At 36.2% G+C, this 144,179-nt stretch overlaps 4 protein-coding genes and 1 long non-coding RNA gene across 12 annotated transcripts in view; 2 read left to right on the top strand and 3 right to left on the bottom strand.

Moving 5' to 3' along the window:
* The window catches only part of LOC115456213 (transcription factor GATA-6), a 15,302-nt gene extending 4,237 nt beyond the window's left edge, over positions 1–11,065 (top strand). The window contains exons 2-8 of one of the 2 annotated variants that reach the window (XM_037444599.1): positions 5,621–6,833; positions 6,930–7,122; positions 7,437–7,615; positions 7,876–8,007; positions 8,651–8,768; positions 8,840–8,984; positions 9,866–11,065. In XM_037444599.1, coding sequence (XP_037300496.1) covers positions 5,625–6,833; positions 6,930–7,122; positions 7,437–7,615; positions 7,876–8,007; positions 8,651–8,768; positions 8,840–8,984; positions 9,866–9,920 — 2,031 coding nt within the window. In that variant the 5' untranslated portion in view covers positions 5,621–5,624 and the 3' untranslated portion in view covers positions 9,921–11,065. The remainder of the gene's footprint in view (positions 1–5,620; positions 6,834–6,929; positions 7,123–7,436; positions 7,616–7,875; positions 8,008–8,650; positions 8,769–8,839; positions 8,985–9,865) is intronic. The other variant, XM_030185179.2, reaches the window with a different exon arrangement.
* A 23,033-nt stretch (positions 11,066–34,098) lies between these two features.
* Positions 34,099–124,921, top strand: LOC115456189 (GATA-binding factor A). 7 transcript variants are annotated; one of them, XM_037444643.1, is made up of 8 exons: positions 34,099–34,231; positions 99,094–99,313; positions 109,556–109,672; positions 116,101–116,192; positions 119,056–119,189; positions 121,178–121,302; positions 121,516–121,847; positions 122,162–124,921. In XM_037444643.1, exons 2-8 carry the CDS (start codon positions 99,139–99,141, stop codon positions 122,252–122,254), a joined length of 1,068 nt encoding a protein of 355 aa, XP_037300540.1. In that variant the 5' UTR covers positions 34,099–34,231; positions 99,094–99,138; the 3' UTR covers positions 122,255–124,921. The 7 variants fall into 7 exon arrangements, with proteins under 7 accessions (XP_037300540.1, XP_037300539.1, XP_037300538.1 ...); XM_037444642.1 differs by having other exon boundaries at positions 121,513–121,847; XM_037444641.1 differs by lacking the exon at positions 116,101–116,192 and adding an exon at positions 115,888–116,057.
* LOC119190980 lies at positions 99,199–106,850 on the bottom strand. The gene is made up of 3 exons (XR_005113323.1): positions 106,719–106,850; positions 102,814–102,902; positions 99,199–99,308 (listed from the first exon to the last, which is right to left on the bottom strand). It is a non-coding gene; the product is annotated as an uncharacterized LOC119190980 (long non-coding RNA).
* On the bottom strand, positions 124,391–126,912 carry LOC115456190 (thialysine N-epsilon-acetyltransferase-like). The gene is made up of 4 exons (XM_030185143.2): positions 126,741–126,912; positions 126,504–126,555; positions 125,803–126,017; positions 124,391–125,523 (listed from the first exon to the last, which is right to left on the bottom strand). The coding sequence occupies exons 1-4, from the start codon at positions 126,822–126,824 to the stop codon at positions 125,359–125,361; spliced, it is 516 nt and encodes a 171-aa protein (XP_030041003.2). The 5' UTR covers positions 126,825–126,912; the 3' UTR covers positions 124,391–125,358.
* A 627-nt stretch (positions 126,913–127,539) lies between these two features.
* LOC115456210 (zinc finger protein 62 homolog) lies at positions 127,540–133,044 on the bottom strand. The gene is made up of 7 exons (XM_030185172.2): positions 132,278–133,044; positions 131,403–131,537; positions 130,391–130,608; positions 129,808–129,927; positions 129,462–129,562; positions 128,757–129,288; positions 127,540–128,373 (listed from the first exon to the last, which is right to left on the bottom strand). The coding sequence occupies exons 1-7, from the start codon at positions 132,844–132,846 to the stop codon at positions 128,288–128,290; spliced, it is 1,761 nt and encodes a 586-aa protein (XP_030041032.1). The 5' UTR covers positions 132,847–133,044; the 3' UTR covers positions 127,540–128,287.
* Between the last annotated feature and the right edge of the window lie 11,135 nt (positions 133,045–144,179).

Below are 144,179 nucleotides of genomic sequence, written 5' to 3'. Positions count from 1 at the left end.
GCGCGGGCCTCCTCTACTACTGAGAGGGATTAGGCCTTAGTCCACTACGCTGTCCTAGTGCGGATTGGTAGACTTCACACACCCTCGAAATTCAAAGAACTCCTCAGGCATGCAGGTTTCCTCAAGATGTTTTCCTTCACCGTTAAAGCAAACGATAATTCACAAAGAAAACACACATAATTTTATAAGTCAGAGTTGTGTGCCCTTGGGATTTGAACCTGCGGACATTCGTCTCGGTAGTCCGTTCCACAACCAACTAGGCTACCTATCGCCGCAATCCCTTTCATAATTTATGTAAAATCTAATTATTAGTAGAATGATTTCTAGATCGCATATACGTATATTATTAGTGCCTATATGTTGTTTCCCTTTCAGAAACTTTTAGCTTTCGCCACTGCAACATAATATCATTTGCCTGGAACTTACAAATAGCTGAGGCGAAGTAATTTAAAATTATGCTGATATTGCATCTAATATATTAATGAAAGTAACGCTTGGCAACAAAACCGCTAAATATTGTCAAAACGTAGCCTAGCCTTGATGTTTAACTCTTACAAATATAATAAAACAATTATGTATTATATTTTACACATCGTTAGTTATGTTTTGACAAACAGATGTTAAGCTTGATGTCACATTGTCACTGTTATTTAAACTAAAATCTTAATTACTTTTAAACCAAATTGTCCTCCACACGACGGAATCTTAGTATTTGATGAGCAAAATGTAATTTTACAGAGTAGTGTAAACGAACCGAGAATTGCAAACTATTTAGTTTTCTTTTGTATTATTTTATGCATATACATAGGTATAATACATATATTATGTGCACTATAGCCCCAAAAGTTTTAGCCGAACGCAAATAATTTATCTTTATTTTATACCTAAATACTATGCTAATATATTATGTGTATTTATAGCCCCAAAAGTTGTAGACAAGCGCAAATAAATTTAACTGATCGATGCACAAAAAATAATCAAACACATAAAGTATCTCTGCTAACAAAAATTAAATTTATGACCAACTTTTCTCAAATAAAATTATATCAGCTCCACCCGCGTGAATATCTTTGTCCGAGAGAACAGTTCCACTATATATTTTCCAAGGATAAAAAGAGCATATTATGTCTTTCCCAGGGTCTCAGACAATCTCCATACTACATATTATCGGAATCAGTTTGGCAGTTTTTGAGTTTACCGCGTACAGACAGACACGTGGGTTAGGACTTCCTTTTATAATATGTAACGAAATTTTATTATTTACCAGTAATGCTTTGAAATACTTTCTATTGAATTTATATTATTATAACTGCAATGACAACTTTGTAGTTGTGTAACTTGTTGCATTTAAATTAACCAACCACAAATCTGCCATACCTAATGTCTTTTACACAATTATATTTCACTATTAATTTATTTACAGCAAAATGGCGATTATTTTAAATTAAATATATTTTCTTTTCTTTGAACTTTTAAGTGTCAGGAAATTTTTGGTCGCCAGATATTTTTGAATTATCAACACGTAAATACCACTGTTTTTAATCCTCCGCGGGTAATGTAATTAGGATTAATAAGATATACAAGAGTACTTACTTGTAGTAAGTACAATACAGTCTAAATTATATTGACTAATGAAAATAAACTAACCTCAGATTCCTCTATGGTAGCAACAATTATGCCGCACTTAATGAATATATTTAAATAGCTTCCTTTCATTTCGGTCAGTCACTGCCACAACCAATTCCTGTACCTAAAACATTCAGTGTCACAAAAGCATTAAAGCCGACCATTGTTTCATGTCTTTTGTCAAAGGATTTTAGACTTTAAGCAGAAAATGACGGTAGTCCTGTTACATACCCGACAAGCATAAGTTATAATACAATATAGAATACATAGCACCCATTAGTAAAAGTCGGTCACACATAAACGTCTTGTCGGCATCCGCGGATTACTTTTTCTTAAAACTTGATGAGTAATGAATAATGAACTGAAAAATAAAGAAATGCATCAGGTAGATTTGGTTTAAGCGAAATCCTACACATAAGTAGGATATATTGCATTCATTTATTTTTACATGAGTCAAAGAATATTTTTTGTAATAAAATACTGGGTGATTTTGATATTGCATTAACAAATGAAACATACTCCTCTTTACCTCTGCTAATATTGTGCCACAAATCATCTATGAATGAAGAATATTTTCTGGTTTTAATTTTCTGTTTTTTTATTTTATTATTATTTATAGATTATAACCCGTCCATATAACCCGATTCGTGCCGGCTTCTCTTTCGTAATTTATATAAAATCTTATTATCATTAGAACGATTTGTGGACCGCATATATTACAGTACTAAAAAAAACTTTCGGAAAATGTTATCTTTCGCCACTGATGCGAAAATCGCGTGTGCTTAAGTATATTTCAAAGTAGGGCAAAGTGATATTGGGTTTTTCTTCTCAATATCGGAGTCAGGAATTTGTTTGCTCGCTCTCTATTACATCATAGGGACACACACGGATGAAAGTGAGTGCCCTAGTTGCGCCTTTCCCTACTCCTTCGAGGATAAATGCGTGCTGCGTTTTTTAAATTATAAGAATCATTTGCTCACAGTTACACTTGACATAGATTAAAAATCTTGTTAAGGATTTTTCTGCAATAAAAATTGGCCTAGGAACTCAGGACTCACACATCGACACATGTCTATCCAAATTTCTAAACAGCATTTATCAGTTTCTCAATTTATCACTCACAAACGATAAACTTGCGCATTTAAGTATAAGTAGGATAATTACTGTAGATAAACAAATTGTTAGCACCGTTTTTATTTATGCAAATATTTTTATTATTGTTAGTTTTAATGTTCAATCCTTGTTTTGTAGTAAACAGAGCTATACTGCTTTGTTTAATATAAGCCGAAGCGCAACTGTTATAACAACTTCCCGCCGTATGTATTCCGACCCATGATATGATAGGAAGCGAGCCTATCGCCATATCTAATACAAATTCCAGACTCCGGACTGAGTGGAAAAACCCACTATCATTTTGCCTGACCCGGGCATCGAACCCGAGACCTCGACACTGCAGTCGTACCGTAATACTACGCCATTGAGGCAATCATACTTACACTGCTGCTAACATTATGTCTACTAAGATAATTAATACATACTCTTCATCAATACATAGGAAATTCATGACTACTGCACAAAGCGCATTCAACAATTCTTATATAATAACTCTACTAACAAATTACAAACATTTAAAATCATATTTTTGTTGGTTCACTGTGTTTCTATAAACTAAAAAAAGATAAGATATTATCCGTAAAGTAGATATCTATCGGATGGTTGAATATGATTACTGTCATTGGTGTGTTTCGTTTTTGCAAAGATGGACATGGAGATGTTAATCATTGTTATATTAATCTATGCAGTATATTATTAAAATCGCTTTACATAAAATTTTATACAAAAATATAGAGAAGAAAAACAGTTGAAAACATAAAAAGTACTCAACATTTTTAGAAGTATTACAGTTGAAAATAAGAAAATTACTTAAGGAGTAGTACTAGTACTCAGTGCGAAAATAAAAGCTTCGTTGGGTGCACTCAATAGATTTTTTTAGACGTGCCCGGCCGGTGCAGTCTTTAGTCTGATTGTATATGTACATGGCAAAGTAACTCCATTGAACCGTATTGTAAATGGAATGGGGTCCAATACGATGTCGACTGCCGAGAGATGATTACTCCTCGGCAGTTGACACAATTATGCAGGCCTGTGGGAAACGGACATACACACGCTGATCTCGTAAAGCGACACTCTTACGTGGGCCACTATGGCGGGCTTAACAATTTGTGTACGGTGGTTGCTATCCGGGCGGATATAAAATATATCCTTATTATTATCTTTTCTTGATATCAACTACGCATCCGAATTTTTTTATATTAAAACAGCAGGAAAAGTTAGCTTAACCTTTACTATGGAACCGTGGCGAAGGATGAAAGTTTCGGAAAAGGAACCTAGACACATATACACAATATTTAGGTACTAATATGTGTAAATATGGTCTGCCGGTCGTTCTGATGATAATCACATTTTACATAAATTCTACTAAAAAAGAAGCCGGCTTAAGTCGGGTTATAAGGACTCTTCGCACTGCAGTCGAAATGAAATAGCAAACTCCAATTAAATTATAAGTTTTTAAGAACGACCGTAACCAGCATAAAGACCTTCTCATACTGACTCACTATTCTGATAGACCGTATACCCGTTCCCTATGTTTGACTAATGAACAATCCTAGCCCTACAGGGGCGCGGCGCGGGACGCATGACTTTAATATATGTTATCGCGTTATCGCAGGATCGGGCCGAGCAAACAGCGACACATCGCCATAAACGTGAGGGCTCGACGCCCTCCCGCGTCCCGCGCCGGCGCATCGATCATCGTAAATGTAGACATGTACGGAGAATAGTTTGAGAACTGCTACCCATAATATCATTGTAAATGCAATGAGCACATAGCTTAAGAAATATCGATGTAAGAAGAAGTTATGTAGTAGTTTGTAAGCGTATCACTACATAGTATAAAACAAAGTCGCTTTCTCTGTCTCTATGTCCCTTTGTATGCTTAAATCTTTAAAACTACGCAACGGATTTTCATGCGGTTTTTTTAATAGATAGAGTGATTCAAGAGGAAGGTTTATATGTATAATAACATCCATTAAATAGTGGAGAAATACTGTTATTTTGTTATGTTATACCCGTGCGAAGCCAGAGCGGGCCGCTATGTTTTTATATACAACGTTCACAGTATTTCTGTAGTGTATTTAGTAGCAGCATTGCACCCGTGCGAAGCCGGGGCGGGTCGCTAGTTGTTGTATAAATGCATTGAACATAAAGCTTGAGGAATACTGGTGTACTAAAGGAAAGTTTGTGTATTGCTGAAGATGTGTAGCAACTAGCTAAATAAGAGATCTTGATACGCAATTTGATATATTGACGTAAAGTATCTGTGTGCTTATTTGTTACGTTTTTTGTTTGGTAATTACAGTAGAGTATGTTAGAATGTTCCGCTTTCGGATAAATTAAGCGGGGAACAATATTTACACACGGCAAATGTTTATAAGAGGTAGAACTATGTTGTAAACAGTTTTGTCATCAGCATGAAAATACTGGCACAAAATTGCTTCACTGTTTTACTTGGTGGAGTCAATAAAACTTTAAACTTTTTTCTTTCCTCGAAAGTCAATCGCGATATTTTTGTATTACGTCCTCTCTCTTGTTTTCTTGCTCATTAATCCAATCAAAAACTCATGATAACGTGGGTTTTAAGTTTTAGGTAGATATTCAACGTGCGGGGTTCAACGTTACAATTCCGACAGGCTCTACAGAGCGATGTGTGCTATGCCTAAGATGGCGCCGGCGCCGGTGTTTGTACTAGTTCCCTATTTGACGTGTATCCGCGACGCGCGCACCGCTCTTCCGCTCCAAATGAGCCCCGAGTTTACTTAGGCACCGGTTTTAAACTTCACTATTATTACTAGTCATGCTAAATTAACGACTTCAATATTTTAAAAAATCCGGTGTAATGTAAACATTAGGAGACTAATGTTTGTTTTGTCTATAGAGCCATGGAGAACGTCGGGCAAATGGTCCGCATCGGTACCGAGGAACAACGCGAGGAAAACTCCTCCGCGGAGGCATTGCAGCTAGTCAAGAGCGAGGAGCGGCTAGAGAATGAGCAGAGTGGGGAGGGCGATGCCGGCAGTGGTGGGGTAGAACACCAGGCGAGCGCGGGGAGCGAGGCCGGGCCGGGCGACTCACCGCAGCCGCACTCGCAGTCGGTGATCACCTCGCGCCGCGCCGTGCGCACTATCACCGCCGCGGGACATATCACCACCGACGACTCCGAGATCGGCGACGACGGCGTTAAGGACGAGCCGCCAGAGCAACCTCAGCTCGATCACGACCCGCAGCACACGCAGTACGCGCCTAAAATGGAGGACGGGTCGGATGTACGCGAACAACACCAACACTATGACGAAGAGCGACTAAGACTGGCCGAGGCAGAGACAGTGCGGTACCTTTCTTTCAAGCAGGATCCATATCGCACATTACAATCACCGGCACCGGACAAAAGGTTACAGGCGCAATATGCACGTGCGCCGCCGCGGCCTGCGTATGGCCGAGGGCTTACGCTGCGGTATGGAGCCCCGCACCACGTCATCGTTGCACAGGATGGCGATACAGACGAACATGCTCATGACGCCTTCCTCGCTCATAAGGAGAAGACGGAATTACAGGCGTACGCGGCTGCCGCCGCTGCAGAGAGCGTTCCCAGCTCAGGGGCAGATGGAAGGCAATACACCGCCGTACTAGGCGAGCAGGTGGCGGCCTCTACTGCGCTCGAAATGATACAGACCACGTCACTTAATAATCAACAATCAGTTGGAGTTGCCTACCAGCAGGTTAAGTACGAGACCCGCGGCGAGACAGAGCCGAGGCCTACAACGTACGCAAGCTTGCAGCCCGTGACTTCTGTCCACGGCGGTTATGCATACGCAGGCCAGAGTCCGCAGTACGGCGGCGCGGGTTACGGGGCTTACAGCGGCGGCGGCAAGGAGCTGCTAACGTTGTACAGCGGCGCGGGAAGTGGAGCGGGCACAGCGGCGGGAGGCGCGCGAGGGGACGAGTCTCCGCCGGGACAACTGTTGTACCGCAGCGACCCCACACTGTCGTCCTCCTCGCTGACGGCGCGCGGCGCACACGTCGTCTATGGCTCCGTAGTGCCCCAATCACAGGCCGTGTATGAGGCCCCTCCTAGTCCCAATTCTCAACAGGTAAGTTTTAGCAAAAATATTGAATGATGGTATAAGGACTGTGGTTAAACATTTCAGAATTTAATGGTGACAAAATATATAATTCTATCCTCACAGGTGACACTATACACGCACGGCAACACGGTGCAGTACAAAGTGGGCGGCGAGCACTATCTAGGCCAGGGTGCAGGCGTGGAATACGTGCCTGTCTCAGGATACGAAGGAGGCTTGCTGGTGGAGGGGTACCCTGCGCCAAACCAGGCGTGGTCCGCTCACAATCTCCTGCCAATCGATGACGGCTTTGATCCGAGTAAGTTGTTTCTGAGCCTTTCCATGAGAAAAGAGGAAAGAGTAGCAATTTGGTGTATTGTTATCTTTTTATCATCACACATTTTTATGTATAATTTAATTGGAATACAATGCACTCTTTTCAATCCGATTTTAGTAGCATTGCGGTGCTTTCATTAGATTAAACATCTCGTCAAATAGATCTGAGAAATCTGATTTTTGGAAGCCCATCAACTTCCCTCAATAGAAGCAATTGTTTCATGTCCATGTACCAGACCCCACATAAACTGACCTTTCTTGAAGACAAAACTGGCTAATCTCGCTGTGTTTCACCAGGCATGGCAGGCATGGGTGAGGTGAAGGAGTGCGTGAACTGCGCAGCCGCCACAACCCCGCTGTGGCGTCGTGATGGCACCGGCCACTACCTGTGCAACGCGTGCGGGTTATACACGCGAATTAATGGCGTCAACCGACCGCCATTGAAGGGTCAGAAGGCGAAACCTCAACAGGCTCTCGTAAGGAAACATTGTAACTACTTTAGCTTAGCTTAGATGACATGGCATTTAGGATTATCTACTTATTATAAGTATACAGTATAAACGAGCTGATTTAGAAATAGAAGTGTTGTGATTCGTATAGATACTTCTCTTAAACTTCTTCATTAATCTATGCCCACTAAAGGTCTCGCGCTATTTGCTGTACCAACTACATAAACAGAATATTTAGGTCCTTGTTCCAAAACAATTAAGGTTAATAATAATGTTGGTATGTGTAGCCGACGAACGGTAACCGCCGCGTGGGCGTCACGTGCGCCAACTGCCGCACCTCCAACACGACGCTGTGGCGACGCAACAACAACGGCGAGCCGGTCTGCAACGCCTGCGGACTTTACTTCAAACTGCACAATGTAAGCATAATACTTTACCTAAGAGTTGTTTAGCGGGTTTTGCCGGTTATACTTTTTCAGTAAATGCCGATAATTCGGCAATCGTTGAAATTCAACTTAATTCTTTCGTCGATATTCATTTAGATAGTGTTGTTTTCTCAAACATATTTTGATATGCCAGGGTAAAACTGTATATTGATATTCCTTGCGTAGTTGTGACGAGTAGGGCAGTAGCATACGTATGGTGTTGATACAGCGCTAACGCAGTGCATCGATAGTTAGTCGCCGGCGCGTGCGCGGTGATTAGCACGCCGCGCAGGTATCTAGTATCTAATCGGAGGCCACTGCAGTTATCAGGGAACTCCTCAGCAAATATTGGGCCTGTATAAAAAATCAAAACACAGGGTCTCATCTAATCTCGCGAGATAAAACGCGGGGCTACCGACTGATAGAGAATTATCACTGCGCGGCCACGAATATTCATAATGAGATAAATAATCTTTTATCAATTATCTCTTAGCGAGTAGATACGCTTGTTTAAAGGATGATAGGACCGCGTGGCGGGAGATTACGAGGAGTTTCCCGTCTGCGAGCGCAGTGACGCGGCGTGTGACTGTCTATGACATATGTATGTACGTACAATACACGTGTGTGGTATGTGCAGGTGAATCGGCCGCTGAGCATGAAGAAGGACGGCATCCAGACGCGCAAGCGCAAGCCGAAGAGCATGGGCGGCGGGCACGGCGGCGTGGGGCGGCCGGGCGGCGCGGGCTCGCTCTCCGGTATGTAGGCGCCGGTCAGCGCCGCGGGCTCGAGCCGCGACCTACTGATAACGTAGTGTGCTGGTCCGCAGTGGAGGCACACTCGCACAAGGTGCTGCCTCCGCTGTACGCGGCGGTGGAGGCGGGCGCGGGCGCCGGGGGAGCGGGCGCCGGGGCGGCGGGGGCCGGGGGCGCGCCGCTTCTGTTGCTGCCTGCCCCCAGACACCAAGCCGATATGTGAGTACGACCCGCCACCGGCCACCACCAAGCACGCGCCTCTCCGTGCCGGTGCAACTTCACTTCTGTCCGCACTCTACTATCACTCCGCTTGGCGCCTGCTCCCCTGGTACCGCATATCGGCTTGTCACCCGCACTTGCACTCCGCCGACTTCTCTCTCGCTAACTCTAACTGTACTAATTGGCTCGTAGTTTCGCATAACTTCTATTTGCATGTACTTACGTTATCTCGAGGTTTATGGAGGCTGTGCACACAGAGCCTCAATGTGTCTCAACTGATACTGTCTCTTAGTAATTTTGTATGTGTTTCCTTGTAGAGGTTTGTAGGTTTGCGCCCACCCTATAGCTGTGTAGAAATGCTTCTCTATAAAACCTCCCTAAAGAAAAGAGTTTTATGCACAACAGAGTTCAAAACATAATTAAAAAAATGAGACCCTATCAAATGATTTATTCATTTTCGTTTATACTTATGACTAACATTACTCGACATTGAAGTTATTACTTTTCCGTAAAACTGCCTATATCGTGTGAGACACTCTTCTTGTGAGGCTAAGCTATGTGGTGCGCGCAAAACATGCTCCTCTCAGAACTCTATACTAAAATTAATGTACTCTCTATATAGTATATATATCTATCTATGTTAATAATGTAGCTATTTCCTGTACATACGCAGCATTAGGGATGCTATCTCTTTTACTGACTCCAAATATATGGTAACAGGTTTTTTAAATTGTACTATAATGCATTTTGAAACGTCCTCTCTGGATCTATGGCAGAACTTACTAACCCATGTACATAATGCCTATGAGATGGCATCCCTTAAGACACAGTCCGTCGATAGGGACTGGTGTGTGAGTGACGGTGGCGGCGTGTGTTTGTAGGGTTTCCACGCTAGAGCGCGCTGCGGCGGCGCCTGCGCACTACCGGCCGCCCTAACGCGCCCGCGACACGACCGACGCAGCGGAGCCACAAGACGTCGCGTAGACGATCTACTTAGAATAAAGTGAATGAGACAATTTGATGTTCAATGAATAATACCATTGTTACACTAAAGCGCATCCAAAGATATGAAGCTGGTCTTCGTGTTGTTATGGTAGCGGGAATCGTGTTGGCCACTCTAAAATGTTACTTGCATATGATTATCAAAGGGGTCAGGATTGGGCTGCTGAGCCCCTCTCCCCACTTCCTATGGATTCAGCATAATTACATACTTTTGTATGTAAGTACTTGTGTAATGTTGAATTATTGAGACTATCTATATAAATTCCGTTTGCCCCCCGGAATAAAATTATAGAATTGTCCCTCTCTATTTTAAAAGCTGGATACGCCCATGGTTCCTTAACTATCGTCAGCTCGGTCTAAAATATTGTAGATATTCACATTCCTTTGTTATTCTTAGTGATAACTTAAAAATTCTGTTCAATGTCAATAGCGAACATTATACGTATATACGTAATATTGTACATAGCATAATATAAAGGCATTCTGTATATAAATATCAAGGCATACCTAAGTATGACCTATATGTAAAATAAGTACCCACGCATGCTTCATGTAAACGAGCGTCATTGTAGGCTGATAACTTTAAAGCGAGGTTTGGCCTAAATCTTAGAGTGTATTTAGTAAAATAATTTTAATGGAGAAAACTAAAATATTAAAACCGCGACAAAATCCGAAAAATAGTTTAATTTTAATAGAATAATTTTATTCGGTTTTACTTCTTGGTTATAAATCGACGTATTCATTTAATTTTACAAGAAAAACAAATAATAGAGTCATCTCTATATTGTGACTTCTAACTCGCTTTAGAGATTTCAGTCTCACCCTAATATAGAGATGATGTGACATGCCGTCTGCGGTCTGAGGTCACGTGACAAACCACAAATAAACGAACAATTAGTTTTCCATCGCGTAGAGTAGCGAAAAAACGAATTTATTAATATATACAAATAGTTATAAGTGTAAATGTCATTGAATGAGAGTGTGTATGCATTGTAAATATGTTTATTTATGTGTCGTGTTGTAAGTTGTATAATAAGATTTTTTTAAATGAATGGCGAAATAAAATTTGTTGCCTCCAACGTCTGAATTTTATTTACCTGTTCACACCATTCCACAGCTCTATCATACAAACATGCACTTGTACAAACAATGTGTGTTTGAAATGTGAGATAAACTGTGTTCCTGTCTTGGCTCGTATAAAAATATCAAACGGTAACATTGTAACGGCGGTTTCGTCAGCTCACGCAATATTTACACAGGAGATAAAATTTTAGCTCAGAAAACTCAACATGACCCACAACGCCATCTTTGTGTTTGATTCGGAACTACAATCTAAAATTTCAGTAATAGATGGCGTTATCGTCTCTTTATTATATAAATATCAATATCGATGAAACATCAATAAAAACGAATATACCGGAAGTTATTTTACTTGTTAAAATTTTATGGCTTAAGTTAGCAATATCATATAATTATCTCAATTCTCAATAACTGTAATAATTTATTAACAACTTATCCTTATTCCATACTACACTAGTGCCGCAAAGTGTGCAATTAGTTTCCAGAAGATGGCGTTAGTAATGTACAGTGTCGTAAAATATTTGTCTGAAAATAGATGGCGCTAGAAGTAATTATAACAGCTAATCGCCAACTCCAACATAATAATATAAATCATTGCAATAAAGTTTCACGTGTTTCCAATGTGTAGTTTTTTTGATACTTCGTATCAAATAAATTATCATCATCATCAATGGAACTCAATACCTCCTTTTATAAATATTTTTATAAGACATTTATATTATATTATTAGCTTTTGCTTACAGCTTCGGGATAGAATTCCCGGTATTTACTTAATTTCCCGACATAAAAAATTATATGGCATAAAGTTTTTGTAACCTTCATAGGGTCTCAAACCATCTCAATACCAAATTTCTTACAAATCCATTTGTTACTTTTTGAGTTCATCGCGTTAACACAGACAGACAGACGCGGCGAGAGATTTATATATAAGCATTCATATTAATTTTAGCGGTTTAAATTTTAATATATTTTAATTAATATCACTAAACATACTAGTTGTTAAATTAGTTCATCAACACGATGCACCAAAAAAGACAAAAGATTATCTCCTCCTTCCACTTACCTTTATCTCAGTCCAATGTAGACTTTGCATAATGATGTCTTGTTGTATTGTATTGTATGTCTTGTTAATGAAAAAAAAACATGCAATTACGGTATAAAAGCTCAAGCAAGTGTTTTTGGGAATCAAACCTAGACTCTCTAAGTCCACCACATATACACTGCAATAGGTACCGAAGTGGAAAAAATATGAAAGATAATAAAATACGAAATTCCCAGCTGACATCTTTTGAAAGCTATTGTGCAAGAACCTCGGGTCCAATTTAATATTGTTTGTTCTTAAAAGAAGGTAAAGTGTTGTTCATAAGTATATATAAATAAAAGTGTTGCATTTTTTTTATACACGAACACAAAACTCAAACAAATAAAAAACCCATACTTCCGTAATGTCTTGAAAATCCGTGTTACTTAGAATACGAGACACGAATAGCAAGTCTAGCTTAACGCCTGGATTTCCAGGAATCTAATTAGCCGTAGTCCTGAAGTCATTAGCTAATGACCAGTATACACACAACGCGTTTCGACGAGTTTTTGTTAATTCATCGGCAACGGACTTGTTACTAGAGAGCTGTTTATTCAATTTCACTTTTTTAACTATGAATTATTGAACTTCATGAATGCGTCACTGGCGTAGTTGTATTACTGTACGAGTCTCGAGTTCGAAGGTTGGGCAAAGTGATATTGAGTTTTACTCTTTTTACTTGTACTATTGAGAATCTGGAATTTATGCCGAATATGGCGATAGGCTCGCCCCCTATTACATTATGAGACGGAACTATGTTGGATGGTGTTTCTACTGTTTATGAACGGTCGTAACGCTCACCATCAGGCGAAAGGCAAGCTCGTCTCGTCATTCAAAACAAAAAAAAGTTACCACTGACAACTGATATCAAACGCTTGTAATTTATTTATATTTGAACGCATTTCAAACATACTTTCTGCTCTATATTTTTTTTTATTTTATTTTATTTTATTTGCGAGTAACTCATGACTCAATATTGTTAGTAGGTACACAAGAAAACTTATACTATGTTAGTGATAATTAAAGCTTTAAAAATGAGGAATGACACTCCAATCCATGAGAGATAGCGCAACAGTGATTTATATACATACAGTCAAATCTGCGCGCTATCATGACCAGAATGCTGTTGGTGCTAGCCCTAATCCTGCGCACTAGAGAAGCACATCGCTTGCGCATAGTGGCGAAGAAGCAGTCCACTCTCGCTTCAGCAAACATACCAGAAGCGCTACAGAACCGTGGCAGCCCCAACAGCATCCTGAAAGCATTATTATACATAACACGAAGAGCGTTATAAGACTTTTGAGAATATCTGGCCCATAAGCTGCATGTATAAAATGAGCAGCAGTACGCTCTAAAAAGTGAAATTTTGACTTCTCTGGAACATCGTGCAAACCTACGAGCCAGCATATTCGCTCTTACCGACAACGCCCGCCGCTCCTTTTCCAGATCATCATCATCCTTGAGACCAGGAGTTAACCGATGACCTAAATATCTAAAGGTGTGTACTCGCTTTAGTGGTGAACCATTGAGATACACTGATGGCATTGTTTTCGGACTTTTACCTCTGGACTCAAAGACCATAATCTCACTTTTTTTGGCATTGTATATGAGCCCATGGGTCTTTGCGTACCATTCACAAATGTTTAAGAGTTTGCGCAGACCACATGGTGATGCACTCAACAAAGCCATATCATCAAATATGATCTATGATTTGTATCGTATATTTTTTATAAAAATAATAAAAAATTAGTAACCGATCTAGCATAACTAGTTGGCTATTGAATCTTATACATATCTGACTATAGATAGACATGAAGAATTATCCAAGCGACCTTTGTCATTAAATTGCATTAAAAACAAAAAGTAACAGGTTTGTGTGGAGGACCACATGATTAACCGCAGCGAAGCACGAAACGACACCAGCTATGAGTTATTGCCCATAAATAACACGGTGTCTGAATTAAGGATGGTGTGGACACGATAGCTCTTGACCTATCTAGCCTACCTCGGTGGCCTAATTGTATTGCTTATATGGTACAAGTACAACTACCGCATTGAGGGCTTGGATACGAATTTAGAGTCAGGCGAAAATTATTGTGACTAAGTTTTTTATAAAAATTACTCAGACGTAGCTTGGAGTCAGGAAGTTGGTGGTGTGATTGCAGATTTTTTAACTAACAATAACAAACGTTTATACAGGCTATAAAAAACAGTAGATAGTACGTGGTTTTATTTATTTTTCATGTCAGAAAGAAAGATTGAAAGAAAGAAAAAAATTATTCGCAATATACTGGGACGCACACAAACATTTATAAAAAGGTACAAAAAAAAAGAAAATATACATAGAAGGTTCGGGCAACGTGCATCCCATGTCAGCTAATCGTCCAAACGTTGCTTAGCCAAATCTTTTCTGCAATATATTTGAAGTGTTGTTTTGTGATATAGGTGCAAACCAGCTTACAGATCACCTGATGGCACGTGATCACCGACGCCCTAGAACACATGCAATACCTAGAGACAGAGATGAGTTGCCGACCTTATAGGGGGGGAGTTTTTTTTCTCATACAGGTATGTATGGCAATGTGACCTACTACACCTATAGGTAAAGAGTAGAGTCCAATAGAATGTCGACTGATGAGAGACGATTACTCCTCGGCAGTCGATACAACTATGCTGGCTGTTGGAACTGGATATACACAGGCTGATCCCAGAACTCGACACTTACGTGCGCCACTATGGCGGATTTTAACACCTTGTGTATTGTGGACGCTAGTAGCAGATATAAAATATATCCTACCACCAGCAAAGTAGAAGCGAAGATTGTTGGGCCAACCCCACTTGCAGTGATAAGAACCCGAACAGCTACTATAATCCACGGATATTCGACACTTGCGTGAGCCACTATGACAGGTTTAAACACCTTGTGTACGGCAGTCGCTAGTGGCAGATATGAAATATATCCTACCACCAGCAAAATAGAAGCGAAGATTGTTGGGCCGACCCCACTTGCAGTGACAAGAACCCGAACAAGAAACAGTTACTATAATCCAAGGCATATACGTTCAATCAGGGCACACCTTAAACAACAACGGTCCGTGGAAACAAGCCAGCGACTAATAACTTCGCGTTTTGTCTTCATACATTCCCGTTATCGCTTACGAGACAGGTTTATAGTGAAGTTTAATTGGCAGCTGAAGGGCCGTATACGAATAAGTGCAAACCACAGCTCGAACTGTGATAGTGTTTCATTACTGCGTAAACTTGAAGGGGTTTTTTTTGAGTACTGCTAGAGAACTAATTTTCAAACTGTGATAGTGTTTTTTATGTGTGCCAGTATAGACAGACGAGCTAGTGTTTCATTACTATGGTATAAATTTGAGTTTTTTTTTTGTGAACTGTTAGGGAACTATTTGAATTGTATACATTTTTAATTGTAACATAACATAGTTTGTAAGTTAATGACTGTTTGATGCCAAAATACAAAAAAAAAACCTAATTATTTCTTAGGATTACGCGAATGTTAGACATTGAAATGGCACTACTTTCGGATTTTATTAATTATTGTATAATTTTAATATGTTGCTATTTACTGCAACTATGACATTTCTTACGACTTACGCCTCATATGCCCCCCCCCCTGACTAGTCAGGCTTCAAAGTCTCCGAAAGTCAGGAGAAAATAATGATTTAAAAACAGCGATAAAATCTTAAAAAATGTTTTATTTCAACGTTAAGGAACTGTTTCTGCCGTGAACAATGTTTCTTTTTATGCAAATGCCCCTAGCTAGATACTAGTGGCGAAGGATGAAGTTTGCCGAAAGTGAACCCGACACAACATATATGTACCAATATGCAAAAATGCGGTCTGTAAATAGATCTAATGATAATTAGATTTTACATAAATTACAAAAGCGAACACGACAGGAATCGGATTATATGGACGCTTCGCCATTGCTAGATACCTCACACACACTCGGTAATTACTGTTTCTGGCGAGTTTGATTTTTGACAAAAATCGAGATGAGCAGGACACTTGACGCTTAATATCTCAACACCCAATAAAATTTGTAATATTACCAACTTCCTATAGAGAATTATTTGTGTGATACACCTACTTAGTCCGTACGTCCGGGGTGCCTCATTGAAGATCAACGCTGCGGTATCAGACTAGTACTGCAAAGAAGCTGAATGAGGGTTCTCATTGGCACAATAGGTATAATTTATTTTTCTTGGTTTATGTTTTTGTTCTTTCTTTTTACTATGTACACATTATGTTTTTGTTCTTATTTTGTTAGTATGTGCACGTTATATTTGTGTGCAATTATAAATCTTTTTCTTTCTTTTTTTCCTTTCTAATCTAATAGGCCACTAGAGTATTGTACTTCGAGTGATGTCAACGTTGGAAACTATAAATACAAAGACTGTTTGTTTGTTTGTTATGTGTATGTAACTTGTTTGTTGTTAAATAAGTTTCTTTATTTCTATATATGAATGAATATAGATTATATATCGACTAGCTGACCCGACAGACGTTGTCCCGTCTTAACTATGAATTTGTAGCGTGCATTCTGTCAATCGATGACAGTTATTTCAAACAATTGACAGTTATATAAAATTAATATTTTCGTTAAATTTTCTAATTTTCTGCGCAATTTTTTTATTTTTTTCTTTCATAAGAACCTTCTCCTGACAATAACAAAAACAACAAAAAAAAAATAGTGAAATCGGTCAAGCCGTTCACGCGTGATTGGTTGACCAAGGGAAATAGGGATTCATTTTTATAAATATAGATAGTACTGGCTGGAATCATCCTCCCTAGGATCCACACCTAACCTTACGTCATGTCACACGATGTCACACCAGATGTCGGCGTGACATTCTTTTTGCACATGTGTTATTTGGCGTAGTTTTACGACTGTATGGGTTGAAGCATCTCGGGAAACTTATGTTAGCGCAGCTCTCAAAGAATTATACGACTTCTGAATTCAGAACACTACGTCCTTAGTTTACAATTCAGATATGCTTCAACATGGGCAATGTCAAAGAGTTAATGCCAATCAAGACTAGAGATAGCTTGAGATAAATTTCTTAAGTCAAACCTCACTGACCATACGTAACAGTTAAGCTGTCATTTAGGTCGAATTTCGCGACACATCCCGATAGGTTAATTCTAGTACACAAAACTACTTCTAATTTTAAATATGTCACGATGAGCGGTCAATGCTAGATCAATTAAACCGCCTCAAAGCGGCGCGAGTGATAAGCGGCGGCGGTGCGCATGCGTCGCATAGGAATTCTGAGTGACGGACGGCGCGGGCGCGAGAGCGGGCAATCAACGATATTCATTAACCCGCGACGGACGGCAGCCGGCCCGGCTATTGATATATTACACGTATACACGTATCGGTTAAATTGTCTGATCGATAAGTGGGCGGGAGACGAGCGGCCGCGAGCTATGTTCCAAATGCGACCTTGGTGCTAAGACTTAAAGAGCGAAATTGCTTGCCGCGCGGAAACGTTGCGTCCTTTAGTGATGGTATCTTTCAGTTATGCTGTGATACGAAATGGAACATGCGCTAGAGATAGTCAGTGTATTATTTATTTTATGTAGTCGCGATAGAGTCGCTAATCGCGTGTCGTGCGCATGCAGTCGCGTAGAGTTTGCCGAAAACCCGTGGCTAATGTGTAACCGATGTCGTGGCACAGCGCCACTAATGCGGCCGGCGCCGGCGCCCTAAAACGAAATCTACAACATTCCTGCGTTTAGGTCGCCTTTACTCCTTTTTTATCGGATCATGAAATAATAGAATACAAAGCAGCCGCGACCGGCGACTGGCGACTGGCGACACGATTCCAGCTTTTAATGCACGGTGTGACACTATTGTGTCGTACGGACAAAAAAACAATTCGAGTGTTGTACGAATGTCGTTTAATCGGATGCATAATGTGACAATATGACGCGGACCGATGTAAGTAGTTGTAATGTGTTGTATGCATAATTCTGTTTTTTAATCATTTAAATTTTGTTTCATTCAATTATAATATGTTTAGGGACATTCTACTCCGTTTGTTTCAAACCATTTGTAAATCTTGGTGTAATAAATCGGTCCACGAAGTCTACAAAATACGTGTTTTAGTATTGACGGGCGACACGATTGAAAATGCGTAAATTTCAGCCAATTCTGCTTCGAAACACTAACTTAAGTAATTTGAAATTTTCAAGTTGTGCAAAAACAATTAAAATTGTCAATATATAATAATATCAGCCCTGAATTATAAACTGTCCCATTGCCGCGCACGGGCCTTCTGTACTACAAAGAGGGATTAGGCCACAGTCCACCACGCTGGCCTATTTCAGACTGACATACTTCATATACCCTCAAAATTGTCATAAAAATCTTCTTAGACCTATGCAAGTTTCTTCATGATGTTTTCCTTCTTCTTTTTGTTAGAAACTTACACTTTTTTATTTTACGTCTACGGCTTAAGTACCATATTGTCAAGTGTTATTTCCAAGTAGACAAATCTGTAGTTTCATTTAGTAACGCAATGTCAAAATGACCCTGTATATTAGAGAATAACCTATTTGGTGAATCAGTGGACATAGTACTAGTATAATCGTCATATAAAGTATTGTCAGACAGATTGTGGATAAATGCTTTCTTACCTATACTGTCTAAACATACTAAGCAATAAAAACACCGAACATAACTAAAATTGTTTTTTAATTAAGGATAATGGGGCTTATTTAATGGTGAAGGAGAGATAACAAAGTTGGAAGGAATTCAAAACCCAAAGCCGATAGTGCACATTGTGAAAATAGCCGAGATGCGTTAGAAATATTTCCCATGTATTTTTATAGCATTCGTTTATGTATTTATGTAATTATATTATTTTGGTTCTTATTGAAAAGTGAGGTCTTGCTTCCTAATTTATCCAGGTGATAAGGTTTTTTTAGGATTAAAGGTCACCTTTATATGTTTCCAAAATTAAATGGAGCCTATATTTAACTAAGACCTCGAACAACATATCGGTTAAAAAGTACATTCAATTCTATGGAGTAGTGTTTGCGTGATATCTTTAAAAACATAAAGAAAGATAATATTAAAAAAAAATGGTGGTATTTTTGGCTTCTATTGCTAATTAAAACCGCCTATATTCGTTTTCCTTCAATTTGTATAATATAGGTACAGACACCGGCCTGTTACAATTTTATGATATATAGGGATGAATCAATAATATATAAGCATATAATATATTATAGAATTTGTTAATTTGGTTGGTTGTCAAATCGTTATTACAATTATCAAATATGTATAGTTAAATCAATCCAGTCGAAGAACAAGGCTTAACCAAGTTCGACTTGCAATTAATTTCAGCGAAAATGGTAATTGCCCAGTATTATTTATTTACAATTAAAATAACCTAATACTTAGTTATGGCTTTAATATCTACCTGCTTCTTAAAACAGGTAACTTATATATTTTGAAGTATTTTAACCTATTAAATTTTAATAAATTAACCACATTATCGAACCTAAATGTAATTATTAAACAATTTATTGTTAAGTATATAAACTAAAATACCTATTTTAAACTTTAACCCTAGTTAAAATCAAAGTTAATATAAAAAAAAGGAAAAGAAGATCTATCCAAGTATCACATCATATCCTATCACATCATGGGACGGAATATACATGGATGACATGGGACGGAATATACATGGACAAAAAATGGATCCTGTCCGCCTTCATAAACGAATATTGATGCGAATAATAGACTACCGTTTCGTTGCATATAATTCTAAACAATTGTACATCATTATGCAAATTATATAATACTAAACATGACTTTTTATACAGAAAAATCATAAAACCCGGCAAGCGTGCATTTTTCGGTTTGAAAATCTCAAAATATGGAATTGGTGAAGCACTTAAATAAGTAATAAAATAAGTAGGGAGCGAGCCGCCCGTCGGCAACGAGTAACATGCTTCTACGCTATAAAAAACTACTTAATAACCTTATTAATTTAGTGGTAGTGGACTGTGCACCGTGAGATTTCAAGTTCGATTGCCGACTAAGGAATCTAAATTTGGATTAATTCCCGAATACCTGATTTGGTCTAAACTGTAATTTATTTATCGATATTATTTATTTTATTTGAAAAATAAAAACAATCTTACATTAATATAGCCGTAACTTCAAGGGACACATAACGTGACTTCATAGGATGCATGCGTCATATTAAGTCACGTTATGTATGTACATGTACACATTGTGTGTTCATCATGATGAAATATATAGATTTCTGCCTAACCGTTCATAGTAAAGGTGTGGTAATAAAAATAATTACCGCCCTCCTAGTGCCGTCGGGTAACAAGGAATATCTTATTATATAGCTGGTATTAATAGATATGAGTAATTGCTTTTAATTGGAACAAGCATGGCTCATCGATACCGCTGTAATAAATAAAAGAGACGCGAAACATCGATAACCTTATATTACTTTTAATTTACTAACCTGAATACGAAAGTATTTATTGTAGGTATAAGAATAAATTCAGAAAAATCTTATTTTTTTCCAAGATATCATCCCTTTATTCCCGAAGGAGTAGGCAGAGGTGTAAACGGGGCTAGCTTTTTTGACAAGTGTGTCCTATGGTGGTATAGGGGACTATACCCATGTCCAGCACAAACCAGGCTCATATTGAGAAAATCCCAAATATCACTTTGCCCGACTTAGGATTCGAACATGGGATCTCAGAACATTGGTGGTATCGCGCCCGCAATACTACTACGTCAGTGAGCCAGTCTTGAAGATATTTAAGTTAACTTGTGGGTTATATCTATTATTTGCATAGTTTACGATAGTGTCGAAATTATAAATTATATTTGGTGGACAATTATGTGATGGTGATGCATATTATGTATGTCGATAATCGATCGTTAAATTTTATATATTTGTAACACATATAATTACTAGCTTTTTCTCGCAGCTTTGCCCGCGTGAAGGAGTTTTCTGGTAAAATTATTTTTTCCGACTTACTGGACATCGTATCGTTATATTATGACCAAATTACACAAAATCATTATATATTGTAGCCTATGTGTTATTCTGATATATAAACAATATTACTGTAAAGTTTCATATAAATCCGTTCAGTATTTTCTTCGTGAAAGAGGAACAAACATACATACATGCAAACATCCATCCTCACACACTTTCGCATTTATGATATTTGTAGGATGTTTTAATTGTATTTTTTGCACTTCTCTATATGAACTTCAATTATGCCAAATCTCACACTCGGTGCGAGCAATGTGCTTAAAAAGAAATATTAGATTTTTCCTCACGTATTAATAGATAGGAAGCATTGCGAAGAGTGACATTTGCCGAAAGGGAACTGGACACAACCAATAGGTACTATTAATATATGCATAAGAGGTCTGCAAATCGTTCTAATGATAATTAGATTTTACATAAGTGACGTAAGGGCAGTAGGAATCGGATTATATGGACCCTTCGCCACTGATAGCTTGATGCCGGTAATATTAATACAACATTATATTGAAATCTATGTTTTCTATTATATTAGATGCGGAAAGACATTTTAATCAAGAAATTTGAGTCACCTGTCAAACGAATATGATTCTTGTGTAGCTGAATATGGTTAAAAACCTATTTTTAATAAAGACCATACATTTATACAACAAAAAGAGCGTACGAGTAAATCGCTTGCAAGATGAGCGTCTCTCCTAAACAATAACGTTACTTTGTAATAAGGACAAATTTTGTATGCAATAATTATTAACGTATATTTTCCACCTCCATGATTGCATGACACTACCCTATCACCTTTAAGTTCTAAAATCGTTTTCAGGTTTTTTACAATCTTTTCTACACTATGATTGATATCAATTCGAAATTTGAAAATAGATAAAAAAATCAATGTTTTATGTTACAACATACAGTTAATTTTTTTGGTAGGTAAATACATTACTTGAACAGATAAGGATATCATTGGATATTAAGTATAACTTAAAAACTTAATCTAACACCGTGTACTGAATTTATAACTTGCTAATTTTGTTATCAGTAGCAATTGAATATTTTTATCTATACAATTATCTGTTAATTGATTTCAGTACACTAATGTATACATTTATTGCGTGTAAACACACCGTTTATTAAGAAATTACCCATTTGGGACAGAGATATGCTATCTGATAGTGAAACGATAACATAATTATAGGTGTATATTATACGTTTCGGGATCACATGCGTGGCAATAGCTGAGGATGATATGTTTTATTATAAACAGCATTTGGGAGCGGGTCCTCGCGCGTGAAAAAAAATCCGCGATAAAACTTATACTGCCATGCTAAGCGCAAAAGCGGTATGTCAGGGAAACCTTCAAGATAGTCGCAGTTTTGTAAATATAGTTTTGTATATAAAAATGAGATAGAGAAACTCTTTTAATATTTTTTTGAACAAGTTCTAAAAACGATATCATTATTTAGGTAAGTTCATTGGATGGGAATTTCTATAAGCTATCTGACGACATCAAAATCAAGATTTTAATTTTTTTTGAGATACCGCTTTTGACCTTAACATGCCAGTATAACAAAACATTTCCAAAATCGGTCCAGTAGTTCCTGATATTAGCGCGTTAAAGAAAACTAACAAACTCTTCAGTTTTAATTAGTATACATTCATGTTTGTTCAATCAAGCTAAAGTGGCAGAGGGCAGGGCACATAGCTCGCAGAACTGATAGCCGATGGGGCAAGAAGCTTCTGGAGTGGAGGCCACGAACTGGCAAGCGCGGCGTCGGACGTCCACCCACGAGGTAGACAGATGACCTAATAAAAATCGCAGGAGGTCGCTGGATGCGGGCTTCCAAGAGGACGATTTGGGCATCTTTGGGGGAGGCTCATGTTCAGCAGTGGACATCCTACGGCTGATGATGATGATGCTGATGATGATGATGATGAATGTATGTTCGGAGCTTCGCCCACACCAAATCTTTTGCCCAGGGTCAATTTCTAAAAACTAAATTGTGCTCTTAAAATGGAATACTGAACAATACCTGAAGGTGATCTGCATCTTAATTTATTCTACATAAAGGTTAAACAATATTTATTTATAGAATGAAAAAAATATTTTATAAAAACATATCCATTAAAATGCTAAATATATTTGCGATCGTCGACGACCCCCCGTCTCTTATATTATTAAATTAACATAATATCGCTGGCTCAACTTACAAGGTTCCATGTTACATTACATTGTTAGAAAAAATATATAATATAATATTTTCATACAGGTAAAAATTAAAAGGCATTATTAACCCATGGTAATCCCTTTGTTTATCTTTCGGGATTATTTAATATTGCTACTCAAAAGACAGAACCATGTGATATATTATTATACAATTTATGCAAAAATATGACATACAACCTTGTCACAGCTAGCCAGCGATGTTATGAATGAATATACAGACCCAGCACTGTTAAATCAGTAAGATGGTGTAGTTTGAACTAGAATTTATTCTACCGATTCAACCGGCAGAAACTATAATATTCTTTATATATATTTGTAGTGTTAGCTATGTACGCCCTAGACAGCCTTTTTTCGTCATTTCTCTTATTCCATCTCAATGGTTGTAAGAGATTGCCTCGAGCGATAAGACCACCAATTGTACCTCCTTTCAGCCTTTATTGTTTTAATCTTAAGCAAAATGTTTTTATTTTTGGTATACAATAAAGCTATAAAATAAAATAATAATAACAAATATTTGGTATGATGCTGGGTAGGAACAAGCTTATGCTCAGAAAAGGCACAATACGATAGAGTTTTCGCTAAAATTAACGATAATTGTACATGCAGTGACCGTAAATGCATTTTTGATCCGACCGTAAATTAATTGCAAAATTTGAGATCGTAAATGAATGTGCTCGTGGCTCGTACAGTGGTGCAAGGCAGGAGAAAGACATCTTGCAAAACTTCATACACAGATTTTATATATTTTATATATTTAAAAATATTTTTTTAAATATTTAAATATTCAATTTGGAATCTTTAATCAAAATGCCGCCTAGATGCTCAACTTTTTGCACGAGATATCCACCAGTAGAAAATATGTTGGTGTAAACTGGACTAGACAAAACAAGGCACGAAACGGCAGCAATGAGCTATCAATAGGTAAATCTAATACATTTATTAAGAAAATGAAATTTGCTTCAACTAAATTGATGTCACTTAAGTGAACCCAAGTTTTTTTTATTGCCTTAGTAGGCAACGGTAGACAACGGATGCCAGATACCAGACTGGGATGCCAGAGGCATAGCCAAACCGTTGTTGATGTTTATTGCAACAAATAGACAACGTAGCCTTGTCACTTTTTTATTGTTTTAAGTGACGAGAAGAGCTTGCCGTTCGTCTGATGGTAAACGATACGACCGCCCATAAACAGAAGAAACATCATCCAACACTTTGAATTACAAAATATTGTTTGGTATTCTACTGCGCTCGCCTTACTGAGACATGAGATGTTAAGTGTTATTATGTCCAGGGGCCTTATTCTCTATCCCGCACGTTATTTTGACAGTGTGTAACAAGCACGTAACACAACGCATCATGTTCAGGACTATAGAAATTTGGCTTACAGAATACCATTCCACACACATTTCTCGAAGACAACATGACACGGCCGCGTTACGCGTTTACACTATCATACAGAATAAGGGCCCAGTAGTTACACTGGCTACAACACTTGTTAAATTTAACATTCATGAGCTTTCAGGACTCACAAATTATGTCCATTATGGCTCTACATAGCCGAATAGCTATAACTATTTATAGTCCTTCGGCGTAATCAAGAACCTATGAGGCATCTGCTAAACCTAATAAATAATGTGGCCTATTCCAATAGTATCTACTACAAAAAAATGTGATGATTCATGAGTCCAGATGATATGTATATCGCGCTGAGGGTATTTGAGCTCTATACTATGTAAAAATACTAGCCAATATTATGAGGAATTATGAGAAATTAGTACTTAATATAGGTATATCAAGTACAAATTATATAGGTATATATATCGAATATCAAGCTAATTACTGCATTCATATTGCCTTAATATTGTTTATTTCTTCCTAACAGAGGATAGGGTACTCCTCGAGCGAGATCTACACAGCATCATATCGGAACCTAGATTAAACTATCAAGAATAAAATTATTTTGCAAAAAACATTGTATAAGTTTTGATGCTCAATATATTAATATATAATCATGAGCAAAACGTTTAACCGTTTAAACGGTATGCAAAAATGTATATAGGTGCTTACAATTATAGTGGGTATTTACACAAATTGTTTTATTGAGAGCGGTTCATACTATGAAGTACAAGAAGTATCAATGTGTTGAATTGCAACCTCCGTCTCGCAATTTGAATATGGAATATCTTTGTAAAATAATTTGAATATGGAATATCTTTGTAAAATAATATGGAGCGAGTATTGGAATGATAATTAAGCAATTATTTGTATTGTTTGAACTCCTGAACGCGATATTCTGACATTGTTTTGTATAAGTAGATGCGTCAAGATTCCAATTAAATCTTACAACCAGTCGCTACTTAATTTTCATTCATAAATACTAGGTATATGCTAGAACAAACCTCTATGACCCTCCGCCCATCTTCTAGAATCTAGATAGACGTAAAAAATAGTGCCCATGTATTGTACTTACTTGAACAAAATAAAACAAAAAGCATTTCGGAGGCGGTATGACCAGACTTGGTCAGTCAGATTAAAAAAGTAATGTATCTATGTATTAACAAAGTATATATTACAATAACAAATACACATTACAAAGGCGGTTAGAGACATACGGCAGTGCAGCTATTGTTACCTTACCTTCCACGAACACTCAACTATAATGTACTGTTTTGAGAAGTGGACTGAAGGATTACCCGCTAATCCCGTCTGTTTATGAACGTGGGAACGCTTCCATTTCCACAAAAGTACAAATATCTGTTACACTTATAATAGCATTAAATATTTAAAAGTATTAAAATATAATACGCGTATTATGCGAATTTCTACAGAAGTATGTTTTTGAGTGATGAGGTGTTTAGGTGGTTGATATTACAATTTGTAGGTTACTGTTTAGAAATACGTAATTTATTCGTCTATATAGTTTCTATTCTATATACAATTAAGGAACAAAAAGTTATGTAGCTCACCTTAACATTTACACAATTGAAGCTGTCAATTATAATATGAATTTTGAGGCCCCACCCGCGTGAAAAAAGCAAATAATTGTTTGATGATCGACGTATACTTTAGTACATATAATATAACGATGTATGTGATCTATATTTATTATTTTTAGAGCCTGTTTCAGAAGCGTCAAGTAAATTTTATTTAACAGTTATCATATCAAACAGTTAATGTAAATAGTACCTACTTATTTGATTACCATTTATTTGGGAGTACATATTAGATTGTGACTTTTGTGTTTAGTCGGCTTATACATTTATGTAAAGAGTAGCATTGACTTGAAAGTTGTGAACAGGTCTTTAGAATGACATTTTGTAATAAAACTAAATAGCTCACACATTTAAGTTCCGCATAGACGCTGTATATTTTGCGAAAGCAGCAAAACAAAATGGCGGCAACGCGCTGTCCATATTGTAAGTTCATACAAAACTACGAAACCAGTGATTGCTTTAACTTAGGACCATTTTCACAACTTCTGTGTAAATACTACTCGTCACATAAATGTATAAGGCGACCAAATACAAAAGTCAGCCTCTGACCTACATTCCCAAATAAAAAGTAATAAAATGGGTACAACTACATTAGCTATTTAATGTGATAACTACCAAATAAAATTTACTTGAAACAGGCGTTAAATCTGATACTTTGTTAAATAAATTGCTCATTATAATTATCGTGACAGTTTATAGCTTTTCACTGTTAAAATAATAAACCATATCTATATACCTAGTCTTGCCATAAATATTGTAATAAAGAAAAAAGAAAATTGTTAACTGCAAATAACATTTATTACTTTTACAGTGTGTCAGTTTAATACATAAATATAAAACAATTAAAAATATAAAAAGCTTATTCGAAGTGGTCTCCATTGGCTGCAATACAGTCCTTTAAACGATGAGGCCAGTTATCAATAGAAGCACGCACTCTTTCCATGGGAAAATTCTTCACTGCCAATCGTATAGATTGTTTTAGGGACTCCAAATTATCATGGCGTTTAGAGCAAGCTGTACTCTCTAAAACTGACCACAAATCATAATCCAGCGGATTAAGATCGGGACTAGACGACGGCCAGTCTTCAGCTCTGATGAAGTCCGAAACGTTCGATTCCAACCAAGACTGCGTGGACCGAGCTTTATGACCCGGCGCCGAGTCTTGCTGGAAGGACCATACTTGGTTATTGAACATGGTGATGTTAAGGGGCTTAACTACCTTCTCAAGAATGGTATCTTGATACACTTGTGCCGATGTTTTGATACCTTTTTCACAAAAAATATGGCTCAGTCACTCCTTCATAGCTAACACCCCACCAAACCATCACTGAAGTCGGATAATGTCCACGTTGCACTCTGTCGACTAATTGGGAAGCTTCCTTAGAGCTTTGAGCATAAATACGGTCATTTTGTTTGTTAAAATGTTGCTCAATTGTAAAAATTTTCTCATCCGTAAACAAAATTTTTCTGTGACCTCCCTTTGCGTACCGCTTCAGTAGTTGTTTCGATTTTACCACCCTATTCTTCTTTAAATTATCAGTTAAGAAATGGCCAGTGCGTCTCTTATAGGCTGCAAGTCCTAAGTCATCTTTTTAAAAATACGCGACATGGTTCTAGGTGCTATCTTCATTTCCCGAGATAAAATCTTTTGCTTTCGGACAGGATTTCTTCGAATTCTTTCCCTTACTGCTTTGACCACCTTTTTCGTACGAACACTACGTGGACGGCCAGATCTTTTTCTGTCACAAACAGAGGAGGTCTCATTGTACCTATTAATAGCCCGGTACACAAACATTTTACTAATACCAAGTGTATGGAGAGTTTTAAAAATTGCATTTGGCTCCATACCTACTTTGTGTAATGCTATCACAGCGATTCGGTTCTCTTTATCACCCCACACCATTTTAATATCGCAAAATATTTTACAATGTATTGGCGCCAAAATGAGAAAACACAATGAACAATCGTATAAAAATGACAGATTCGAAATTCAAATGTAATATTTTTTTATAATTAAGTGTAACAGTATTTATGGCCAGACTAAGTATACTTACTCAAACAATACCAATAAACCTTATCTACATAACTTGCTATCATTAAAGTAGGTATATAAATGCAATATACTGAGAGTGCAAGCAAAATGATTGATTTGCACTTGGTATATTATTTTCTTGGTATAATTTTACCGTAAATTTTATTTCGATTTTGGCAATTAGTTAAATTTGTTCTCATTCATTAATCTCTTTGTAAGTGAATTTCATGTAAGAACTGGATCATTGGATTGTTAATTTATCAATTAATATTATATTAATTGAAATAATATATTTCTCGTTCAACAGTAACAAATGCGATTTTTATAAGCAGTAATGGCGCTTATTTTTTACTATATAGCGCAGCCTGATTGATTCTATTTTAAATTCTTCTTCTCTGAAACGAGTAATTATGGTGGGGTAAAATATTTTAGGTACAGTTTGATATTAAAATATCACATTCTTCAGCCATGTTGTGGTAAAATTAAGGAACTAATTTCGTGTACTGAAAATGTTAACTTTAAAACGAAAAACAGAAGTTGCGCCCGCAATGCATGTTTGTTATTATTCTGGTCAGCCTATACTATGTAACATGTGGCGACTCTATTGCCATCACTGGGCAAGATTCCAGACACCGGGCTATAAAAGAGCAAAAACTCAATATACACTATGCCCCATGTGTATTTACCATAATTAGGTTTAATTGGGCAAAGTAAAGCGTTTACTTTGTTATATTACAATGTATTTGAACGTCACGATTCCTGGGAAAAATAATAAAGCACACGCAAACTACAAACATTAATTAATAGTGAAATAAAATGCAAGTTCATACACACCCTTGTTCCCGTCAAAATATATTATACCTATAAAATTTATTTACTCCTTAAACTATAGATATTGTAAAAGCGACTCTCAATCTGTATCCAAACATTGCAACTATTTTTGCAAATCTGTGGAAATATTGGGTTGTTTGAAAGGCATTGTTTATTGTTAGATGTAAAGCTGAATATTTCATGTATCTTCGAACAAGTAACTTCATGCAGTCAGGTGCTATATAATATAATAATATCAGCAATGTTTTATATACTCTCCCACTGCTGGGCACTGGCCTCCTCTACTACTGAGAGGGATTAGGCCTTAGTCCGCCACGCTGGCCTAGTGCGGACTTCACATACCCTCAAAATTGTTATAGAGAACTTCTCAGGTATGCAGGTTTCGTCACAATGTTTTCCTTCACCGTTAAAGCAAGCGATAATTTAAAGATGCTTGCTCTTGGGTTTTGAAATTGAACATCTAATTCGGCAGTCCGTTTTACTCTCAACTAGACTTATGCCAATAGGTATAGTTTTGCTCAGGGTTAATTAGGTGCTAACCATCAGCCAAACGAGATTTAGTTCCATCAGCCTAAATTAACACTAGCATAAGGTAACTGAAAGACTACTGGCAGACGAGTCCTAGAGTGGAGACCGCGTCTCGGTAAGCGTAGCATAGGACGACTTCCGACCCGCTGGTCCGACATTCGCAGGATCGCCGGTGGACGCTGGATGAGGAGAGCGGAGGACCGACCAACGTGGCGCACTCTTGGGGAGGCCTATATTCAGCAGTAGACAATTGTAGGCCGATGAGAACTGAAAGACTTGGGATCAATAACCGAACTATTTTGCGGATTTTGTCGCAGTGTTTTGACTTTGCAGCCTTCATGGTCTCGGGGTGGACTATAAAAGCTGCAAAGTCTTCGAAACGTTGGGAGAAAATTATAATATAAAAGCCGCGATAAAATCCGTAAAATAGTTTTCTTTCAATGTCTAACATTCTCGTAAACATAAGAAATCATTATCAATAACCAACATATTCGCTTGAAACATTCAAACTATTCCAAAACGGACACGAAATTCTAATTACTAAAATAGTACCTAGCTAGACGATATACCTGAAGTGACGTTGCGTGTAAGTAAGCTAAATTACGAAGCACAATTTAATGCGGGGTATTGCAGTGGGTTCAAAAGCCGTTAGATCGGTTATTGTGCCAACTGGCGCTGTTTATCAGCAGGGGGTGCGGGGGGAGGGGTCGAAACACGAATACTCAGCCGCCACGCAAAACTAGCATTTAATTATGAGTGTATTTTAGAGGGTTTATGCAATGCATTTTTATTATATTAAGGTAGCTTAAAGTAAGTGCCTACAATGTATGGATATGGTGATAGAGGATCAGGGTGCATTGTCAATATTAAGAGAATAATAATATCAGCCCTGTATTATATACTTGCCCACTGCTGAACACGGGCCTCCTCTACTACTGAGAGGGATTAGACCTTAGTCCACCACGCTGGCCTAGTGCGGATTGGTAGACTTCACACACCTTCGAAATTCCTATAGAGAACTTCTCAGATGTGCAGGTTTCCTCACGATGTTTACCTTCACCGTTCAAGGATAAATTCACAAAGAATACACACATGATTTTAGAAAAGTCAGAGGTGTGTGCCCTTGGGATTTGAACCTGCGGACATTCGTCTTGGCAGTCCGTTCCACACCCAACTAGGCTATCGCCGCTTTTTTTTTAACCACTCAAAACCAACATTTCATTATGAGTATATTTTAGAGGATTTATGCAATGCATTTTTATTGTAATATGTGAGGTAGCTAAAAGTAAGTGACTACAATATATGGATATAGATAGAGGATCACGGGTGCATTGTCAATATTAAGATAATAAATATTAATTATTAGGCGATACAGGGGTTTATTGGTCTTCGGTAAATCTCTACAAAATACAAAATGCGAAACAGTCCAGTTTTCCGACACTCAATATAGATGACACATCAATTAAGTCAAGTTTTCACATTCATAATATTATTAACATTAAACTCGTCTCTACATGACGATAGGCAACGGCTTGGCTGTACCTCTGGCATTGATTGGATCGCATGTTGCTTACCATTAGGCAGAGCGCTTGCTCGTTTGCCTACTAAGGCAATAAAAAAATTACGATTAACATCTCTAAATATTTATTGCATCGCAGCCTATCCCTCCGATTTCTCATAACTTTATGCATGAGGATTATAAATAGATTGTATTATAATAGATTAGCAGTGGATGAATATTTACCTACTAATATCCGAATTAGGCTGAACTTGCCTATTCCGCAATATCTAAATTGCGGTATATTATCAAACACATCAGAAATTAAATGCTATATGTTTTATTATTAAGTTGCACCAGATTGCGATGTAAATTAATTATTTAAGATGTATTTATTTATCAGTAATCTCAGATAAGTGCTTGTTAGTTTAATAGATATGGAGATTTAAGTTATGGCATTTTAAAAATCTAGAATTTAGTGCGAATATTCTCGTGTTACTGATCAAACCGTTGAGCTGATAGGAACATCCTTATTGTTACGAATGACAATGATAAATTGTCGGATAGTCAAAGTACTGATCCCATGAAAAATGGTAATGTTAAGATGGTTGTAATAAATAGATCCGTTATTATTGGTTCCAATATAATCTATGCTCGTAGTTTTCTAGTACGCTGTTCGAGGCGGACTGTTACTATTTATTTTTTTTATTTTTTATGCCCAATAAGTTCGTACATTGTTTTAGCATTCTATTATCTTTATTTTTTCTTATTGTCTTTAAGACTCAATTTAGATTAACTCTGTTGCTTGTAGCACAAAATATATTATGATATTCTATTTTAGGGTACTCCTGGAAATTCTAGTATGGGCGTCTTATAGTCTTATATTAATTTATTTTAGGTACAATTAAGTCTTTGTAAGTCTGTTCTTCAATAAACGATTTTCAACTTAAATTTCATACTTAGAAGTTGTGTTGTTGTAACTAATAGAGAGTTTGGCTTCCACAACACAACACGTATAACAAAACATACATATTGCCAACATTTATTTACTCTTATATATCGAGAAGTTTAATGAATGATGGTTTATATATGAAGCGATGTCAAGGGTCTTTATTTAATGATGAACCACGGTCTTCTCTCATAATACATAATACGTAAGTCTATAAAGACAAACATACATATTGACAGCATTCCTTTATTCTTATCTAGTTAAATGAAGCGCAGACGGTCTTTGTGTGAAGGGGCGACAAAGGATATATTTAAATGATGAACCACGGTCCAAAATTTCCTAAAACTGTAATAGACAACTTATTACAAACTATAGATATTGTAAAGAAAGTAAATTTCAATAGATATTCTGGTTCCTCGTTGTTAAAATTTGCTTTATTTTATATTCTAAGTATGGTGTACAGGCAGTGTAAGAAATAATTCAGTCTTGTTAGGCATCTAGAATCAGGTATGCGTCTAGACTGGGTTATTACGTAGTACGAGGCAATGCACGCGGTGCATTATTTCATAAAATAACCTGGAATATTGATATCATAATAAAATTATTTGGGTTTGTAACTTACTTGAGTTACATTGCCAATTCAATTATTTATGTCTGCTGTCTAGTGTCCGCTATTACAGCACCGGGAGATGCGATGAACTATATGAAAACACAGCGGACAAATGAACCATCTGCATAGACGTGGTGTAGAGACCTCGCAAATAAAGCAAGTTCTGATTGTAGTATTGCCATAGGTTTTTGCAAGGACTAATCTACAGACGCTGGTACTAAGAAAAGTAACCCCACTGTACCTGATGGTAAGTGGAGTAGGGTCCAATAGAATGTCGACTGACGAGAGATGATTACCCCTTGACAGTCACAATTATGCCGGCCTGTTGGAACCGGATATATGCACAGGCTGATCCAGAAACGCGACACACTTACGGCTTAACTTTCGCCTATTGTACATCATTCATTCATCATCATCTCTAGAAATGTCTAGAGAGAAATAAATAACAGAAGAATCACCTATATACTTAATATTTTGCAGCCATATTTATGAATAAAATAACAATAGACAATGTATAGTTATTTTTAATTTATAGATTTGTCCCATGATAATCCTGAACACGTTGGAATAATTAAGCCAGTGTAATTGTAGGGACTATGGAAAAAAGAGCTTATGTTGCTATCATATTTGGATTGAACTGTTTCTATCATGAGCTGCTATATAGTGAATAACAGGAGTAGAAAAAATTATCAAAGAGAACCTTTCAACAATTAGGGCTTTGAATGATGTGCAAGTTGCCAGACAACTCATTTATTAACTTAGAATGATTTAGTCCAATTCCACCGCCAATTAATTAGTGAGTGGATCGCGAGCGTCCCGTCGAGTGCGGGAGTGTGTCAGTGCTGGAGTGCGGGAGCGCGGCGAGCAGCGGCGATTGATTACCGCGCCGCCCGTCCATAAACAAAAAGCCAGCGCTAATTCCATTAGGGCCCGAAACTAACCCCGCTATAAATCTCCGCGCGGGCCATTACTCGCGCGATAACGCGCCGCCCACCGCCGCGGCGCCGCGCGCTCGCTCGCAACCGCCGCGACGCTGTCACCCTCGCCACGCCGAGCGGGGGTCGCTCACACCCCGCGCATGGCTGGAAAAGCGCATTTCCCGTGGCTGCGGGTTGTGGGCAGGCGGTGGCGGCGCGGTTGTGGTGCGGCCCCGCCCCTGGGCGGCGCGGTGTTCTCGAGGGGCGGCAGGCGCGAGGCAAGGCGCGGTTCCGCCCGCAGTGCTCCCGCGCGCCTCGCTGTGGCTGCACGTCGCGCGTATCTCGCCAGTCGTGCTGATAACCAGTGATCTCCTGTGCTGTGACACTAGTGATTGACCGATAACCTGCTACAGCTGGAACGTGCCTTCGACAGCCGATTGATTATAGTAAGTGGATGTTTTATATTTGCAATCAGTGAGCAAGATAAGTGATTACGTTTCTAATGCAAGGTTTGTTTTGCAATTCTTTATCACATTTAGCTTTCTCTAGGCCTAAAGCCAACATCCGTAAACATAATGAATTCCTGTCGCCTCGTATGCTGTTACAGAGGGAATGCCCTAATTACTATGACGATAGAGTCACCTACAGCGGCGACGGTCGGCCGCCCCGCCGGCCCCGTCACATGTCGCTCAAGTCATATAGGTGAACAACTTTGTGTTGTACCTATTAACAAATTAGCATATTACTACAACCTAATATTCAATTCGTTATTATAATACTAACCGGACAACGAACGCACATGTTTTAGACATTCTACGAGTACTTTATCAAGCGGGTAACTTAATTGTCTCGTATGGAAAAACATTTAAGGTAGTTAGTTACAGTAGCGATGATCTTCATTGCTTATAACAATAATAACAAATAGTTGTAAGAAAGATGACGCAGTACAGCGTAGTGCAGATTTTAAGCAATGCATTGTGATAAAATATGCGCTTTTTATTAATCAGCTTATAAGTAAGATAGTACATACTTTGTATGGACATTGGAGAACACAATACAGTTTCAAGTGGCTAGCTCTATAATGTTAAATAACTTTAGATGCCGTGACACATAAGTTTATAGAAATGTATACTATTTATTTATCGATCATTATATGAACAAAGAGCATAAGGGTGGACTTAATGCCAAAGGCTTTTCTACCAGTCAAACTTAACGTAAGACAGAGACTGAAGTTGGTAGGTATTAATATTATATTCTATAGCTTACAAAATATTTCTGCGCTGTGCTGCGTCAACTTCTATATAAGCTTTAAACTGTTCGCGGCTTCCACGTTATCAACTATGCAATCGTTAAATAGTTAACATTATTAGTTGATAACCTTGTTTGTACGGTGAGCCTACTGCGATACGAAAGGCCGCGGTTTCGGTACACTTGGATAAAATATTGTGTTAATGTCATATTGGATAAAATATGACATATGTATTTGGAATGTGATAGAAAGTTCGTATTCGATGATTCGTATATGACTTAAGTGTAATAATAAGGTACTTGTGGTTGGCCTTTATTACATAAAATTAGTGTAACTAAATTTAATACTCGTATATTATACAAAGCACAAGATGAGTGAGGTGATTGCACTATATTAATCCTTATGCTTGGACATACATAGTCCACATTCAATCACACACATTTCTTAATTACATAGTACAACTAAATAGTCTAATATAATGTGATTGGTATTAACCCAATGAATACAACATTCTTCAAAGAAAATTCAGTGGCATTTTTTTTTATTTATTAGGATTACCAACAATTGTCATATTAAAACGTTTAAAGAGATTATACAAAAAGAATATAAATCAAGCTAAATGCATAACCACAAGGTAATCACAGCATGCAATAAGGCGTGTAATTTTAATAATAATTACATTTCACGAACAATAAATCAGTGAGATATAATCATAATATCAGCCCTGTATTATTATATACTGTCCCACTGCTGGGCACGGGGGCCTCCTCTACTACTGAGAGGGATTAGGCGTTAACCCACCACGCTGGCTTAATGCGGGTTGGTAGTCTTCACATACCCTTATTCACAATATTTTCTTTCACCGTTAAAGCAAGCGATAACTCGTATAGGATTTACACATAATTTTAGAAAAGTCAGAGGTCTATGCTCTTAACTTTTGAATCAGTAAGAACTTATACAAATAGATCTTACTTAATTATATTCTGGCTAAAACTGCAGTTATTCTCTGTTATTATAATACAATTTTATTTATAACTGTTCTATAATGGCTACAATACCAATGCGAACGAAATACTATCGCACCAAACACAATTCTAGCCACAAAATATGCAGATATGTCGTTATTCGGCTAAATATTTTGCATATCTAGCTTTATTGCTTGTTTTAAATAGTTTTATGTTTATTGTTGTAACAATTTGTATAAAATCTTGATTTGGGCGAGGTAATATATAGCATTTCCGTCGAATACAGTTGGCTTGCGTAACAAGCGGCCTTACCTGACATTTTGTCTTGTTTCCATTTCAAAAACAATTACATAGAAATTATGTAATATTCGATGGAACATATAATACAGCATACCTGTGTTTAGCACTATGTTAATATATTCCGATTTGTGGTAGACCAAAATATTTTAATATTGACAATATACACTGTTATACTTTATTTATCAACTTTAAACCTAATCCAGATGATCTTTAGGTTTACAGTGTCTTAAATAAAAACAACTTTGTACTGTTTTATAGATTCTGAGGCTATATACCCTGTACATTATTTATCAACTTTAAACCTAATGCAGTTAATCTTAAGATCTAAAGTGCCTTGAATAATAACATTTTACTTTCTTATAGAGAAGAATTCTGAACAAATATATTGAAACCGTAGGCTAGAAGAGTAAAATGATAAAATATCAAGGCAATACAACATTGAGGGCCACAATGACGCGGTGTTACCAAAAATGTAATACTTGTCGTGTCTTTATCGAATTTATATCACTTTAATATTAGCATGCGAAGTAAATTATACAGTTCAAAGGCTAAATAGTGCGGCACGTGTTAGATGAAGGATTTCTGGCGGCCCACTAGGTTATGTGAATAAAACTTAACAATAAATAAATATATGTTTGATATCTGTCTGAAGTATCGGATGTGAATCCCAGTTGAGTCAACAATATATTTATTTTTTATACGGTTATCGCAAAACGACCTCACTGCACCTGGTGGTAAGTGAATTGGGGTTTAATAGAATGTCGACTGATGAGAGATTACCCCTCGACAGTCGACACAATTATGCCGGCCAGTTGAAACCAGATATACACAGGCTGATCCCGGAACGCGACACACTAACGTGGGCACCTATTTCAGGTTTTATCACCTTGTGTTCGGTGGTCGCTATCCGAGCAAATATAAAATATATCCAATCACCAGCAAATGATATTAATTTTTTTATTAGGCCGGAGTCTAGAATTTGTGAAATTGCCATAGGATTACCCCCTATGATTTGACGGGATACAAACGACAAAGAGTGAATGCAGTTGCACCTCTGCCTATCTCTTCGGGGATGAAATGCGTGACTATACACGTGACAGAGTCACTCGCGTGCCAGTTTTTGCATAGAATTATTGGTCTAATCTTATCTATAGCATAATTGTACAAATGTCCCGCAGCGATATCAGTAGCATCTAATCAGTGTACGTTATCTCCTATATAATTGACGGGTGGAATATGTTTTATGCAAAATTAGATAACATGTGACGTGTCATAGGGCGATATTAGCGCCATGGTGGTCTTATTTATTTATTAAGTTTTCCAGCAGACCTAACACTACGATTATAATAGTTAAAATATGATGATTTATAGCTAAAATTTAAATCCAGGTTAGGAAAACTCGACATAATTTAGAACTGATTTCAAGCGCAACAAATTAAACAAATACAATATCTATACTATTATATAAAGCTGAAGAGTTTGTTTGTTTGTTTGTTTGTTTGTTTGTTTGTTTGAACGCGCTAATCTCAGGAACTACCGGTCCAAACTGAAAAATTCTTTTTGCGTTGGATAGCCCTTTGTTCGTGGAGTGCTATAGGCTATATATCATCACGCTATACCCAATAGGAGCGGGGCAGTAATGGCTAATCTCAGGAACTACCGGTCCAAACTGAAAAATTCTTTTTGCGTTGGATAGCCCTTTATTCGTGGAGTGCTATAGGCTATATATCATCACGCTATACCCAATAGGAGCGGGGCAGTAATGGCTAATCTCAGGAACTACCGGTCCAAACTGAAAAATTCTTTTTGCGTTGGATAGCCCTTTATTCGTGGAGTGCTATAGGCTATATATCATCACGCTATACCCAATAGGAGCGGAGCAGTAATGGCTAATCTCAGGAACTACCGGTTTCAACTGAAAAATTCGTTTTGTGTTGGATAGCCCTTTATTTGTGGACCGCTATAAGCTATGTATCATCACGCTATGACCCAATAGGAGCGGAGCAGTAATGGCTAATCTCAGGAACTACCGGTTTGAACTGAAAAAATCTTTTTTGTGTTGGATAGCCCTTTGTTCCTGGAGTGCTATAGGCTATATATCATCATGCTATGACCAATAGGAGCGGAGCAGTAATGAAACATGTTGGAAAAACGGGGAAAATTATGAGTTTTGAGAGCTTCCGTTGCCTGCGCTGCGTAAACGGTTAAAGTTATGCAACAATGATGTATGACGGGATTGTTTCACTTAAAAAGTTCTAAATAATATAACAAAGTCCCCCGCTGCATCTGTCTGCCTTAACGTGTTAAACTCAAAAACTACCTAACGTATTAAGATGAAATTTGGTATGGAGACAGTTTGAGACCCTGGGAAGAACATAGGCTCCCGGGAAACTACTATTTTTATAACGGAAAACTTTAGCCTGAATAACTTCATAACGCGGGCGGAGCCGCGAGCAAAAGCTAGTCTTAAAATAATTTGGAGGCAATAAGTTAACCTATGCCTTCATAGAAAATAACTCATATAAACAGAAGCTAAAAATTATGCAAATTTTACAAGCCTTTTATTTTTTGCTGATATAGGGGTTTGATAATTTTACTAATATTGTTTCAATTTTGGAACACATTTTCTTTAGAAATACGTTAATTTGGTAGTAAAATTTCCGTGCAGGAGAGAAGGTTTAGTAAGCCCTTTATATTAATTAAATCACGTTATAAATTGTAGTGCAAATTATACGTATTTTCAATCTAAGGCCGATTACGAAAGTCCTAGAACTGAGTAATATCTTGTATGTTCATCATTTTTTCTCGTAATTTGTATACTATTTTTTTTTTCAATTATATATCATTCAAAATGCATACAATTGATGCTATTGTTTTAGAGTTATTAAAGAAATAAATACAAACATTTTCAAGAAACATTCTTTTTTTAAATTTGTAAGACTAGTCAAGGAATAATTACAGGCGGGGGGAGGTGTACTACGTATCAAATAGCATCGATAGAACACAAATTTATACAAATTTGTGAAAAATATATTTGACTCTGTTAAATCATTCAAAAAAGTCATGGAATAATTAAACTGTTATAAACTACTTTAAGTGGCCACATTAAGCGAGATAGTGGGGCGGCTTTACCTAAACTCGTTTAAAGTCCAAGTAAAGAGGAGGTACGGGACACTGTAATTAAAAATTATACGAAAAAGTACATAAAAGAGTTATTGCACTCTCTTAAGTGCTCTATTAGAGTTTATAATTTAATTGCAATTAATATTTGAGAAATATTTTGTACGCTAAGAGCATTTTTTATCGACGCAGAATATAAACTTGATTACTAAATATCAATTTAATTAACCTTTATGTAATTATAATTATCGGCTTGCACTACATGTATCAAATCGAGCGTTAAGTTATGTACACATTATACCTAGTCTTGCCATAAATATTGTAATAAAGAAAAAAGAAAATTGTTAACTGCAAATAACATTTATTACTTTTACAGTGTGTCAGTTTAATACATAAATATAAAACAATTAAAAATATAAAAAGCTTATTCGAAGTGGTCTCCATTGGCTGCAATACAGTCCTTTAAACGATGAGGCCAGTTATCAATAGAAGCACGCACTCTTTCCATGGGAAAATTCTTCACTGCCAATCGTATAGATTGTTTTAGGGACTCAAATTATCATGGCGTTTAGAGCAAGCTGTACTCTCTAAAACTGACCACAAATCATAATCCAGCGGATTAAGATCGGGACTAGACGACGGCCAGTCTTCAGCTCTGATGAAGTCCGAAACGTTCGATTCCAACCAAGACTGCGTGGACCGAGCTTTATGACCCGGCGCCGAGTCTTGCTGGAAGGACCATACTTGGTTATTGAACATGGTGATGTTAAGGGGCTTAACTACCTTCTCAAGAATGGTATCTTGATACACTTGTGCCGATGTTTTGATACCTTTTTCACAAAAATATGGCTCAGTCACTCCTTCATAGCTAACACCCCACCAAACCATCACTGAAGTCGGATAATGTCCACGTTGCACTCTGTCGACTAATTGGGAAGCTTCCTTAGAGCTTTGAGCATAAATACGGTCATTTTGTTTGTTAAAATGTTGCTCAATTGTAAAAATTTTCTCATCCGTAAACAAAATTTTTCTGTGACCTCCCTTTGCGTACCGCTTCAGTAGTTGTTTCGATTTTACCACCCTATTCTTCTTTAAATTATCAGTTAAGAAATGGCCAGTGCGTCTCTTATAGGCTGCAAGTCCTAAGTCATCTTTTAAAATACGCGACATGGTTCTAGGTGCTATCTTCATTTCCCGAGATAAAATCTTTTGCTTTCGGACAGGATTTCTTCGAATTCTTTCCCTTACTGCTTTGACCACCTTTTTCGTACGAACACTACGTGGACGGCCAGATCTTGTTCTGTCACAAACAGAGGAGGTCTCATTGTACCTATTAATAGCCCGGTACACAAACATTTTACTAATACCAAGTGTATGGAGAGTTTTAAAAATTGCATTTGGCTCCATACCTACTTTGTGTAATGCTATCACAGCGATTCGGTTCTCTTTATCACCCCACACCATTTTAATATCGCAAAATATTTTACAATGTATTGGCGCCAAAATGAGAAAACACAATGAACAATCGTATAAAAATGACAGATTCGAAATTCAAATGTAATATTTTTTTATAATTAAGTGTAACAGTATTTATGGCCAGACTAAGTATATTGATGCTAAACACGGTACTGTAAACGGGTCCAACAGCAACTTTGGACTTTTGCTTCTAAATCAAATTACAAATTAAAAAAAAAGTGATACAAGTTGCACCTACAAAGATTATTGAACAGAAAAAAGCCGTCAATAACATGCCATTTCTTGGATTATTAAACTCTACAAAGAGACTAAATCGTCACCAAGAAAGGTACTTCCAAAGAAGCCTGTAGGAGGTTTACCTTCCAGTGGTGAAAGATGAAATTTTCCAAAAGGAGACCCGACACAACGTAGGGGTAATAATGTGTATAAATGCGGTCTGCAAATTTTTCTAATAACAATTGAATTCTAGATAAATTGAAGCCGGTAGGAATCGTGTTATATGCACCCTTCGCCACCGCCACCTTTATACCAATAGTGCCTTACTCGCTTTGTAAAAAACGAGCAAATTATTCATCCCTTCGCCATTGCCACCTTTATACCATTACTGCTTTACTTGCTTTGTAGCTTCCCACAAAACGAGCAAATCCCTTGTCTCACCACTTTTAACAAAAAAAATACAATAAACATTATTCAATACTCCTGTAAATAGTGAATCCAAGACTATATTACAATATAGGAGAACCAGCTCAATATGCGTATGCATTAGTTATGCGCGACTTATCTGCGCAATCAGTTATAATTAGGAAGCAATAATAATTGCGCGGTAAAAAACTAATACATATTTGTATTACAAATATATTTAATTACATTTTAATGTTCGTTACACTTGACCGAGGTTAACGTGTTTAGAAAATAGATTCAAACAGTACTCGACAGTAAATATAATATTAGCTATGAGAAAAGCAAATTGGCGACAAAGTTATTGTAACACAAACGATACAACACAAAGTCGAAGATCACTTACTAAAGTCAAGGCGAAACTATATATTAAGTCGCTCTTCTTGACAAAATGGCGCGCGAATCGTTATCTTAGAAGCTATTTATTCGTAACGCACTATTCATATTATACAAAAAATTAAACATAATATTTCTGCAATATTTTATCTTTACTTTAGTTGTTGTTATTTTTATAAAATGGATATTGTTTCATTAATTTCATAACGAAAATTCCACTAAAATTGTTGATTTCTTGCATCTCCTGCTAAATTACACATGTTATTTGCAACCAACACTATTAGACAATTTAATAGGGAACATTTTGGTAATTTAAAATTTTCAAATAGACCTAAAATATTTTTTTTAAATATTCGTAAAGTTTTACAAGCTTAACAAAATAAACAATCGATCAATCAAATCAAATAAACCTTGATTTAACATAGAGTTATATTTATAGAGCATTTTGAATGTCAATGAAAATCCACAAAAAAATAAACTCGAATTAAAATAAACAAAATAATAATTATAATATATACATATCTATTATCATATAAATCGTCAAAGAATATCTTTACAGAAGAATAAACAATAATAATGATATTGAATTAAATAAAATTAATCTCAAAAATACTTATACATATTTTTACAATGTGCGTATATAAACCTTATTCATATAGTGCCAAAGGTACATAATACATTATTCTAACATTATTCATCGCAAAAGCCAAGGCCTGTGAGGGGAGACAAGGGCAAAGCTAGTTGGCGCCATGCTATTGTCTTTACTAGCGGTGCAATAACTGTACCGGACATTCCTTGCTGAATTCCGAACCGGTGACGTTAATACAAACCTAGCAGATCACCACAGATAACAAAATGACACAGATAAAAACTAACAACTAAAATAGGTAAAGTTCAGTAGTAGTGAAAGGCACCTAAATATTTCTTGCGTAGTTTAGCTTAACTTTTTCTCACGTATTAAGCGAAATATGCAGCAAAAATCCATATTTTTTAAAATAATATATTCATTATGCGATTTTGAACACAATTTTCTAGATTAAGATTTCAATATTAAGCTTTAAGTAGAGGTCTTATGTGCTCATATATTAATTACAATGACTATGATTCTAATTCACTATGGCACATGACTTCGTATATAAGTGTTGGCGTGTATACACACGGATTCTTGTTGCAAAACTCAATCCGGTATCAGATGACCCACATCATCATGATCATAATCATCAGACACATAAAGTCCAGTGCTGAACATAGGCCTCTCCTAAAGATTTCCAGACAGACTCGTCGAAAGCGGCTGCATCCAGCTTATTCCTGAGACATTTATCATGTCGTTTATTAAACCTTATTAATATTTCTAAAGGTATATATTATATATGTTTTTCCTTTATTGTAAGAACCAGGTTCTCAGCAATGCATTACAATCTGATCTATAAGACTAATAACCAATACAACTCTAACTTTTCTAGGTTTTAAGTTTACTACAAATAAGAATAATGTTCTAGGCGCTTTGTATATCATATATTAATACCGCGATAAAATCCGAAAAATAGTTTAATTTCAATGTCAAACATTCGCGTCAACATATGAAATCATTATAAAGTCTGTTAACATAAAAAGGTAGATAAATATAATTTTTTTCTTCATCTATCGATCACCTTAACTTTTGCGATGAAACTTTATTCATCGCAAACGTTAAGTACTGTGAGGGGAGACAGGGGCAAAGCTATTTGGCGCCTCGCTTTGTCTATGACCCACTTCCACGTTTGTCGTTTAACGATACTATTACGTCTCGAGTGGCGGACAAATTACCTCACCATACAAACATCCCGTGACGCAATGTTCTACCTGCAATCCTTTGGCGTGCGACAAGTCGGAGTCGACCCGCCGCGGCGCCGGCGCTTCCTGTGCCAGGTACCTCCTGCTGCGGTCTTGTTACTGATAGTACGTGGCCTCGAGTATTTGCTGTGCTATTGTTACAGTCAGTGTAGCCTTTTGTGGGCGACATTTTATAGCTTTTTTTACAGTATGAGCAAGTAGATCACCTGATAGGATCTCTGTCTACCAATATTATCATACAAGGGTGTTAAGGCGATACCTCAAGGTCCATTTTCATACATTTTGTCATACAAAATTTCGTCATATTAAATTTTAAAGGCCGAAATATCCATGATTATTAATTATTTTTACGTTTTTCTTTCAACTGCGAGAACTAATCACTAACTAGACGTGAATTTAAATTCTTTACTTGCCAATACTTGTTTAGTTACCCAGATTAAAGGTGAAACAAAATGTATGAAAATGGACCTTGAGGTATCGCCTTAAAGGAAAGAGATGCGTTTACGGTGTCGGAAATGTTTTCTATATAAGCAACTAGTTTTGTCTTTGGTTCCGTTTGCGTAAAACAATTTTTCCTGAATAAAAAGGAGCTTATAATACCCAGGCGTAATCGGTTATCGTTAGTTCCTGAGATTAACGCGTCCAAAACTCTTCAGCTTTGTAATATTAGTATAGATGTGTTCGAATGCAAATTGCGATAACAAAATCGCGCAATCTTACATATATTAAGTTAGTCTACATCCACGAGTATTGATGAAAAAATAGTCCGTTGAAGACTTTTCAATGTCCATGCAGATTTAATTCTCCTACCACCTTTATCCGTAAGATTTCGTTGGTTATTTTAACATGGGGTCGAGCTCATGTCTTTGCCTATATCAGTTGTTATTTTGAGTCTTTTGGCTTCGTCTAAACAACCTTCACCTGCGTCATGTTACGTGAGGTCGGGACATGATGCAAATATTTTTTTATGGCTTTACGACCTGATTGTCTGACGTCACTGCAATCACGCTCATCTATTCGTATCTAATAAAATATACAAACTCGTATCAATTATGTCGTTACGGTTGATTTGTTGTACATTGTTGCCAGTGTAACTACTGCACATGATAAGCCTTAACATCCCATGTCCTATGGCGAGCGCAGTGGAATACCAATCAATACTTTGTAATTCAAGGTGTTGGATGGTGTTCTACTGTTGATGAGCGGTCGTATCGTTTACCATTAGACGAACGGGAAGTTCGACTCGTCATTCAAAGTGAAAAAAAATCTTAATAATCGGTAATAAATGTTTCTTTGTGTACAAATGGACAAATTTTTCAAAACAAAAAACTGTTACGCAACTACTACATCACAAAAAAAAATCAGAAGAAAAGGATCACTCGACAAGGCTATCAGATCACTAATGGATCTGATACCGAGTTCTTAACTGCCATTTCTAGTTTCAACCTTTTTTTACAAAAAAAAAAAAAAAACATTACACTTCTTTGTAAAATTCAATAAAGCAGTCATACTAAAACATTTCCTCACGCGAATCTGCGAGTAAAAGCTAATATGGAATAACCAATTATTAACAAAAGAAAAGGATCACTTGACGAGATAGTCGGTCAGTGACGAGTTATTCCGGGGCTATCAGATCACTAATGGATCTGATACCGAGTTCTTAACTGCCATTTCTAGTTTCAACCTTTTTTTACAAAAAAAAAAAAACATTACAATTCTTTGTAAAATTCAATAAAGCAGTCATACTAAAACATTTCCTCACGCGAATCTGCGAGTAAAAGCTAATACGGAATAACCAATTATTAACAAAAGAAAAGGATCAATTGACGAGATAGTCGGTCAGTGACGAGTTATTCCGGGGCTATCAGATCACTAATGGATCTGATACCGAGTTCTTAACTGCCATTTCTAGTTTCAACCTTTTTTTACAAAAAAAAAACATTACACTTCTTTGTAAAATTCAATAAAGCAGTCATACTAAAACATTTCCTCACGCGAATCTGCGAGTAAAAGCTAATATGGAATAACCAATTATTAACAAAAAGATAAGGATCACTTGACGAGATAGTCGGTCAGTGACGAGTTATTCCGGGGCTATCACATCACTAGTGGATATGATACTGACCTCTTAACCGCCACTTCTAGTTCCGACGTTTTTTTAAAAAAAATCTCATTACACTTCTTCATAAAAATCAGCAAAGCAGTCATGGTGACACTCTCCCTCACGCGAATCTGCAAGCAAAAGCTAATATGGAATGACCAATTATTAAAAATAGGCAAAAGAAAAGGATCACTGGACGAGATAGTCGATCGGTGACGATTAGTTCCGGGTCGGTCTATCAGATCACTAATGGATCTGATACCATGTTTTTAATTGCTAATTTCGTTCCTAATTTTTTTTTATAAGTGGTCTTAATTACATTTGATTTTAACATACATCTTAATTGGTATGTGTATAAATTTAGATGGTATGTATAAAAAAATAAATTAGATAAATTAAACATATTATTTTTATGATACTCCTGGCGTGGCAAACAGGCCGCTTGTTTGTATGTTTTGCCTTTATATAAACAGTAATAATATGATGAATGTAAATTATACTAGTAGTACATTAGATATGAACAATCGTAAGCTCAACCTATATCCCCGAAGAGTAGGCAGAAAGAGGACCAGAGGCATGAAACTATGCATAATACCTAACGTTTTAATCTTACTGACAATGTGATGACCCCAGATATTCAAATCTCGGAATTATAGCGAAAATCCCTATAACATGCTTAGAGAGACAAACATTTAAATTATAAATAACATATACCTTCTATCCTTATAAATCTTATTGAAATTAATTACATAATAGAGATCATTGAATAATGAGCAGATACTTATGTATATTATAGTGCACAAGTGTGTACGCAATACACAGGTGCACTTTCTGTTCCTGCACTTTCATGCTCCAGTGAGACGGCAATCCGACATGACCGGAGAGATATCAGGCAAGATCAAGAGCTTTACGTGTTTCACACAGGGGTATATAACAATTTAACACTGGCAACTTAATGAATTATTAGTTGAAGCTGCGATAGCCTGGTTGGGTGTGAAACGGACTGCCAAGACGAATATCCGCAGGTTCAAATACCAAGGGCACACCTCTGACTTTTCTAAAAAATCATGTGTGTATTCTTTGTGAATTTTTCGTTCGCTTTAACGGTGAAGGAAAATATCGTGTTGAAACCTGCACATCTGAGAAGTTCTCTATAGGAATGTCAAAGGTGTGAAGTCTACCAATCCGCACTAGGCCAGCGTGGTGGACTAAGGCCTAATCCCTCTCAGTAATAGAGGAGGCCCATGCTCAGCAGTGGGCAAGTATATAATACAGGGCTGATATTATTATTATTATTAACTTAATGAGTCCGAGCTGCGACTAAGATGTTTTAGTATGAAAAAACCCAATCACAATGTTTTTAGTCGAACCCGGGATTTGAACTCTAGACTTCAGCACGGTAGTCGTAATTGTACGTACACAATACATATACGAGACAGTCAAACTATACCATACTATAGTCAGAAATAAATATATATCTTAGATGTATTTATTTCACTACATGTGTTCCCAAGAGTTTGCACACTTAATACTCTCAAATATTCCAAATCCGGTTAAAATTCAAGTCCCAGGCAATCCACGTGTCGAAAAAAATTTTTCCAACACGAACATTAGATAAGATATTATTAATACATATATTGATAAAACAAGTTACGAAATGTTTTTTTAACAAATAATGTATCGAATTATACGATTATATACTCAAGTATATAGGTATAATAATACTTAACGAACAAACAATTTCCTACTTTGCCATCATGCTCTTAGAGTTATTCTTTTAAAAACATTTTAATGTATTTGGATCGACATATCTGAATCAGATATTGATATATTTCTTTTATTATTTTTCATTGAAGTTAGCTGGACAAATATATTAAAACTTTTACAAGACATTCGAAATGTTAATAGCGGAAATGAAAGCAGGAATATCAAAATTTTAAATATAGATATTTAATTTTTCTCTTCATTTACTACTGAGATTGCCGAGACTGCCTTGGTGGCGTAGTTGTACTGCTTGCGTGGTACGGCAGCGCTCTGAGGTCCTAGGTTTGAATCCCGGGTCAATCAATTCTGCTCAGCATCAGCCCGGAGTCTCGATTTTGTGTCCGATATGACGATAGGCTATCCCTCTATCACATCATGGGACGGAACACACTTTGCAGAAAGTGAGTCCCCTAGTTGCGCCTCTGCATGTCCCTTCGGGGATAAAATACGTGAGGTGTGTGTCTTTTTTGTTTTACGACTGAGAAGGTTTGGGCTTTAATCCACCACGTGGGCTGAATACTCTCGGCAAACACCAATAATTAAGTCAGAATATAGCATAGAAACAAAACACATTCAATAGTTAACCGGAGTTACTACCACACCACTCTCAGGGCTACAATTTAATTCGATGACAGTAAATTACCTATAAATGGGCGCCATAAATATATTTGCATGATTTCAAGATAACTAAGCTTATCTATGAATGTAGTTAAGATCAGGCTTACACGTTTATACGAATATGTTAACCTTGGTAGGATCATTATCGAAATATTTTTGTATTGTTTTTTAACTGGGGCCTCTATGGTTCCAAATTACAAGACGGAAAATAAACTGAATATTTTTTCTTCCTGACTCGTACCCGAATTGTTGTATTATAAAACTCGATATAGTAAGATATTTTGAGTATACCATATCTAACTTCTTATTAATATTAAATGCGAGTTTGTGTAATTGTTTTGATGTTTGTTAGAAGTAAACGTAGAAACAATCAAGCGTATTTGCATCATATTTGGCATTCGGGTAGATCATGACTTGGGTTAATACATAGGTTACTCTTTATCCCGGTAATTTGCTTCCTTGGAAAATAATAGAAATTTTGAATCAGATTTTTTAAATAGATGGCGTTGGCTTCATTAATTTTTGTAACGAGAAAGACTATACTCGCAGGCGAAGCTGCGAGCGGTTCCTCGTAACACATACACAGATATGGTAAAAAACTATCGGCCAAAGACTGGCTTCCAAGCCTCGTGCTGCAAGCTGAACCTGAGTGCATATTTACATATATATTAGAGCTGAACTATGATTCACATTAGATGTAGTCAATCCTCCGAGCCATACAAGACACCACCATTGGATGTAGTCTTTTAGCCAAACAATACACAAAAATATTACCCTCTTTCGTTCAGTCGGTTAAATTTAATGGAGTGTTATTTCTCGAGGCGTGACATGTGACTGTCTCTCCAGGTTTAGGGAACAGTTTTTGTTCCATCCGTCATCATCGGATTAAGAACTCGTAAACTCAGAAAAAAATGTCGAGTCGGGCGGCGGGTTCGCGCCAAACATTTCGCACTTAGCGTTGTGTGCGTGGCACGAACGGTCTTGATACTTGCACAAATAATACAAATATATTTTTCAACATGGGAATAACTAAGTGGACTACGTACTTTTTTTGTACTTGTGGAAAAACAACTAATCTATGCATACGCATAGGCAGTAGTTCATATTTTAATTACTGGAGTAGAAAAGTCTCTTGAAGTTTTGCGCACGCTTCGTAATTCCCAATGACGTCACATGCAAAAATTTATTGTCTCCTTTTTACCTAATTTCAGAAACTTACCACTTATACAATTTTTGCCGACTTTCAATGATTTCTACTGTGATTAAAAACACACAACAGACTTACATATTTTATGAAAATAAAAATCAATCAAATACCCTATTGCAGGATTGCTTAAGTTTAAATAAACAAACAAACAAACTCTTCAGCTTTATAAATTAAAATAGATAGGCTGATAGTTAAGATTAAATTTGGCGCAGCATATAAGTATGTTGTCGACTCAAAATTCATACCAATATTTTTTTTTCTCTCATCTTGAATCTTACCCACAGCAGGTAAACCTACCTAGATCAATAATGCAACGTATATACATACGATATTAGACGCCCATGTATGATTTTTAAAACGAGTCCGATAATAAGGGTTTTAACATGCAACTCTTTAACCAGAGCGCGGCGCAGTAAATTTCATACAAAATTACTACTAGTTATTAAGCAATTTCAATGCGGTTGTGGAGGGAGCGCAGGGTGGTCACACGCGATATTCATATCTGTGGAAACCATCGACTATTCAACGATTTGCGTATACAATCTTTTTGGAAGAAACTTGCAAAAAAATATCAATTTTTTTATCATAATCTTACTTAATACATTGGTATTAATTCAAGTGGCTTCATGTTGTCAGATTTCAGGTCTTTGGTACAAAAAAAATTGCCTATAGAGATATAGTATTATCTCTTTCTGAGATCAAGCGTTATGTTATCACTTTTGTGTTCAACACACATACACATGCCACCCTTATTCCCGAAGAAGGAGGCAGAAGCACAACCACGACACCCACTTTTTGCCTGTATATTCCGTCCCGTGACGTGATAGGTCGAGCTTATCGCCATATCGAACACAAATTCTGGACTCCGGACCGATACTGAGACGAAAATTAAAGCACTTTTTCCCGCTCCGGGATTCAAACCCGAAACCTCGAAGTGGTATCATACCGCATACAACTGCGCAAGTACAGCAATGTTTTGTGTTCCAATTTTAAAAATATTCAATTTAAAGTTACTGTTCATATCGAGAATTACTAACTCCTCCAGCCGCCTGCAACAATGAACTTTGTAATTCAAAAGTCTGGGTGGTACCAGTTTATGAGACATACTTGTAACAAGTAAATGTCTCAAGATCTCATCATTATTTTTATAAAAAATACTACATTATTCAGAACTGTATATTTATTTCCTTAGAATATACATACATCAACATACGTTGACCGCAAGTCGTATTGGAAAATACAGTTAATACATGCAAATGAGTACGTACTTTTATATAGTTTGATGTACACATTATGATAGTATGCGACAGTTAAGTGCATTAATAGTATGTTAATATTGATATAAATTTTACTACCTTTAATGCGCCTTATGCAGTAAAAATAATATGTCTTCATAGTGCTGTTATAACCTTTACTTAAATTGTTAAGTTTTTGAATAAATAAAGGAAGCCAAATCCACTAAACATAAATATCGTGTGATAATTTAAAGGTATAAATAAGCTTCTTATATATTTTTATAGCTCATGTTTATAACCGTTATTGTTTTTTTAAATTTGATTCATATCTTTGTTCCAAAACTGCATAATAAACTGAAGTATGACGTCATTTATAAGTTATTGCGTCACTGTGTAGTCTCTACTGACGATTCTTTAAAACCTTATATCCGTTAATATTATTTTTCTATTAGTTTTGCAGATATTTATATAATAAATACTGATATGATAACATCAAACATAGTTCGCACTAAAATAATAATAAAAAATGTCATCAACCCTATTCGCAATATTTTACTCAAGTATCAAACGTCTCAGTTGGAGGCAACAAAAAACGTGGCGCCTGCGCATTAGGAGCCGTGTTATTTATAGCGGGATTATTGGGGTTGTCTTCCGTCTTTCTCGAACGCGTGTATTTGCCATATACCCATCCCTTCCTAAACAATTAGTCAGCCGGCCCCGCCTGTCAGATAGCTCAATAAATGTTTGAGGACAATGCATGGTTTTTTGCTGATATGTCGGTTGCACAATAGAGTGGCTCGTGCGGTAACACGCCCTGTAATTTATAACGTCACTTGGATTCTACAGAGTGACAGGAGGTGGTCCGTGGTCACTGTACCCTGTAATTACCGAAACAAATACAAATAGTTTTTGAGTGGGTTAGATTGTTCATTTTTGCTATTAAATATATCGGCGGGTGAAAGGCTAATTGACTGAAGCTACATTTTTTGTGACATTAAATTTCATACATATTTAAAATAGTTTTTTTTATGTGGTTAAATTTTTTGGATTTTTTTTTCTGTGTTTTTTTGTATGTAGTTAACATTTTTGGAATATAATGTCGCTTAGGTCAATTAGCTTTTCATCCGTCGTCAGTATTTTGCGAATATCTAAGAAATAGGATTGCGAGGACCAGTGCACTGCAAGCGGCATCAGTAAGGCAGGTTGGCAAATCTGATTATTGATATGAAATGCATATCGTTCTATATTATGCAGCTCTCATCACATACGTAACAATCGTCAGTAAATATACTGTTGGCGAACATGGTCAGTTAATATACTGATGGTGAAGAATGAGCGCACCGTCACTCTTTTTTTCCACTGTTTTCGATATAGAGCAACAAATTTTATTAATACTGATTAACATACTTTTTTGTTTTTTTTTGACTCCCAAATTGAACATAATCTTAGTCCTTTCTTGCCTCTAACTAGAAAGGCAATGAGAAATTGTTAGTGAAAACAATTATGGAAGAAATTATTTACTAAAAAAGCTAAATAATTTAGTGAATTATATAATTTTGTAAAGTCCCTCATGCCGGCTTGTATAAGGTGTATTAACCTCTTCGATGTCTGCTAATGGCTCTGTATAATAAACCGCTTTGTCAAGCGTCGACACCGCTGCATGTGATGAATTCACATACACATTAACGCTTTTTATTCCCCAAAGGGTAGGCAGAGGTGCAACTGGTTCACCCACTTTTCACCATGCGTATTTCATCACAGTATGTCACAGGGAACGAGTATATCGGGCAAAAATTTCAATGGAAGTCGAATCCATCGCCATTTTAGTCTTCGAACTGATAGTGAAATAAAATATCAAAACACTTGCCCGACCCGGGGATCGAACCCGAGACCTCAGCGCTGAATTCGTACCGTAGTGCAACTATGAGCCAGTCATGAACTCATTTGATACGAGCTTTGAATATTATTTTAATATTAATAATTAATATTATTTACTATTAAATAAGTTTACGTTTGTATCGCTAACGGAGTAGGCAGTCTATAATTACAAGATTCAGTGTTTATCTCCTTGTAATAAGAGCGAGAATATACAGTACCACGGGCTAGGGTTTTATTAAGAAAGTATTGAGAATGTATGAGGGGAAGTGAGTAGGTGGAGATCAGAGTGATATAGGGTATAGAGATATTAGTAATAAACGACAAAGCTCTGGAAATAAGGATTTTGAAAAAGACCCACTATGACTTAAATTCCAAAAAACGCGTGTGTCAATAGTAAACAGTTAAAAAAAAAGGTGTAATTGGTGAAATTAGTCATCCTGTATTATGGATAGAAATAGCTTCAGGGAATTGTGGATTCTAGTTAAAAAGTCTCCCAATACCTTCCAACGGGTACTTAGTACTGAACTTACGTAGTTTATAATGTTATTTGGCCATTTGCAATATAAAACAAATGAAATTATGAATATTTTGTAAATTCATTTCAAAGCAACCCTAATGAGTTAGGGTCATTACACTTGTTTTACAAAAAAATAAACTCATAAAGCATGACAACGGCAAACGAAGCTTTAAAAATTGTTTTCTAGCTACTTATTAAAATGCGACATGTCACCTCAAAAAACAATTCTTCACTCTATACTTTACATTTTTTTGTTTAAATTCCCGTCGTGGTCATGTTATTGACCTTTTAGACTAACCGCAGACTACGCTAATTGGCTATCACAGTATAGGAATTTAGATAATACTAGGTACACTCGCGGCTTCGCCCGCCCGATAGCGTCGTTCATGGATAGAAGTTCTGCTAAATATTTGCCAAGGATATATAATAATAATAATATCAGCCCTGTGTTATATACTGTCCCACAGTTGGGCACGGGCCTCCTCTACTACTGAGAGGGGTTAGGCCTTAGTCCACCACGCTGGCCTAGTGCGGATTGGTAGACTTCACACATCCTCGAAATTCCTATAGGGAACTTCTCAGGTATGCAGGTTTTCTCACTGTTAAAGCAAGCGATAATTCACAAAGAATACATATTTTTTTAGAAAACTCAGAGTTGTTTGCCCTTGGGGTTTGAACCTGCGGACATTCGTCCCGGCAGTCAACCAACTAGGCTATCGCCGCTATAATATTCCCGTCATAAAAAAGTAGTAAACGTAATAATTTATGTCCTTCCCAGGAGCTCAGATTATCTCTTTACCAAACTTCATCAAAATGCATTCAATTGCTTTTAAGTTTGTCGCGTTCAGAGAGACACCAGACCCGCATACATTCACGTCTTTTAACATTGAAGAAGGCAGAGGTGCAATTTCATCTTTATATCGTTTGTATTTCGTACGATAATATGATAGGGGGCTAGCCTATCATCATTCATCATCATTTAATTGTAACGATATTAAAAAAATATTAAAATATCCGACAGTGGCGAAGGGTCCCTATAACCCGATTCCCGCTGCTTCCGTTTTGTAATATATATATATTTTTTTACTAAATAATTCATATTTATAGAATGGGCTATAATCTAGTTATAATTAGTATGAGTACGTATATTTTGTGTCGGCTTCCTTTTCGAAAAATTTTACCCTTTGTCACTAATATACGAAGATGTTACAGAAATTAGGAAGTACCGCAAACCATACCAGATAACTAGAAAATTTTGTGAATGATAGTATCTTTCATTCACTAATTGAACGTCTTTATACTATATGATATACAGTCTATAATCCTACCGCCTCGACTTTTGTGGTCATATTACCATATACGCTTTCGAAATATAATTTAAAAAAGGCTAGAACTGTTTTAAATAATAATCTTTATTAATAATAGATTTTAAATGTTACAGATAATCAAATGTTTTGTGAGATAAAAATGATGTCAAATTGGCATCTCAAATTATGTGTATACTAATGTAGTCAAATGCATACGCTGTCCTACTGCATCCGGGCCTTCTTAAGTAATATGCACTTTTCGTACGGCACACTTTTCTAATATAATGTAAAATATAAGTAGACATAGTTACTGACTTTTCGAACAACCAACACCTCAGTCCGAACTGTGACCATGGAAGCTGCAGTCATCAACAAGTCAAGAGAAAATTATAATATAACAAACACCGATTAAATTCGTCAAATAGTCGTATCGGTAGTATAAATCGGTTTTCATATCGTGGAAAATATTATGGGAAAATGTCTAGTAGATTTTAATGGTACATTTTATTTTGTTCTGATACTGTGATTTTGACTAATAAAAGAATACATAATTATATAAAAATAATGCTTACAATGGCCGCTTTTTGAGTACAATACTAAGTAACTTCGATAAGTCAATGTATGTGTATTGAATAGGAATAAAACTCTGATTCAATATTGCTGATTCATATTGCCCATCACGAAGCTATCGGCAATTTAATATTATGTAGATTAATTAAAACATTATGTATATAGGTCGAATATTTCGATTGCAATGCAAAACGAGAAAAAAACAACGTCGTCTTGTACAAAAAAGACTAACTATTAACTCTGAGTTTGTGCGAATAATGGTGACATTTACTAAAAGAAATGTGTGGAATAAAATAATGTTGTGGACAGTTGTTAGTTTTATATTGTAATTATGTTGGAACAAACACACATTTATATAGATGTAAAGAAATGTTGTTTTATCGATAAGATTACGATAAATAACCTAAAAGTTTATCATACAAATATCGAGAGATAGAACTCCGCAGTATTGCAAAATAGCACGCGATATAACCATTTAATCACGCGTGGGGTATTTCTGACAATCAATCTAGTAAAGTCTTTTAAATTTTCTAGCCTATACCACGAAGAGCCTCCTTAGAACGTCAGGTAGCCCCTCGAGATCCATAGAACAATACCACTTACTGGTAATAAAACAAAAGAGCTAATCACTGAGAGCGTGGGAACGAGGCCACCACGTAGGAGCTTCCTAGAACAATCCTTAAGTATTTGTATTGTTTGCTATAATAGGGGATGACGCACTAAAGCCTGCACTTAACATTATCTGTCTTATCCGGTAAGTCCATAACGTATTATTTAACATAATTAGTGCTAAATCATACAAAATTGAGTGGAACTGACCAAGTCTGGTGGAAAGATAAGGTTGTTAAGATTTGATTGAATTTAATTTTGACATAACGCGTAGTACCAGTCTCGCGTTGAAGTCTTTTCAAGGCGCAGTCGCGGCTACGATACTGACATGATGAGATTATAAAAGCTTATAATTGTAACAAGGTTGAAGCTTTTAAGTACATAAATTGTATTACGCCTTTTTCTCTTTACCTACTTTTCCTTATGTGATATGCTGCACGAAATGTTTGTTTACATTATCTACGAATTCATTGAAATAATATACTATATAGAAGTATATGGTGCCGTCCGTCTAAGGAAATCGAGATAAATATTACGTCAACACATTTAAGTACCATATCAGATATTTTTTTCAATCAATAAACATCATATTTGTATGCATTGATATGATTATTATAGATGTAGGTTAGACTTTAATGTTAACGAAAGATTTCGATTTTTGATTTCCTAAAGAAACTATAATGAATAAATTAAAGTCTACTTAATTACTGAGAAATCTCGGTTGGCAACAGGGAACCTGTTATACGTACATCCAACTGAAGGAAGAAACACCGTCCACAAGCGGAAAACCACGTCGTAGTCGCTCATTCCGGCAACTCGCTACTTCCTGGTTACAATAATGTGAGTTCGACATAGACTATACCATCCAGATAAAAAAAAAAAGAAAAAACAAATAACTTGGATACCAGTATTACACGCGTGATTTCCGATTACATTTTATTACAAAGCTGTATGTAGTCCTAAAGTCGCCCGCATGGAAGATAAAGTCAGCTATCTTTGGGCGTGGCATATACCTAAAAAGTGTCATAAACATTCCCAACACATGTATTTATTCTAGAGATGTTTCGAGGTCAACTCGAAATCGATACGGAAATTATGTACATAGATATTAGCTGATATATCAGATCGATCAGACATTATTGATCTCGTTTATATCTTTCAAAATGTATAATGGGACCACTCTTGGTATATCTTTGTTATTACATAATTTGATGAGCGGACAGTGTTATACTGCACGATGGTGGTGAAGAGTAAAATTTTCAGAAAGTGAAGCCGATCAAAATGTTGGTACTAATACTAATTACTGTTAGATATTAATCCACTATGCTATAATATGGCTTTGCAATGCCAAAGGCACAGCCAATCCGTTGCCTACTGAAAGTTAAGTACTCTTATTAAGCCTCGTTTAAAGAAGGACAAGGAATATCGGGCAATACAATAATAAACTCGGGGAACATCAATGCAGGGAGTTTATTCCAAAAATATCGTTTATTTTAATAGTTTGCTTACATATATTACAAAAGGGAAGCCGGTAGGAATCCGCTTCTAAGTACAACTCGTCACTGCTACACGGTAACAATACGGTAAGATGGAATGTAAAAGGAAAAAATAATTATTTCGAATTAATTACACAGATAAAACAGATTACTCTTATCTGATTAATATGTAAATTCGTGGTAAATTTTATATATGTATTTATAAATACCATCAGATAATATACACATTTATCTTAAGTAATGTAAAATTCGAGGTAAATGGAAAATAATTTTCAGAGTATTTTAAGTTGAAATTCATTTACAAAATGGCTTTTCACTAAAACAAAACATTAGAGGAAGAAACGCCTTCTAGCCAGTGCTACTATAAGTAAAGTTTACGAGAAAGTTCGACCTAGCGTTGAACCACCTGGACTAGATAGTACCATTGGACGAAAGCCTGTCCGAGTCCCTAACTATAACATGCACACCCTACGCGTGGTATACCAGCTAAAATTCCGCGGTGGCCCTCTTCGACGCATTAGGGATGGCTACAGGCTTCCTCTGACGAAGGTGTCTAAGTTATCTGAAAGTACACTGCAGTGGCGAAGGTTGAACTTTTTCAACAGGTAACCGAGACAAAAAAATCTTTAGTTAACATATCCCGGCCAATATAACAGAAACCAAAGCTAAGACAAACGTAAATAAACATAAAAGGGAAGCCGGTAGCAATCGGGCACTTCCTGACTACATTCGACATCATATCACATGCTGGGTAATAACACTAGTGCAATAATTTTCAAAGTGAAGCAAATTTGAGAGAAACGTAACAAAATAGGTAAAAAAGTATAAGTATACATTATGTATGAGGTTGTCCATTCTCAAGAACAAAATAGGCTCTAATATGTTAATAATATTTTTTAAATGTAATTCGTAGGCATTATAATAAATTTATCTATGTTCTTATGTACAAATATTTTTTTTAAATATATTGGTTAGGCATTATAAATCTAGCTGTCGCAAAACGTATCATGTATTTCCTAATCGGTATAAAAAACTGATTATGTATGATATGTCTAGATTTATAGCTAATGTTTTTAAAACACACACTAACATTCGAGAGATGGTGGGGCTACATACACTGTGACAACTTTGAAGCTTTAGTGGATGGTTGGTTACATGAGGGTTTCGGAGGGAAGGCGGTCTTGTAAGAAACAACTTAACCTCCCCGCTTAGAGGTTTGAAGTTAAAGGATTCTGTAATAAGTCATAGGATGTACAGTCAGCCACAAAAGATGGTGAAAAATTCAAAAATTGCCTTTTAACTTTTGTGACCTTATCAAAAATAATTTTTGTAAAATATAATTCAAGGGAGTTGCCTTATTTTAGATAAAGAAAAACTTATATTTCGGTTCAAGTTAATGTATACTAGTATTAAAGTTTTCAATTTGTACAGCTACTTTTGTGTCTAACTGTACATAAAGTATTACATCAATATCAACGTAATACTCTGCATTTACCATTAATTGCAACACTTACGCATGGTAATGTAACCTCACTAAGAAAAAAGCCTAAGTGTGACCGCAGTTTATATTGATCAAATACCTAACATAAATATATCCGTCTCGCTCGCACCTATACCTTATCAGATTGCGTAGATAACTAGTTCGTAGCTTTTCTTGTGCCGAGAGCTCGTAAATCTTATCACGCATACATTCGCATAATGAGCGTGTTCCGCGGTGTGTGAACTCGTACTATCAGCGCTGCCAGGGTGCCGCGAGGTATCTGTTTTTATAACATGAAAAATCTGTAAATTTTAGTTCAAGCGACCTATTTTTTTGGACATGTAATTTTCGTGACTGAAAGCTTTTTCTAGTTGAGGACTGAAAAACATCCTTATCGTCAAAAATCTCTACATACATTCTGTACTGTTTTTAAAACATGAAAAATTTTTAGATTTTCGTTCCAGCGACTTTTTTTTTGGTCAACTCAAATTGTCAACTCTAAATATATCCTGTATCCATCAGTGGCGAAAAGTGGAATTTTCCGAAAGGGAAACTACATAATATAGGTAAAAAGAAACAACATAATATAGGTACTGATGAATGCATAAATGCGGTCTGCTAATCAATCTTATGATAATTATATTTTATATAAATTACGAAAGGGAAGCCGGTACAAATTGGGTTACACGGATAGAGATTTTTACAAATACAAATAAATCTTTATACCTGGTGGCAATATGCTGACTTCCTTAGGTTAAGTGCATATTTTAAACGACTCCAAAAAAAGGAGGAGGTTTTCAATTCGACTGTATTTTTTATGGTTCCTTACTTTAAGACGAACCCTTATAGGATCAAGGAAAAAGGTCTTGGCAGACGGACTATAAAGTGTTATAGTCCGTCTGCCAAGACCTTTTTCCTCAGAAACGCGTAAACGTATCAAATTGAAATTCATTCAAATACTCGGGTCAATTGTCTATGGCCTATTTTAGCTGTGAAGAATCATTTTTTTTATGTCAAAGCGATCAAAGGATATTACCGTTTATGTCACATATTTTGCGACTTCACATGGGAATCAAAACAGTACTTCTTGATCTTGTTCACCTTGAAATATCAGACGGCACGAAGCAATGTGTTACAGCACATGTAAAGAAAAAATCAGAAAACCATATATGTATACTTTCATAACAATAAAGCTAGTTTGTACAGAACCCTCAGCGCGGGACCAACTCGAACTTGTCCGGTTTCTTTATGATATACAATATTGAAATTTATATGCAATCCTTATCAATCAAGATAGTATCATTTAATTTAGTGCTTGTTCTATTTTAATTTTGGTATAGTTTGCTAGTGCAGTCCAGTTATTTTGATTTTATTATTGAATAGGAAATAAACAGTATATATACACATAAGTTAATATATATTATTAAAAACCAAAACCTAAAAAGTTTCCAAGTTCTAATGATATAACTATGGAAAGACGACACATTTACAGTCGCTAACTAAGATCTGATAATATAACTATGGAAAGACGATGCATTTACAGTCTCTAATATTATGCCGGCTTTGGTTAAACATCGATTGTCACATCCCGTTACACCTTCGCTCAAAAAGAGTTGGGGCGCGTAATCGTGGATGAAATTACCTATACCGTAGTACTTAGTTTTGAAACAGCTGTTTTTCGTTGCAGTCGAGTTTAGTCCTCGCTACCACAACATTTTACATTAAAATTCGTGACGAGTGTAAAACCAGTAACCATTATTTTGTATCCTATCACTACCTAACCATCGACCATCACCAACCCTCAGCCTGTGTGTACACTAATACTGTCATTAATTGAAATATCCCAAAATCAGCTATTAGGCTTTCGTCAAGTCGTTTCGATCTAGTCGTGCGCATACCGCGCGGTTGTTACAGCGACGAAGAATGCTTAACGGTTTCGCTCATTAGCATTGAAGGCGTTGATCTGTCCGATGTCATCATAAAGGTTTCGCTACACGTAACGGGTCCGAGCCGTGGAGAGACCGTGCTTTCGGAACTTTAATAATTTTATATGTCACTGATGTTCATTTGGCTAGTATTTATTCTGTTACTATTCTTTCAAAGATTTAAAGTAAGGCAGGCAGTAGATGATCGAAATACTAATGTGCTGACCCTACATTATATTCGCAAAAGAGAGGTTGAAAATTTCAACAATTCCCTTTTAGCTTTTCTACGTGGCCGAAACCGCAGGCACAATTAGTATTAAATAAATTAAAAAACTAAATTCCGACAGCACGTCCCTGCCACGGAGCAGTACCATCACGTATGTGTATGACTTTTATTACCATCGCGACTACAGCTTTATGTGATTATGCAAATTTGCGGCGGTGCGGGAAAGTGGAGGGAAGTAGAGGCTTACTTTATAGTATGTATTGTTAATGTTGATAAGATTCTTGGCTGATGTAAGGTCGCGGTCAAGTTGGTCGCAGGTTACATGTAGAGGCATAATTTGGTATAAACTGCGGTGCATCTGTTAAGTTGATATGATGCTTGTATAAATAAATAATTATGCTTTTATTATGATTTTAATTTTAATTAATTATTATGAATCTGAAATTGCTATTGCGTTATTCTTAAATTTTAGAGCCGGGTTTAAAAATGCTTATTAGATCAAGCTATGCTAATAATCAATAGTCAGGCTCCTGTTGATAAAGTAACAGTATTGTAACTACACTCTTGGAGTATGGATTCTTAATTCAATTTCCTAGACATGTCTGTCTATTAGTAGATTGATATAATAAGAAACACTTCGGATAACGGTGTAGAAATCAGCTCGGCCACACGTATGCATTAGTCAGGCTGCCGCAATTAATATAATTATTTCATAATTTATATTAAAACGGTATAATAATATACGTAAATGAATACATGACAAGTAACTCAAGTGGCCAAGAAACAATTACAATAAGATTAAACGATATGATATGGCGATCAGTGCAAAATATGATTGTATTCAAATTCCATTAAGGATATTGCATCGGAAAAGATAATCATAATAACGTTGATTTTAAACTAAAAGAACTCTCGAATGACAACTGCGAGTAAAGTGAACAGGAATGTAGCTACAATGTATCGGGGTACATCTTTATGTTCCGTAGAATTTGCATTTACAGCGAGTGCCCGTTGTGCGCTGCGTCACGTGACTAACATATGTGATACTTCGTGCGAACACAGCATCCAGAAGTTTGAATAAAGAACGGACGATAATTCAAAAATCGAATTCTACGTGAATTTTGAGATACCTCGTGCGAACATAGCACCCAGTAGATTTGAACAAAGAACATGCTATAATTTAAATATCGAATTCTACGTGAATTTTAAGATACCTCGTGCGAACATTGTACCTAGTAGATTTGAACAAATACCAAACCATAATTTAAATATCGAATTCTACGTGAATTGTGAGATACCTCGTGCAAACACTACTCTCAGTAGATTTGAACGAAGAACATGCTATAATTTAAAAATGCAATTCGACGTGAATTATGAGATACCTCGTGCGAACACAGCACCTAGTAAATTTGAATAAAGAACAAGCTACAATTTAAAAATCGAAATCTACATGAATTTTGGGTAGCTAAACTCGCGAAAAACTGTTTGTAATTTGTAGAGCCATGTCATAGCGTCATATCGTTTATGGTCTGCTATAATAATATAATATATATCTATCTTCTTCAATTTTCTGTTCTCATACGGTTAATGAGATTACAGAAAGCACGAACAATCACCTTACTTCCCAGACCCCATGACTTTGTATACGAGAACGTATCTTGAATTCCTTTGGAATTGTCATGAATGAAATAACATACCCAGACGGCGCATAAGTTTACCAGAGCAAGAAATGTAGGCTTAAATAGGTACTGACCTGGCGTGGAATTTCCATAGCGCATGTGGTAAGCGGTTTGTACTATAGAATAATGAATTTGCATTTCTATAGACTATTATTACTAAAATAAGGAAGAAAACCGATATGGCATCTTTAAAGTTTATTTAGAGTCGGACGCTAACAATTATGATTGCCAAAGACGATAAATAATTATTACAATTATGGTGGTGGAGAAGGTGGAATTTTCAAGGCATTTTCGACCCTAATCTCTGTATGTCAAAAATGTTAATTTATTCACCATCTAATGTACCTGGTGATTATAAACACCAGGATAAACACAATGCCAGATTTTTCGCGAATGGCAAAATCACAAAACAATACCAGACGAAAACATTCCAGACTATCGCTCCAGACACAAGTGTAAGTACAAACCAGTGCATTGTACACGCGCGTCGCGTGCGCACTCGCGTTGTCGGCCGGCGACTCATCACATTTGTTCGACAAGTACATTAGCTTTATCGCGCCCGATCGCCGACCGATGGACCGCGACGAGTCCTAATTTAAAAACGATGTCAATTGTCCACACCATACGTTACTCGCGCGCCTTGGGCGCTACCACAAGATCGTCTGATGTTTCTTGTTTATTATTTGTATCGGTTGAGTGAATAAGGAAATTAAAACAAACAATCTTTATTTTACGCCGTTTAAAGAGTATTTGATTTTAAGTATATAAAGAACTAATATTATTAAAACTTACGTGAGACATATTGAATTAGTCGAACACAACACGGTTTTACTCACGTACTATGAAGTCCGAATCGCCGACCAGTTTCGACCTATAAAGAACTAATCTTGAAACATTTTTTAACACGAGGAAATCTGTTTACAGATTTTTGCTGTACTCACCGGTTTAAACCGTTCTACCGATTAACACCCCACCATTCTATTTTCCCTCCCTAATATCAAAGGTCGCAGGGTACGCATATGTATGCAACCGCAACACTCACAGGAGTTAGCCACTCGCAGTCTAAGGAATGCGACCTTGGTTGCATTACAGGCGTGTATAGAAATAGTACGCCAGCCTTTGCAGATATTAATTGGTCGGCAGCGGGTCGCTGTGCCGCCACCTACAGGCCCACTTAGGAAGGACGGAGGTCGTCACTCCAACGTCTGCTACGAGAGGGAAGTACAAGAGACTACTCCCTCTGTTTCTCCGCCACCTCTTTGACGGACATGACTTGTTCAAACTTGAAATCCTAAAACTCTTGAAGCTAGTGAAACAACTGGCCATTATGAATATCAATATAGATTTCAGAGGTTAAAATCGCCACAATATACTGCAATAATGTAAAGTTTTTAATAGAACATTACTGTTGTACTATCTATGCTATTTTCTGAAATAGTTGACTAAACAAAGCCGCTCATTTGCTTAACTTTTGAGGCCTGTCCTGGCCTGTCCTCTTTATATTTAGTCATTGAAAAAAGGCAATTCGTTGACAGTTGTCACTTGGCGATTGAATGACTAGTGTTGCCTAACACCTTTATGGCTCCACTCGGCATAAACTTCACACTAACTATTAGTGGCGAAGCGTCCATACAAGCCCATTCCTACCGGCTTCCTTTTTAGGTTTATTTATTTTTGCGTTAGTTTTTGTTTTCTGTAAAATTGACCGCAATATGTTAACTAAGGCAATTTTCTTCTGCCTCGGATTACCTTTTGAAAAATTTCACCCTTCGCCACTGCTAACTATTGTAATATAATACAATAGCAAAAACCACCAGTCACTAAAAACAATTTCTGCTTAAAGGGCAAGCCTAGACCTATTTAAGGGAAAACCTATATACTAAATTATCAATCCTGATTCTGAAGATTTTTTTTATGTTTAATAAAAATTCTACAGCTCAGCTGTGGTTAATTTCTCGCTTCAGTCTAGGGGAAAATACGGTTCGAGGACGTATAGTAGTGTATACTTATTAGTGGCGGCCGCGCGGCGCATTAGGACCGACTCGTTGGAATATAATGCATTGAATGAATGTGGGGCGCCGGCGCTTTACGCGCGCAGTCGTTCGCACACTGAGCGCGTCATCACCACACTGTAGCGAAGAAGCAGTCCCGGATCTTGAATTTTTTGGAGACGAAGCAAAATCTGGATAATGCCGCCCCCGACCACCTATATTTTTAACTTTGTCATCATCACCGTCATCATTTTGCGCCCCGCGGGGAATAATTTACATGTGTAATGTTCTGGATGTCTCAGTAATCAAAGTTGCGTTAATTATGAGTTGTCTATTCGTCTGACTAAGTTTGGATTTGCCGCCCTCTGAATTCGTCGCCCGGGGCATGGGCCCCGGCTTGCCCCCTCATAGATCCGGGGCTGCGAAGAAGTCGTAGAAAAAGCTAATAGAAAATAATACAATATACGGGAATGATATAGCTAACGATAAGTATATTGCTAGTCATTCCCATATATAACAGTAGCGTTTACGATTGTAGAGAGGCGTCTTAGCGACCCCTGTACTATACATGTACTGAAGTAGGTCTGTGCACTCGATTTCACATATTTTTAATTGTTACGTAAGTAGTTTATAAAACATAGGTATTAAATATATTGCTCACTACGGAAAATATTGATCGGGCGATTGATTGATCAAAATTTAAATTTTACGGAATTGTTTCTTCAAAGCTATAACTGTGTCTATTCTAGCATAAAAATAATCATATCACGATCAAGTAACACACTTGTTCGATACTGCTACAAAAAATAACAATAACTTACAAAGTTTCCTGACCCGTACTATCTTTCCAATATGTTAGATATGACAATATTTTGGTAAACACCGGCATGCGATGTCCCTTGATCTCGTTGTGCCTCCGGCCGGCGCGCCGGTGCGTCGGCTCGCCTGTGAAGCGCCGCCTCGAAAGCCTTTCCGTGTTCCGCGCCTTCCACCCCTCCCTGACCCTCCCCCGCCGCCCGCAGCCGCGCCGCGCCACACTCCCGCGCACACCCGCACTCACACTCACCGCAGAACGCGATCAATTCACCAAAATTATACACAGGAATGATCTCTAAATATAGTTAATTGCACTTAACTCATTTGCGTCGCGTACAAGAAAATAAAATCACATAAATATGCGGACACGCTTTGAAAGTGTCCGCGATTATATTGAAGCCAGCTACTCGCCTGATGGTATGCTACTGATTGCATTACCAATGCCAATACCACCCAGATCTTTTAATCTGAAAATCTTGCATATTTTGGCTTACTATGAATAGAATTGATGATAGACTAGCTGAGAATGGAGCAGATTGCAGAGATGAATGTCTGTAGGTTCAACACCCATGAGTAGCTTGCTTTACTGGTCAGAAAAACATCGTAAGGAAACCTGCATACCTGAAAAGTTCTCTATAAGAATTCGAGGGAATGTGAAGTCTGCCAATCAGCACTAGGCCAGCGTATTAGACTAAGGCCTAATCCTTCTCTGTATTAGAGGGGGCCCGTGCCTAATTGTGGGCCAGTATGTAATACAGGGCCGATAATATTATATTATATTATGTGAATAGAGAATACATTGACTCAACGTACTTAAACTAGCGTTGATATTATTAACAACTCATTACTATTTTTGGCAGATTTCTTACTTTATATTATTTTCATTTATTATGATTCATAATATGTTATAGTCAAAAAAAAATATTTTTAGACATAACAATAGTATGTTGGGCTTATTTAATCATGTGGTACATCTTACATAGACAATCGACTTAAAGAAGCAGGTTTTGTAGCGTTTTGTTTGTTTTTGAGCAGTCTCTTGCGACGCATAATACGCACATTTTCATGCTATACTTTACGCGGATTATACAAAAATCCAATAAGGAGTTGTATATTACTAATTATATCACAACTATAAGACCTAATTTGCCAATTCTTTTCTTTGCCGCCCAGACTTTGGAATAGTTAACCTGAGCACGTGTTCCTTCGGAATAATCCTGGGTCCTTCCACCGTAGCGTAAAGCGTCTCAGTAAGCCGGCTTGACTGTGTTAAATGGCATGAGATAGCCATATGTTGCCATTCGATACTCTATCTTAACGACATTGCGCTTACAGCTTTCAGGTGCAGTGCAGTCACCTTGCCTTGCTTAAAAAAATACTTATTTTACTCTTTATATATAAATAATTACGCTGTTACAGCAATTATAACATTTATAACTTGAGCATCCGTCACGGAGAGCAATCCGAAGTATTTTAATTAACCAACAAAATCAATTAACATTCTTAAATTTCAACATAACAGGATATGAACCTGTTAGTCACTTAGCGATTGACGCGCAACATTTTCAGCAACAGGAGAGCAACACGATAATTACTGTATTTAGTGAGGTATTTTTTATTGCTTTTGACGAGATGAGGTTGCCGTTCGCCTGATGGTAAGCGATACGACCGCTCATAAACAGTAGAAACACCATCCAACACCTTGAATTACAAAGTATTGTTTGGTATTCCACTGCGCTCGCCATCCTGAGACATGAGATGTTAAGTCTTATATGCAGTAGCTACGAGGGCCTAAAGTGTTTAAAATCATGTACAATATTCTCAGCGTTGACTATCACGTGTTCTATTTCGATTATGGAGTAAGACAGCTCATTCAAGCGTGAACTGCGTAATTAACTTCATTAGATTACAAAAAATAACACGATAAGTGCCGATGGTAAAGAAACTGCGAATATTTTTTGCACAGTAAATTATTGGCGTGGCTCTGGGAAGCGTTTACTTTTAAGAGCGTTCAAGCGCAACGAGTAATTGAGTTTAAAACGATAGGCAGCAGGTTCGATGGAGTGGGCAAAATACATATTTTTGGTAGGCAATGTTAGTTTCTTTAGTAGGCAAAGTTTGTTTACTGAATGTGTTGGAAGCAATAGTCTAATAGTTGGCGTGACCCAAGTCTTTAGTACAAAATTGGAATTAAGTGGCTTATTTTTATTATATTATTTATATTTATTATAATAAAATATTACGTTATTTTAAGTAAGACTATATTTATTTTTATAACAATTTATTGCACCAATGTAGAGCTACTGATCACATTTTTTATTATTAAAAAAATAATCAAAAATCCTGTTAAGACTAAATGTAGGGGGACGGTACAAGAACAAAATGTTAAATTATAAATCTTAATAGAGCTGTACACCATCTTAAAAGTTTTATTAGGATATAACAATACATCTATAACAATCAAACTAATAGATGTAAATAAATTTAATATTTGAAAGTATACAAATATATTAGGGTTCAGACTTAATTTTTATTAAAGACTAGATGACCCGGTGAACTTCGTATCACCTACATACATTTATTATTGTTATTTATTGTGAAACACAATTTTGCCATACAATACGTATGTTATCATTATCTGTCTCTCGCTAGTCGAGAGTACGGTTTGCACGTGAAGTAGCTCGTCGTACATTTGATTAACTTCGACTATCTAAGTCATCTTCTCCGTGGCATTTTGCGACAATAACGATAAATAAAGTTCTCACGCACTGACAAATTGATGATAGATTTTAATAATAGTCTTGAAATTTATTTATTTATTTTCTATTTTTAAGAACCCACTGACACTTTTACACTTTATTTATTTCTGAAATGTTTTGTATTTGAACAAAATAAACCAAAGAAATCGGACCTCATATTACAACTATGAAACAGACTTATTTCTGAATACATCTATATATATGTTACAGTTCTTTATTTCTAAAAAGAGAAAAGACATGAAATGTTTGACAGGTAGGAACATTTTGTATTGAAAACTTATATTGTCGTTTTTAGTATTTTCCGTTATTTATTATTTATGTTCGTCACCGTTTAATCCATCCCTGGACTTCCACAAATAATTCAAAACCAAAATTAGCCAAATCGGTTCAGCCGTTCTCGAGTTTTAGCGAGACTAACGAACAGCAATTGATTTTTATATATATAGATTTGGATATAAAAGTTTTTGATCAAGTTAGTACCGTTGTACTAATTATAGAAGTATCTATATTATATATCATTTATTGTATAATCTATTTTCATATAAAATCAATTGTGTTTATTGTTTGTTTATTTGCAGTTCACATTTATTGATATTAGTGCCTATATGTTGTGTCGGGTTCCATTTTGGAAAATTTCTATTTCGCCACTGCTGCCTACATTTTAGTAAATAATAATATCAGCCCTGTATTATATACTTGCCCACTGCTGAGCATGGGCCTCCTCTACTACTGAGAGGGATTAGGCCTTAGTCCACCACGCTGGCCTAGTGCGGATTGGTAGACTTCACACACCTTCGAAATTTCTATTCCTTCTCAGAAAAGTCACAGGTGTGTGCCCTTGGGGTTTGAACCTGCGGACATTCGTCTCGGCAGTCCGTTCCACACGCAACTAGGCTATCGCCGCTTTGTAGTAAATGCAAGATAGTTTTATTTCAAGCTGTTACGATTATTACAAAGTTATATACTTATATAGTTTGCGGTTGAATTGTCATAAACTCCGTCATATATCGCTTATCCGACCGCAAAGCATTATCAACGCTGGTTTTACAAAACCCATTGTGTTTATATAACGATGATTTATGTTATTTTTCACTCTTTAGGTAACAGTACAAACATTGTCAAATGTTACTAACCTGTTTCATTGAACTGGACATTTATTGATTAGTTTAATTGAATATGCAATTCCAAAAAAATTACATTTCCGAAAATGTAACAAGTTCAGGAAATGGAAAATTTCTAAAATAGTGTTAAAAATATTTTTGGGTTAGAATTTGGGATCAATTAGCAATACAAAATTACAGAAGTTTTGTAGTTATTTGTTATTATTATATATACATTTCTTGATGTATATCTAGATATTGCATATTCAGTTAAAATCTAAAACAACAGACCTTATTATAGATGTTTCGTTTTAAGTGACAAGGGGCTAAAACACATACAAAAGAAATTATCATGTCATACAATGTACCGGACTAATGACTATTATTATAGATGTATACGCCAACTTCAAAGTGAAAAAGGGCTAAAAAAAATATAAAAATAATTTATTTTTTTATTCACGTCAAAATGTACCTTAGAGAAGTAACATATTCTTTTGGCCTAACCTTACAGAACATAACAATCTTTCGAGGCAACCTACTCAAACAAAAAAAGCATGACAAAGAAAACAGATCTACGTAGTTTTTATCCTAGTAATACATTCTTCACAGCAAAATGATTTACAACACTTTTAATTCAGTTATTATATTAATTAAATCAGTTATTATATACCATAAGAATCTTTCGAATCGGCCTACTCGTAAGACAAAAAGAAACATTTGCCGTCTCTACGTACATATTCTAGTAATTCATTATTCACAACAAAATTATTTACCTAACTTTTAATTCAGTTATTATATTAATTAAATCAGTTATCATTATTCGGTTATTATATATCAATTAAGTTTGTAAGAGCTTTCAAAATACTCCTGCTTTTGCCGACGGTAAGCCGCGATGTTTCTGTCTCTCGATATGCACCTACACTCTCATTGTATGCTTTCTGACGGCACGCGTTTTTGTTTAACCATTGACCGAGTTTGTTTGCCTTATCCCGTCAATGTTTGTACTGTAAATAAACGTGAGATATCCGTAATGATGTTTCACACCACGTAACATCTTTGACACGTTTAGAAGATTGGTTCTCGCTTTTATTATAAGATGAATATTTACAAATTATTTCAATAGAACTCATACATAATGTAGGTAAACTGATGTATTTGTTTAATAACTATTTTAGTGTTAAGAATAGCCGTTTAGAATATAGGGAATTACTTAGCTTAGCTACTTAGAATTACTTATCAGATTTTATTCAAATTTTGAATTTATACTTGTAATTTGTATTTGTAATTTTATTTAGCTACTTTCATGGCTGTACCTATACTAATTAGGAAGGGTCTGTATAATTCCTATATGCTTACCTTTACAAAACTTGGAAAATTACATGATATAATAATAATAATGGGAAAAAAAATGTCAATTCTCTTTATTTTAAAATCTTGACATATAATGTGAGAATAATGTTGTTAACATATAAATAATAATACCTAATAAAAAATCAGTTTATTGTCTTATTACACAAATGATAACATACATATTCTTATACCATAAAAATATACATGTTAATAGTAAATACTAACTAGTTGGTGTGTGTAGTGTGGTAATCTATAGTCTCTGCCTACCCCTATGGAATAGAGGCATGATTCTAAGTATGTATGCATGTGTGTGTAATCTGTGATAAATATAATAGTGAAATTGGTATTGGAATTCCTTTTTTAATTGTCTTCAAAAGAGGAGACTCAATCATCGTATTATTTTATAAAACTACATACAATTATCGATAATACAGTCCTACCTAGTAAGGATTGTACTGAAATAAACTCTCAAACTTTAGATCAAATTATCACTTAAATAAACAATATAACAAAAAAAGCACCTTGATCATTTAGACCCAATTGAAAATAAATCGTATAGCCCTTGCTATACGATTTACTTTACTTTACAATCGTTAAATTACACAGACAAGAGCTGATATCCCTATTGTTGACGTCATTTTACAAAACATTATTATTAACAGTGCATAACAACCGCAAGTTATGACGGGCGCGAGATTGCAACCAATAACGTCTGGAGCTCAATGAACGCTATCTGCCATGAACTTATAGCTAATTATGCAGTAAACAAAGTTACCGCAACACTTAGGGACTTAAATGTTTTTGTTATGTGATGTTTTGTCTTGATTACTAGTTGGTCTCTCACATGTGAGTCTGCCTGGGTAGGTACCACCGCAATGTCTATTTTCCGCCAAGCGCCGTGTTGTCACTGTGGTGTTCCGGTTTGGAGGACATTATAGCCAGTGTAACTGCTGTATGCCCCAGGATGGTGAGCGTAGCGGAATACCAAACAATACTTTGTAATTTAAGGTGTTGGATGGTGTTTCTACTTTTTATGGGCGGTCGTATCGCTTACCATCATGCGAACGGCAAGCTCGTCTCGTCATTCAAAGCAATAAAAAAAAATATTGTATTTCACTCTGCATGAAACACTCATATATTTGCACATATTGTTACGACACTATCCCAGAGAAATAGACAGAAACTATGAATTTTACTTTTGTATTTTAATGTAGTATTTTTGCTTCATCTTCCTCTTCAAGCCTTTTGACCATTTATTATATTCTTTATTACCTTCTTTTTTCGTTCAAAACTAATTTCCTTTATTTTGTTGAGCTATCATAAACGCACGAAATGTTTATAAGTTGTTAATAAATAGTAATATTAATAAAACGTGTTGGGGTAGCTGACGCCAAGCGATGACTGGTCGAATAGCCAAAAGAACTATTGACATATTGTATATTAAGACATCGCGCGCTAAAGCCGCAGTAAGCCGGTCTGTCTACAAAAAAAACAACGTCCTAGCACGTTAATATCATTATGTTACAGACAAATAACTTAAAATATCAGGTTTGGATATAGACTAAAGTCCTTTTTCTCAAAGATCAGAGCGATTCCTCTGCCAAATTATTTACCAACAAATGACATGCTCACTCCCTCACCTTCTAATAAAAGTAAAAAAAATAATTTAGTTTGTCACACGGGCCCTAATGCGAGCCATTGATATGAAGAGAGCGCGTCGCCGGCCCGAGCGTTAACTCATTACAGATGGACATCGTAAATTTGGACAGTCCATTAATAGAGGCCGTAAAGTGGTGTCGGCAGAGCGGCGGTGGCGCCCCTACAAGCCCTACTAATTGATTCCGAGGCTTGTCACCAAATTTTTTCCATCCGATCCCCGACACACACGGGGAATGCTTTTATTCCGGCGTCGGCGGACCTCTTAATGTGTTAATCCACTCGGCTTGTTTTTGTTATTAATAGCCAACAAACAGAAAGTTCGCGTCCCTTTCTCGCCCACGCAGATGACGCCACTCCGCGTCTCGCACGGCTCGCCTTAATTGCCCCGGATCATTTAGCAGCTATCTGTGCATCGCTAGTTTTTCTCAACTCATTTGTATTGGACAGACCCGTCGAACAAAAGAACGGTGACACACGCCACGCAAATGCAAGTTTTGGTTCCTCGTTGTGACAAAAGAATTCCTTCGCGTATCTTAATGGACATCTGTCGGGGTAATGCGTGTTTTATGCGAATATTTAGGTTAAATATTCATGGATGCATAAAGGTCTTACGTAACGAATGTAAAGCCGCGTCACAGGATCGCAAATCTCTTACGTGCAGTCGCTTTCCCACAGAGGGTCCGCGCCCTAATTAATTAACTTCTACACCGAGAGATGACAAAAAAACGATAGTTGTCGCGGGTTAAGAGCGGCGGCGCCAGCGCCGGGAGTCGGCGGGCGGCGGGGCGCTGCAGTGTGCAGCGGGGCGGGGCGGGGCGGCAGCGGCTCGCAAAGAGAGCCTCGCAGCTAATGCAGGCGCCACTCGATAACTCCCAGTGCATGGGAAACTGTCCCCGTCCAATATCTGGAACCGGCGCATTACCATAATAATTTGAGTGAACTCGCGTAGGGAGTACCTCGCGGGACTCGATACCACATTAGTTTCGTTTATGGACGATATCCATCGGTTACTTATCGATGTAGTGTAATAAAACAAGAGTTATCTGCGGCGAGTCTGGCGAGGCTCCACGTTCCTCTGTTAATTTTAACTTCTCATAATGATCGTTGTTATCAACTCGGATTAGGATATCAAACGCGACTACTCACTACGAGAGAGCTCTTATGACCTTCATTAGCTAACACACGTGTGCACGTTTTAGGAATTAATGTTTGAACATTACGTTTCTATTTGAAAGTGGTTAAATGAACTTATATTTGTACATATTGTCACGACACTATCCCAGAGAAGTGGACAGAAACTATGAATTTTACTTTTGTATTTTAATGTAACATATTTGCTTCATCTTTCTCTTCAAGCATTTTCATCAATTTATTATACTCTTTATTACTTTTTTTTATTCTTAACGAATTTCAATCTATTTCAGTTTTGTAAATCTTATGTTATTCCTATTCCACACTCGCTGACTATTGGCTCTACATTGTCTTCTTCATCTTCATCAAAGATATTTTTATTACCGATACTAAAAAAATATCAATGTATTTGTAACAGCACTACTACACCCGTTTGACGTCGAATTAAATATTTAGCCATACCTATATACTTAGGATACAGTCAGATATTTCCACTGTTTATGGGCGGTCGTATCGGTTACCATCAGGCGAACGTCAAACTCGTCTCGTCATTCAAAGCAATAAAAAAAACTCTGCTAACTCCGCTATCAGCTGACACGTCACTCAACCAGCCAGTCAGGAAAGTGACATTTAAATCACAGACAGTCGAGTATGAGTAACACGTGGAACGCAAATCCGTGGTAGACATATGTACCGGCTTGTCCGACATGGCGTAGATAACGTGGCATTGTGCGCGCGTGCCTCTTGTCTCATATCTAGTTATCATGTCATCTCTAGGTAGTTAGCAGTGGCGAAGAGTGAAATTCTTCAAAAGGTAACCCGAGGCAAAAAGAATTTAGCCTTAGTTACATATCGCGCCCAATTAACAGAAAACAAAAATTAAGACAATCGGAAACAAACCTAAAAGGGAAGCCGGTAGGAATCGGATTGTATGGACGCTTCGTCACTGGTAGTTAGTCGTGATGCCTCGCTTCTTATGAATTAGACTTGCTGTTTGCCAGCCCCGGATCTTCAATTTTTTTAAGGCGGGGCAAAATCTGAATAATGCCGCCCCTAACAACCTATATTTTTACTTTTGTCATCATCATCATCATCATTTCGCGCCTCGCGGGAAATAATTTAAGTGTGTTATATACTGGATGTCTCAGTAGTCAAAGTTGCGTTAATGATGAGATGTGTATTCGTCTGCCATGTTTGAATTTTCCGCCCTCTAAATTCACGGGCCCTGGCTTGCCCCCCCCCCCTCCCCCTAGATCCGGGGCTGCTGTTTGCCCGCGGCACCTTTCGCGTAGAAGTACGCTCGAAAAATTCTACCCAGATTTAGATTATAAACGTATCAGTGGTGAACGGTGAAATATTCCAAAAGAGAACTCGACACAATCTATAGGTACTAATAATATGTTTAAAAGTGGTCTGTAAATCGTTCTAATGATAATTAAATTTTACATGTATTACGAAAGGGTAGCCGGCAAGAATCGGGTTATATGGACGCTTAGCCATTGGTAGGTATATTTGAGAGATGATTACCTCTCGACAGTCGACACAATTATGCCGGCCTGTTGCAATAGGATATGCACAGGCTGATATCGGAACGCGACAGGTTTACGTTGGTCACTATTGCGAGTTTTACATCTGAGTTTTGGATCTTGGTCACCAGAATTATATGTGATACTAAATTTACGTAGGCTGATCTATCTAGGTAGGTATATTTGTTTTAATTACATCGGATATTTTCTACCATACGATAATATCATTGAAATAATGTCATAGTAAAACAGGAATACAAAATAATCTAGCCGCTTTCATTCATCACCTATACATTGACTATGAATTTCCATTAATTGGAAGTGTTGCGGCGCGCCGAACTAAAACAACGCGCATACAAAATAAATGCTACTTGATTCTGTGGCTGCGATTCACAAACTGCCATACTAAAGAATTGTTAGATCCCAATAAACTATCTCAACCAACTAAGCGTTACTGATAAAAATGATTCCTGAGAAAGTAGTACCCTCGTGTGTGAATTTCAATTTGATATTACCTATGTTGCGAGTGGATGAACTACTCTAAACAATAATAAAAAAAAACAATGGCATTTTTTATCTCTTTATCAAGCACTGAAGTTTATACTTTAAAGTAATTTTGAAAAGACCAACACTAGAGTTTCTTGCCCGTTCTTCTCTGGTAAGAACTGCTTTCCGAACAGGTGGTAGAGTCAATATTAGTGGAATCTAAAGTTTAACATTTTACAGGTTCAAATAAAATATTTCATTTCTAAGAATGTACCAATAAATCAATCTGTAAATACGACAAACCAAGTTTGTTCCAATTGGTTGTAACAAGACAAAAAAACATTGTTCTGGTGATGATTTCCTTAGGAAGCCGACGGTAGCAGTAAGATAAGCATAAGTCTGTAATCCTCAATTATTTACCTTTAAAAAGTAACCTAACCGTATATAATATTCCATATTTACAATTTTTTTACTGCTTTAAATGACGAAAGGACCTTGCCGTTCACCTGATGGTCAGCGATACGACCGCCCATAAACAGTAGAAACACCATCCAAAACCTTGAATTACAAAGTATTGTTTGGTATTCCACTGCGCTCGTCATCCTGAGACATGACATGTTAAGTCTTATTATGTCCAGTAGTTACGTTGGCTGACATTGCGTTATAATAAAAAACCGTAAAAACAATTCTTTGCGAACCAGAAATCTGTTTATTTCAACAAAATGTAGGTAAAGCGTGACTTAATATACATATGAAATAACTTTTCTATTTATAACAATTGTATAATTTAAGCTGCATTGAATTATTAATTACTGCATTATTACATCATCATATTACTTCATTTAAAATGTATTTCAATTGGTTTCCAGCGATACCTAATATATATAATAATAATAAATTGCAAAAAGCTGATATCTTAAATGCCTGCTGAATAGTAAGAAAATTCATGATAGAAGACACCGATACAATATAAATCCCACTAATTCATTTATTATTAACGCCACATTTAGTTGGTTAGGCCCGTAATTAGGTGTTAATTAGCCTTGAACTGATAAGTGTCCATCACAATTAAATAATCATATTACTCATTTATTATATACTGTCCCACAGTTGGACACGAGCCTCCTCTACTACTGAGAGGGATTAGGCCTTAGTCTGCCACGCTGGCCTAGTGCCGATTTGTAGACTTCACACATCCTCAAAATTCCTTTAGGGAATTTCTCAGGTATGCAGGTTTTATTACGATGTTTTCCTTCGCCATTAAAGCAAGCGATAATTCACAAAGAATACACACATGATTTTAGAAAAATCAGACGTGTGCCCTTGGGTTTTGAACCTGTGGACATTCGTCCGCACCCAACTAGGCTATCACCGCTTTTTTTATATTATATAATTAAGAAAAAAAAGGAATTATAGTTTAATTAATATTAAAGGAAAGAATTTTCATTCAGTTTTGTTTTAAACTTATTTAACAGTGAATAATTCTAACTTATTATTTAACCGTTTTCAACAAGTACCATAGACAATTTATTTTATTGTAATGGTAGTTCTGCTGTTAACATTTTTGATTTTGGATTCCATTTCAGAGTTTAGGATTCTTACTGGAAAACCATAGTCATGTAGGGCTGAGTTGTTGATCGTCCGAAAAGTTAGAATATCTACCTACATTTTACATTACAATTTACTATGTAGGCTGCAGTCTTTGAAACGTCGGGAAAAATTATAATATAAAATACTGCGATAGAATCTGAATAATATTTTTAATTCAATACAAGGTATACAATGCAATAGAACGTAGTGATGGTTTTTAATCATATGTTACATATAAATTACTGCGGGTATTGACCCGTAGTGATGACACTAGATTTGTGATATAGATGTATGAGGCACCGATGACGCATATAATACAGTAACTATTTATTTCTATAACGCAAATGAGATGCATGTTTAGATGACAAAATATGACTAAAAATAACCTTGTGGTTATTTTTAGAGTTGGAATATTTATTGTGTTACTTGTATATTAACCCCCTTATTTATAGACGTTTTTTATGTAACGACCGAGTAAGGCTGTGATAACAAGTTTGTTTCTCAGTGCGGACGGCATGGCAGTCTTCGCAGTGCGTAGACGTAGGGCCGTTGTGATTGGCTAATATTGAAATACAACAATAATAACCAATCACAACGGCCCTATGTCTATTTCTCAGTTCCGTTGGGCACTGAGAAACAGGCTTGTTATCACAGCTTTACTCCGTCCTTAGATAAAAAACGTTTATGAATAAGGGGGTAAGTTTTTATGATAATCAAACATCTAAATAAACGCATACATTCTCACTTTTATCAAGACATTGTAAAACTTTTGCTGGTGGTAGGATATATTTTATATCCGCCCGGATATCGACCATCGTACGGTATTAAAGCCCGGCATAATGACCCACGTAAGTGCATCGCGTTTTGGGATCAACCTGTGTACATCTGGTTCCAACAGGCCGGCATAATTGTGTCGACTGTCGAGGGGTAACACCGTACACTAGGTGTTAAAACTCACAAAAGTAACCCACGTAAGTGCATCGCGTTTCGGGATCAACCTGTGTATATCTGGTTCCAACAGGCCGGCATAATTGTGTCGACTGTCGAGGGGTAATCATCTCTCACCAGTCGACATTCTTTTGTACAGTGAGGTCACTTTACCGTGCACGTATAACAAAACTGTTTACTTCAACTATAACAGCAACTGACATCAATACTTGTAAATAAAATGACACCTACACAATTACACATTATGCCTCTATCCTCGAAGGGATAAACAGAGGCGCAATAGACGCATCCAGACTCCGTCGTGTGTGTTCGGTCCCATGATGTGATAGGGGACGAGCCTATGGCCATCATCATCATCAGCTGCAGGATGTCCACTGTTAAACATGGGCCTTCCCTAAAGATTTCCAGATCGACCTATTGGAAACGGCCCGCATCCAGCGACCTCCTGCGACTTGTACGAGGCCTATCGCCATATCGAGCTCAAGGTCCAAACTCCAATACTGCATATAAAATGCAATATTACTTACCCGGGATTCGAACTTGGGACTCCAGAGCAATATACGCACTACGACTACGCCACGGAGGCAATAGCATAATATAGTGTTGGAAAGCATAAGTGATTACTTAGATAACTCAACTGTAAAGTAACATAAATTCTCTAGTTTAATTAACAAAAAGTGATTACTATCTACAAGGGCGCACCCATAAACTACGCGAATGCGTGCATTACATAACAATAATTATGTTCCAGTAAGTTATTCGCGACGTTAGCGATAAAAGTGCTATCGGGTTATTTTATCAATGAAATAAATCGTTACATTAAATCTAATGCTTCGACGCGATAAAAAGAAATGTTTTGCAAGAATGATTATATAGGACTGTATTTGTTAAACTATTAATAAATTATCAAATTAGAGGGTATATGGGCTGTGGACAGATTTTCTTTTTTATTTATTTTTGTTATTCTAATGATTTCACGAAAGTTCTTTTACACAAAATTATAACTACTTAAGGTTATAGTTGGTTCTGTTTAACTCATTAAGAATTCTGGTTTTTCTTTTTATTCAGTTGATATAATTTTTATTCAGTTCACAAAAGTGATTTTTCACGGAAATATAACTTAGGTTACAGTTGGTTGTGATTAACTCATTGGGTGCAGAGGGTGATGTCCCGCTATTTAAGACGTAATTCGTCCTCCCGTGAGGTGCTGGATTTGAGTCCCGGTTCAGGCAACACTTCAATTTCTCACACGATTTATAATAAACTAAATCTCTCAATGGAGGTTGACGGCAGGCACGACCGGTCGAATAATCTAAGCAAAATTCTTTTTCAACGCGAAGAGTATTGTAAGAAGGGAGATTTTTGTAAAACAGAAACATACTCTGTCTTATTCATAAACTTGTTTTAGCGTTAAGAGGTAGTTAAGAATTGCTTAAACAACTGTCTAAAACATCACCAGTTTCCTAGTTTAAACCTTATTAAGAGGCAAGATGGCGGGTTTTGACTTACAGCTGATCGAGGCATAGCTTTGCGAATTTTTTATAAGTTAGACTGATTATGTCCAGTAATATAATTTGCAAAACTTATCGGGATTCGTGCGTACGATCTTACAAATTACAGCCACGTATAAGCTATTTGGTTATGTTATAGAGCGAAGACTGGCCTGGTAAATACTACTAACAACTATCAACAATACTCATTGCGCCTTTATCCACCCACTTTCCAAGTGTCCCTTGAGATGGGGGCGAGCCTATCGCCATATCGGGTATAAATTCCGGAATTATACTGAGTCAAAAAACTTCATCACTTTGCCCGACCATTCTAACCCGAGACCTCAGGGTCGTACCACGCAATACCACTACCTTACTGAAGCAGTCAACTACCAGCTATTTTAAAATTATAGTAACATTAACTGATAAAAATTTTCATATATTTTATTCGAGATTGTAGCATAATGAATAACCACAGTGGCGCGTTCTGTCGATTCACGTTCCGGGGTCAGCCAGTGTACTTTCAGGTGAAAACAAGCCGACATAATTCTCACGTTAGAGTTATTTTAGATCGTCCTTTACTTCCTACCAAATTCAGCCTTACTGTAAATAAAAATAATGTTAAAACTTGACTAGAATTGACAATAGTTATGGTGAAAATCACCTGACTGCACTTAATAGTTCTAGCAAAAATTGGGTAATTTTTTACGATTTTTTATCATTAAAATTAAACTATTTTTTGGATTTTATCGCGGTATTTATATTTAAATGTTCTCCTTACGTTTATTATCCGATTTTTTATCATTCCTTTATGGACTAAATTATACTTATCATTCTCAGCTACATGTAGTCCAAAGCTGAACTTAGCCCTTCTCTACAGATTTTGAGTCGGACCTGTCAAAAGTGGCCTGTATCAAGCATCAAGTGTTACAAGTTACAATTTACTACAAAAACCCTTTGTTGTTGAACCCAGTTATGCCAAATTGTACCTACCACATTATCCAAAAATAAATCAAAAACCCTCTGTTAGTTAGACTCACTTATGAGAAAATGCTTACAAATTATGCAAAAATAAATTATTAATATTTAACACGCAATCAATCCAACTATGATTTACTGTTCAGCAAAACACCTCAAGATCTATTTATATCTGACACAAAAAAGTATGAGTGAATTCACACATTTTTTATGGCTATAAAAATCAAACTATAATAATTAACAATTCATAAATGTTATTTAAAATTTGTTGGTACATTTTGACATAACTTGGTCCAAATATTCAGCAAAGCTTCAAAACTCAACCACTTTTTACTTGCATCACATTGCGTTCACTCAATTCCCATACATACCACAGGCCTATAACCTGTCAATTTTCATTAATAACCAAACGAGCCGAAGAAAACGGAAGCTTTCAATGATTAGCCGGCAGAGAGACTGCGCCGGAGTCACTGACCGCCGCATTATGTTCAAACTAGTTTCTGTCCGTGTAATGCATATAACTCGGAAAATAATCGCCTCGTCTCTATATACGTGCTGCGCTCTGTAGGGTGACCATGTTGGAATTTAAATTTGGGAATTGCGATGAAATTATTGTTGACTTTTTTTGTTTATGAAATGTTTTGAATTATGTCAGTGTGAATAGCTTCCACTGACTGATTCGCCTAAGAAATTAACTAGTAGTAAACAATCATATGTATAGAACCTACAAACTGCGCAAATAAGACATAAGTAATACGACTACGAGATACAATCTCACTACTAGAGTCCGGTACTGTAATCCACTAAATTCAAACTGCAGTATACTCACATTATGATGCCTGCATAATACCTATTCGAGGTTTACGCATTCTCCCAGTGACCACTCTGAGCCGAGGTTTGTACCCCACTAGAAACTGTCCTTGACGTGGTCGGGTAATTAATATAAGAGTTGGAGCGCCTTAAAGCGTTTACCTGATGACCGGTGTAATTAAATGTAATTAACCAATACGAAACGCTATAAAAAATTAAAATAAAAGGCGGCATAAAAACTGTTCCAAATTTAAAACTTCCATACAGTATACAAATTCAATTTGTCCCAGTAATATCCTACAATAAGTTTAAAGATGGTGTCCACTCTACCAATTATTTATTGATACTTGTTTTGTACATAATATAGGCAAAGTAATGTAGAGACGTCCAGTCTGTTAATGTTGTGCTTGCTGGCTGTACGTGTGTTAATTTACTGATGTTGCTAACGGTATATTTTTATGTACGGATACCGTGACATTTAGTAAACATTTTTGAATATTATATTGGACACTAATGCTATTCGTAGGCAGTTTAAATGATATGAAATATATGAATATATAGTATAGGATTCTATGCTATCGAAATCGTCTTGGAGTCGTTTGTCGTGAGAGATGCGAATGTTAATTGGTGCATAATACACATTTGAGTGATTTTAAAGGAAAATTGTTATTTTCGGTGTAACTGTCTTCAAACATTATCTATCGACAATATATAATATATAGAATACTTTATTTGAAATGGCGATAGACTAGTTGGGAAAGGAACGGATTGCTGAGTCGAATGTCCGCAGGTTCAAACACAAGGAAACGCTTGATTTTCCAAAGTTAGGTGTATATTCTTTGTGAATTATCACTTGCTTTAATGGTGGAGGAAAATATCCTAAAGAACCCTGTATACCTGAGTTTTCTAAAAGAATTTTGAGGATATGTGTAGTCTGCCTATCCGCACTAGGCCAGCGTAGTGGATTTAAACTTCATCTAAATCAGTAGTAGAAGAGTCTCGTAGCCAGAAGAGGGATAGTTTATATCGACGTTTAAAAGGCTAATTGACACTAAGTTTCATATGTATATCTAAAATCAGCACCTTTTTCTGTTTTGTTAAACTAGTTATTTTTTCGAAAAAAAAAGTCAATAAGTCAATAAGCCTTTCAACCGGCGATATTGTTATTATAATGACAATAGAAGATAATTAATTCTTAATCATACTAACCTACAATATAGAATAAGATGCTTTAACAAAGAGCAACTAAAATATTCCTAGTACACAATTGCATATCTCATGTTCTACCATACTTCCAATAAAAGCAATACTGGTCACCCTAACCCTATAAATAACAACAAACCTGTAGAGTGGCCGATGAAAGCCGTATTTACCGCGAAGGGCCGTCGAAGGCGGAGCCTTGGGGGGCGTTCCCGTCCGTTTTTTACCTTTTGCCCGACATCGAAGCTTTTAGTTGCGCACACGTCGCGTTTATTTTTAGTGCGCGGCGCGTAAATCGTTCGTGTGACACCAACCTTCATTAGTACCGACGTTGTACTCTGTATTCTCGATCTTTTTTCATGTACTGATGTATAATAGGGTTAAGTTTGCTGGAATGCGGGTTTACAACGTAATTTGTATTATGTAAATTGTTATTTATGATTAAAACGAGACAAATTGGGTTAATTAAGTTATTTGTAGTACATAGAATATACACCGACGCTCTTATTGCCTTGGTCAGCTATTTGAGTTCTAAATGGGTTTCTATAAATTCATAATTGTTATAATTTGTGTGCCAAGTCATTGGTAACTAAAAGTTGTAAACGATTCAAGTTTTTCGAGTAAACTATAGTCTAAACTAGTTTTTGCTCGCGCCTTCGCCCGCGTGAACGAGTTTTCCGGGATAAAAGACCCGCTATTTATTTTCCCGGAATAGGGGGAGTGTTGGCGATGCAAAACCTTTTTAGTAAGATTTAGTTTTGTTTTTTAATTATTTAAATTCCGATCTCTCGATAAAATGTTGTTTTTTTTTATACTTACTTACATGTCACTTGAGAGTTTTTCGTCGTATGTGAATTTCTATAATAATATTTTTTCTTATAACGCCTATTTTAATTTTAACTGATTAAGTACTGGCTCATCGCCAACAAGTGGGCCTATAACCTTCCCAGGGTCTTAAACTATCTCTATACCAAATTTCATACAAATCCGTTCCGTAGATTTTGAGAAAATCGATAACAAAGACAGACGGAAAAAGACTGTTTTATATTTATAAATTCTTTCTTTTAAGCAAGGATAAATCTTATTCGTCATCTTTATTCCGCTCACATGCGTAATGAGCTCTAATTAAAACTCTGTAATGTAATTAACAAGTTTGTTATTGTCATAAATCAAAATGCACGCTGAACGGCTTTAAAAACGTAATTAGTGAAGATGTAGATAACAATATGTACTGTATATATTTATATAATTGTGCAAAAAGTATGCGTTAAATGTTATTGTTTTATTGCTAACTATGGAGCGGACGTTACCTAATTGTAAAACATTTTTATCACCTATTATAACTCAAGGCAATTATGAGAAGTTAGAGCAATTACTAAGCATTATGAGACTTAACATCTTATGTCTCAGAGTGATACGGGCAGAGTATCGCGAAATTTGTAATTCAAAGTTCTGTATGGTATTGCTATTGTTTTTGGGCGGCCGTATCGCTTACCATCGGGCAAGCGGGAATATCATGCCTTTCAATTGCAATAAATAAATATGATTATTTCTGACTAACAACGTATAACTAACAGTGGTGAACGGTGAAATTTTCCGAAGGGGAAACCGACACATCTTATAGTTACTAATAATAATAATAATATCAGCCCTGTATTATATACTTGCCCACTGCTGGGCACGGGCCTCCTCTACTACTGAGAGGGATTAGGCCTTAGTCCACCACGCTGGCCTAGTGCGGATTGGTAGACTTCACACACCTTCGAAATTCCTATAGAGAACTTCTCAGATGTGCAGGTTTCCTCACGATGTTTTCCTTCACCGTTAAAGCGAACGATAAATTCACAAAGAATACACACATGATTTTTTAGAAAAGTCAGAGGTGTGTGCCCTTGGGATTTGAACCTGCGGACATTCGTCTCGGCAGTCCATTCCACACCCAACTAGGCTATCGCCGCTTCCCTAGTTACTAATAATATGCATAAATGCGAAAGTATGAAAGGGAAGCCGACAGGAATCAGATTATACGGACTCTTTGCCACAAATAACTAAGTATGTAGGTATTATAATATAGATGCGTCTGAACCGATGCTCCATACAAGATTTCTTTTTAACACGGCTACTACATTTTTAGCCTAACATGCGTCGCCTTATACAAACACACCGACTTTTGAGTGAGCGCTTTAGGTGCTCGCAACCCTTTAAATTAAGTAACCATGACAACGGCAACCCAGTAACAGATTACAAACCTCAGTCACTAGGAGAGGATGGAGATATCAGTAACTCAAGAATTAAATTTGAATAAAATCTATTCATTACAGTATTCGTCGGCTCGCATGCCGATGAATAGGTTCGGGAGGGGAACGCGGCAAGGACGGAACTGCAGTGTTGTGGAATGTAAGAGTTTCAATAATTCTTTCATTTGATAGAGTGATCTTTGTACCGATTATTACTGATGCGCAGTCGAATAAAGAAGGGTATATGTGAAATTATTGTTTCCGTCTTTCCTATAATGTGGATCGCAGATCTTATACTAAACCAAAACAGTTTAGCTTATAGTTGAAACGTTTCATACGTGTGCAGACCACAACCTATGTAAATTAAGTAATGTTTCATATACTTTCCTCAACTATCCAAATTAAATTAAAGTAAGCGAACTTCTATAACTGGCCTAAATTTTAATATAACTGTATATTTCGTTTCTCTTAAAATTTTGAACTGGTGGCAATATGCGGGTATAATCGATATATATTATGCTAACTTAGATTCCCAAGTTGACAATTCAGGTGAATTTACGAACAAATTTTGGAAAAAATATTTTTAGAAACCAAATTACCGATTACTAAAGCGAACCTCCTTCAAAAGCATGTAAAAATAATTTCCATATAACCAAGTGAGAAGGGCAGGAGGATGGTAGTTATTAAAGAAAATTGAACCTTGAATAATATGCCTGAAGTAAGATTTTAACTTGGCAAAGTACTACACCTGGCGAGTAAAGTGCAGTAATATTGAACAACCTATAGCGGCTTGACAGTTCCATAATTGCCACAACAATTGGCCAGAATTTGTCCTTGGATATTCTATACCATCAACTGTATAATATATCGACATATCCAATAATTAAACTTCCAATATTGGATTCATTAATTGATTCCGCATTATACCGCTGCAGTAAAAGATAGTATTTTAATTAGTTATCGTACTCCATTAGGCCGTTATCGATTCCACATTCTTCGTCTTAATCAATAATAGTCGGGGCATCGGCTGAGTCAAATTAATTATTATTTTTTATACTCTGTCCACCCTCAAAACGTGGCGTTGAGTAAACGGTTCAATCAACAACTGTTGAAAGATATTGACTGTTGTAAGTCAACCCTTACTCTAATTGGTATATGCCATGCCTTTATCTGTTCGTAAATTGTATAATTCGTCCGCAAAAGGATAGTAACTCTTCTCAGTTTTCAAAATACTGATAGTAAATTGTGCTGAGCAAATTGTAAATGCTGACAGCGAGTTTTAAAATATTTTGTCCTTTAATATGGGAACGCTTGGCGCCAGAGCTTTTAGTATTATTGCAGGCATATGTGAGAAGGTTATGTAGGAACTGCGCATAGTAATTTAATTCAAAATATCAACTAAGAACTAGCAAGATTTTGTGAATTCAAGTCCGAAATTTGTTTAGAATTTATGTATATAGCGTTGACAAAATAGCTATAATGAAATATTGAATGAGTTTCCTTTATTGTTTTGTCGATGTTTAGGTTTTTAAATATTGAGAATGGATGTTAATTGATGAGCTTTCTTTAAGATTCATATCAAAAGGTGCATAGAATTAATTGCGCTTATCATTTTGAGATACAATATCTTAAATACCTAGTCATTTCATATATTGCAAGACGATCTTATTAATCTTATAATTTCTTTAGTTCCCATGACATTTAAAGCGCAGTACCATATAACTTCTGCTCTACTATACCTACTATACTATAACAGTAGAAATAAAGAATAATCCAGAAGAACCCTCATTCAAGACCTATACCTATATCCCCTACTTGCCAGCCCGAGCTGGTTACTTCGGTTTGTACCTTGTCTTTAGTATACATTTTATCCCTAATTTAAAATGTCCATAGTTATTTAAGTAAATTTAATAATTGTTTAGGAATAATAATAATTAATCTTATACTTTGTTTTGACGTATCATACGTGCAAGTTTGTTCGCCTACATGATAAATAAAGTATTTTATTTTTTATAAAACTCAACGAAAATCCGCCTTCACAATTTGTTAACGCACCAGGAATTTTAGTATCGTGGAAAAATCGTTAATTTGGTATCGCCCGTATGAGCCGTGTTTATTGGCGCCGGCGGTAATATATCAGCCTCTATCTTATCAGCGTCTGGGGATGGTAACCGCCCTCACCCGCCGCCGACAGATGTCGCTAGCGGCGTGCGCACGCGCCGACACAGTTTTTGCTATCACGGTTATTAATAATGATGTGCAGATAAGTAAGTCGCTTAACTTGCTATAAACTTTTTACATGGCTATATCTTTGCAATTTTGTTCTTTCTCGGTGATTTATAGGTATAAATAACTTTTTTTATTAGACATCATACATTTATATGGCGATAGACTCGTCATATAACATCATGGGACGGAATACCTACGGCGAAATATTGGATGCACCAGTTGCGTCTCTGCCTAACCCTTCTGGTAACAAAGGCGTGAGTGTGTGTATTTATTTGATAGTAGGTTTCTCGTAAGCGAAAGTCTGTAAAGGTATTAAGGTTAGTACAACTTTTTCTATTTCTGTTTACAATATGTTGTTATATTTCAACTTAAAAGGCTTTGTAATACTAAAGTCTTGGTGACGTGAAGTGTAAACCTTGATTACTGGGAATTAGGGTGTTTATCCGATTACTACAAACTCTTCAAATCAATTAAATTAAAAACACGACGAGTTCAATGCGGATTATTACAGCTTTCAAACATGCGAAACTCGCAAGCAAATTTTAACAATACACTGTAACTTTTGTCAGATTAAATTTAACCGCATGCCGCCAGTATCTACATGCCTATAAAGTCCAAAATAGCAATTCCTATAAAATCCGAGTGGTGTCAGAATTGCTCGATAAACGAATTACAGTGTAAACTCGACGACATTGACATCATTGCGGTAATTAAACAGATAACAATATGGCGAAGTATTCTGTTAATTGTATTAATTACATGTGTCAGTTGCATGTAAAGAAAATTGTGTTGTCAAAGACTGCGTATAATTGTCGGATTAGTTCGTGTAATATACGTCATCTTATGTTCCTAAAAAGGTAGGCAGTGGCAGACACTAATGCACCCAATTAAAATAATTTTGACGCTACAGTTATGACTCCATTAAGATTTTGTGTCATGAATAAAGGCGTCCAAAACCACATATATAATTAAGGACTTTAGATTATTTGTCTCGTCATGGGTTCTAAAAATACTGGTTAAACATAGTTTGGGTGCCAAAACCCTCTAAAAATATTATTGGGAAATAAAATAAAAACAAAATAACTCGAGCTTGCAGTCACTGTTTTCTCAGCCCTCGTGGCACCATAGAGGTCGTCATAAAATGCCCTACCTTATCAAAGATCTCTAACTCATGGCTGAACTTGTCACGTAAAGCTGAAATCAACACGTTAAACAAGCGACGTATAAAAATTCAAACAATCTTTGGTCCTCAACGACATTTACAACTTACTATAAATTTTAACTCCAACTTTATCAGTATTGAAGGAAATATAATAATGAAAACTTAAACATACATTGTAGCAGTGACGAAGGATCAAGGTGATCATATCATCCGATTCCTGCTGGTTTCCTTTTATGTAGAACTAGCTTTTACTCGCGGCTTCGCCCGCGTAAGGAAATTTTCCGGGATATTTTTTTTTCCGACTTAGTTGATATGTACCGTTACATTATGACCAAATTACACAAAATCATTATAAATTATAGCCTAGGTGTTATTCTGATGTATAACTAATATTACTGTAAAGTTTCATCCAAATCCGTTCAGTAGTTATTTCGTGAGAGGAACATACATACATACATCCATCCTCACAAACTTTCACATTTATATTAGTAGGATTAATGTAAAATCAAATTATTATCAGAACGTTTTTCAAACGGCAATTATGCATATTACTATATATTGTATCTTGCTCCCTTTCGGAAAATTTTACCTCTAGCCACTGTATTATATAGAAGAATTGTTACATCTCTACACCACAGCAACTTTACCATCATTACAAGTGGATTCCACATTCTAAACATATAAAAGCAATTGAAAGACATCGTAACGGTACTATACAGTTCCCACAATGTCATGTGGTATGAAGTGGCCTCACAGGTGCATGCTCTTGAGCCGGCACCACGAATACAACCGCTAGCGCTGACAAACATGCCACTTGAAATGCAAAAACTTTATGGCTTTAGTAGATTTAAGTAACATTTGTAACACCACTGTCTGCTTTTGTTTTTTACGACAAATGAAGGATCAAAGCGTAGTGTGTGGGTAAGGCAAGTTTACTTATCTATATCGGCCTTAACTTTAAAGCATGTAATTTGTATAGCTATTATAATATAGGAGCATTTTGGCTTTGGGTTAATAAATACTACTAATAGTACTAATATATATATTTGCATGCTGTGGTCTCCTATGATCGAAGAGGCACGTCACATTATTAATTGTACCAATCTTACGACATTGTATTTATTATACGCCGTGTATCTTTGTTGGAGGTCCTTAAATAAATAAATAAATAATAATAAATACTCGACTTTACCCCTGCTAATATTGTGCCAAAATTATTTATGAATAACGAATATTTGCAACAAAAATTCCAAATTTACAATTACGGTTTTGTGATCATTTTGACGTTTAGTGCGAATATGGCGCGTGTATTTGTGTATTTTTGTCTGAAAGTGTAATGATGCCGCCGCGACAAATTTACTTAGTACTAACAGTTGCATTAGAGCGTCTAAAATTAAAATTACTTTTTATTGGGATTTATTTTGTTCGAAACTTAAACTTTATTAATTTACATCTGCGGTCCAAGTATTTATTGTTAGGTGTTAGTATTTTATTTCATAATGATAAGCAAGAGTCTAAGTAAATTTAGGTTTACAATTTTTTATTTTATAATATGGTCTTCCATACAACAATGCCCAAGCAATGCTTTCCACTAACTTAAAAAAGTAATACATAAATTCAAATGTTATATTCTGTTATACTCCACTCATCCATACAAAATCCATGCGAATGCGCATGCGCATTTGGTAATGTGGTTATTGCATTTTTTAACCAAGCAATGAATATTATATTGTACTTCTGCTTTAAAAAGAGCTAAGTATCGGTTATTACGTGTGCGGTGTGCACAGAGATGTATTAAACACTGATTGATATCGAGTGCGGTGGCAGACACAGGATCTCCGCCGCGACGCCGCCGCGCCGCGCCGCGCCGCGCCGCGCCGCATTACCGCCGCTTTCGAGCCGGCCAGGCCGTGTGCACACCAAGGGATATGCTTGATATATTCCTCTCAATACTTTTCAAATATATACACACTAATTCATGCTCGACATATTCCTTCAGACAGTACAGAATATATACAAATGAAACGTATGTATAAAGTAATGCAATTAACCCAAAACAAACTATTTTTATTATGATAATCGCCAACAAAAACAACTATGAAACTAATAAAGTATTTCACAAGTAAGGCAAACAAATATTTTACTCGAGTCAATATGAATGTGGTTGAACCACTATTTTACCAGCAATGGACGTTAATTTTTTCCTTCGACAATTAACAAAATTAGTTTGATTTCAGCTGCTTCTGTTATTACTTTTTTTTTTTTTTTTTTTTTTTTTTACGTAGGTAAATCGTCAGTTGACTATCTCCCGCCTTGGGATGGGCGGGAGGACGTGTCAGACTTTTACCGACTAAGAACCTACGGTGTTCCCATCCTTTGCCTATGTGCCTAGGTCCAAGATCCGGTGGCATTGAGACCTAGGCAGGCACCGGCCCTAAAGGGCCCCGCAAATTTCTGTTATTACTTTACGTTTGAAGCTCACATGTAGTGCCAGTATTGTTCTTAATCTTGCATTGCCATAGTCATATTTTATAATCTTCTTCTTATGTTGAAATAATTACAAAATATTTTTTGATGTCGAAGTATTTTTGGTTTGTTATATTTACTATGTAAGGTAGGTAGCAAAACACGTAGTAAAGAACTAAGATGAGAACCACGTGTTGTAAACCAAAAGAATATTGGATGTTTTTATACTACTTAATTTAAATTACGTAACGAAGTTACCATTCTTCCTTTTTATTGACAGAAAATCTCAAACAGGGGTAAAACTGCTATAGAGCTGCCCAGATTGGTGGACTAAAGCCTAAACCCAGTAGCGTAGCTTACCACAAAGGTGCCCTATATCTATATTTGTTGGGGGCTCTTCAGGGCAGTGCGAACTTTTGTGCACCCGCTTAGTTTAATGTAAGTATGGGCCAAGAGGGACACCAAAACTCGAGGGCCCCGTATCACTGATACGGCTGATATGGTAGTAGCTACGCCCCTGTCTAAACTCAATCAGCAACAGCTCGTCCTCAGCAGTAAGACAATGTACAAGGCTGTTATATTTACATAAAAGTGCCCTTGACCTACTGTCCATATCAGACCGCATTAAGTGGTTTGCTATCTAATTGACTCAAGTTGTGCCACTTGAGTCACTAACTAAAAAGGATGCACGATTAACCAGTCTTGTTTATTAACAAATAGTTACGTGCTGATCTTTAACCACACCGAGTTTATGTTATAAGAACTGTTTCGATTTCCAGATTCCAGAATTTTTTAATTTAATATAAATACCATTAGAGTGCGGAACAGATAGAAATGTGACCACTAATATCAAGAATTTGAAATGCAAGTCATTATAATATTGTAAGCATGAACAGGACAGCATCATAGACGTATCAGTTTCTCACAGAAATCGATGTAAAATTATGTCTATACTGATGATTCTTTTATAATCATGAAGTGTTTCGGGTCAAAAATGTAATTCCTTTAGCATCATAAATATTCATAGATTGTGTGTATTACTTACCATCTGATTATCTACCAGCTCGCTTGCATATAAAAATACCTAATCTATCTTCTACCACAAGACTGCGTATGCCACTACAAAACCGTGCTCAAAATCATGTAAGAGGTAGCCAAACTGACAAGTGGGTCACCTCGATATATCATTAGCGTATCTCTCAGTGTGTGAGGGCCGTAATGCGCTGGCGCCGGCGTGCATGAACAGACGCGCTCTCAAGTGGTTCTAAATGCGATGCCGGCGTTGGCCTAGGTCGGACACCGGCTAATGTACCACCGAAATAGACGCGAAGAGTGTTGGATAATGCTATATTGCGTATGACGTCACGTGTGTGTTATGTCATAGCTGTTTTATAAAATGAAAAAAATATTTTTTGCTCGCGATTTTTTCGGCTAAACCAGGAACCATGTTTTTTCTAGCATTAGTGACATACTCTTAGGCACTAAGATCTTGTCAGTCTATTGCCTGTTGACTAAAAGAATATGATACAATTTGTAAACCAAAAACGTTAAAAGTACTAAAGTTATTGAAGAAGAACTTTTTTGGCATTTTCGTGATTTTGATTATTTTTTAGTCTTGACGTTTCAAATTCGAAGGCTTTTAAGCCTCCATGGTCACGGGACAAACTTAAGTATTGGTTTCCATTTATTACATTCATTTTAAAAGTTTTGAAATTTACTTACAAATCCCTTCTAGAACTTAAGTAACATCTTACATACAAAATATGTTGTCGTCTTATCTGAAAAATATTCTAATCATGTACCTACCGAGCATAAATATTTAATGATCCATTTCCAATCATGCGATAAACCAGCTCTCATCCTTTACTCATCCAAAAAAAAACATTATAGAATATAAATGGAGTTTCAATTTATCATGAGAAAAACACACTTCCAATAAAGCTTTTTAAACTGTATCACTGTTTTATTATACTTCCTATCATATTTTTAAAATCCTACAATTACATCTCGGTAATTTCAAGAATTTTCGGGAACCCTACCAGATCCAGATCGTTAATTGAGTATACGCAGGCGGAACGTGGATAAATTGCATACATAATTTCGGTTTGCCGGCTAATAAATCGCGGTGCGGCCCGAGCGCTAATGTATCGCGTAAATCAGAGCGGTCGGCCCGCCTCTCGCCTCCAAACCACCCTGTAACACAAGTATGGAGTAGAAAAATGGCATATCGCTAGGTCATTGTGTCCTACCATAAATAGTAGCGTTTACTTCTCTCAATGTATTTGTCCTATCATTATCGTAGGTGCGTTTACTTCATTCTGTATTAGCAATTTTTCTAATCTATATATTCAAACGCAAAGAAAAAAAATGTACCGCTTTTTAAGCACATTGCGCGCACGCAGGAGTGAGATTTGGCATAAAGTTGATATAGAAGAGTGCAGTTTCTTTCTTGCTAATACGTCTTAGAAATATATTAAATTTGACGGTCGAATTTCGATTTGCGACTGCTAGTAACGACAAATACTTAATAATTATCCTTGAGATATTGAGATTTAATAATCTAAACTATGATAGATATTTTCAACATCACCTAGATTTGAAAGTAATATATTTAGACACCACAAAATTTTAGATGATTATGATGTAACCATATGTTTTTCATATTATTATTTTTTTGCATAATTTAACATATTTGATGACAGGGCACTACGAAATACTTTTTTGGTGTGGATATTTTTTTAAATTCTTTCATATTATATTATAATTGTTAAAATTCATAGTTTACTATTTCTTTTTAATCTCTTAATGTTTTTTTTCTATCAAGTCAAAATATTGCAATTCTCGTTAATTAAAATGAAAAGTGCTCCTTGTAAAATATTCTTCTTCAAAAAGAGAAATACAAAATCCTATTCAACTCAGTTCTAAATATACCTGTGAATTATAGCAGTGTAAATCAATAAGTCACTTCATGTCCTTGGTGTCGAGTAGGAATGCGAGAGGCGAGTGTCGGGGATGTCGGGGTATCTAGGCGCCAGGCGTCGAGTGTCGCTTGTCGAGTCTCGGGTATCGGTGATTTACTGACGATACACGTGTAAAGTCAACACCTATTTGCGTAACGCTGAAACTAACATATGTTTGAACGATAGACTTTGCTAGAAGATATTTAGGTGAGTGATCAGGTAATCATTTGTGTCTTTGACTCAAAATATGAAGGAAGTATAACAGTGATTAGTTGGATACCGTTTAACTAGTTTTATTGGAAGTGTTTTTTTTTTCGATAAATCCCAAGGGTCACGTGCATGATAAATTATAACCCTAATTATATCCTATGAAGTTCTATAAAAATAAAAATGCTAACATATTTAGTAACAGAACGTTTTTCTCACAACTGATTCTTACGAGTATCTATACTCTGTTTTTAAATATGGGTACTATAAAAATGCGCTTATTTTCAATACAGGAAGCTAAATCAAAGTCTCTAACTTCAAGATGCTCTATATATTATAGAGTACAGAGTAAAATAACGATATAGGACGACTATTATTATCAGTAATAATAATTAGGTTTTGTAACAAAAAGTGTATCTTAAAAAATATATTTAGAATTCACCCCCAATTTTTTTTCACAAGCAGCGTTTACAAGTTAATTGCATCGGGCCCACTCCATCTCCATTTTTTGCCGCTCGTCATAAAGCACTTATAGCTACAAATCCGAAGTACATGTGTCGGCTAAATATAGATATAATTACACCAATATGTCATATATACAAACGAGAGCGATATGTTTGACTAATAGCGCCATCTATACGTGATAAAATGGAGACAGTTTATTTGTTTGTTAAGGGTTGAACGGATTTTGATTATTTTAAGCGAAACTCTAGGAAGCGTAACTGATCTAATCATTTAACTAGCTTAATTACTACCTTACTACTTTACCTATATATTTAATTAGTCACCGACTCCTAATTTGATAATCAGCATATACCGGTTATTTTTTAAGTTTTTAGTAAATTTTTAAGGCGGTTTACTCTGTACCCACATAAGAAATCTTCTTTCCAATTCGTGTATTTATGTTTATATGCACTTTCAAATTTATTTTTTTTGAGGATTGGTTCCTCATTTAAATTAACTTTATATTTGTTTGTATATAGCTTAGCTGGTGAAATAAATAATACAAACAAAATTTCTACGAAGAAGCAGTCGCTAGCATAACTTGTGTTAATAAAGAAGGGTAGTTGCGTCAGTGCGATATGATTTACTGTATGGTTTTACGACTGTACTTAATTTAATAGCTTACTTAATTTTATTGATTACTATTTAGAGTGTTGTTGAGTCATTTATTTAGTAATATGGGTCTACGATGTTCGGTAGAGTATTGCACTACCACGTCATTGTACCTACGTATTTATTATATTTACTATTTTTCATTATTATATTTATTGTCTGTTTCGATGGCGTAGTTGTAATGCGTATGCAGTACGAGGATGATTTCCGCGCTGAGGTTCTGGGTTCGAAACTCAAAAATAATTGTGACAAGGTTCGCCGGTCATGTCGGGTTGCCGTCTTGTTGTGCACTTTAATATCTCCTGCGTATCTGACGTAATTTCTTAAGAAAAATTAGAGGTGTGTGCCGTTGGCTTTGAACCTGCGGACATTCGTCTCGGCTGTCCGTCCCACAACCAATTAGGCTATCGCCGTTATATGTTTCATTCTGACCTTTTAAAGCAGTAGTGCCATGCTGATTGATTTAGATTCAGATTAGTATTATTTATAAATTAGATTATCACTCCTTTGTTTTGTATTGTATATTATTTGCTTGTACCTAAATATTATACACACACATCTCACATTTATCCCCGAAGGAGTATGCAGAGGCGCAAGAAGGACACCCACTTTGTGCCAAGTGTATTAATGATATTGTCTCATGATGTTATAGACGGCGATCCTATCGCCATATTGGGCACAAATTTCAGACTTGGGCTGATTCTGAGCATAAAAACCCAAATATCACTTCGCCCGTCTCGGGATTCGTACCCAGTATCTCAGAGCGCTGCCGTACCGCGCATGCAGTATTACGCCACTGAGGCATTATACATAGTTTATATTCTGTTAAAACGTTATATTTTGTAATATATGCTAATAAAATTTATGTATGTGCTTATTTACTCATATTTAATGTATATCTGTTTGTTTTTCATCAATAAAATAAAAATAAAATACAGAAGACAATATTAATTGCCATTTACAACCGGCCATGATATTTCTGGTATCATTGGCTTATGCGCGCTGAAGATCAGTTACCATCAGGTTATTTTAATTGCCAACTTGTGGTATACAGGATCATTTTTATATTGCGTTACTAAATACCGCAAACCGCGTCTTTTCCGCTGCTATCATCAGGCCAACACCCATTGTTTCTACAAGGTCCACGTAGTATACAACCCCAGATGTAATTTGCGTACTGTTTAACATGATGTAGCGCTCTTCATGCCAAATACTGTACTCCGACGAATCGAAAACTCGATTATCACAGCAGAAATATAAAAAGATAAATATGTGATTTCATTAATAACGCAATGCAATAATGCAATAACCTTGCACAAAGTCTAGTGTTCTTGCAACCAGCGGACCCTTATTCCAAAAACATACAAAAACCATATCACAATGAATTTACACCTCTTGGTATTTATTAGCCCAGCTAATTCCTTATCAAAAATAGTAAATACATGAAAGTTAAAATGTCAAGAAGAGTAAAATATATTATAAATTTCCATTGTGACCTTTGTGAATATCGGTTTCTTGTCGAATGTATCTGATCAATATTATCGAATACTATCGTTGTATGGTTCAATAATTAAGACCTCCGCAGTTGACAACTGGACAATAATATCGTATAGTCACGCATATGTCAGCAAAATACTATAAGTAATGTCATATGTAAAATATAGATATATTATACGACAGTGACAAAGGGTCGATATATATTATACTAAGTACCTATAGTATAAACCTGCATACCTGAGTAGTTTTCTCTAGGAATTTTGAGGGTGAGTATAGTCTACCAATCCGCACTAGGCCAGCGTGGTGGACTATGGCCTAATCCCTCTCAGTAGTAGAGGAGGCCCTGCCCAGCAGTGGGACAGTGTATAAAACAGAGTTGATATTATTATTATTATTATTACCTATAGTTATGTATCGATACTGTTGTAAATTCTTATTAGCTCTAGAATAAATCTGTGTGGTTTCATATATGCTATTTTTTTGTAATAATTGTATTTTTTTGTAAATAATAATAAAAATAGATATACCCTGATTCCTGCCGGCTTCCCTTTCTTAATTGATGTTTATGTAATTATCATTGGAACGATTTGCAGACCTCGTTTATGCATATTATTAGTTATTGCTACCTGATAGTAAGCGGAGTGGCTCCAGATAAAATAGCGACTGACGAGAGATGATTATCCCTCGCCAATCGACACAATTATGCCGGCCTGTTTAAACCGTATATACACAGACTGATCCTGGAACGCGAGACATTTGAGTGGGCTACTATGGCGGATTTTAACGCCTATACAGTGTTCTCTATTTAGGTGATTACAAAATATATCCTACCACCAGCTCAAACAGTATCTATTACTATAATCTTAATGAAAGCCAGGTTCACACTATCGATACCTCCTAGCCCGGTTGTCTGCCAAAGGTAAGCGTTGGTAAATTGTGTAACCTTGCTATCTGCACTTGCCTTTACATGAGTGTACAATCGGTCGCAACGCAACTGTGGCATTACTGACACACTTGTGGCGGAGATAGCATACGTTCTAGCGATATTTATTAGGTAATACCGATGTGGCAATATCAATACTTTATGTCGATGGAGTTAGGTACAAAATGCTTTGAGCTAGTACGCTGATAGTTGATAGGTAGGCCGTAGGACACGTATCGTGGGTTATTGTTGAAAAGGCTGATGTTGCAGTATTGTTGTAATTTTTAATATGTTTGATGAGTCTAGTTTCAAGTAAACGTAATATTTTTTATATCTTACATTTTTTTAGCTATATCAAACATAGATTCACGAGAAACTAAGTTAAATTATTTAAATATATGAACAAAGATTGCTTATCCTTCGGTGAAAAGACCTCCCAATATATTGTAATCTGAATACCTTGCTACTAAACTGACGAAGCAAGATCCAAAATATGACTCGCTATTTCAAGTAAATGAAAAACTCGCCAAAGTATATATTTTCTAAAGTGAAAGTATTACTAAAAATATCCTTTTTTATTTATATCGATAATATATTAGGTATTCCCATGTACTAAACCACATTTTTCTTGTACGTCCAAAGGTTTTTTTATCCAATAAATATAAATTTCAAACTATTTTCCATTTTTTTTATGCCAATTATTTCTCAGCTATAATTTATTCACGGCACATCAAAACAGCTGATTTGGCGCAGCGTCGGCGACGTGTACGTGTGGTATCAGTGTTGCGCATGCGCCGGTATCTGCGAGGTTGCACGCGATACCGCCAATCACTCGCCGATTTAACAAACATATCCATCAAAATATTTACGTATATACTCTGATCAAGTATCAAGTCACTTTCTAAAGTATTGATATAGATTGTGAAATGATTAATATCATGAATATTCAATAGGTCAATATTTAGACTTTTACTATTTTTTTATACATAGTAGGATAACGTAGGACAGTTTTTTTTTTATTATCAGTTTACGAGCCGTAGCCAAGGTTTGTTTTTGCAATCGTTAACGCTAATAGGAACACAAAAATCGTATAGGAACGACATATGCTATCGATGTCTGTCGTTAGAATGTATCATTATTGTACATAAAATTAGCGTTTACTATTACAATAGTAAACGCTAATTTTATGTTATTATTATTATATTTTACTTTCTACAGAAAGGCATATTGCCTAAATTATTAGACAGTTTTAAGCTCTACCGAGACACTTCTGTCGCACTGATACGTGTCAATTATAAACTTTTTGATGCGTTTTGTTCAATGAGATTACCATGGGCCTAAGAAATCTCCATTAACTGCCTAATTCATTCATTTTCCTTCAAAAACAATTCTTTAGTTTCATTAAGATGATTACTTATCTACTACAAATAGTCCACCAGTTGTATACATAACTATAAATTATGTGATGAAAACGTCTTTGACAATACTGACTATTATATTACCTATTTTTAGCCAACCATCATTATTTCAAAGGCGGTCTGCGGGCATTGTTAGGGGCGGGGCACGCGCCCCACTAAACCATAATACTATGCTAAACTTTACTGTCATTAAGTGTAGAAATGTGTATTTATCATATTACAGTAAATTGGCTCCAAAAACTTTACTCTTTATTCTAAAAAACAATTTATCATAATACATTAAACTGAGACTCCAAAAGCAAACATAGATAAATTCTAAAAAAACTATTGTTATGTGTGTCACGCGATCGTTGAAAAATTATATTGTTCATATTTCTATTGTAATTTAGCGTAGTCAATATTTTCTAATTATGCTATTTCGCTGTTTAATAATAAATAAATGAATACCCTCTAACACATAATTTAAACAATTAATAGTATATTAAGCCCTATGTTATAGATATCGAAGAATAAAAAAAATGCAATACAAATATGGAAACCAATTTTTATTTAAATTATTGAGTGAACACGAAAACCAGACTACTAGATTACATTGCATCGCATAGATATCGAAATCGCCACAAGACTCTTGATCCGCCACATTAGACTAACTACCAAAATTTCAATTACATATATTATTCTTTTGTTACAGAAGTTCGTGTGTCATAGAATGGTGATTGTGCAGTGAGAAGCCAGGATGTTCGGGGGCAGCGGCGGCGCGCACAGCGGCGCGTATGGCGGCAGCAGCGGCGACTGCGCCGAGGGCTACGGGCTTGGATACGTCGCCAGCGGGCCGCGATTGCAGCAGTACGCGCACTTCGCGCCGCACCAGACCTGGCATCACCACCACGCGGCGCACCACGACTCCTATGGTATGGGTCATGTTTAACTAAACTGATTGGCAACGGCAATTGTAGACCATCTAGGCCACGCCATGGTGGTTGTCACCAAAATAAATTAGTTAATTTCAATGTTATTACTACACATAAAGTGCAACACAGACTTATATTCTGTCATTATGGATGCATATAATGAATCTTAAATTCTTGTTTGTTTTACGCACATCAATCTGCCAAATTCAACATTATTTATAAATATGTCCAAAAACATTTAGGTAATCTTATAATTTAGCAGAAAAGAAAGATCGTTCAAGCCGCGTAAAGACGCGGTAACATAAAGATGTTGTATAAAAGGCGATCCAATATACTATCCCTACCACTAACTACGCGTTAATGGTAAGATTAATACAATCATAACCAATGTGTAAACACATCACACTATTATTAATGGTGGTAGGTCTCTAATATGAGAGAGTAATGTCTATTTCTGCCACCAAGCAGCAGTGTGTAGTCACTGTTGTATTGAAGAACATTGTAGCCAGTGTAAGATGTAGTTCGGCAAGGAAGGTATTAATATTAATAAGTAAGATTTGATTTATTTTAATTATTGTTTATTAGTATTTACCATAATTGCAAATGTTGGGAATCTTGTCTATGCCAGAGTGCTAAATATACAATCAGGCAGTTCTGCATGATTCATGCGTTAAATATAGACATGTGGTACAATCGTTATCAACCAGCGGTAGTCATTCATCACACAACAATGAGATCCCGTTCGCATGCACTTTGCCTTTCTCTAGAATTGACAAATTACTATTAATCTTGTTCGAAAGTAGGATATGAAATATATTACAAAATACTAAGAATAGGCATTGAAATAAAACTATGTTTTTGATTGCTTTGAATGTCGAGACAAGTTTGCCGTTCGCCTGGTGGTAGGCGATACGCCCATAAGCAGTAGCAACACTAAAAAAACCTTGATTTACAAAGTATTGTTTGGTATTCCACTGCGCTCGCCATCCTGAGACATGAGATGTGAAGTCTTATTATATCCAGTAGTTACACTGGCTACAATATCCTTCAAACTGGAACACAACAGTAATTACATACTCCTGCTTGGCGGCAGAAATAGACATTGCGATGCTACCCACCCAGCCGGACACTCACGTATGAGCACATACCACCAGTAATATTTTTCGGATTTTATCGCAATATTATAAAAATTATAAAATATCAATTCCAATGTTTTTTTTCCAAACCCAGGCTTGCGCAAGCTTCCAACCATATATTATATATACTCGTATATAGTTGGAAACTTGCACAAACTTGGGATTTTCTTACGTAAATCGAGATAAAGATCATTAAGATTGATTCTTATTTTGTAATGATAACATATTAATGACCAATTAAACCATAATTCAATAAAGTACAAAAAAGTAATAAAACAATAAAAAATCAAACAAATGTGTTTTCTCTAAGGCATTCTTCTCAAAGAAAAACTTCTAGAACAATTTAAATCACATAATTATTAATAATACGTTTGATAATGGAAGAGTATATCGTCAAACATGATTATCCTTAAACTGCTAATAAACAGGGATAATTCCAATCAGGTCAATTATTCCAGGCAAATCGATGCCATGTTAAGGAAAATAATGATATACTAACATTCTTTTGTCTGCAACTATGTCCCTGGATTATTGAAATAATTTTCATAATCGCACCGGTATGATTTCTTATATTTACGCGGATGTTAGAGATCAAAATGAAACTATTTTTCAGATTCTATCGCGGCTTCTTTTATTTTAAATTTTCACTCGACTCGACGTTTCGAAGACTGCAGTCTTCTCACGGGACGGACTGAGGTGTTGGTTGTGCGTAAAGTTTAAGCAATATCTTCATACATTTTACAACTATATAAAGTTTAAATAATTATATAAAAACCCGATAAAATCTGGAAACTAGTTTTATTTCGAAATCGCATCATCAGAGTTTCCAAAATACATCACAACTTGTAAATTCTATCTCAATAATATTAGTATAGATAATTGATAAATTAGTTCCAATTTTTACATTACCGAGGCATTAGTGCGATTATGATAGTCACTGCTGTATCAGGATAAATATATTACCTTTAGGCAAATCCTTTGTTCAATTTATAGATTTTCATATGAATAATTATTATAATCAGTAACAAATGTTTCTTGCGCTAGCTTAACCTGCTTATCATGTCGTCCAACCAATAGATCTATATTTAAAATATACCCTTATTTTAAACGAGAAGACTAAACCGTACGTCTGATGGTCAGTAGTCAGTACCACTTCCCATTAACAGTAATAACACAGCCCTAAATTAAACCAAAGTGCAACATGACACTTCACTGTGCTCGTTATCCTAAACATCAGATTACACATCTCAAACAAACTTTAAACTGAATGCAGAAATAAACGTTGGAATGACATTCCAGCCGAAAATTCTATGCACCAGACTCTACTAGTATTTATTATCGTGTTATGTTAAGGTATGTAAAAGGCCTAGTTTCCATCTGAGTATGTATTTTTTTTTTATACATAGAATCATAAATACCAGTGGCGAAGGATAAGTTTTTCCAAAAGGTAACCCGACATAACATAGCGGTATTAATATGCATAAATGCGGTCTGTAAATCGTTCTAATGATTATAATTAGATTCTTACTCAATTACGAAAGAGAAGCCGACAGGAATCGGATTATATGGACACTACGCCACTGATAGTTACATATAACATGATATGTGTGTTAAATCGGTTTTGGAAACTCTTCTCAAACTGAAGCAAATCCAGTGGCGCGCTATCGCTGTGTCAGCTGTATTAGTGATAAGGGGCTTTCCAGCTTTAGAAGCCCTCTAGGCCCATACCTAAGTTAAACTAAGTGAACCCTTAAAGTTCACATTGCCCTGAAAGACAAATCTAGATATGGAGTCTCTCTTTGGCAGGTCACTGGGCAAAACCCGGCCTTGTTACTAATTTTCCTTCAATCTAGATATAGGGTCCCTCTTTGGCAGGTCACTGAGCAAATCCCGACCTTACTCCTAATTTTCCTTCTCTTGAAACGACAGCGATACAATAGATAAGTCTTAATTACCTGCAATACCTAAGTATAAATGAGGAAAATTACGAAACCAGTGCTTATAATAAAACAATGAATTTCTATTGTATTCGGTATTTATATTGCTTTATGTTTAACTCATGGATACATCGATTACATCAGCATTTTTTCCACGTACACATTTTTTACTGGAACAGCAATGAATATAACTGTAGATATAAGTAGTGCATTATTAATTGTGATTAGATAACTTCTAATAGTACGGTTAGCCCCTCGTTGTGCCAAAAGTGCCTTAATAAACCATGGATCTCTTAAATTAACTACTAAATTAAAACGATATTTCTACTGTTTATGAGCGATCGTATCGCTTACCATCAGGCGAACGGCAAGCTCGTCTCGTCATTCGAAGCAATAAAAAAAAACTACGCAAGTAGGTGGGACTTACCCGAAAAGAAAAGCCGTGATCTGTCACACGCAGCGGTGCAACAACACCATCCTGCTGAATGGGGAATATTCATTTTCAGAAATTATTTCCTGTAAACAATTGTCATATGACAGTTAATTCTTCCTTATAATTGGAATGTTGACTTATAAATTCATTTTACGTCTGTAAAATTTCAACCTCTCTTAGTCTTGTTGCAGCAATTATAAGCTGCGGACTGTAACGTCGTGGGTTCAAATTATACCCCAAGTGGGTTCGATGGCAAGAAAATGGTCAAAGAAATGAAGCCAAATTGTGACGTTTCTGCAAGATTATTGAAAAATATCTTCTGGCATATCGTAAAGCAAAGTAAGAAAGAAGAAGAAAAATATTTCATTTAATGTAAGGAAATAATAGTAAACCCAATTAACACCTCATTATGTATATTGCCTCATCAGCATAGCTGCAAGGGGAGACCTGGAAACCGTAAAGGAATGCATTCGATACTCAGATTGGAGAAAAAAATTGAATGAGTTGTTGAATTCGAAAAAAAACCTTAACTAAGTATTTGAGATTAAATACTTTGCAGCCTGCGGGTCTAAGCTAATGAAAATTAGCGTTCTGATTTGAATTGATTATTATTATTATTTTGTATTCCAACTTAATATTTCACGGTAATGGCTTTTTGGCCTATCAGTTTTTCGTAAATTATGTTTATGTAAAATATCTAAAAATATTTTGTTAGTAACATCATAATTTACTAGCATCTATGCGCTGCCTTAAATATCAGGAATGATCAAAATCGGTTCAGTCGTTTTAGAGCTACGATGTCAGACACGCATACAGATACAAATATCACGCCTTAAACTTATATGCAGCTCCCTTCTTTTCCCATCTTTAAACATATACCTTGCAGAAGTAATACCTATAAACTAAACCAAAAGGTAAGATAAAAACCATACATCGTATACACCATAATTTTATGAAACTGTTCAGACTAATTGTCATAATATGTCACAGGTAAAATTGACTCCTAAATCTGACTTTGGATCCCAAGTTGACGACACCGTACAACAGATCAAGAATGCAATCAATCCCAAGATATAGGCTGACTTGCACAACCTCTTATTAAATATGATTAATGCTAAATATTTTATAATCATATTGCTGTCTTCGTTAACTCTTAATGAATGAAAGTAACAGCACGAAGTTTTGAATGTGTTTAGCGCTAAACATGTAAGTCATGGTGCAAGCCAGCCTTATACTCTACAATATTTATTCTATAATGATTTATGTTTACGCGAATGTTAGACATTAAAATTAAACTACTTTTCGGATTCTATCGCGGTTTTTTATATTTTAGTTTTCTCCCGACGTTTTGAAGACTTTGCAGCCTTCATGGTCACGGGGGAGACTGAGGTGTTGTTCATCCGCAAAGTCAAAGTTACAATATCTACCTACATTTTACAATTATACAAATTTTTAAAATTTTAGCTGTTGGTGGTCCGATCTACTCAGAATCTGCAGTCTTCGAAACGTCGGGAGAAAACTAAAGTATAAAAAACCGCGATAGAATCCGAAAAGTAGTTTAATTTTAATATTTATTCTGTTATAAAAGCTACTAACACCGCGTATCATCACACGAGCCGTTATTTACCTATATATATTTACTGTATATTATATTTATGGAATAAATTATATCATGACAAAAGTGAACACCTGCTCTAAATGCCGGGAGCCGCGCCTTATCTCTTTAACGAATTCCTTTAATATTCTCGTCAGCCCGACTGCGACGCTTCCGATCATATTATGTTACTATTATTTACCGGTACACTGAGACGTATTACAAATTAGTACGATGAATGAATGTACTTCGACCTTTTGAAATAGCTCACTCTTAGACTTTCTTAGCTTTGTCTTCGTACTATTAACTAATACAATTATAAATATATTATAATTTATATGTATTTTCGATTTTCAAGGATTAGTACATCATAAAAAATACGATAAATTGCGGATGTATGCCAAATAAAATGGATTTAACTGATAGGTAGATATTGCGCTGGCTCAGTATTACAAGGTCCTATGTTAATTTTTGAATATGTTTCAAAAATGAGATAAAAATTATTCATGTTGGTAAAAAATTTCAATAAATAATAATTCATGGTTCCTCATATACTTATCTTTCGTGATTATTGAATATTTTCATTGAAAAAGGCTTAATATAACATTACTACATAATTCAATTTGAACATCAAATATAACATAGAATGTAATAGTGAGCCAGCGATTCATTGACAATTCTGTAACTTGAATATTATAGAAATCTAAAAGATAATATTCTTTCTAACTCAAACACAAGTAAAAATCAGAGTTTCCCGGGATCCGTCCCAGTTGTGGGATTTGATGACAACAGGAAAGATTTTCAATGAACTATGTTGTTGATGCTCGTAGCTCGTACGTAAGCAAACCGCAATGTGATTCAGTATCGCGAGCTAATTCTCAGTATCACATTATTCCTACAGGAGGATAAACTGTTGTTTTTGTTCGATACGTGGACCAATCATTGTTACTCACAATAAAAAGTAAACGAATTCTTCCACAGACAAGAAGCTAGATTTTTTTAAAATAAAGCAGATGTAAGCCTAAAGAACGAGAGATCGTGTTTGCTTACAATTAAAATATGACATCAACTAGCTATATTATGACCAAATTACACAAAATCATTATAAATTGTAGACTATATATTATTCTGATGTATAACCAATATTGCTGTAAAGTTTCACCCAAATCCATTCAGTAGTTTTTTCGTGAAAGGGGAACAAACATACATCCATAATTCATCCTCACAAACTTTCGAATTTATATTAGTAGGATTATTCCCTTTTTATACCCATTAGCATATATTATCTCTATAGAGTATGGTAATATTTGCTTTTGTTCCCACAAAATGAGATACATAATATGATCGACCGGTACGACGTTGACGGCACAAAAGTTCTTCACTGAATTGAAGTTCTGTTATGAATTATTGCGGGTCAGAAAATGGTCTCTATTTTGAATTGGGATTTGGGCTATCTGTGTGCCAAATTCGATCATAATCAATATAGTTGTACATATGCGCTAACATCTTGCAAATATACAAACATCTTTAATCCACACTTTACAATATGAATGAGATTGAGCCTAGTTCATGTTTAACTTTTAACTCCCATGCCAGTAGCTTCGGTCGGGGCTCATTTCTTCTAGATAATGTGTTTTTTTGTGTGTTTATAGATTATAATATTAAAAGCTGTAATTAGGTTATATGGGGTTGGCGTATCCTTTATGGATAAAAACCCTGAACTAAATAAAGATAAAAAAAACTTCCATGTACACCCTTTTGTTTACAATATCACTCTACTGTATAATACAGCCGATGATTGAATCCCTTTAACCGCAAATGCGATTATATTACTGAACTACTAGGTATTACATGCAGTTCTTATCTAATTTATATGAACTTGAATCCTTTAAATGTATATTTAAATCAATATTCATTAAATCAAAATGGATCCTCCCTCATTTCATACTACCAGAATCCTCATTACATACATTACTTTCGGTGAAATGAAATGAAAATTAAAAAAATATTTATCGACAAGGTAGTAGACACACCTATACACAACGAAAATACAAAATTTGAAGAACACTGAACTTCATAAATGTATTGCCATCAATACCTAAATTAGGCAAGACTTTTTCGTAAGACATTAACAAGAACATTAACTTAAGTTTTAAAGAGAACAATTTGGAATAACATATAATAGAAATATCAAGTATTAAAATAAATATTGTAAACAAATATTGAACGCGTCCCCTATCCCCGCAAAACGTCCAAACAAAAAGCGTGCAAAGATGGATTATGATCGTGCTAAGCCACAACTTACGGTATCTGAGGCTGACGTGAATCACTCGCGATAAGAGCTGGCCGTGCGGCGGCGCGCGCTGCGAGCTCAGTCCTCGTTGACCTCTGACCGACACCGCGTGTCTCGTGCTATGGACGCGATCACCGATTACCGCCTGCTGCCGCCCAACTGGCTACAGAACATGGCCCTCCTCGCAGGTACTATTCGCTATTGTCCACGGCTTAGCATTTCGGGAAGTTAAATTATAATCAGTGTTTTAGAATCAATAAACTGATTTGTAAAGTGTAGTAAACAAAAAAATAATGTTGTTCTAGTGTAAGTCTTTCGTTTGTTGATGGCTAATGATTTGAAAAGTGTAGTAATAAATATTTTGTACTAGTGTGTGGCCATGTCTTTCATTTCTTGATGGCTAAAGACTTATGTGGGTGTTGGGATTATGTGTATTATTGGGTGTATTTATTTAATTTTATTTATATTATATTTGCAATATATCGTTGTAATTTATATTATTTAAAATTACATAAATTTTATTTTGTTACACTCGGTGCGAATGCCTTGGTGAGTTACTTGTATTATGTTACGAATGCAAAGCTGAAGTCTCAGCTTCGATCGCCGGGTCGGGCGAAGTGATATTGATTTGTTCTACCCAGTATCAGCCCGAAGTCTGGAATTTGCGCCCGATATGGCGATAGGCTCGCCCCCTATCACATCATGGGACGGAATACAGAAGGTGGAAAATGGGTGCTCCAGTTTCGCCTCTGCCTACCTCTTCGGGGATAAAAGGCATGAGTGTCTGTGCGAAACTTTATTGAGGTTTATGAACCTACACTAGTAGGGGTATTATATCCTTACTTTATGATGTTCGCTTATTGCAATTATTGCAGTACTTTGAAATATTAAAGTATTGTGTCTGTTGTTACTATTTAATGGATTTCTCTTACCTAAATTTCGCCCACGGCGGCAAATCTCAATGGAGATATGCCAAGTACGTCGGAGATATTATAGTGCAAAAGTGTGTGCGCCATACACAGGTGCACTCTTTGTTCCTTTACTCTCACAGTGAGACGGCAATCCGATATAACCGGAGAGGTATCAGGCGCAGGACCAACAGCTTTACGTGCTTAAACTTCTGTTACTATCAATGGGTTAATTTTAAAATCAGACGAAAGAATTATCCGCTCGTCGTTCAGTTATTTCATAATATTATTTGTTATTATGCCCGTTTTTCTATCTGATACTTTGATTATTCGAAGTGACGTGTTTATTTTTTTTAAATCCTGAATTAACTGTGAAGGAAAACATTGTGAGAAAACCAACGTGCCCAAGAAGTCGTATAAATTTAAAATTTTGAAGTTTGCCAAACCAGGCCAGCCAGGTCTAAACCATCCCAGTTATGTTCTAACTATTTAAACTAAATAACCCCAGCTATAGAGATAAGCGGAGAAATAATTAAGGATAATTTAATATACAGTGCAACAGTGGTAAACGATGACATTTTCTGAAAGAGAACCCGACACAATATATAAGTACTACTAATCATAAATGCGGACTTCAAATCGTTCTGATAATTAGATTCAATACATCTTTTTTATTATAATTTATGATACAAGCCCATAAACAGTACAAACACCATCCAGCACCTTGAATTATAAAGTATTGTATGGTATTCCACTGCGCTCGCCATCCTGAGACGTGAGATGTTAAGTCTTATTATGTGTAGTAGTTACAATAGTTACAATGTCCTTCAAACTGGAACACAACAGTGACTACACACTGTTAGTGGCAGAAATCGACATTGCGGTGGTACCTACCCACACGGACTCTCGCATATGAGAGACTACCATTTCACATAAAAGGAAGTCGACAGGAATCGGATTATATGAACCCTTCACCACACATGCTGGTATTATTAATATCCGTCTCTATATTAATATCGGCTACACAATGTATTTTTATAATATGATTATCTGTCCGACTGTTTGGCGACGATGAGTGATAATATACGAACAAAGTGACAAAGAATAATTGTGACTCATCTATCGAATACAATGATATAAAACTGTTTACCAGGATTTTATATCTACTATTGCTTGTGTAGCGATAACCATCACTGATGCTCGCCGTTTCATGTTGTTGTATGTGGAAAATAAATTCTGTTGTAATTAAGTAATCCCAGACCTCATACAACATTTCTATGATTAGTGTATCTTATCCTTGTACCATAGTTATATTACATATAACAAGATAATTCAAATTAGCCTTGACTAAATTAACCCAAGCTTCGTCGGTAGTACTGGATTTGTAAATAGGTCGTATAGGCCGCGGCCTATGGGCGGCAGCCTCTTAGAGGCTTTAGATATTAGAGAACGCTCACTCGATTTAATTAATCATTCGTTTGATAAACTTTAGTGTCTCCCATAATACAAACAAAAGGAAAATTATTAAGTATTTTAGAAACTTACATACATACATACATGGGGCGGAGGAAATAAAGTGGCCTATACTCATACAAAATATAAATCCGGCACTAGTCAGACGATATGTAGACTCTTTGGTTTTAGCTGGTAGATCAGACACACCTGACCAGCTCTTGCTTCAATATTCATACACAATATATGATGCAACAGCTGAATCCATATCATGGTATTTTGTAAAGTTACCAAATAATATGAAAATACTTGTATATGTCGGTTTTCTTTTAGTTTTTTTTCCCATCGCGGCCCGTAGCTGAATTCCATATCATGGTATTTTGCAGTTACCAAATACTATGAATATACTACTTAATTATATGGGATTCTTTTTCGATATTGTTTCCTTTCGCATTATGTATAATGCTAATAACTATTATTGTTTTGCAGCTGGAGGAGGTGGCGTGGGTGGAGTCGGCTCTGTGGCCGGAGGTCTCTACTCCCAGAATGTGATGATGGGGTCCTGGTGCCCTCCCTACGATGCATTGCAGCGCCCGCCTGCTTATGGTAAGAACACGCTTTTTATCAACTAATATTGGTTTAATAATTCGTTCGTACAATAAAATAAAGCGCCGCGCAAACACTGTTCTTGTTGCTCACATAGTATTACTCGGCAAATGGCATCATCTGTGTGATGACTAATTTGTGATAGTTAGTTTTAAAATAATTTTTAGAGTTCAATGGCTCTAATCAATGTTTAATTCAAAACCTAAAACCGCAAGTTTTTTACTGTAGTTCGCGAATGTGAGACTACGCACGCGCACGATCACTGAGTATAAATTTAAGTATGAAAAGTGCACTGACGTCATTTCATTGGTACTGCGCTGACTAGACTAGCCACACCCACGGACTTTGAGAATATTGCACTATGGTTATATTTTAACTCACTACTTTGATTTTATATGATAATCTTGCCCTTTATAAAACAAACGTAGACAACCAATTTGTAAGAGCCAACAAAGCGCGCAGTAAACGCCATACAATTGCCACTGTATAGTGGATACTCGACTCGTACTCGTAACAGCTGATGCGCAACATGTTGAGTAATGTTGCACAACTGTGTGCGTCATGTTTATTAAGTAGTAAGGACATCTGGGTAAGAACCGATGATATTTCTGTATTTAACGTCAGTCAGGAGGTTTATACTCCGGTTTGAAGTATACGGCAGTTAGTGTATTTCCTGGGTGGAATGTTCACGTAGATTAGCAAATTCTTGCAGCAATATATTGCGTAAAAACTCCAAGATGTATTGACACTACCGCTAATATTTTAATAGTTCCATACACATACGACGTTCCGCAAATCCTACAAGCTTTAAATTTACACATTTAAATTACGTCAAAAATTACGGAAGTCGACTTCTGCATATTTTCTTGTTAATCTAAACCTCGCTTTACACGTAGCGACCAATATATCACAGTAATCCAGAGCTCTATATATAATAAGCAACTTGCACCCTTGAGCATTATTCTATGCTTCATGTTTTGACAGTGCGTAACAAGCGCACGCGCACGTAAGACAATATAACTCGGCATGCAGATTACCATTCCACGCTAATTTCACGAAGATAACGTAACATGCTGCGTTACAATTTCACACTGTCATAGAGAATAAATCCCCACATATGCAAGTATTAGACAATATGTAACACCATTATGTAACATCCAGTGCTGTGTGGTGTTGCTATTGTTTAATATCAATTTGTACTCAATTGTTGCGTAATTGTCAGTTGTCTATAGTTTAATATATTTTGTAACTTTTCTTTATAAACTTAATTAGGATCTATAATTAAGGAAAACAATCTAGATTAAAACAATTGAAAATCTTTTGATAAATGTTTGATCGTGTTCAAACTGTACTCGCATATAAGGGCGCGAATTGCTTGTTACTCAATTGTCAATCATTATGCTTCGTTGCTTCGCCGTACGCGGTTATTCCCGCACTAATTTTATAAATTCAGGTACACCATGTTACTACATAGTTTTAAATGTGGCCTAACATGTTGTGCGTCAAATGTGAGTAAGTGAATATTATTGGAGAGCAGCTTGTTGCATATCAGAAAGTAAATTTCGTTTACATGCGCTTGAGTTGTCAGCGACAAACCCTAATCGAATGTGATTAATGTAATTATCATTAACATATACTTACAAAAAGTAATTGCGTTAAAGTAATAAAACATTGGTAATTAATATTTCCATACTTGTTTAATGACTTTAATTCAGTAAATGCAGTATAGATACATCCGTAAAGTCAGATCGCGTGTTAGTACAGGGACCTTATTCTCTATCGCGCACGTTATTTTAACAGTGCGTAACAAGCACGTAACACAACGCATCATGTTAAGGACTATAGAAATTTGGCTTACAGAATACCATTCCAAGCACATTTCACGAAGATAACATGACACGGCCGCGTTACGCGTTTACACTACCATACAGAAAAAGGGCCCAGTTTGTAACGAGCATTAGTTTTTTTATACGTACTCGGCAAAGTGACGTCACTGTACCTGGTAATAAGTGAAGTGGGGTCCAATAGAATGTCGACTGACGAGAGATGATTACCCCTCGGCAGTCGACACAATAATGCCGGCCTGTTGGAACCGGAACGGACGGACGGAACGCGACATTTTGCCTGCGACTCCGCTAGTGTGAATAAGTTTTCCGGGATAAATATTTTCCCGGCATAAAAAGTAGCCTATAGCACTCAAAGTAATGTAGCTTCCTAACAAAGACACTCTTCAGTTTTATATATTAATATAGATTCTTATACCACTCCAATGTGAAATCGATACAATTTAAACAAATTTTTTTGTGCCCCGGCCTCCACCCACAACCGCGACCCCTGTAAACTAGATCAGCAATGGCACTCATTTAATGACACCGAGCATTAAGTTTGACCAGCCTCAGGGAACTATAATCTGTTTTAAGCCCCCATGAATTAGAAAGGAGTTTCATTAAAATTAACTTAATTTTGCTAGCCAGGATCCTCATTCTTAGGCCATATATTATTATGACAGTGCGTAGCAAGCACGTAACGCACCGCGTCGCGTTTAACTATAAATATAAAAGTTTCTAAAAATGTTCCGATGTTTGATAGAACTAAACGGATTTGATTGAGATTTCGCCCACGCATAGACCATGTCCTGAATCAACACATAGGCTTTTTATCCCGGTAATTTGCTAGCATGAGAAATAATCGAATTGTATAAGATTTTTGATGGCGCAGTCGTCGTTTGTGGCACCATGAATCGCTAAAATGTTTAGGACTTTCGTATGGTGCAAGGCTTTTCACGTGAACGAAGCCGCGAACAACACCTAGTGTTAAAATAATTATTATTTAATAGGCTAATTAAATTACACACTACACCTTCGCAGTACCTTTTTTCCATTCGGCATGCATTACTTCACCAATATAAATCACTCATGCGTCATTTTACGAGAAATCATTTGTATTCTGATATTTATATTCATTCAATATTTCATATAACTTTTTCCCCGTAAAAGATACCTTTGTTTTTCAACCACAAAAGTTACGTCTTTTTTAATTAATATATAAAATACACATATACAGTCTTACTTATAGATTTGTTTTAGCGTTAAGAGATGATTAAAAATTTGCTTAAATAGCTGTCTAAACATCACCGGTTCCTAGTTTAAACCTTATTAAGAGACAAGATGGCGGGTTTTGACTTACAGCTTATCGAGTAAATTTTTGTTTTAACTAAACATAGTTTTGCGATTTTTTTGTAAGTAAGACTGAGAGTCTCGGCTGCACAATTAGATTATTGTGGATTATAAATAACAAGGGAATTTTGGTTCTATAACACATATGCTGGCACTACACCTGGCAAATTTGTGACTTTGTGCCTGTGGGCTAAAATAATCAACTGCCAACTTTTTGTACAAAATTGATGATGCGAATATTTAGTCAAATAAAAATAGTTTTAGACATTATGTAACAAGATATTTGTATAATATATTGGTGAACTATTTTAATGTTATTTGCTAGGATTATCTCATCGGAAAAGTCATGTCCTTAGTTATCAGTGAAATCAGATTACTATTACAAAATAAGCGTAGTAATGTAATTATATTTGGTCGGCTTATACATTTATTTGAAGAGTAGCGTTTAATCATATGTGAAAGATTCCCTTAATCTTCTAAGAAACTCAGTAAATTAGGTATAATTCGCATGTCGAGCCTTAGAATAGTACTAGATTTACAAGTATTACTTTCTCCTTTGTATTTTTTTTTTTAATTGTCGGCCTAAAGTACTTTTTCATGCTACTGTGTTTGAAACCATTGTTATTCCAACAATAAATCTTTCCTTTTCTTTCATCCTGTTATAAAACTATAGATGGGAAGTCCTGAACATTTATAGACTGTAAATACATAACGAGAATCAACGGGTTCTCTTAAACTGGTGCTGAGTCAAACGCTATCTGTTGGCTTGACGTCAATGGCGGTCCAGCGGCCCTCAATATTGAACAACAACAATAATTCTCTGATAATTCATTAATCATGTTCGTCTAAAGTCGGTTTATTATTAATCATTAATAGCCTATCAATGGTTATGAACCTAATTGTATAATGGAAAATTAAAAATGAATATTTTTCCTAATAGAGACAAAAGGTAATATGAAAAATTTATATTTTCCCTAATAGAGACATTTAGCTTATAGTGATTATTCTTCCCATACATCAAAATAGGTATTATAACTTACTAAATTTACATTTCTCCAATTCTTTGAAGTACAATTTGAAATATCTATCTGAATACACTATGCCCATTTCTGGCGTTAAGAAGCAGGGCACATACTTCATTATGATGGTTTGAAATACATGTCTCTGAGCATAATAACATAATATAATATAATAAGACATAATAAGATCATATCTCATATCATTCTAGAAATTTGACGCAATATTTATCCTCTACAATTTAAATCTATCTCTAAATCTTTTTTCGAAATTTTATCTGCATCGAAGCAGAACAACAATGGGAATTCCAGCGCGAGATTGTCGATATGTGGCAATAATCTAAAAACAAACAGGAAATTGCGTTAGCGGGATATGTTGAACTATAATAAATCAATATAATAATAGTTCTGTCATAATTGGTCTAATGCTAGGGTAAACAAGCAACACATTTAAATAGGGCCTGTTTCAAGTATATTTTACTTCTCAGTTCTAGTATTAAACAACTAATGTATATAGTACTCATTTTATAACATTTTATTTGGAAGCATGACGTTTTTATTTTGCCGCACTATTTTACAACTTTAAAGTTTATTCAAACATCGTGAAACAGGCTCTTAATGAGTTCTTGTTCTGTCTAATACCTTCGATCTAGCAGAACACCATTTTTTTTCTGACTAATATTCATCAAAGAAAATCCTGCAGAATCTCCGTCCGAATGTCCGTATACTAAGCCTTTACTTCGACAAAATATTTTAAAATTCCTAATTTTAACTAATCAGATTTCATTAATAACCCAACCATGTGTATAATACACGAATATGTGGCCAAACGTTCGATACCAGTATATGAGACAACTTCAACAAATTCAGCAACCGTCGGTACTCGTAGGTTCAGGGGAACGGCGATCGTATCAAATAGCGAGATCCTACCCTTTGCCGGCCACACATACACAAACACAACACTCTACAGGTACTCTTTTCACTAATTGCACAGTAAAATGCAGGAAAAAAGTAGTCATGGGTCTAGGGAATCGGTAACAATTTGACAGCGTTGCACGGTGCCTAAATCTTATTATAAATATATGATCTTTATTTATTTCAGGTTAATTTACATTTTAATTTTGATCCTTATAACATAGCTATTATATTTAAAAATAAAATTATATGTGTCATTTAATAAATTTTTAATTAAAGTTCACAATTTGTAACTTCTACTTTTTAACCTACATGTGTACAATTAACGTATCCAATTCAAATTAATGGATTTGGGTTAGTAAACAGCAGATGCCGAACGTTGTCGTGGACTTATCGTGCCGGATAGTGATAACAGCGCGATACCGCAGTAGCTCTACCTAAAGTACCAAACAAAAGCCAATACAATTTACTGCATAATATCCAGCGCATAAGGCTTAGATATTTAAATATCGATAGTCTGGGAATAATTTAAACAGAAAATAATTAATTTTACGGCAATCGGTATCACGTGATTGAATTGTGTGGCATTTTTCTGACTTTATTGAATTTTGTTTTGGATGTCGCAGAATTTCAATGGTTTTTATTTACCTTATTAATATGAAAATGAACGTTATAAGTCTACTAGGTTTATTTTTTATAACTAAAGTAAAACTACTTGTATATAAAGTAGGTAATTGTTCGTTTTTCATTGTTTAATATTGTTAACTTTTTTATCAATTTTATGTTTATGTTGTAAATTTTTTATAACAATATTAAGACTGTATCTATTCAATGATCTGCAATATAGGACAGGTGAACGAACACAAAATTATCCAGTCATGAGTCCATTATCTGAGTACGATTGTTTTTAATCTGAATGCACTTTGTGCGACTTCGTAGGCCAGCTTTGTACAGCTCTTCTCGGAACACGATAAGCGATAATCAACATTGTCGTTAGCTCAATCCAAACATATTTGTACGATAAAACATCGATACAATATAACTGTTTGAAGGGATGTGACCCTTTGACAATTAGCAAGATGCATGTTTTGATGACGCATGGCAACAGATGGCGTGCTGGAGGCGTATGAGGAGGGCAGAGAGTGCGTCAACTGCGGCGCCAACAACACTCCGCTCTGGCGGCGCGACTCCACCGGCCACTACCTGTGCAACGCCTGCGGGCTCTACCACAAGATCAACGGCGTGAACCGGCCGCTCGTGAAGCCGAGCAAACGGCTGGTGAGTTCCAACACAGCCATAGTAACGCGTATGTTTGCAACAGGTGCCGACGCGGACCTCCTCACGCGCTTCTATAAGGAGGGCTCCGTGCAGAGATGGATGAGTGTGGAGAGCATGGCCCGGGGCATGAAGAAGGTGAGTCGGTGGCGTGTAGACTAGTGCATGCATCCCCGGTTCTCTCACTTCGCACGCTCTCGCGGCTCTCTTACCCTTCCTGATTTTCGGGCTTTGGCGAGTGTCAGGACACTACACGCTACCGCTCCCTTTAAGCCTCTTAGGCGTTCCGCTTGCACCAACACTCCTATAATTACAGACGATGGAAATTAGATAAGCCGCTCGAAGCTGATAACTAATCGATCGGTAATGGCTGGAGGTAGGTAGAAAATGGCCGATACGCGGTGTGACGCAAGACCAACGCGCGGCGACCCGCGGCGGAGCTCGGGCTGGCGCGGCGTGGCGCGACGACGGGCGGTGCAGATAGCGCGAGACAGCGTCGCCGCGGCCGCCGCGCCCGCCGCGTCCAATGGCGCGCTGCCCCGCCCGCCGGCGCCGCCTGGTCCGCATACATTACGCCGCGCGATGGCAAGCCAGCCGCATTATAATTTCCATCGTTTGTCAATTGGTACAAGATGGCGGGATGACGCTTCTGTAGTATATATATACGGTGACGGATCGTGACAAACGATTGTGGTAAACACGAAACTCCAGTAAATACTAAATACTCGCTTGTATCGACATCAGATCTTGTGTTCTTGCACGCGCTCTTTCTTCTGTCATGTTACTTATTCGCTTTTTTGCTCATTCAAATAAATAGTACTTGATGACGTTTGTATGAACAAAAATAACTACCTAACACTTATAACTTATTTCAGTAAGCAAATGATAGCACAATATATTTTAAATAATAGATGTATACATTTACTCACTATAAATGGTAGAAGGTAATAAATCACCATTGTTTCGAAAATACGACACCCTTTTCCATATTCTTCCTGTTTGTTTATCTCCTCGTTTTGTTTTTCTTTACAATTTTCACGTAAATAAATACTTCAATTTTAATCATATCAATGCCTTATTCTAAGTATGTATATTTTTTTTCTTTTTTGTTTGTATAGATCACACAATTCACATGACAGTGTAAAATAGAATATATTTATATAAAGTAATCATTCGAAACAATTTGACTGAGCATTGCTTTTAAAAAATGGGTACTTTTTAAGACGTAAAAATTTAAAATTGTAAGATATTTTATGCATTAGTAGTCGATTAATTAAAGACTAACAAATTAAAAATATACATAATATTAAATATGTACGACAAATTATTAGAAGGACGTCCAAAAGGTAACATAAATAACTAGGTATTAACTTCACAACAATATAAAACATCACCTCGCATTACATACATTTTAATATAAATTAATGATTGAAAAATTACAGTAATATTTTTCGCTCATTTAGAAATGAAACGACATAGCAAATATTTTAAGCACAATATAACCTTAAATTTACCCGAATGGCAAGAATCTAATGCAAAAAAACAATTGACTATGTTCATTGTGCATGGGAATATAAAATATATTATGTCTCGCGACATATAACGCTAGGGAAGGATAGATATCATTCTCAAAAACTTAAGGTACATCGTGATGTATTTGTTGACTTATCTTGTATTTTTGTTGCCAAATGTTTTATACCAGTGACGAAGGGAAAATTTTCTGAAAGGGAAACCAACACAATATGTAGCTACTAATACTAGTTATGATTCTATTTTAGCCCGCTATGCTAGAAATATTTATTATAATTTATTAGCTAATAATACCATTTATTTTAGCAGTTTTCTCACATATATTTCGAAAGGGAAGCCAGTAAGAATCCGCTTGTATGAATACTTCGCCACTAAATTGTACCCATGTATGTTACCTTTTTATAAATTAAATAGTTTATATCACAGATAATAAACTAGGTATTTTGTAATCACGATCCGTCACCAAATAGGCCATATATGAAAGGTGTGTGATATGCATGTTATGGTTATTGGATGAACAATTTTCCTTACCAGACTTTGTTAATCAGTTTTTTAACTATTCACCTTCATTTTTAGTACATTATGAATCTATTTAAGTTAAATACGCGTTTAATACTGATTAAGTTAACAACTGATTAAGAATGTTTGCTGGTAAGGCTCTACATTTGTACCTTAGACTTGCAGACAGCGTAATAATTTTGATTTCTATAGTAGGGCACATTTTTATATACAAAAACGGAATTCACATAGATTTGATTATTAGGCTATGGTAGATTGGCTAAATCTACTTTTCTGTTAAGTATAAACTACCTAAATAAACCTTAGGTCATTCAGTTTAATAGTACGCACTTTTTTCCTGCCCTATTTACACTATTTAAAAAATAATATATAATATCTAGAAAAATGCTGGTAATTAAATTTTTTCTACTTTCTTTTTTTAATAGTGTGGATATTTGCATTCCATGTGTACACTGCTTAATCAGTTTTACCTCAACAATAGGCAATATTAAAACAAACACGTCAATCGCAATAAGATCTTATCTGTTTTTCCGCTTATTTTCAATTTTTCCTCTCACAAAATATTTGTTAATTAATCAAAAATTTCAAATTTATCGTTCTTTTTCGCTAAAAGTGTCTGCGCTCCCTCAATCCATTCAGATTGAATGCGAACTCTTACCCACTTCGAGCTGTTCCCAGAATGATCTTACACTTCAATGAAAATTAAATCTACGTGGATTTCGCCATAATTTAAAGCTAAGACTGGCTTGCACAATGACTTGCTAAACATGTTTAGCGCTAAACACACTTAAAACTTCGTGCTGTAACTGCCATTTATTAAGAGTTAACAAAACCAGCACTATGATTAAAACACATTTAGCCTTAATCATATTTAGTGAGATGTCATGCAGCCATAATATCTTTACACTGTCAGTAAGTATTAACGCATTAGTAACGCAAATGTTGTGCGCAGTCAGCCGCACGGCGACACGGCCAGTGCTGTACCAACTGCGGCTCGCGCAACACGACGCTGTGGCGACGCAACAACGACGGCGAACCCGTCTGCAACGCCTGCGGATTGTATTACAAACTGCACGGAATTAACAGGTAATAATCAAAATTGTATATCTATACCATTATAGCGGCGATGCCTAGTTGGGTGTGGAACGGACTGCCATGACGAATGTCCGCAGGTTCAAATCCCAAGGGCACACACCTCTGACTTTTTAAAATTATGTGTGTATTCTTTGTGAATTTATTGTTCGCTTTAACGGTGAAGGAAAACATCGTGAGGAAACCTGCATATCTAAGATGTTCTCTATAGGAATTTCGAAGGTGTGTGAAGTCGACCAATAAGCACTAGGCCAGCGTGGTAGACTAAGGCCTAACCCCTCTCAGTAGTAGAGGAGGCCCGTGCTCAGCAGTGGGCAAGTATATAATATAGGGCTGATATTATTATTATATTATTATACCATTATACAGTGGCGAAGCGTCCATACAACCCGATTCCTACCGGATTCCCTTTTAAGTTTATTTACTTTTGTTTTCTGTTAAATTGACGGCGATATGTTAACTAAGGCATTTTTTTACCTCGAGTTACCTTTTGAAAAATTTCACATTTCGCCACTGTTATTATATAAAGCTAACGAGTTTGTTTTAACTCGCTAATCTCAGGAATTATTGGTTCGAATTGAAAAATTATTTTAGTGTTGGATAGCCCATTTATCGAGGAAGGCTATAGTATAACAACACGCTATGACCAATAAGAGCTGAGCATCAACTAACAATGCTGCAAATACAGGGAAATTGATATTGAAATAGTTTGAGACCTTGGGAAGGACATAGACTACTTTGTATCCTGAGACTTGTACCGGAAAACTCTATCAAGTGGGCAAAGCCGTGAGCAAAAGCGTAATGAAGGATAATCAAATGGTTCCCTTCTTAAAACTTGGGGTCCTGCAAGCGCATCTTGAAGATGCAATTAGACAGGTCAGCAGAACTGTGCCGACTGACCGTTCCGCAATGTTTTTAGCTCTTGCTCGATTTTTTCTTTGAGTTAGTTGATTTTTTTCTTTGAGCTCTACTTCATTTAATATCAAGTACAGTAAAGCAACTATGCCGAACCTTCGTTAAAAACAATTGCAAATAAAACTTCTCTACATATTGCTAATCTGAAAAAGATTTCGTGTACATTTCTTACAATAATGAATAACTAAATATATCACTACCATTTCACAATGGTTTTCTGTCATAATTACTAACTTAGTTAAACTGCTCTATCTACAGTGTGACTTCAATTTAAATGTTCATTAACCAAACAATAATATATTGTTTATAGGAATGAGAAATCATAGATTCAATGACCAAAAAAACATGACAAACAAGACAAATTTCAAGCAATCTCAAACTTATTGTATAATAAAGCGGCAAAAATATATAGCTTGCAATCATTAAAAGTTATTAATTAAATATAACTTGCCCTGACATTACCGACTACACGTGTCTTTATAATTAGTACCTCTGTATAACTCTAAGAATTGAGTTCTAGAAGCTTCATTATGCCAAATTCTGTTCGATAGGGATCAAGAGATGTCTAACGGCATTTGTTTGTGCCTAGAATTGTCACTCATTCTCTTGTCTTTACTGCCCACGGCTGAGATAAGTTTAGACATTATTTATTGTATAAGATACGAAAAAATACTTGTAGCTGTATACATACATTCATAGACGTGTTGATACACGAACTGAACAGCGTAGCGAGTGACAGTCTCTACAATTTTTCAGGATAGTTTTCTTTATAGATTGGCATAAAGCGATGTAGATTGTTGCTTACCGGTTTTTCTTTTTAATAAACAAGCCGACAACCTAAAAATACGTCCTAAAAACCACTAATTCCTAAAATATTTTAAAACATCATATTTCGTAGTGTTGCATAGTTATGTTTAGTAAGATTGTCATACGACGAAGTCCCAACAAGCCCCCTAGGTACGCAAGTCGCTAACTCACTATTACAAAGTTGTAGTTGCAAAAATTAAACTAATAATGTTCATGTTGGTAAAATATGGCTTCAGATTTAACAAGTGATCATGTTACAGACCACTCGCGATGAGAAAAGATGGAATCCAGACCAGAAAACGTAAACCGAAGAAGGCGGCGAACAGCGGCAAACCCAACCCAGACGCTAGCAAGAAGGATGGACATAGCTCCCCAGGCGTTGATGGTAAGTACCCACATACTACAACAACATATAAGTACCTATCTACTGTATAACAATACGTAACTCAGGAGGTAAAATGAATTAAAATTCAACTATCTATAAATTTCTACATCATAAAAACAATTTAAGACAAAAAAGTAATTCTGACAAAATAAAACAATACATGCATTCAAATTTTTTATCTTCTTGCTACAATTTGGTGTTTTGTGTTAGCAGACAGCAAGTCGAGCATGTCCGATGTGGCGTTGCCGTTGACGCCATCGATGTCGACCCACGGCGCGCAAAAGCACGCGCGGGAATCGCTCGCCACGCCCGAGAGCTCGCCGCACGCGCATGCGCACGCCCACACGCACGCGCACGCCAATACGCACGCGAACACGCATGCGCAACACCAGCAGTACCCGTTGGCGCTGCCGGCCGCGCCGTTCCTCTCCAACCCGTCGCTGTTTAATATCAAGAGCGAGCCGAGCGCCGCCAATGGTTATGACTACCCGCCGCACTCTGCCTCACATTACCACTCACAGCAACACTACCTACACTCGTTACAGGTGAGTACTACTTTTTTCTTGATCTGATGGACTAAACTGCAAAAGACTAGCCCTCTATCCCATAATAAAATGGACCTCAAGTGCATCTTTACCTACGCCTTTTTCTTCGTGATATACTTAAAGCATAAGTTTGAAGTTACTTTATGTCATTTACTTAGGTCTGTCTTAGGCTGTCAGTGAACACAATTTCTCTAGAATAACATAAATTTGTTATATTTTGCTGCCTAGAATTTTTCTTACCTAGAATTTACACTTTAAAGTTAACATCACTGTTTTGAAAGCTAATATTATATCCATTTATATTTCCATTCCAGTACGGAGTGGGTAACGGCGAGGAGGAGGAAGGCAGTGGGTTTCTGCACCAACGCAACGTGACAGCGCACGCCAAACTCATGGCGTCTACGTAGCGCCAACAGCAGCGCTCGCACTGACAAGGCGCTGACGTGGCACGTCAGTGAGGCAGTATTGCTTGCCGGCCACTCGGACACACATTACTTCTCAGTGCCATTGCACTAGCTTCAACAAGGCAAAGATCATCGTCATTGTTTGCACGGTGTAGATATTCGCGTTTAATGACGAAAATGAGTGACCGGTTGACGACGGATGTATTTAAGGATATTCTGGATTTCTTTTTCCTTTAAAATATTTAAACACTTTTTATAAATTATTTCTTAAACTAAAGCAATGATGGTCACAACTTAGCACGCTATGCCCTGTCTGCAGGGTGACCACGATTTCATATTTAAAATATTTAGTTATTAACACAAATATCATAATTTATTGTCATATATCCGTCGATCAACCAGTACAAACACGGTGTGCTCGAGTGTATTTGAACAATTAAATAGTCCAGATAGCCATGTGAGACGTCGGAACTTTTATGTGTATAAGATAATGCGATCGATACGAACGACGCAAAAGGATATCGATAGTGCTTCTCGGAGGATACAATAAACTCACAATGAATCTCGCGTAATGGACGCGTTCCGAAATCTTTTATCCAATTAAATAATTATCATTTTAATTTACGATGTACAAATAATTGGACGTGCCTATACGTTTTACACACGTTCTTTCTTTTCGGACGTGTATGGACGGTTTAAATAGTCCATAGTAACTAACTTGACGCATCGGTAATGTTGGGATTAAAGTCCGAATATAGGTACATAATAATATTGTGCAGTAATTAAATAGTAAATATACTTAGCAAAACAATAGAAAGTAAAGTATAACCTTTTGATTCTTCGGAAATACGATCTTTGCCGATTCGTCAACTTAGTCATGTTGGACTAAATAATTGAATCTCATTGTTATTTTTTTCACTATTATCTGGTAAAAAAATATTCGTGAGAGTTTATGCAAGCAAATTATGGAAAAGTGAAAAAATTATTATGTTATTATTATGTTGACTTACTGCGGACATGGAGCGTCATAACACTATGACCGAATCGAACATAAGTGACGTCGTAGATATTACTATGCAAATTACGGACTTCGCTCGGATATGCAAAGAATAAGTATTGTATGAAAATAAACAACCGAAGATATGCGACCACGGTTAGTATAAATAATGCCGTTGTGGCAGGATCCTAATGTCCGTTTTGTCTCGTAGTTCAAGAGTTGATTTTTAAACAGATCTTATGTTTACCGAGGTAGACTAAATAGTACTTAATTTTTATCAGCAGTCAAAAATTGACAAATTAGAAATTCGTGTAAACCAATGATCAAACATTTGAAATTGTATGTTTTGGACATTTAATAATCAGTAAACAATTTGGTTTTTAAATAGATTTAATAGAACAGAACTCTAACAATTTAGTTCAGATATTTTAATTTCAATACCGCTTTATAGTAAGCCTATAATAGGCCTCAGCATGTCCATACCACCGTATTGTAATTGTATAAATATCCACATTCACCAACTTTTTTATAGACCGACGTCGTATCACGTCATTACAATAAATATTGACCACTAGAGATCCTTTTATATTTAGCAAAGATTGCTGACAAACATTGAGTTGGACTTGCAACATCCATGGCTGCGAAGGCAAAAACATAAAAAAATATACCTAAGTCTTATTAAAAGACAAATGTTTAGTGCGTAATGGAATCTCAATAGTCAGTAAGGTGTACAAAAACAGTTCGCTCCATTTCATTATATTGTCTTAGGACGTGTATTGACGTCGTAATGACAGGAGCGATATTCTCTTGTATATATAGCTTAAGCATAGATTTATATTCAACAGTATCCACATTATGTCAAAATTTAAAATCCACGCGGAATATTAAAACATAAAGTTTTTGAGACCAAATGTTAAATCAGTCCACTCTATTGAATCAAATTGGAGTACAAATTCCTTTTCCTTGGGAGTTAAGAAATTTAACGATACCTTGGAATCTTGTGGAATCTGTATATATAAAAATTTCTTACCAACATACTTTTGCATATTTTAAAATGACATAATGCTAGCTAGCTATTAAGGTTGAATAAATGGCATTTATATCAATAATGTGTAAATATTAGTTGTAATGAAACAACAGTATCTAGAACTATTGAATATATTAAACCCTGCACAAAATCACATTTCTTCATTGGTAATGTACACGATACCATATTCCTTATCAACATGCTCTCTTTTATGACTGAACTTCGCCGTTTTTCAATTGAACTTGGAATGTAAATAAACTTATCTGCTTATAGCATTTGGTTCACATAATTTTAAAGTCACAAATAATGTGTTTTCCCACCTATAAATTATTCAAGAAATTAAAATCTTGAAAAAAAAGGATAATTAGTAGAATGTTTATTTACATTGGCAAGTTCTGATAAATACTATAAACCTTACTAATAAACACTGTACATGTATGGCATAGTTATACAATTTGTCTCGCTTCCTCTTACAGTAAATGTTATACAACAAAGCAAGACAATAAATAACTATTACAGCCACAATGTTTATTAGGCGGTTAGAATCTATTTGTAAATATAACATTTAATAAGGAAAACGTATCGCCAACTATATTAAAGCTATGTACAAAAGTGTAACAGATTCTAAATACATAAGCAAAGCACATGTGAGTGTTTTATTTTGTGACAACTTTACTGGCTAACACGCATATGAAACTAAGGCTAATTTTTCTGAGACTGATATGACCAAAATTTGTTGTGTTTGAGTATTGTATAGATAATTGTACGATTTTCTATGGCATCAGGACTATGCATCTTATGGAACACAAAAAAGCTGTTACTTAACAAAGGCTTTCTTCAAATAGTGGTATAAACTACACAATAGTAATTGTACTGTTTTATCAGAATTGGTAACTATGCTGTAGACCTATATCTACAGCATAGTTACCTGTTAAAATCACAGATTTTTATCATTTCTAATAACAAAGAAATATTCTACAACCTGTATCTTTAACAAATCTTCACCTAATATTTAACAAAATTTTTGCTTGTGGCAAATTTAAGCTAACCTGATTTGAACTATAGGTATATTATTTACATAGTTCATTGTCGCGCGAACGTCTGTAGACGATCCCCTGCTAGTCGGTAGTAGCACCACTGTTCAGAAGCCGTAAGGTTATCTGCGCCGGCGCTCTCGTAGAACGCACGCGCGGGATTCCACTCCAAGACATGGAAGTCCAATCGCCGACAACCTGACGACCATGCTTCCTGAAAAACATTCAATAGAATTTTTTTAATCAATATAATTATTTATTTTGATACACTTGTATCTGCAAAAATATTTAAATTATGTGTGAATGTTGCATTTTTTTCAGAGAGCACAAATTGTGTTTATAAAACAAATTTTACAAATCAAAAACTGATAAATTTATATTCTTTATTGTACCCAACATTTGATGAATTAACGTCCAAAGCTCCACTTCACACATTAAGAACTCCGAAGCTCTATGATTCAATACTACTAGATTAGCCACAAAAATTCCATACCTTTGCCACGGCATGAAACAGCTTGCTGCCAACACCGCGCCGTCGCTGATCTGCGCGTACGCATAAATCTTCAAGCATCATAGCTGGCCCCTCCCAAGTGGAGTAAGTCGGGAAGTATATAGCATATCCCACCACGGCATTACTGTCACTCTGTACTTCTGCCACTTTGCATCTAAAGGCTGGTGGTTGCTGTACAAAACCATCATGCTCCAAATCTAATGACAATCACAAACATTATGGTAATATATATTTAATTTTTTACAGACTTTGATAAATAACAAATGTATACCTAATTTATAGAAATACTAACATTCTAAAGAATGTCCATAAAAAATTATAAACAATCACATTTATAAATAATTTAAGTATATAGGGGTACAAAAGCTTTTAGGCATATTATAAAGTCGTAGGAAGCAGCTGCCCTCTATGGCCCGCTGTGTACAACCATACTTTAGTTATTAAATCATAAGACATGACCTAGTAAGCAGTAGCGAAGCATCTATACAACCCGATTCCTACTGGCTTCTCTTTTAGGTTTATTTACGTTTATCTTAGTATTTGTTTTCTGTGAAATTGGCCACGATATCTTAACTAAGGCATTTTTTTTTTTGCCTCGGGTTACCTTTTGGAAAATGTAACCCTCCGCCACTGCTAGTAAGAATTCCTGTTTATTTTATAGTAAGAAAGAATTTATTACATACCTTTAATAGACAACTTTGGCCCATCAGGCATCTTCTCAAAATCGGCAAGCTCCTGTCATTAAAGTAAAACAAAAATAAAAATACTGTCATATTATCAGAAGTTGATTGTCTTTGAGTATAACAATGTTTACCAAAGTTTCGAGATAGTCTGTACAGTGTGAGCGGGTGTAACTAGGTAAATTTATAAAAATATATTGATATTTGTCATTTACCTTTCATTATATTGGTTAATACAACCTGTATCATATTGGCGACTGCCTTCATATCTTCCTTACGCGCTTCGCGAATAATAACGTCATTTTCTTTATATTTCTCAGTCATAGTAACCTCAAATACCAAAGAGAATTATAATATATATGGAAAACTCAAATACTGAAAATAAATGTAAACACAGGCCCGCGAAGTCCGTTTTTTATCTGTCAAAATATCAAATGACACAACACAGGTCAGCTGATACATTTTATTAGTTTTGACACAAGCATTATATAGCTAAAAGAGGGCGTTTAATACCATTTTTTTATTTTGGCATCAGAAACTATCGTAACTTATTATTGTTATTAAAACCTTTGCATTACCTATCGTAAAAAAATATTTAATACATAAATATTTCAATAATGGATTCAATTCAATATTACTTTTAAAATTATACGTAGCGTCATCTATGGGATGAAAAAATGAACGAAAATTATAATTAAGACCAATATCCAATGGATTCACGAAATATAACACAGAGAATATAACACACAACGCCATCTATTGTAAAAACAGAACATTTCATAACAAAAAAATACTCTGTGGCCAAATTTTAGATTCAATTACCAGATATAATAACTGCTCAACGGATTTGAATGAAATAATCATAAACACAATGTTCAGATCACTTTTTATCCCGAAAAATACACATAAGAACCTTTTGAGGCGCGTGCAAAACCTAGTTCATATCAAACCACTACAACTCCACCATGTTAACGGTATTCACATTTGCAAGACAGTAGCGCGAAGTCTCCGCAAAAGGGACAAAATAAAACGCAGGTCCATTATATAATTCATTTTAAAATATAATACATGTTAAAATAAAATACGTGATGCGTTGATGTGACGCTTGGCGCAGTCGTGACCAAATGTCTGGTCACATTGTGATGTACAGCGCTTGGTACAAAAATATGTTTTTACAACGATCATTTAGTGCCAGTTCTCTATTTCTTTACACTTACACATAATAATATGTAACATACCGGCATATTCGCCGTTAAAATCATATTCACAATTCATATGACAAATGCAACATTCTATATGAAGATACTGTACACTATACTGTTTGTTCGGTCAACTAAGTATATCTGTATTCACTATGTTATTGCTTTTGGAAGAACACTGCCCGTGTAAAAAAGCACAACTCATAAAAGTCACTTTATAAAAACTTTAAATTAAATTCCAGTCAAATAAATATACAATTATATACCATCAAAAGAAAAGAAAATATTCCCAGTTTATTTCTAGAGTAAATAAATTAAATCACAAACAAATTTTTGGTTAAATATGTACTTGTAAGTTATGCTTTTTCTATGGGCAGCAGAACAGCTGTTGCAAGCATATGACATACTATTGCATGTTACAAATTCAGGTGCGTAATCATACTAGACTTTACATACACGTGTTATAACTTTTAAAATACAGTTCAGTTCGTCGTATAGGCCGTCTGCTCTCATGGCGTGAGTTCGACTCCCGAGTCAGCCCCGCGTTGAGTGACAGCTCCGAATATTTCAACTAGTGCAGCGATGCAGTCAGTGAGGGAACTCCGGCCTAAGCCCGAATTCGGCCGCGTACGCGCCTGACCACGAACTCGACGTTATGATGGACGTCGACGAAGCTGCAATGTTGAATTTATATAAACATAAATAATGCATTTGCACACACTGTGACAAGCAAAGAAATTAATATGCTTTTACATGTATATATGAACAAATACAATCTAACATCAATATTTTAAAAGTTAAGTTAAAAGGTACAAAATAACAAAATAAACTAAATACCAGTGTTCTGCACGCACACTGACGTAAACACATTGTAAACATTAACGATTATAAACGAAAATACACATACATACAAAGTAATAAGAAAAATGACGCACAAACAAAACGCCAGTCAACAAGTGTAATTTAAAAAAGGTAGCTACTTTATGACATCTGTCTGTTGATTCAAACAGCCAACTGCTGTGTCGATAATAGTGTATAGTATAAAACATCTACTTACATAGATGCGCAATGAGTTTTTGCGGTGTGACAGGGGTGGCGGGTGACTCGGGGCTGCGGTCCGGCTTCGGCTCTAAGTCCAGCTGAGTAGCAGTATGAGGGGCCCTCGCCAACGCCTGAGCCTTCAGCAGCTTGCTCATGGTATTGCGCGGCGTAGGCGGTGGTCGTTCAAGCGTGCGGCCGTGCGCCGACGCCGTGTGCCGCTCCAGCATATAACGCCGCTCGAACCGCTCCGGGCAGAAGCCGCAGCGGAACAGGCGGCGGCGCGGCGCGTCCCGATCACGACCGGTGTTGTCTGGCGCGTGCGCCTTGCTGTGCGCCGCGAGGTTGTACCGCTCGGAGAAGCGCTTGCCACAGACGCCGCACTCGTGCCGTTTCTCGCCGCTGTGGATGCGCTTGTGGCGTTTCAGATGCGAGCGGGTCATCAGCGCCAGTCCGCACACGTCACACGCGTGCGGCTTCACGCCCGAGTGTGACAGTTTGTGCATTTTGAATGATGATGTGTGGATGAAGGACTTGCCGCAGAGGTCACACTGAAAATTAAAAAATACAATTCCGATCACCTAAATTCAATATTTATGTATTCATAAAATCAGATACCGTCAACAGTCTAAGATGTTAACCATAAAATACATTTAACGGTTTTATCAATATAATGTATCAATTAAGAAAACCCCAATTAGAAAGAAATGATTTTTTAATTTACCTGATAGTTAAGTTTGCCAGTATGAATGTTGTTATGCCTCTGCAATGCATTCTTAGATGGGAACAATTTGTTGCACTCCTCACACTTCCAGTCACTTATTCCTGGACATACAACACATATTAATACATGCCATGTTGTAAGAACAAATCGACAGGGCAAATATAAAATTACAAAAGTGATGTTGAAAAAGAGTTATTTAATGTTTAATATATTTTTTTCAAATCAGTTAACTATAAACTGCTACACATTAAAACGAAATTTCAATAACACAGCTGTGACGGCCGCCATAGTTTCATTACCCTAGTGCTCCATATGTGCAATGACTAAAGGTGTATTGTTTGGTTACCCTTGTGCATGGCGATGTGTATGTCGCAGGCGCGCTTGTGTTTGTAGTGCGCGCCGCAGATCTCGCAGATGTAGGGCGGCTTCGAGCCGTCATGTTTCTGCTTGTGCTGTTCCAGGCGGACTGAAACACACCATGACAGGCGATATAGTAAATTATACATACATAAACTACTATGACTTAGTAATGCAATGAATAATACATGTATAAGCGATGAGTACATACAAAAAAAACTCAATCTCAAACTTTAAATCAAAACTCTGGTAATCCTTTGCTTATATTAATTACAACTAAACAGTTTATTTAATATACATTAGCCATCTAATGACAAATAAGTGCAAGCGATGGGTACATTTAAATTTTATTAAAAAAAATCACTTCTAGATCTTCACTTATATTAAGTTAGTTACTAAGCACTTTATTATATGATATGTCCATCAGCTACTCTTTAGCATTGCTGCGTTGAATGATTATTTACGTCAAAGGAAGTAAGGCAGAACATTGTTTAACTATAAAGTGGTATGTATGAATTAATTTTCATTGTAACTATTTGTATACATTAAACAATACAGTATACATGACTCACTCGGTGATGAATACCGCGCACTGCACTGATCACACTGGTGCATAACCTTCGGTTTCTTTAGTTTCTCAGCTGATAATAACTTGGATTTCCTTTGTTCTGTCACTTTTCTTTTCTTTGTGGATTTATCAACAGGCTCCAATAAGCTGGACTCCCCGTCGAAATTTTCAAATCCTATTTGCAAACACGATTCGAAACCATTGTTGTATGGACTTTGTGACCTGAAAATTGATATAATGGGAGACTAATGACTTTAAACTATTTTACGTAAACATAATTATGAAAGTTTAATAAGGCTTCAGCAAGCATTACTTAAACATAATATCAATAAGTATGTGATAATGTGGGTATGTTTAGTGTGAGGGGACTGTTCGCGAAAACGAAGATAGGTGATAGTTCTTAAGAAGATTGATGAATATGGAGGAAGCAAAATAATTTTGCTGTACACCAGAATCAAGCAAAGTGGTAATTCATAGTCTCTGCCTACCACTATGGGATTGAGGAGTGTTACTATTTATGTACTTGATAATGCAAGTTCCTGACACAAAAACACTCAACAAAATCACTTTGCATAATAAGTATGCCACTCTTTCATTCCAAAAACAATCATTGTAATACCAAATATAACTAACCAGGTATTAAGTTTGATATTAGACGAATAGGATAATAGGAGCTAGGATAGCTTAGTTGGGTATGGAATGGACTGCCAAGACAAAAATCCACAGGTTAAATCCCATGGGAACACACCTCTGACTTTTCTAAAATAATGTATAATAGTGTGTATTCTTTGTGAATTATCACTTACTTTAACAGTGAAGGGAAATACCATAATGAAACCTGCATACCTGAGAAGTTCTCAATAAGAATTTTGAGGGTGTGTAAAGTTTACCAATCTGCACTAGGCCAGCGTGGACTAATACCTCTCTGTAGTAGAGGAGGCCTGTGCCCAGCAGTGGAACATTATAAATTACAGGGCTGATATTACTATATATTATAAATAGGATAATACTCTAACCCATCAGCAGAATCCTCAGTCTTGACGTCTCTCAGTACTGGGTTATCGTTCAGTGCATGCTTGCTGATCTTGTGTTCCATCTCTGCCTCAGCTCCACCGGTATCTCCTTGTAGTCCGCAAATATCACATTCCCAACTGAAATGTATTTTATATTGTTGTTAATTATAATTGCTTTTTATTTTTTCATTGGGGCAGCAAGGATGTTAGAAAGCAGTTTAGGTTTTTGAAAAGTATGGGTCAGATGATTACTGGGACAGATAGTAAATAAAATGTATTTCTAATAATATTATGTAAAAAGCTCTCAACAAATTCTCATATCCACTATGAAGTACAGTAAAACCTGAACTTCACTAACTTGACTATTGTGAACCCTTATTCCTGGTTCCTATTACAAATTATGCCAGTTTTTTTTTTTTATTTTTAAAGCCCTCATGCATCTATTTACTCAATGCCTGCTGTCCTGAAACCGATCCTGTCATTTAAAAATAATAAATTCTTTTACATCAAATAAGAATGCACTGATTCACACAGTTTTTCTTAATCACACCTTCTGTATAAGTTCGGGGTACTAATCTCCCCTTGCAATGTTACTTATTTTGTATCTAATTTAATGTAACAAGACAATTAACAATTATCAATGCTTAGCTATTTTGGCACCTGTAGGAGTAACATGCAGTAAAAAAATCACAGGGATATTTATATAGTAGCATTTGTATAGTCAATGTGACAGCAGTAGTATCAAACAGGAAAAATGTACATTTTAATTACATTCTATGACTTATTATACAGCATCCCGCACATACATTTCATACTGAGACATTACTTACAACATGAGGGAGGTGCTAAAATGTCACAGTGCACAATATTATATTCACCTCTGTTCTATCTTAGCCACCTTTCGTTTCCCCGTAGTGCTTGGTTTCTTTTTCTTAGTGTGCACCTTGCGCCGTCGCTTCTTCCGAACCAGTGGCTCGTCCTCGGAATCCTCCTCCAAGTTGGCGAAATTGACTGACTCGTCGTCATCATCGTCATCCGCTATTTCCGACTTCACAGACAGTTTCATTTGAGACATTCCATTTTCAAAGAGCGGATTCTTACTGATAATAGCTTCGAAAGTCTCCTTCAACTTCGTATACTCTATTTCGGCCTGTTCCAACACGTTTATCAGATCGTAGCAGCTTTTGCATATGTATTTGGAGCAGTTGTGTGCGTCGGTGAGGTTCACTTGGGTAAATTTCAAGAGGAATTGATGCAGCGAGGTCCCAGAGGCGGTGGTACTAGTGCCGTAAATATCATGACATTCGCGGGTGCGCGTCACGCACAGCAGGCACTCCTGCGGCTCCGACTTGACGTCCACCTCCTTCTTGATGTTGTCTCCCACAGCCGTTAACGCTACGGCCTGCTCCACTTTGTTATCCGAGTTCATTGCACTTGTTTCGGCCATATCGATACCAAGGGGTACGGTTAAACAAGTATACTTTTTTAAGGAAAATACGCAACGGTTAATGTAAAAGGCATCTGGGGACAAGACATCGTATAAATCGCAACAAATCAATTCGTGTAATTCACATCTAAATACAAAACACAAACGCGATTTGATATGTCACCAGGACTTATTTCCCCGTTGAGTTTGACATATGTCTCAGCTATAATCTATGGACCAGCAAACTACACGTGAAAATAAAATTCATAAACAATAATTTTGTCTTCCATGAGATATAAAAAGTAGGCAAAATATTATTATAAAATTGTAAATGTTATTCAATACAATAACTTAATTATTTCTCATTCTCATTATAAATGTGATATATTATGCATTTGTTGCATACCAAAGATAAAAGTTTGATTGTTATAATTGGTTGAACCTGAGGGTTGAACGCATTAATCTCCTAAGCTTTTAACACCGACTCTGGAAATATTACTGTCTAATAGGAATCTACGTTATTTCAGAGATGTATGCACCTCTTATGGGCCGTATTCTTAGTTCCGAAAAAAGATTTAAACGGTTACGAGCCGCAAACAATCTATGTGAATAAAATGTGTCCAACAACGTGTGTATCAGTATATAATGTGTATTAAATTGTCAAAACACAAAACCTCCTTCATGCATTTTTGTTTTGATAATGTCAATGTTATTGAGCGGTGGAGTATAAGTACTATATCTACTTTAAATCAGGTGGCCTACTAGCTCGTGTTTTAACCATATTCTATTCTCAGTAAGATTTATTAAATGGTCGAAATAATCAAGGATTCAAATATCTAGTGATATAGCAGCTGTCGTCAATCTATTTGACCAGCACATTTATATTTAGAAACAAAGTTAATTGAAGACAATTTCACGACCGTTTTCCAGACTAGTTTCATGATAGTTTGGCGAATTTATGACTAGCAGTTATTAAACAAATATATAATACTAGCGTTTCCCGCGGCTCCGCCCGCGTTATAAAGTTTTTCAGGCTAAAGTTTTCCGTTATGAAAGTAGTAGTTTCCCGGGAGCCTATGTTCTTCCCAGGATCTCAAACTGTCTCCATACCAAATTTCATCTTAATACGTTGGGTAGTTTTTGAGTTCAACACGTTCAGGCAGACAGATGCAGCGGGGGACTTTGTTTTATAATATATTTTTTAGAACTTTTTAAGAGGAACAATCCCGTCATACACCATTGTTGCATAACTTTAACCGTTTACGCAGCGCTCGCAACGGAAGCTCTCAAAACTAATAATTTTTCCCCGTTTTTGCAACATGTTTCATTACTGCTCCGCTCTTATTGGTCATAGCGTGATGATATATAGCCTATAGCATTCCGGGATCAAAGGGCTATCCAACACAAAAATATTTTTTCAGTTCAAACCGGTAGTTCCTGAGATTAGCCATTACTGCTCCGCTCCTATTGGCCATAGCGTGATGATATATAGCCTATAGCAATCCACGAATAAAGGGCTATCCAACGCAAAAAGAATTTTTCAGTTTGGACCGGTAGTTCCGGAGATTAGCCATTACTGCTCCGCTCCTACTGGGTATAGCGTGATGATATATAGCCTATAGCAGTCCACGAACAAAGGGCTATCCAACGCAAAAATAATTTTTCAGTTTGGACCGGTAGTTCCTGAGATTAGCCATTACTGCTCCGCTCCTATTGGGTATAGCGTGATGATATATAGCCTATAGCACTCCACGAACAAAGGGCTATCCAACGCAAAAAGAATTTTTCAGTTTGGACCGGTAGTTCCTGAGATTAGCCATTACTGCTCCGCTCCTATTGGGTATAGCGTGATGATATATAGCCTATAGCACTCCACGAACAAAGGGCTATCCAACGCAAAAAGAATTTTTCAGTTTGGACCGGTAGTTCCTGAGATTAGCGCGTTCAAACAAACAAACAAACAAACAAACTCTTCAGCTTTATATAATAGTAAAGATAACTAGGTACAGCGGAATGTAAGCACCCGCCTAAAATCAGCGCCCTCGCGCAGTGGTGGTAGCAGTGGTGGTGTCACGGCGGGTGGTCACTACGCGCCGACCGTTACCGTCGCCGTCGCGTCAGTCCACGGAGTGTACCGCACGCGACTTCTCGCGCCCTAACGTTATATTCGAAATTCGAACCCACGCGAATCGCACACCTGCGTTACGTCGTGAACTTATTGCGCTCTAGTAAAGTGATTATAGGATATTTAGTTATATCTATAGTTATAGTGGATTTTGTGGTTTGTTTAGTGTCATTAAAAGGATTTATTATTTTTAAGACGTTTCGAAAGAGGTGAAAACGTTAGTTTTAATTTATATTTATGAAAGTTTAATTAACGGGCTTGAGGCAAAGGCAAAATATTTGCATAATTTGAATTACCTAATAAGTATATTTTCCATTGCAATTAAATTAAAACATACACACACTTAGGCCTTTTTTATACCCGAAGGGGTAAGCAGAGGTGCAACTACTGCTTTATCCTTTCGCCGTGTATAGTCTTTCCCATGATGTGATAGAGATCCATCGCCATACCCGGCACAAACTCCATACGCCTCGATAAATTGAAGAGAATAAACTCAATAGTACTTTCCCCGACCTGGGATTCGAACCCCATAACTCAGAGCGGTAGTCATCCACCACCGATGCAGTCAGCTAAATAAAGACTTATTGTGAAACTGGGCACTTCATCCAGATAACGATGAGCGCCAACTAGACCATAAACAGTAATAATATCATCCTGAATTATATATTCTCTGTGGCACAAAAACGAGGAGAAAACAAAACCAAAAAATAATCTGTATGGCACAATACACTCTAAATTTTAGGTATCAAGGTCTATAAAGCCCAACAAGGACTCTAGCTATCGCAACCAATGATAAAGTAGTATTCCCACTGTTGACTGGCTTCTTCTAAATTTAAATAATTGAGCCATGCATCAGCAACGCTAAAATATATTACCCATTGCTCAGTCTATTACAATTATTTACACAACAAATTGCAAAGAATTTCGGAATCATATGCAAGCAACCAACGTAGTTGTTATTATAAGCTGTTATAACTTATTTTTAATTTGCTCCCAGTCTTAAATGATGAGACTGTCCTACGCAGAGACACCAATTTTTTAAAAAGTTTTATAAAAAGTTTTAAATAAAGAAATGTCGCGAGCAGTGGCGGTAGATGAAATTTTTCGAAAGGGAATCCGACATAAAATATAGGTAGTAACATGCCTAAATGCGGTCTGCAAATCGTTCTAATGATAATTAGATTCTACATAAATTTTATATAAAGGGAAGCCGGCAGGAATCGGGATATACGAACCCTTCGTCACTAGTCGTGAGTAAATAATATTTTAGGCTAAGAAACAATACACTACCAAGACTTCGAATACGTAAATAAACAGAAATAATTAGTTGTTGTAAAAGGTTCAATATTTCGAGGAAAAGATTTCAACGAATACACGGAAATTGCTGCACTGAATACTGTTACGTCACTACTTATTTCAGCCAACGTATCGCCAGTCTCTTATAATAGCGTCGCAAATTCTTCTGTTTTGAAAGCGATGAGACCCTATCCATTTATCCTTTGTGGAGAGTTCCGTTTGAATAAATATAGTGATTTCAACGGGCTTACACTTGCGACATTGTAGTCCATATCTCCTTGACTTGACTTTGAATGGAATAGATTTCGGCGAATTATGCCCAAGTATGACCATAGGCAGGGGGGCCCCCTAAATATAAGATGAGAAGTTAACTTACGCGATGTATGAAACGAAATCTTTTTTGTGTGAGTTTTGGTACAGCATGGTAGTTGGTATTATTTTATAATATTTTATTCTCAAGTGCCATAAAAATTTATCCTATTACGTGTACACAATTATTACATGTGGTGACATATTATATAAAAAGTTGTTAGCATACATAATATTACTGAATTAATAACTATTTTAACCAACTTCAAAAAATAAAGTGGTCTCTACACGCCGCGTATATATTTTTTTTATTTGATGTTACCTCAGAACTCAGTCATTTGTTAACCGATTCGGAAAATTCTTTTGCTATTACAAAAAAATTGCATCCAGATAATTCCAGGTCGATTTGTTAAAAAAATCGGTTAATCCTTTTTTTATTAAACTAGAAAAAGTATGCTATAAATGAAATTGCTAATTTTGGTTTCCTATGACTTTATCAGTTGTGTTTTTTGATAATCAAATTATAATGTCACATCACCTAAGTCTTTGCAATATTTAACATTAGCATAAGTATCTAAAAAAAACTCTACGATACTAATACGTATTTGAACTGTATGATTGCAGCAATTAGCCCATGAATACATTAACGTAACTGCTTCACCGTATTTGTGTTTATTTCACTATGACGTCTAGTTTAATGGTAAGCCTACATATTTCAGTCAAAAACCACTTTTTTCTTTTTTATATACTTGTGTTTTCAATTTAACTTGTGATAATGTACTGCGAAAGATTTTTTTTTATTACTTGTAGTAGTGGGTCTAGAAATAGTGGTGCAAACCGCAGACCTGATTTCGTATCACAACTTTTATAATAATATACAGAGAGTATATTATACGATGTGATAGTGTGTTATAATTATTACTTACCGATTTATATGAAACTGTAACAATTGTATAAACGATCGTTCCTCCTTCCACATCCACATATCCCTCTCCAAAAATGTCACTTATATTATTAACACGAAAGTTAAAACGGTTGGTTGTTTGTTAGAAATAAAACAGAAACAACTGAACAGATTTGGATGAAGTTTCGCATACTTGTGGACCATGTCTGGGAATTGACATACAGGCTACTACTACTATTTAATAAATAATGAAATTTTTGATAATAGTAGCAGGACAGGCTTTTTAGTTTTTACGCGAGCGAAGCCGCGAGCAACACCTAGTAATAAATATCATTAATAACTTTAAATTTCCGACATAAGACTCATCCTAGAAATAGCCCTTGTGTATTTGCCCATAGAATTAAAAATCGTAAAATTCTCTAGCCTGGGTAACAGACAACAATCGGACTTCATAGCCAAAATCGTCCCCTGCCACCTGACGGGACTTACGCTTGACCGCGTTTTGTTGTCGTGTTGTGGGGTTGAAGATGGGTCGTTGACCTATGACGTTCGGAAACGTTAAATCTGATGATTTTCTGCATCGACTACCAGAGGTCTTTGATAACGGAGTTATTAGTTTAGTAAAATCCAAAAGTCAGTTCATTCTTCATTGCTATTGGCAAATAGTATCAGCCAGGGCTGTCTTTTGGATAATACAGGTATTATATACCGTCCCACTGTTGGGCACGGGCCTCCTCTACTACTGAAAGGGATTAGGCCTTAGTCCACCACGTTGGCCTAGTGCGGATTGGTAGACTTCACACACCCTCGAAAATTCCTGTACAGAATTTCTCAGCTGTGCAGATTTCCTCACGATGTTTTCCTTCACCGTTAAAGCAAGCGATAAATCACAAAGAATACACATATTTTAGAAAAGTCAGAGGTGTGTGCCCTTGGGATTTGAATCTGCGGACATTCGTCTCGGCAGTCCGTTCCACAACCAACTAGGCTATCGCTGCTTGGCTTAGCTTGGTGTTTATTGGCAAATAAATTTGCGTGATACGTAGTTAGGTCACATTAAGGACTTGGGGCATTTATTACATGACAATACTCTATGATGTGAAGCCGTGGCGAAGGGTCAATATAACCTGATTTCTGTCGGCTTCTCTTTCATAATTTATGTAAAATGTGTCATAGAAACGATTTGTAGGCCCTATTCATGCATGTTAGTACCTATATGTTGTGTCGGGTTCCCTTTAGGAAAATTTTATCCTTCGCCACTGATTTGATGACAACTTGAGATTTTTTTTAATTGTTGCGACACTGAAAAAAGTCCTCTAATGCATAGGCATTAGTGAACTTTGAGTATAGACTCAAAACTGATGAGTCACCAGGCACTATTAATTTCAATTACAGCCTTCGAGATTCAGGTATCCTCAGGGTAACCATTCACTTCTGACAGATCGGCAGCTATGTCAGATTCGAGGCAAGTTTCCAACGGTTCATTTTGTTACTAATCTATGTATACTGACATAGGTATATAAATATATACGTATAAAGCTGAAGAGTGAACGCAGTAATCTTAGGAACTACTAAACCTGTTTCGATTTTTTACACTTTAAGAAGTTCCATTACTCTTGAGTGCTATAGCCTGCTTTTCATCCCGGGGAAATTTATCCTGAATATCTTTTTTACGCGGACAAAGCTTCGGGCAAAAGCCAGTAAAAAAAAAGAAACTAGGATCCGTATTATGTGTATTGGTTACCATAATAATGGCATTGTAATGTCTATAATTCGATGACGCTACACAGTGATGTGCGCACGAGACGAGCGCAGTGGTGCGTGTTTAACTGGGTCTGCCCGTTGTGTGGCGTCACCGTTCCGCCTCGCTCCACGACATCATCTATGGTGTATCCGAGGTATAATAAAACTTACTGGACCTATTAGTCTTCAACTCTTAAAATACCTCTGGAATATATCATAACCTATTTATAGATTGGTACGAACTTTTTGAAGTTTTGGATTTATTTTAAACCTATAAAATATTGCGATAATCTGATTCGACTGTCAAGCTTTTTAAATTCTCAATTCGATGTTTTGTTTTCATTGATACGACGCATTTGTACTTAATTCTTAAATAGAAACATCTTCAAAACATCAACGGTAATAGCGCTAGATGCATCTCAGCCTACTCCATAAGCTTACAAGTATGAGATTATCAACTTTTGAAGAAATTTTCCTTGATCGTGATTCACTGTTCGCGCAACGTAGAGGGGCTGTGCGCGCGACCATGACGCCCCACGTTACCTGATCGCGTCCATCCGCTCATGTGTATCGCTGGTCGCCGGTCGGTCGCCAGTCGCGCCGTCACCGCAACTGCACCTGCCGTATACCAACGTAAACCAACATTGTTACTCAATAACTTCACTTGAGTAAAGTGAACGTAGTCCAAGTAAAAAAATATTTTATCTTAAAGATTTGAATAATTTTTATATTACTAATTGACGAGATGAGTTGCTCACCTGATAGTAAGCTTCATGTATAGCGAATAGTAATACAATAGTACAGTGACATCATAAATAAAATGATATAACAAAGTCCCCTTTACCTACTGGCTGTCTGTATGTTATAGATTTTCTCAAAATCTACTGACCGGATTTCTATGAAACTTGGAGATAGGTAAAGACCGTGGAAAGATTATAAGTTACTTTCTATCCCGGAAAAATATATAGCGGGACTTTTATCCCGGGAAATTCCATCACGCGGGCGACTCCGCGAGCTAGCTAATCATAAAAGAATCAAATTACAATGTATTAACGTTCCCTATGAGCTCCTCAATCTGAAACATATAGAACTTAACGTATTTCTATCCTTCAAACTAAAACAATTGCATCCCCATCAACAGAAATAATCTACGTTTAAAATAGACCTTTGCATACGCCATACTACAACGTAAATACTAATAATCTATTTTAAGAAAGCCCCAAATTGTTATGGATATCGATTTAATTTTACAGTGACCCAGTGGCCTGTTCTTACCCCATGTTCCCACGACAAGCGCCTCGCACCTCTGCAAACCATTAATAACTCCGTTATCAACTCGTTAAAGTTTTTCATACATTATCCATTGTAGTATTTCTGCGTAACTGTTTTGTTTGCATGCTCTCCGTACGGTAATGTACTTGAAACATTAAAATGTATTTCTTAATTCGTCAGTTATATCATTACGTAGTTAGAAATCATATTATAGAGCTATTTACAATTCGTTTGAAGATAATATTAGCCTCTAAAATTCGCATTAGTACTCGTTAATACTCAAGCTGTGGCTTACGCTGCCTCCATATACGCTATTCATAAGAGAATAGATATTAGGAGAGCCAGTTGATGGTTTATTGCAAGACATTATTATATTTGTAATTCGTGCTATTTTGTAGATAAATTTCACGTCTCCTGGCCAAGTAATAATAGGTATCATAATGATTATTGACAGCCAAGTTATAAACTTTCTTAACAATTATTTTAAGTATTGCATTCTGAACTAATCAATTCTTTTTCATTTATCATTAGGTACATAAAAACTTTGCTTGTTAATAAATTTGTCAAAGAATTGATCAGAAACCAATATTTAAGATCTATCTGTACCAACTTTTTCGCAAATAAAGAATACTTTCACTCAAGTAGGTATTATAATATGTTCAGAATAGTCTTATTTTTAGATTTTCGCCAAGGCCTTCACGTTTCAACACTGCTACCCAGGGCCGTTCAATGACCAAAACCGACCGCATTGCTTTCACCTGTGGTCATATGTTAATGGTACCAACGCTGCACGGCATTGTCCAATAAAGCCAATTACTCGCTCTCGAAGCTGCAATACCTCATTTCAGGGGTAGAACGCTTATATTCAATTCCACGGCATAAACTTCTGATTTTCCAAAGTTAGAGGCCCGTTTGCTGTTAAATATAGCTTGCTTTTCGGGAAAGACAAATACAAATAAACACTCACGACTTTTATCCTCCAAGTGGTAAGCAGAGATGCAATTGGAGCACCTACATTCCGCCGTGTGTATTCCTTCCCATGATATGATATGGGGCGACCCCATGGCCATATACGGCACAAATTTCAGACTCCGGTCTGATAGTAAAAAACAAATTATCAATTTGCCTGCCCCGGGTATCGAATCCAAGGTCTCACTGCATTTGTACCGTACTACAACTAAGCTACCGAGGCAGTCTCAAGTTGCCTAACGTTTTCCTCGTGCGAAATCCGATGTTCCTACCATTTCACATGAAAATTCCCTATCACTAGGTAGATGTACAATCTTACCATAGTAAACAGGTACGAACTTGAAAGAGACATTATATTAACCCTGAGCCCACCATTTAGATGCAAGTCCAATATAAGATGGCGGATTTGTACTGGTACCTGATTTGTCACCACGTGCAAGCGAAGATATCTGACGTCATAGGAATACTGTTCGGTAGCACTTCTGATACACTTAGAGAAACGTTTTCTTTCAGAAATTTCTTTCATCTGTAACATTCCCTTCTCAACCAGCTTTGGTTCTGATACAGTCAGAGAAACGTTTTCTTTCAGATATTTCTTTTATCCACGTCATTCCCTTCTCAACCGGCTTGAACACACAAATTCGTAAAACAACTTGGTAGTACCCCTATTAGCACCTATACACATGCAAATGCTACGCTTCGCTCGAAGAAAGCGAAATGTGATCGTTGGGTTGATTTTGTTTTTTCCGCTTTCTAGATACGGCGAGGCTTGTGAGGGGCAGAGGGAAGGGGTGACCACCGAAGCGTTATCTAATGTAATTTATTATATTAATGAGTGTTAAAACAACGAACTCTTCTATACCAGAAGGTGTCGAGTAAGTAGGTCATCTAATGGTAAGTGATCATCACGGGCTATAGGCGAAAGTGACATTTTCCAAAAAGGAACACGACGCAACATATACAACAACAACAAATCGTTCTAATGATAATTAAATTCTGCATCAATTCTATACAAAGGGAAGGCGGCAGGAATCGGGTTATATGGACCCTTTACCACTGATATACATTCATAGAAGAAAAAGCATAGATTAGTTGACATGTACCAAATACAAAATTGTTTATCTCCATTGCAATTTAAACCCTATTGCAAACCTTAAAGGTAATAAATTACATATCCATTACACCTTACCTTGTATTTATTACATGCTTTTATATATAAAAAAAACATAGCCATCAGATTATAACGCGTACCAAACGGTAACTGGACATCAAGACTTTCCACAAAAACAACTAACATTTGATAATCTAGTTTAATGACTAACTTTCCAGGACGTAACTGCTTTGTCACCTATAATGTAGAATGCAGCAGAAAGCGTGGCATGAGTGATAGCTAGATGCACAGATCTGATAAGTTAGCACTAGTTTTTCTTTTTAAAATATACTGTTATTTATAAGTAAAATTTAATATTAATTTAGGAATTGGTCTCGCTGGCTTGTGGAGAAACATCGTTTTCTTTTTGTATATACGTTATAAAGTTACTTAGATAATTCATTGATATCCTATCAAACCATATTCGATCGACTGATGCGTGTTGTTTATTATTTATCATTATCTCCTTTTTTTTCTCGACAGTATGCACCACGATCTAATAAATTTTACTTACGATACAGATGCTAAAAGCGCCAAAAATCTTTTATAACTATTTAGACATACAATTTTTGTTCGTACGGTTATTCTCAGTAGGTAATATATAAAGATGCCAAATTTAACAACTTCAATAGAAATAGGTATATTATATATTTTTAGTAAAAATGTAACGTTCCTCGTTGAAGAGCAGACAGTAATAACATAAAAAGTAACTGGCATCAGCAAGGTTACGACCATGGTAATCCGTCTTCATGACTTTAAGTTTTAGCACCTGCATAGTCACGTTTTTATATCTTTATGGATGTTATACAAATTTTGATGCGTTCCTACGTCTAAGCTTAAAAAACAGAATTATTTGCTGATGGATGCTATTAGAAATAAACTGGTTGATTACACAAAATAACTACACATGTTAATGTGTTGAGCTATTCCCTTTGTAGGAATCTGTCAAAATACCATTCATCCATTGAATATCTGGCAACTCTATTTCATGTACATCTTTACGGGTTAAGGTTTCATCACCTAAACCCAAAAAAAAATACAACAATAAGTCATGTCATTATCCACTAAGCTATATTATCAAACGATATATTCGGTCCTAGACTACGATATCCAAAGATCCAAAGAAAATTTAAAAAATCAATCGGACTTTTTTTTTCATTGTCCCTAGAGGGATCCATACAAATCACCTGCTAAGGCTCGCCGATAGTTGTGAATTAGAAACAATTAGCTTTAGAGAGGGCGGTTGTTAAGCGACATCGCATTCGACACGATCTCGCGTCAAATTATCGGAACCGACACGATCGGGATCAGCCATCGCATTCGTAATTAATTTTCTAATGTTCTGAAGAGTCTACATGCTGATTCCTATCACTGTACTCGACTAGCGCGCCTTTGTGACTGAAATCGATTATTTTATTTCCTTGCAGCTGAATGCAAGACGAGCAGATCATTCGCTTGGAGAGACCGCCTGCCTATAAAGAATAGGGCATCCACCCAAAAACCTTAGAATTATAAATTGATATGGCACACTTTCTAATCCAAACCACGCTCATCACAATATGTTTTGTTCCATTATGTCGTCATTT

This window comes from Manduca sexta, chromosome 28 (genome assembly GCF_014839805.1).
Source record: "Manduca sexta isolate Smith_Timp_Sample1 chromosome 28, JHU_Msex_v1.0, whole genome shotgun sequence".
Lineage (NCBI taxonomy): Eukaryota > Metazoa > Arthropoda > Insecta > Lepidoptera > Sphingidae > Manduca > Manduca sexta.
The sequence above is the reverse complement of the archived record's forward strand: the minus strand, read 5'-3'. Positions and strand labels throughout refer to the sequence as shown.

What these genes read in the sequence shown, in the direction of transcription:
- LOC115456189 (XM_037444640.1), top strand. Translation starts at nt 99,139, where the DNA reads ATGTTCGGGGGCAGCGGCGGCGCGCACAGCGGCGCGTATGGCGGCAGC. An exon ending in GGCGCACCACGACTCCTATG is followed by an intron (nt 99,314 to 109,555) that starts GTATGGGTCATG and finishes ATTGTTTTGCAG; the next exon opens with CTGGAGGAGGTGGCGTGGGT. An exon ending in TGAAGCCGAGCAAACGGCTG is followed by an intron (nt 116,058 to 119,055) that starts GTGAGTTCCAAC and finishes TGTTGTGCGCAG; the next exon opens with TCAGCCGCACGGCGACACGG.
- LOC115456190 (XM_030185143.2), bottom strand. Translation starts at nt 126,824, where the DNA reads ATGACTGAGAAATATAAAGAAAATGACGTTATTATTCGCGAAGCGCGT. An exon ending in GCCAAAGTTGTCTATTAAAG is followed by an intron (nt 126,018 to 126,503) that starts GTATGTAATAAA and finishes GATTGTCATTAG; the next exon opens with ATTTGGAGCATGATGGTTTT. An exon ending in TGTTTCATGCCGTGGCAAAG is followed by an intron (nt 125,524 to 125,802) that starts GTATGGAATTTT and finishes AATGTTTTTCAG; the next exon opens with GAAGCATGGTCGTCAGGTTG.
- LOC115456210 (XM_030185172.2), bottom strand. Translation starts at nt 132,846, where the DNA reads ATGGCCGAAACAAGTGCAATGAACTCGGATAACAAAGTGGAGCAGGCC. An exon ending in GTGGCTAAGATAGAACAGAG is followed by an intron (nt 131,538 to 132,277) that starts GTGAATATAATA and finishes AATACATTTCAG; the next exon opens with TTGGGAATGTGATATTTGCG. An exon ending in ACTGAGGATTCTGCTGATGG is followed by an intron (nt 130,609 to 131,402) that starts GTTAGAGTATTA and finishes ATCAATTTTCAG; the next exon opens with GTCACAAAGTCCATACAACA.